The 117,228-nt window shown below is 63.0% G+C and overlaps 2 protein-coding genes across 3 annotated transcripts; both read right to left on the bottom strand.

The window, feature by feature from the left end:
- Positions 1 to 1,399: 1,399 nt before the first annotated feature.
- Positions 1,400 to 15,513, bottom strand: LOC112546096 (uncharacterized). 2 transcript variants are annotated; one of them, XM_075901459.2, is made up of 18 exons: positions 15,435 to 15,513; positions 14,016 to 14,074; positions 13,729 to 13,821; positions 13,477 to 13,604; positions 13,155 to 13,298; positions 12,994 to 13,068; positions 12,501 to 12,671; positions 12,140 to 12,236; positions 10,795 to 11,018; positions 10,174 to 10,327; positions 7,043 to 7,251; positions 6,707 to 6,824; positions 4,544 to 4,746; positions 3,189 to 3,306; positions 2,643 to 2,812; positions 2,118 to 2,215; positions 1,915 to 2,021; positions 1,400 to 1,535 (listed from the first exon to the last, which is right to left on the bottom strand). In XM_075901459.2, the coding sequence occupies exons 1-17, from the start codon at positions 15,446 to 15,448 to the stop codon at positions 1,916 to 1,918; spliced, it is 2,181 nt and encodes a 726-aa protein (XP_075757574.2). In that variant the 5' UTR covers positions 15,449 to 15,513; the 3' UTR covers positions 1,400 to 1,535; position 1,915. The 2 variants fall into 2 exon arrangements, with proteins under 2 accessions (XP_075757574.2, XP_075757572.2); XM_075901457.2 differs by lacking the exon at positions 15,435 to 15,513 and having other exon boundaries at positions 14,016 to 14,467.
- Positions 15,514 to 16,249: 736 nt separating this feature from the next.
- LOC102458767 (fer-1-like protein 4) lies at positions 16,250 to 110,499 on the bottom strand. Its single transcript, XM_075901460.2, has 45 exons — positions 110,365 to 110,499; positions 107,392 to 107,447; positions 105,558 to 105,646; positions 103,105 to 103,204; positions 95,340 to 95,431; positions 93,238 to 93,279; positions 92,990 to 93,148; positions 92,553 to 92,613; positions 90,962 to 91,093; positions 90,372 to 90,434; positions 87,339 to 87,423; positions 86,695 to 86,854; positions 86,332 to 86,515; positions 82,048 to 82,234; positions 78,678 to 79,054; positions 77,339 to 77,447; positions 76,535 to 76,733; positions 75,370 to 75,490; positions 75,136 to 75,236; positions 74,745 to 74,832; positions 73,272 to 73,388; positions 70,374 to 70,526; positions 69,680 to 69,863; positions 66,588 to 66,712; positions 65,896 to 66,030; positions 55,889 to 56,062; positions 53,078 to 53,194; positions 51,603 to 51,764; positions 50,794 to 50,959; positions 44,151 to 44,254; positions 43,512 to 43,643; positions 42,779 to 42,827; positions 42,159 to 42,265; positions 41,768 to 41,899; positions 36,208 to 36,318; positions 34,710 to 34,837; positions 33,877 to 34,047; positions 33,221 to 33,375; positions 31,431 to 31,609; positions 27,546 to 27,631; positions 26,632 to 26,730; positions 25,969 to 26,210; positions 23,296 to 23,579; positions 20,993 to 21,093; positions 16,250 to 17,191 (listed from the first exon to the last, which is right to left on the bottom strand). Exons 1-45 carry the CDS (start codon positions 110,441 to 110,443, stop codon positions 17,011 to 17,013), a joined length of 6,078 nt encoding a protein of 2,025 aa, XP_075757575.2. The 5' UTR covers positions 110,444 to 110,499; the 3' UTR covers positions 16,250 to 17,010.
- Positions 110,500 to 117,228: the final 6,729 nt, after the last annotated feature.

The following is a 117,228-nucleotide window of genomic DNA, read 5'->3' as shown; positions in this document are numbered from 1 at the left end:
AGGAGACTGAGGGGGGATATGATAGAGGTCTATAAAATCATGAGTGGTGTGGAGAGGGTGAATAAAGAAAAGTTATTTACTAATTCCCATAATAGAAGAACTAGAGGACACCAAATGAAGTTAGTGGGTAGGAGCTTTAAAACTAATAAAAGAAAGTTCTTCACACAGTGCGTAGTCAACCTGTGGAACTCCTTGCCAGAGGAGGCTGTGAAGGCTAGGACTATAACAGAGTTTAAAGAGAAGCTAGATAATTTCATGGAGGCTAGGTCCATTAAAGGCTATTAGCCAGGGGATAGAAATGGTGTCCCTGGCCTCTGTTTGTCAGAGGCTGGAGAAGGATGGCACGAGACAAATCGCTTGATCATTGTCTTCGGTCCACCCTCTCTGGGGCACCTGGTGCTGGCCACTGTCGGTAGACAGGATACTGGGCTAGATGGACCTTTGGTCTGACCCAGTACAGCTGTTCTTATGACAGCCTGTTCTTATTAGCCCAGGGATATTGGGTGGGCTCAGAGCTGGTTTGGCTTGGAGTTGTTAGCCCCTTACACACTGGGGATTTGTCTACACTACACATTTTTGTGGCAGAAAATATGCTAATGAGGGACTCATCATAAGTTGCAACATCATTAGCATATTTTCTGCCATTTCTTTTTGCGCAGAAACCCCATTTTGCGCAAGATCCTTATGCCTGTCCCGGGGGCTGCGCAAAATGGAAGTGGCTGCTCTGCTGCTTTTTGTGCCAAAACCCCTTGTGCAAAAAGAAACGGCAGAAAATCTGCTAATGATGTTGCAAGTTATGCTAATGAGTCCCTCATTAGCATATTTTTCTACCACACAAACGTGTCATGTAGACAGAGCCAGGGACTGGTCCAAGCCAGGTGGTGCCCTGGGCCAAGGGGAGATCTGGTGCTGGAGGAAGCCTGTGGCTCCCTGCCCCCAGCAGCAGGCTTTCAGCGCTCTGTCTAGGAGGCCCAGGTCTACCACTCCTGGTGGCCCTTGCCACCTCCTCACCTCCAGTTAAAAAAGACGCCAGAGCCCAGGAGTGAGGGCCAAGGACGTTTATTCTGGTCACGGCTCGGGGCCGGCCTGCATCCTGCCAGTCCCACATGCCTGTGAGGAAAGACACAGTCGAAAGTGGCGCCAGCCCTGCAGCTGCAGGGCCTGATGGGAGGAAGCAGCCAGTGATGCTGCCAGGTGGGCGGGGCCGCAGGGCCAACCTCAGGCTCCACCATCTGCTCCTTGCAGAGGGACCCTAGTGCCTGCTGGCCCCACCAGTGGGCCCAGAGAGCATTCACGCCCCCTCCGGGCAGAACTGTGCTCCGGTGGGTGCTGGGCGCCCAGGCAGTCCATGGTGTCACCCAGCCTCCTGCAGGCAGGGAGCGGGTAGGTGTGGCTCCCAGAAAGGGCAGCACGTGTGAAGACTTCCAGAGCAGCCAGAAGGAAGCTGCCCGCTCAGGGAGGGGTGGGAGACGGGTCAGACTCCTGCCCCTGGCTGGCGGCCCCAGGCCTGCGCTTCAGTTGCTTTCTCCTGAGGCCTGCAAGACAAAGCCCAGACCACGGTCAGGGTGTGGCCTGGCTCTGCAGGCCAGACGCAGCCGGAGTGACGCCGGTGCCTGAGCAGCTGGTGGTAGGCTCACTCCTGCGCTGGTGCTAATGGAGCCGTGTGGTGCTGCCACTCGGGCCAGAGCTCCGCACTCATGGGCAATGGCCTGGCCACCAGGGCCACGCAGGATCCTGTGGCACCATAGAGACAAACATCTGTTTGGGCATCGGCTTTAGCAGGCTGGAGCCGCCTGGGCAAACGCAGGAAAATGGCCCCCCAGCGATGTCGCTGCTGGCTCGCTCCCGGCTCAGTGCACCATACCAAGGGGTCTGCGCCTGCCAGCAAGTGCCTGGGCACAGAGGGTCACGTACCTCAGCCCACAGACTGGCGGGGCCCTGATGCCACGTCCTCCTGCAGCTGGTGTCGGGCCCAAATCCAGAGCGTCTCTGCCAAGGGGTAGCGGCAGCGCAGAGTCAGCCTGGTGAGGGTGACATTGGCTTAGCCCGGGGAGGGGGGAACCTTGGACCTCTCACACTGCAGGGACATCCCTCCTGGCCCCAGAGCTGCCCCTCACCTGTACCACGAGTCCCGGCTGATGATGGGGAAGATGGCGGGGACCCCCTCAGGCACGAAGGTCACCTCATTCTCATACACCAGGGAGTCTCCTTCAAACTGCAGGGGAGACAGGGACAGACTGGGATTCCTTGGGCTCCCCTGACCCCAGGAGCTCAGCCCCATCCGGCCTCATGGAGTCACAGCTTCTGGGTCACTCCCAGGTCAACCTGTCCCCAACATCTCGCTGGGCGAGGGAGCTTGGCCCAGCTAGAACACAGACTGAGGCCAGTGAATCCAGCTAGCTGGGCTGGCCTCTAGCTGTGGTGGGGCTGGAGGGTTCCCTGCACCCACATGGCTTGCTTCCCAAACAGCCGGCCTGCACCACTGCCCCATGGCAAAGCACTGCTAGCCCTGCCACCATCCCCTCGGGCCCAGCATAAGGCCTGGACTAAGCGAGAGCCTGCATCAGACCCACTCTCCGATCCCCAGCTGCCTCTCCCCAGTCCCAGGCGCCCACTGCCTGCCCCATGCTGTGGGGGCTCACCTGCCGTGTGGTCCCACAGGAGGCCAGAGAGAAGGAGAAGAGAGCCTGCGAGGAATCAGAGGCCACAGGCCCACAGCTTGGGTCCCTCAGGTGGGTCCGGCGGGGGTCAAGAGCAGGCCGGGTGTCCAGGCTCCGCACGGTGGCCACCATGGTGCCATTGGGCAGGCACACTGTGCTCGGCAGCGGGGAAGACAGCCTTGATCAGGCCCAGAGTCCCGCTATTACTCCTCATTTTCCCAGCAGCAGCTGCTGGGCAGCACTGTGCTCCCCCCAAATCCCATGCATGGTGTGGGCAGCTCCGGAGGGCTCTGTGCGCTCTCACCAGCGTGGAACTGGGCGCCGGGTGGGGGCCCTTCCCCCCACTGCGGAGGACAAGGCTGGCCTCCAGGTTGGTGGCCAGTGGCTGTGGAGGGGTAAGGACTCAGCCCCGACTCCTGAATGAGCCAGATCTAGAGGAGATGGGACACCTGTTCAACCAATCCCTTCACACGGGCCCAGACCCTCCCCCGGGACATCCGGTGCTGGGGTCTCCATCCAGGCACTCACCCAGAAGCTGCCCCGTGGGGAAGGTACAGACAATGGAGAAGGACGCCAGGACCGCGAGAGTCTTGTTGTCGCGCAAGGAGAACTCCAGCCGTGCTGCCAGCTGGTGCAGAGAGATGCTCTGGAGAGGCAATGGCAGGGGGTGATCTGCGGGCCCAGGCAGGACCCCACCCCAGCAGGCTCAGCACAACCCAGGGACTGGGAGAGGCCAGGCCAGTGCGAGGGCTGGCTACTGCCCCCTTTCGTCCTGAGGGCAGCAGTTACCTACCAGCCCCTGCTGGGGAAGGCATGAGGTAGGCTGGGACCAAGGGGCTAGATCAGTGGGTTAACCCAGCCCCTGCCCATCCCATGGGGCACTAGACCCTTCCCCCCATTCTCTGAGGAGCCAGGCAGTGCGCCGAGACTCTGCTGCATGGTGGGAGGTGGAGTCGCTCCCCACTCAGATGCAGCAAGCCTGCGTGTTGGATTCTCCTCGCCCCCCCAGGGCACAATGGGACAGGCGGCACCTTGCTGCAGAGAAAGGCTTCAAAGGCTGGTGCTAAGTGACCAAGAAGAGCTGGGAAAGGGCTTGCAGAGGGAGGAAGAACACAACTGCTGCAGCGTGGACAGGTCACACACCGCCAGTGCCAGCACTGCGCCTGGTCCTCCACGGGTACCTGAGTCCAGCGGGAGACCCCAGCCACAGGCGGGGACTTAGAGACTGTGGCCTGCATCTCCCTGTCACAGAGAGCCAGCCCGCGGGACAGGTGCCTGCTAGTAGAATCTCCCCAGAACCCAGAGGGAGAGTGACAGGAGGAGGGGGCAGGGCTGAGGACAAGGAATTCATTGAAAATGCATGTGGAGACCTCCCAGGCTGGGGCCAATCAGCCGGAGAGACCTGCCCTCGCGCAAGGAGAGACCTGCCCTCGCGCAAGGAGAGACCTGCCCTCGCACAAGGAGAGACCTGCCCTCGCACAAGGAGAGACCTGCCCTCCCACAAGGAGAGACCTGCCCTCGCGCAAGGAGAGACCTGCCCTCGCACAACAAGGAAACAAACAGCTCCTGCCCAGGGCAGTCGGCTGAAACTTTTTGGAACTTTCATGTTGCGAGACATTTTGCGAGCCAGAAAGAAAGTGTCGTTTTGAATTGGAGGGGGGGCCGCGGTGCCATTCCCAGCACCAAGTGACCAGCTTCCCCTCTTCCCAGCCATATGGACGCTGCCTGCGGAATGGCAGACACTCCCCCACGGCGTGAGCAGCGCCTGTGCCCAGTTAAGGGTAGGTGGCCAGCTGCCCTTCTCGCTGCCTCCCCCGAGAACTGCAATCCCCACCAGAAAATGTGTCCTGCCTCCTCCCCAGGCCCCGAGCTCCCCCACCCACCTCATAGGCCAGGCCAGGAGCCAGAAGGGAGACAGCCAGGCGGAAATGGTGACCATCATCTGACACTTGGTAGCTGTGGGGAGCTGCCTGCTGGCTCAGGGGCTGCTCCCCAATGTAGGGAACCCAGAACCGGTCCAGGCTCCCCCGAGTCATCACCAGCACGAGTGCCCCTGGCTCACAGGAGCCCTGGAAGGTGGGTGGCACTGCCAGGAGGAAAAGGAAGTAAATCAAGGCCCATGAGCAACTCGGAGCCAACAGCTCAGCAAGGCCCTGTGCTGGAGGGATACGGGGATGGGCAGCGGGGAGCTGCTAGGAGGGGTGGGACATGGAGCCACTGACACCCATAGACTCCTGACCACGCTCACTCATGCCATCCCAACCCTTGTGCCAACCTCTGCATCTCCCCACATTAGCACCAACCCCAGGTCCAGCTGAAACCCGCCTCCCTTCCCACCCTGGAACTGGCCCTCACAGCCTCCCACCGCCTCCCTTCCCACCCTGGAACCCGGCCCTCACAGCCTCCCACCGCCCCCCGTCCCACCCTGGAACCGGCCCTCACAGCCTCCCACCACCCCCCTTCCCACCCTGGAACCGGCCCTCACAGCCTCCCACCACCCCCCTTCCCACCCTGGAACCGGCCCTCACAGCCTCCCACCGCCCCCCTTCCCACCCTGGAACCGGCCCTCACAGCCTCCCACCGCCCCCCGTCCCACCCTGGAACCGGCCCTCACAGCCTCCCACCACCCCCCTTCCCACCCTGGAACCGGCCCTCACAGCCTCCCACCGCCCCCCGTCCCACCCTGGAACCGGCCCCCACAGCCTCCCACCACCCCCCTTCCCACCCTGGAACCGGCCCTCACAGCCTCCCACCACCCCCCTTCCCACCCTGGAACCGGCCCTCACAGCCTCCCACCGCCCCCCGTCCCACCCTGGAACCGGCCCTCACAGCCTCCCACCACCCCCCTTCCCACCCTGGAACCGGCCCTCACAGCCTCCCACCACCCCCCTTCCCACCCTGGAACCCGGCCCTCACAGCCTCCTGCCGCCCCCCTTCCCACCCTGGAACCCGGCCCTCACAGCCTCCCACCGCCACCCGTCCCACCCTGGAACCGGCCCTCACAGCCTCCCGCCGCCCCCCTTCCCACCCTGGAACCCGGCCCTCACAGCCTCCCACCGCCCCCCTTCCCACCCTGGAACCCGGCCCTCACAGCCTCCCACCACCCCCCTTCCCACCCTGGAACCGGCCCTCACAGCCTCCCGCCGCCCCCCGTCCCACCCTGGAACCGGCCCTCACAGCCTCCCGCCGCCCCCCTTCCCACCCTGGAACCGGCCCTCACAGCCTCCCGCCGCCCCCCGTCCCACCCTGGAACCGGCCCTTACAGCCTCCCGCCGCCCCCAGTCCCACCCTAGAACCCGGCCCTCACAGCCTCCCGCTGTCCCCCGTCCCACCCTGGAACCCGCCCCCCATCCCACCCTGGAACCGGCCCTTACAGCCTCCCGCCGCCCCCAGTCCCACCCTAGAACCCGGCCCTCACAGCCTCCCGCCGCCCCCCGTCCCACCCTGGAACCCAGCCCTCACAGCCTCCCACCGCCCCCCGTACCACCCTGAAACCGGCCCTCACAGCCTCCCGCCGCCCCCCGTCCCACCCTGGAACCGGCCCTCACAGCCTCCCGCTGCCCCCTCTTCCACTCTGGAACCGGCCCTCAAGGCCTCCCACTCCCCTCCTTCCCAGCCTGGAGCCGGCCCTCACAGCCTCCTGCCGCCCCCCGTCCCACCCTGGAACCCGGCCCTCACAGCCTCCCACTCCCCCCCGTCCCACCCTGGAACCGGCCCTCACAGCCTCCCGCCACCCCCCGTCCCACCCTGGAACCCGGCCCTCACAGCCTCCCACTCCCCCCCATCCCACCCTGGAACCCGGCCCTCACAGCCTCCCGCTCCCCCCCGTCCCACCCTGGAACCCGGCCCTCACAGCCTACCGCCGCCCCCCGTCCCACCCTGGAACCCGGCCCTCACAGCCTCCCACCGCCCCCCGTCCCACCCTGGAACCCGGCCCTCACAGCCTCCCACCACCCCCCTTCCCACCCTGGAACCGGCCCTCACAGCCTCCCGCTGACCCACATCCCACCATGGCCACAGTCCTACTATGCCCTGCCCCAGCTCACCCACATCTGGGACGTCGCAGGTGACGAGCCCTGGCTGGGCAAAGGTCTGGCCCGTGGGCACCAGCCGCAGGGTGTAGTTGAGGTGCAGGGTGTAGCGCCTGAGGGGGCCATGCAGGTACTGCCAGAAGGACAGAATGGGTCAGAGTCAGACCCCCCAGCCAGGGGCACAGAGCAAAGTGGCTGTCCTAGGGCGTGCCATGTGAGGCACCCTGACAGTCCCACCTCTGCTGGCCCCTCATGCCAGCCTGCAGCGCGGGCCAGGCCTCCCAGAGCACCTGGGGCTCTGACAGCCGCTCAGCCCCCATGCCCTCTGCCGTCCACCCCGGCCCCCCTTACCTGCTGCTGCACCAGGGGGTCAGCAAAGGGCACCCTCAGCGCAAAGGCCTTGGTGCCGTTGGGGTTGGGCTCCTCGTGGGGGTCAAAGCCGCAGTCCTGGGCCTGGTGGTGGCTCAGGGGCCGTCCGCCCACCGAGACCGACACCAGCTCCACGTCAGGCAGGAAGTGCCCCAGGCGCACCGTGAAGTAGCCCTCTGCCGCGACAGAGTCTGGGGGGAGAGGTGCTGCAGGGCGGGCGCTTCGCTGCCGCGTCCACCGGCCAGGGACCAGGGTGCTGATCTCAGCGTCCCCAGACTGCCAGCGAACCGGGGGTGGCGTCTAACCTGCGCTGCCCGCAGTGCCCCTCCAGTCTGCCCTGCACGGGGCCCCAGCCGAACATGGAAAGGGGCGAGGGACGCAGCAGGGACTGGCAGCCGGCGCTGGCCGAGGCCTGGGGGGCAGCAGCACTTTGCTTTCCCAGCCTGCACCACAGCCCCTCGCGCTGCACCAAGGCCCAAGAGCTGCCGGCTGCTTGGAAAAGGCCGTGGCACCTGCCCGCTGCGTAAGCGTTGGCTGCAGGCTGTCTGGAGGTGGGGGCTCGCTAAGCCTGGGCCTGTCGTTCCTCCAAGAGCCCGGGAAAAGCCTGGGGCAATGGACACTGGAGCACCCCACGCACATGACGTCCCATGGGGCAGCTGTCAGCCCTTATCTGCCAAAGCAACGAGAGGCCTTTCCGAAAACACCCACTGGCCACCACGACACAGAACCGCTCCGCACCGACATTCCACACAAGGTGGCCGAGGAGCTGCCAGGAGCCATATCCCCAGCGATGCCACAGCCCAGCAGCGGCCGAGCTCTGGGACTCTGTTCTCACCCATAACCATTCCCAGTCTGGGGACAATTTACACCTTCAAGTCAGCCATGGGCACCAGCATGGCCCCCCAGTTCGCTAACATTTTTATGGCTGACCTCGGACATTTCCCGCCTCTCCTTCAGCGACACCGTCGACATCTTCATCATACGGGAAGGAGATCCCTCAAGAATTCAACCGGGATTTCAACAACTTCCACCCACCATCAACCTCAGCCTGCATCAGCCCACACAAGACATCCACTTCCTGGAACCACAGGGCAAGTAAGTGATGGTCCCATGAACACCCCTCTACACCAGAATCCTACTGACCAATATTCTGACCTACATGCCTCTAGCTCAGTCCAGGACACATCACACAAGCCATTGTTTACAACCAGGCCCTCAAAGGCAACCAGATTTGCTCCAATCCCACAGACAAACACCAACTGGATCTGTCTCAGGCATTCTTAGCACTGAAATAGCCACCTGGGGAAGTGAGGAAACGGATTGGCAGAGCCAGACAAGTACCCAGGAGTCACCTGCTACAAGACAGAAGCAACCAGGCAAACCCCAGCACATCATCAGTGATCCACCACCTCTCCTGGAAAACGGTCCCTCCCTGTCACAGGCCTTGGGAGACAGGCCACAGACAGCCCCCCAAGCAAACCCTCACCAGGGCCCTTCCCCTGCACCAAACGCCGTTGCCAACGGTGCACACGTCCACACAAACGAGGGCTGTTAAAACCATGGCAGGGCCGTGGGGTCCAACCAGTTCGGAAGCAGTAGCCACTCTAGGGGCTGCTGCCATCGCGACCCAGCCCCACGCAACTGTCCAAATAGCCACGTGTGGCGAATGGCCGGCGAGTTGGACGCCACAGTCGTAGGACAACCGAGGAACCGCTGAACATCTCAGCAGCGACTCGGTTCCCAGCGCACGGGCCCTGCAGGGTACGCTGAGCTGTGAACGGCAGAGCCCGCAGCGAAGTCTCCCGGGGCGAGCCTGCCCCACGCCTGCCCAGCTCCTGGGGAGATGGCTTTGCTGAGTGTAACCGACAATTATTGGCTGAATGGTTAGTCGTTTCCACTCAAACATCCCCACCACAAGCAACACCATCACAGGACCTGGCCACACCCCCAGGAGCTCAGCCACCTGCCCATGCACCGATGCGATCTGCTATCAGTGCCGGCAACGTCCCTCTGCCATGGACACTGGCCAAACCGGACAGGCTCTGCGCCAAAGGGACACAAAGCAGACATCAGGGATGGTATCACACCCGTGAACCCGCAGGGGCCATTCAACCTCCCTGGACACTCCGTAAGAGACTGACAAGCGGCCGTCCCGCAACACAAACGCTTCCAAACCAGACGTCCAGGAGAGCCTGAGCGCCAAGTCATCTGCAAAGCTGACACTTCTCCTGGGTTGGAGCAGGAGCAGGGAATGGCGGGCTCCCTCCGTCTTCACATCTCCCCATCCCCTGACTGAATCAGCCTCATTACCATCGGTCCTACCTGTGCGCGGGTGCATGCTGGTGGGCGCGGGTGCATGCTGGTGGGCGCGGGTGCATGCTGGTGCGCGCGGGTGCATGCTGGTGGGCGCGGGTGCATGCTGGTGGGCGCGGGTGCATGCTGGTGGGCGCGGGTGCATGCTGGTGGGCGCGGGTGCATGCTGGTGCGCGCGGGTGCATGCTGGTGCGCGCGGGTGCATGCTGGTGCGCGCGGGTGCATGCTGGTGCGCGCGGGTGCATGCTGGTGCGCGCGGGTGCATGCTGGTGGGCGCGGGTGCCTGCTGGTGCGCGCGGGTGCATGCTGGTGCGCGCGGGTGCATCGCTACCTCTGATATCCACTCCATGCATCTGATGAAGTGGTTTTTCCCCATAGAAGCTTGCGCCCAAATCGATCTGTTAGACCTTAGAGAGCCCCGGGACTCCTTGTCTGTGCAAAAGGGGGGCTTTCCCCTCACGCGGAGCCCCTGTGGCAGGGTCTGGTGCAGCGCTGCTGGGGGGGCACCACGATGAGGCTGAGCCTGGAGTCTGTCTGGACAGAGATCCATGTGCTCCTGCCCCCCAGAGCTCGTTCTGTGCTTACCAGCATCGTCCCCCACCCCACAACCCGCCCTTTCCACCCGGGCCCTGCAGAAACTGTCAGAGGGGCAGCTCCTGTTGAGGCTCCTGCCGCTGGGGGCCCATGCCAGGACCTCTGAGGGGGCCGTCAGAAAGGCAGGGCTCCCATGGGATCCCCATTCCAGGGCCAAGCGGCCCCGGCCTAGTGCCAGAGCCAGGGGCCGCAGGGGCTGTGCCTACCGTCGATGATGCGGGGTGGCCGGGGTGAGAAGGGGGTGTGGATGGGCCGGTAGCTGCGGTGATGCGTCCGATCACTTGCATCGCCTTGCCAGTGCCGGTCCAACAGCAGGTGGATGCTGTACCTGGTGCCATAGCGCTTACCCTCCAGGGCGCTCTGTGGGGGGGGGGGGAGCTGTGACCCCACAGAGGAGACGCTCCACCCCCTGGAGCGGTGAGCTCAGTCATGGGACAGCCAGGACCAGCTCTTCCCCTGGGCAGCCCCACTCTGACCCGCGCCCCGCGAGGTGGAGGGGTTGGACCAGGAGGGACCTTGCACCTCCGCGGGGAGCCGGCTGAGAGCTGCTGCAGGGAGCTGGAGGCTGCAAGAGCCTGGGCACAGAGCAGGTGGTGACAGGAGTTCATGGCCTTGTCGCAGGCTGGAGAGCCAGGTTCTGTCCCGGTGCAGGGCAGGGCGCAGGGTCCCAAGGCTCAGAGCAGGGCAGGCCGGAGCCAGGACGCCGCATCCCTGCCACGTGACTGAGGGCCTCCCGCTCGTCCAGCCAGAGGGCGAGCCCGTTACCCCAGGGCCTGGTGCAGCCCCCACCCGCAGAGCGGCCCCTGCTGCCCGGCCGGCCCCCTGACCTGCATCAGCCCCCCAGGGGCACCGATGGGCACCACAACGCGCACGAGCCTAGCGTCCGTCAGCAAGGCATAGCCATTGCGGGTGATTGTGGCTGCATCAATCAGGCGGCCGTCCAGGCCCATCTGGACCCTCTCGTCTCGGTACCGCTCCGGCCAAAGCACCAGGGAGGGCAGGATCCGTGGGGTCTCCCAGCTCAGGGTGGTGGCACTGACTACGGGGGAGCCTGTGGACAGGGGGCCGTGAGCTCCACCACCTGGTCCCCTGGGCTCTGCTCCCCCAGCCCTGCCGGTGCCCCCAACTCCCCCACCCGCAGCCCTGCTGGTGCCCCCCACCCGCAGCCCCCGCCCGCCCAGCCCTGCCGGTGCCCCCCACTCCCCACCCGCAGCCCCCGCCCGCCCAGCCCTGCCGGTGCCCCCCACCCCCCACCCGCAGTCCCCACCCGCCCAGCCCTGCCGGTGCCCCCCACCCCCCACCCGCAGTCCCCGCCCGCCCAGCCCTGCTGGTGCCCCCCACTCCCCACCCGCAGCCCTGCCGGTGCCCCCCACCCACAGCCCCCACCCGCCCAGCCCTGCCGGTGCCCCCCACTCCCCAACCGCAGCCCTGCCGGTGCCCCCCACCCGCAGCCCCCGCCCGCCCAGCCCTGCCGGTGCCCCCCACCCCCCACCCGCAGTCCCCGCCCGCCCAGCCCTGCCGGTGCCCCCCACCCGCAGCCCCCGCCCGCCCAGCCCTGCCGGTGCCCCCCACCCCCCACCCGCAGTCCCCGCCCGCCCAGCCCTGCCGGTGCCCCCCACCCCCCACCCGCAGTCCCCGCCCGCCCAGCCCTGCTGGTGCCCCCCACTCCCCACCCGCAGCCCTGCCGGTGCCCCCCACCCACAGCCCCCACCCGCCCAGCCCTGCCGGTGCCCCCCACTCCCCAACCGCAGCCCTGCCGGTGCCCCCCACCCGCAGCCCCCGCCTGCCCAGCCCTGCCGGTGCCCCCCACCCGCAGCCCCCGCCCGCCCAGCCCTGCCGGTGCCCCCCACTCCCCAACCGCAGCCCTGCCGGTGCCCCCCACCCGCAGCCCCCGCCCGCCCAGCCCTGCCGGTGCCCCCCACTCCCCAACCACAGCCCTGCCGGTGCCCCCCACCCGCAGCCCCCGCCCGCCCAGCCCTGCCGGTGCCCCCCACTCCCCAACCGCAGCCCTGCCGGTGCCCCCCACCCGCAGCCCCCGCCCGCCCAGCCCTGCCGGTGCCCCCCACTCCCCCACCCACAGCCCCCACCCGCCCAGCCCTGGGCTCCCCACGCCGCTCTGCGGTGCCCCTTACTCCCCAACTGCAGCCGACACAGGTTCCCTCCCAGACTCACTGACGGGGCAGGCAACGGCTGTGTCCACCATGAGCATCATCCAGGCCTGTTTGTAGAACACGGTCGCCCTGGCCATTTCCACATCCAGCCCCTCCACCTGGAGAGAGGGTCAGTGCAGGGGCACAGGGGGGTCCTTGCCACTCCCTCCGGGCCCCCACGCGCCGTCAGCCCAGGGCAGGGAATCTGACCCCAGCATAATGGGGTGTGACTGGCACGGACCGTAGCTCAGTCAGCCCCTTCTCCCCCACCAGGGCTGGGCGCGAGCCCCCTTTGTCCCCAGTTCCCGCCTCCCACTGGGCACACAGTGCCCCCGCCCCCTGTCCCTAGCCCCCAAGCCCCACTGGGCCCCCCAGCGCCTCACTGTGGCTCTCTCGCTCTGGGTGGTGCCGTAGGGAGCCCGGAAGAGGACGCGGGTGGCCGTGGTGTTCACTCCGTAGCCCAGGCTGTGGGCCATTGTGGCGGGCATGCTGAGCAGGGAGCCGTTCCGGAAATGGAAGACAACCTGCCACACCTGCTTCAGGGCCCCCTGGGCCTGCAGGGGAGAGACACAGGGCTGAGTCTCCCCATCCGCTGGGCGGAGCTGGCACCGCTCAGCCCCCCTTGCAGACACCTTGGGGCAGAGACATCGGCCCTGCAGAGGGCTCAGGGCTCCAGCGCTGGCACAGCCCAGCTCAGTGGCCCCGTGGCAACGTGGCCAGCCCCCCATGGCGCCAGCTCACCTCCACGTCCTGCCGGGGAGCAGAAAGGCCATGGGGCTGGGGGCAGCAGGCAGCCAAGTGCCCTGGCTGCTCCGAGGGCAGGGCTTGCCAGGCGCCAGGCACTGCTCCCGGGCCCCCCTGCCCCAGGCCACTCACCACTGGCCAGGCCGCGATCCAGTCCTCGTTCAGGGCCTCACTGGCGATGCCGGGCACAGCCCGCCGGACCGACACCTGCGGCAACACCGGCGCCTCAGGCTGGGGACAGCTGTCAGGACACAAGCCCTGCCCCGCCCCATCCCCCATGCCGCCTCCCTCACCTCCATGTAGTTCTCCTCGCAGACGATCTCCCGGGGGCTCCAGGGGGCTCCCAAGGGGCAGCTGATGGCCACATCATAGGGGGTGCCGGGTCCCGTAGGGCCTGTCACCTCCACCCACAGCTGCAGGCCGAATTCCTGGTCAAACTGGGGTCCCAGCGAAAGAGTCCGGGTCAGCCCTGCCCGTGGCTGGGCCCTGCCCCACACAGGCGATGGGGCAGGACACCAAGCCGCGGGGCTGCAGTTCTGGCAGAGTAGTGGGGTGCAGTGGTTATAGGGCTGGGGGCGGAGCAGGGGGACAGACCCCCCCGGCTGGGGCACTCACTGTGTTGTGGACAGAACACGCCAGGAAGGAGACACGGATCTGGGGATTGCCCCGGAGGTCACTGCCGGCTGTGAAGCCACACTGCGAAGCCAGCTGTGGGGTTGCCTCAATGCTCTGCCCCGAGTCAGCTGGGGGGAGAGACCAGCTGGAACCCCCATTACTCCTCGCTCTGCCCCGCCCCGGCCAGCCCCTCCCTACCTCCCTGGGCCTCTCCCCAACGAGCCACCACGAGGCACCCATGGCCCCACTCACTGTAGACCCCATAGCGCCAGCCGCTCCGCCCCACGAAGGCCCGGTCCAGCCAGATCCAGAAGAAACGGCCCCGGCACTCAGTGCGAGCGGCTCCTGGGGGGTGCACAGTGTTACAGGGGCACCGGGCCGGCCAGGAGAGCGCCTGCTCCAGCCACTCAGCGCCCCGCTCAGGGCCATGGTGCCCATCCCAGCTACCCACCCCCAGGGGCCCTGCCACAGTGCAGCCCAGCCCCCACCCGGGCGTGGCCAGTCCAGGACCCCCAGCAGAGCAGGCCTGGCAGACTCACCGTGGGGGAAGGGCAGGGAGGCCACGGACCAGGGCAGCCCCACGCAGAGCAGGCCCAGGCTGCAAAGAGGAAGGGGGCAGGTCACACACGGCAGGGAGCCCGAGAGGCTGGGCACAGCCGGGCTCTGGGCCAGGGCAGCAGCTGCCTGCGCTGAGCATGTGGCTGGGAACCGGACTGAGGTGCAGCCAGGGCCCCAGACGGAGCAGCGACCTTGCACCGCGGGCTGCGGGATGCACTGATACCTGCACCCATGTGCTGGGCTACAGGCACCCCCAGCCATGCACTGCTGCCCCGCCCACAGGCCCCGCCCACTCCCAGCCATGCACTGCTGCCCCGCCCACAGGCCCCACCCACTCCCAGCCATGCACTGCTGCCCCGCCCACTCCCAGCCATGCACTGCTGCCCCGCCCACAGGCCCCACCCACTCCCAGCCATGCACTGCTGCCCCGCCCACTCCCAGCCATGCACTGCTGCTCCGCCCACAGGCCCCGCCCACTCCCAGCCATGCACTGCTGCCCCGCCCACAGGCCCCGCCCACTCCCAGCCATGCACTGCTGCCCCACCCACAGGCCCTGCCCGCTCCCAGCCTTGCCCCCCCGCAGCTCTAGGTGCTGCACAGTTCCTGCCACAGAAGTTAAGTTCCCCAAACCTCCTGTCCTGAGTGGGAGGAGCAATGTGGGGGCTATGGCACAGTGATGAGCCAGAAATTCCTCCCCCCTCCTCCTGGGCTGCTGCCCAGAGATAGAAGCTGCCTTGACAGCAGCGTTGTCCCCACATGGCCTTCAGCTGAGACACCCCCGAGAACCAAACCCAAACACGAGCCAGCTGCCCTTGGCGTGACAGGGACTGGACACATGCCAGCCTGCTCCAGATACCCACCTGCCATGCCCCCCACAGCCCAGAGAGGGGGCAGCCCCCCCACAGCCACTGCCCCCCCACAGCCCAGAGAGGGGCAGCCCCCCCACAGCCACTGCCCCCCCACAGCCCAGAGAGGGGGCAGCCCCCCCACAGCCACTGCCCCCCCACAACCCAGAGAGGGGGCAGCCCCCCCACAGCCACTGCCCCCCCACAACACAGAGAGGGGCAGCCCCCCACAGCCACTGCCCCCCCACAGCCCAGAGAGGGGGCAGCCCCCCCACAGCCCCTGACCCCCCCAACCCAGAGAGGGGGCAGCCCCCCCCACAACCCAGACATGGGGGCAGGTCCCCTCACTGCCATTGCTCCCCTCCCCCCCCCAACTCAGAGATGGGGGCAATCTCCTCACACCCACTGCTCCCCCCCAACCCAGAGAGCAGGCAGCCCCCTCACAGCCACGACTCCCCCCCAACCCAGAGAGGGGGCAGGATGCTTTCAGACCCCCCACCCCTTTATCTCCAGCCCCCCTCCCCCCAGCTTCACGCCACCCTGCCCCCCACTCACTGCAGCAGGAGCATTTTGGCCTGGCCAGCTGAGCCCGGGGAGCCGGGGACACCGCTAGCCGGTCCTGCCCACGCCTGGCAGCTGCTTTGCTGAGCTGGGTGGGGCTTGGCTGGGACCAGTCCAGGGCCTTGGAGATGAGATAAGGCCCCGGCTGAGCGGCCCTGGAGGAGTCGGGATGCCAGGACTGAGTGTGATCTAGTGCCACCCACGCCCCTGCCCGGTTGGCATGCCGGGAGACTGAGCTCCTTCCCCCACAAATGGCTGCACCTTTGGGTGCATCGTCCGCATTGGCCTGCCAAGCCCAGGGTTGTGAGTTCAGTCCTTGTGGAGGCCGTTTAGGGATTTGGGGCAAAAATGTGTCAGGGACGGTACTTGGCCCTGCTGTGAGGGCAGGGGACTGGACTCGATGACTCTCGAGGTCCCTTCCAGCCCTAGGAGATAGGCAATCTCCATTATTAAAAATTAAGCCTCCCACCCTGGGGTCTTCCTGTGGGCACAGGGCCCAGGCAGGGGCTGTGGGGACTGATGGCTCACGCAGTCGGGGAGGTTCAGAGACCTCTGAGCCGTCGCTGGCTTCAGTTTCAGCTGTGTGTGTCCTGGGGCCGGGGCCGGGGCCCTGGCTTCACCCCTCCTGGGGTGCAAGGTCCTGGCTTCACCCCCTGCCATGGGGCACAGGCCTCGGGGTGCCCCCCAGCACACTCTGGTTCGTACACTTTTCTCGTGAATACGCCATGAATTTTGCTCAGTCTCCGGGCTGGCTTGCACGAGTAACACTGACAGCAGGAGGACAAAGACTGCAGCACAGTGCAAACTGCTCCGAGGCGACGTCTGGATCTTTAATTCCCCGCAGCCCCCTGCACCGTTCGTGCAAACAGCCCCTCCCGTTACAGCGCGGGTGCAAAGCTGGGCAGTGGCGGCTCCCCAGAATTCAGCTGCTTAGCTCAGCTGGCCTGGGGATGGGACAGAGCCAGACAAGCAGCAGCCCTCACACCCTCTGGGTGCATCTACACGAGAGATGCGCCCGCGTGCGGCTGCCCAATTGGCCCTGCAGGGTGGGCAGGTGGGTTCTGCCAGGCAGCCCCCTGCCGCCAGGCCATCCCAGTTCAGCGGGCAAATTCCTGCCTCCACCTGGGGGAGGGAAGCCAGACAGCGGGGGTGGGGGGGCTTTTCCCAGCCCTGAGCCAGGCGGAGCTAAGCATGGAACGGACCAGCCCGGGAGAGCCAGCCGGGAGCCCTGGCAAACGCTCCAAGGACCAGGGCAGATGCTGGGGGTTCACTGTTGCAGAGGGGGCACCGCACTGACGGGGGCTGCAAGTGTCCCACAGCCAGCCCCAGCGGAAACAGATTCCTTCAGCTGGGGGACAAGCGACTGGCCCAACCACTTATCCCTGGGCTCCTCAGCACCCCCCCGCAGCCCAAGGTCCAAGCAGGAGCCAGGCTACCCAAGCAGGGCAGATTCCTGCTACCCCTCCTCCCTGGCCAGCGTTTACAGAGCCCCACCGCCGGCAAACTGTCCAGAGTCTTTGGCACAAAGTGTCCATTTCCGCAGCACGGGAGGGCCCGTCTCTGGCCCCGCTTAGCCATTGATGATCTTCTGGCTGATGTAGCCCGGCATGGTGTAGAGCAGGAGGACCAGGAAGATGGTGATGACAGCAAGAATCAGCAGCGCAATGATGTACTTCTTGTACCGCTTCCAGATAAAGAAGATGAAGGTTTTCATGGGGTTCACAAACCAGTTGAAGGAGGTTTTTGGCCGGCTAGAACAGAGCAAGGAGAAGGCTGCTGAGCACAGACACAGCAACGCAAAGCTGCAGGCGCCCTGGGAATCTAGAGCTCACAGTGAACTGCTGCCAAGCAGTGCAGAGGCCAGGAGCCCCCAGACTCAAGCTGACAAGGGCGCCAGCTTCTTCTGGGCCCCAGGGCTGCTTATCCCGCTGCCCCGGGACACATGGCAGAAAAGGTGAATGAAGCCTCCGGCTGGATAAATGGCCCAGCCATTGTGTATTGACATGCACCTGGCCAGTTCCTGGCCGTGCCGTTCCGCCCTCTCTGTGAAGCACCCAGCCGATCTGCAGAGTGTGGCAGGTGTCCTGTGTTCATCCGGGTGACTAATTCCCGGGGGGACATTTAGGAAACAGCCTGTTTCAAACTCTCCATGATCGCCTAAGGACTCCGACCTGCCAAGAGAGGCCTGGAACTGGACCTGTCCAGGTCGCCTGTTTAGCTCAGCTCTGCTTAGGCTTCATCCAGGGACGTTTGGGTTGCAGAGCTGAGCTCTCCAGGCCCTCCTGGGTTCTCCTGAGTATGGACATTGGGCTAGAACCTATGGACTGAATCCGAAAGAACCGCTTGTAACTCCAGAGCTCCCCACCGTCTGCACGCCACTGCTCCTGTGAGCAATGCGCTCTCGTCCCTTGTCTCGGCTCCCACTCGGCGGCGACAGCCTGGGCCCAGGGTCCCTTGAGCTCCAGTCTTGGCTGCATAAAGCCCAGAAGCTCCCCTGTCCCTCAGCGCCTGGGCGCAGGAAGCGCCATTCTGAGAGCAGGCTGGTAAACCCCAGCCTGGCATTCCAGTCGCTGCACACGGCCCAGACCAGCAGGGCCTGCTGAGACGCCGCCAGGCCACGGGCGAGCTGAGCAAGGAGCTGTCTGAGCCAGTCGCTGGGGCAAGCCCCAGGAGACGGGAGAGATTCCAGAGCACGGGGAGAGGGCAAATCTAGAGCACAGCCTCACAAAGGGGAGTTACGGACCAGTCAGCTGAGCTTCTGTGCCCAGGAAAAGGGTGCAGCCAATAACCACCCTGGGGTAAGAGCGAGCCGGCGTGGATCTGTTCAGCGCCCAGCGCGGGGCTTTCTTTGACAGGGCAACAGGCGGGAGATGTGCTGTGTTCAGATCTGGTATCGCTGCCTGCACCCACGGATCCTGCGCACGGCTGGCCTGGAGGCTCAAGAGCTGTCTGCAAGGGGGCTCTGGCCCACACCGTGCCCTCATCCATGGGGGGATGCTCCTGCTGGCTATCCTGAGGAAACCTGGCTTTGCATGCGTCCCTGTTCACCACCCTCAGCTGGAGTCTCCCCCCATAGGCCTTCCTCCCCAGAGGGGTTCCTGTGGCGGGGGGGGGGGGGCAGAACCCATCTGACCGTGGCGTCCTTTTCCAAAAGGGACCCCGCAGGCAGCAGAGAGGACAGGGATTCACAGCCTGGAGTGGGCACGACGTATCGCTCTGTGTAGAGGCAGGAGCCTCCCAAACGGCCGTGGCAGGGCCAGAGTCACAGAACGCCGGGAACCCATCGAAAGGCACTCGGTGGTCGGCCCAGTGCTGAGCTGTCGGCTCTCCCAGGCTCCTGGCTTCGGTGCCGTGGTGACAGGAAGGGAGAGAGGCTGGCCCAAGTCCCACCCGACCCCCATCCTCTCACTGTTGAGAGAGTCTTCTCCCCGCAGCCCCAAGGGGTTGGGGCGCTCCGCACTGGGGGCAGGCTCAGCCCCAAGGCACAGCTCAGGGCCGCTGGGTAAACAGGACTTCGAGCCCAACTTGTGGGGTGGAAATTCCCAGCTCCCGTTCCTATGACCCACAACCAAGCACCTGAGATCCCTTCTGCGAGGGTCACTCATAGTCCCAGGCTTGCAGAGAGGACATGGCCACGGGAACGCCCCACAGCTGGAGAGGACATTAGCACGGGAATGCCTCAGGAATGCCCCACAGCTGGAGAGGACATTGGCACGGGAACACCCCACGGCCAGAGAGGACGTGGCCACGGGAACGCTCCATGGTTGGAGAGGATATGGCCATGGGAACGCCCCATGGCCAGAGAGGACATGGCCACGGGAACGCCCCACGGCCAGAGAGGACATGGCCACAGGAACGCCCCACGGCCGGAGAGGACATGGCCATGGGAACACCCCACGGCCGGAGAGGACATGGCCACGGGAACGCCCCACGGCCAGAGAGGACATGGCCACGGGAACACTCCATGGCTGGAGAAGACATGGCCACGGGAACGCCCCACAGCCAGAGAGGACATGGCCACGGGAACGCCCCACGGCCGGAGAGGACATGGCCACGGGAATGCCCCACGGCCAGAGAGGACATGGCCACAGGAACACTCCATGGCTGGAGAAGACATGGCCACGGGAACGCCCCACGGCCAGAGAGGACATGGCCACGGGAACACTCCATGGCTGGAGAAGACATGGCCACGGGAACGCCCCACGGCCGGAGAGGACATGGCCACGGGAACACCCCACGGCCGGAGAGGACATGGCCACGGGAACACCCCACGGCTGGAGAGGACATTGGCACGGGAACACTCCATGGCTGGAGAGGAGCCCTGTCCTATTAACCACTCACATGACTGAAATGACAGACCTGATGGCAATCTAACTATTTCCAAAAGTGGAAACCATGAAACCCTGTTGCTCAAGACAAAGCGGGGACGTTCCAAGAGCTGCATGGGGGGCAAGAAGGAACTGAGGAACCTGGCTTGGCTATGAGCCCGGGGCACCAGGGGAACCGGTGCCAAGCCAATGGATACCCCTGGGGTAAAATCTCCAGCACCTGGGCTGGGGGCTTGCGCACCCACATGGGAATGGACTTGCCCAAGCCCCGAAGAACATGGGCTGTGAGGGATGTGGGCCGTGAGCGGCGTGGGCCGTGAGGGGCGTGGGCCGTGAGCGGCGTGGGCCGTGAGCGGCATGGGCCGTGAGGGACGTGGGCCGTGAGGGACGTGGGCCGTGAGGGACGTGGGCCGTGAGCGGCATGGGCCGTGAGGGCCGTGGGCCATGAGGGCCGTGGGCCGTGAGCGGCATGGGCCGTGAGGGACGTGGGCCGTGAGGGGCATGGGCCGTGAGGGGCGTGGGCCGTGAGGGGCGTGGGCCGTGAGGGGCGTGGGCCGTGAGGGGCGTGGGCCGTGAGGGACGACGGAAAATACTGGGTTTGTTTAGTCTGCAGAAGAGAAAACAGGACATGAGAGCAGATTTCAAGTGCCTAACGGTGTTCCAAGGGGCAGGGGAAAAGTGTCTTCTCCTTAACCTCTGACAGGACAAGAAGCAAGGGGCTCAAACTGCAGCAAGGGGGGTTCAGGTTGGACATTAGGAAAAACTTCCTGCCTGGCCGGGTGGCGAAACGCTGGGATAACTTGCCCAGGGAGGTTGTGGAGTTTCCATCCCTGGAGATATTTAAGAGCAGGTTGGACACACACCTGTCAGGGATGCTTTAGATCAGCGGGAGGGACCCGCTGGCTCCCCGCTTCCCCATGCACTGGGGCATGGGAGCCCACTTCCTAGGCCTCCGCCTCCCTCCCAGCGCTTTCGAAGGAGCCATGGACTGGCTGATTTGAGCTCCCTCCCGGAGCGGGAATGCCGTGAATCAGCATTTGCAGAGAGGCGGGAGGGGGACAGGCGATTGGCGTCTCCTCCGGAATGCAGGGAGGGGAGGGAGGAGCAGGTGAGGGGGGCAGGGTGCCCGGTGCCAAGAGGGGCCCGTGGTTGCCCAGCCTTGGTCTAGGTGGGGCTTGGTCCTGCCGGGAGGGATGTGACCAGGGTTCTGTGACCGATACTCACTTGGGCTTCTCCAAGGGTTCAGGCTCTTTTCGGCCCAGGCCAACGGGGCTCTTCTCAGCCTCCTCCACAGTCAGGAGCTGGAATTCAGCTTCCACTTTGCCCTGCAGAGACACGCGAGACTCTCCAGTGCGCCCGGCCGAGACTGGCTGGGCCCCTGGGCTCCAGAGGCAGGGCTGGGCTTTCCAAGGTCGCTCAGAGGTGTCAGGCACGAAGCCTTGAAATCCACCAGAAGCCTCTCTGCACCGATAGGCCCCTCCATCCCTCTGGAAGTCTGCCCCTCGGGCCGTCCGCCCCCGTGTGCCTCGCCCCGCCAGAGCGCCCCACGGAGCCGCTGGACACCTGACACGCCAGCTCCGCAGCGCCCCCACGCCAGCCTAGCCACCCCTCGGGCCGTCTGCCCCCGTGTGCCTCGCCCCGCCAGAGCGCCCCACGGAGCCGCTGGACACCTGACACGCCAGCTCCGCAGCGCCCCCACGCCAGCCTAGCCACCCCTCAGGCCGTCTGCCCCCGTGTGCCCCGCCCCGCCAGAGCGCCCCACGGAGCCGCTGGACACCTGACACGCCAGCTCCGCAGCGCCCCCACGCCAGCCTAGCCACCTCTCGGGCCGTCTGCCCCCGTGTGCCTCGCCCCACCAGAGCGCCCCACGGAGCCGCTGGACACCTGACACGCCAGCTCTGCAGCGCCCCCACGCCAGCCTAGCCACCCCTCGGGCCGTCTGCCCCCGTGTGCCTCGCCCCGCCAGAGCGCCCCACGGAGCCGCTGGACACCTGACACGCCAGCTCCGCAGCGCCCCCACGCCAGCCTAGCCACCCCTCGGGCCGTCTGCCCCCGTGTGCCTCGCCCCGCCAGAGCACCCCACGGAGCCGTGTGCCGCGCCCCGCCAGAGCGCCCCACGGAGCCGCTGGACACCTGACACGCCAGCTCTGCAGCGCCCCCACGCCAGCCTAGCCACCCCTCGGGCCGTCTGCCCCCGTGTGCCTCGCCCCGCCAGAGCACCCCACGGAGCCGTGTGCCTCGCCCCGCCAGAGCGCCCCACGGAGCCGCTGGACACCTGACACGTCTCCCAGAGCAGGCCTCGCACTGTGCCCGGCATGGGGGGGCCGTGTGCCGGCCCTGCAGCTTCACAGAGCACAGACCTTGCAGGGCCTGGAGAAGGAGGTTTCCACTAATGTTTTCTATCCAGGTGCAGAATGAATTTTGTTTTGTACATTGAGGCATGTGCAGAAGTGCACCACCAACAGGAACAGGCTCTGGCTGTTGCTAGCTGCGGGCGCTCTGCTAATCTGCAGGAGCACATTGGCCCCTCTCCTGGGCGACTGCCCAAGCGCTCAGCTTCCAGGGAGCTCTGCTGGGAATAGCCACTCGAGACGGCTCCCACCGTTCCAGCGTTCCCAGTGAGGGACCAGCACGGCCGGGGCCACAGGAGCCCAGCCTGCCTCCTAGAGCAGGCCTTGCCCACGGGCTGCTGCTGCCCGGAGCTGTGAGCGTGGGCGATTGCCGGCTTCCCCAGCACCTGGCACGTGCGTGCAGCGCGGGAGGGGGGCTGGGGCAGGCCAGGCTGAAGTCCCCTCCCCTCCCTCTGAGCTCGTCTGAACCTCTCCTGCACCTGCTGCGTCTCACAACCCCGCCCTGGCCATGGCGACAGAGACCTGAGGCCAGTCCCAGCTGGCTGCGAGCACAGGGCGGCGGCTGCTCCGAGTCCCTCCCTTCTCCCTCCACCGGCCTGGGCGGCTCTGCTGTCCCTGGTGTCTGTGGCTCTTCCCCTGCGGCTCTCAGGGCAGGGACCATCTGACAGGGCCCCCCGGGCCAGAGCTGACTAGACACTGGGACCTCCCACCCGTCATTGCCAGCTCCCAGCCTAGCTGCTCGGCTTCACCGTGGCAGGAGGAGGGGCGCGCCCGACCCTGCATCGTGCCGGGGAGTCAAATGGAGCAGGCCCGGGCCGGGCCGGGCAGCTGAGCAACCCAACTGGGAGATGCAGCAGAGCAGGCTGCTGGATCTCTCTGCTTCCCACAGCTCCTGCCAGAAGGCCCAAGCCCTGCTGCCGCCCTGGCCCCTGGGAGCTTCCCAGGCCATATCTTGAGGGAGGGGCCTATGGCGAAGGGGCGGAGCCGAGGTGGGAAGAGACAGGGCCAGTGGAAGGGGATTGCCCCAGGCCCCACGCCCCCTCGGGACAGCCCTGACCTACCCCCTGGTCCTGGGCCAGGCAGCCCCGCGCCCACTGCCAAGCATCTGCAGTTAGCTGCAGCCTGGACAGCTCCCGGCCGAGCCCTGCCTGGCTCACCCTCCGCCCTGGGCCTCACCATCAGGATGAACTTGTTCCCGCTGGGGTCTGTAAACTCGACGTCTTCCGGCTTCACCGACCTCCTCTTCTTCTTCTTCTTCTTCTTCTTCTCCTTGGCCTCCCGCTCCTCCCGCTCCTCGTCCTCCTGGTCCTTGAGTTTGACGAAGGGCCACCAGCCCTTCATCCGCTTGTTCCGGAAGATGGAGAAGCGGGGGGTGGCCTTCTCCTTGGCCATCTTGATGGTGCACTGCTCCGAGCTCTTGGCTGCCCGCACCATGTCGTTCAGCTTCAGTTCAATGGAGCCTGTGAACACGGGCAGAGGTGAGACCCGCAAGGGCCAATCGGCTCGTTCCGGGGTGGAAGGGAAGCAGATTTGAAACGGGACGTTTCCTGGGAACTGGAAATTCTGCCTCTGGGCCAACTGGAGGGGAGAGCTCCGTGTAGTCCTCAGCCCGCCACCAGCCCCTCCACAGGCTGCGTGGGCGTGGGCAGGGCATAGTGCAGGCCGGCGTGGCAAAGCCGTCCACAGGTGGCAAGGGAATGAGACCCCGTTCCTGCGGGGTTCTGAGCCAGGGCTGCTCACCTGTGGGACAGACACACAGGGAGGGAGCTGGCGATGGTACTGACACCGGGCTGCAGGACTCAGCATTGACCGGGAGGTACCTTCTGATGCGGGGGGGGGGGGGGGGATATCCTATTGGCCCAGCTCCCGCCTGTGACATGACCAGCTTGTCTCCTCCAGCCGACACTGCCCCAAGACGGTCAGTGTCACCCAGCACCACTGGGGCCAAGTAGCCCAGGGCTCTGCTCTGGAGGAGCGTTCTCACCCACCCCGGCGCCCTGCCTTGGAACCAAGCACTGTCCTGAGCTCCCGTGGCGGGGGTGTGGGCCCTGGAGCCTCAGACTGGAAGACGGGGCTCTCCCGAGCAGGGGCAGCCCATCTGGTGGGGCTGCCTCAGGGCTGTGCCCCTGGGGGCTGAGCGAAGTGGCAGGTTTCCCAGAGAACACCTGAAAACTGGCTGAATCCGATTGGCTGCCATCAAACACTCCAGGTTCAATGAACTGGCATTTTCCAACCGAATGGTTTCAGCAGCAAATTTCCACCCGCGAGCCAGTGTGCTGTCAATGCAGCCCATTCCTCGGTGGCCCGGGGTCCGGCCGCACGGCTCAGCGCTCAGGGGACGTAGCAAGGGGGCCTTTCTGCGCAGTCTGAGAATGAAGGGTCCCAGGAAAGGGGGAAGCTGGTCGGCAGTCTGGCGTCTATGGACCAACAGCATCACCAGCTGCCCCTCAGCCGGAGGCGCGGCCAGGCTGCCTCTGCCAGTGTCCCTGTAAGCTGGGGGGAGCAATCCTTTCTGATGGGGGACACGCCAAGCTTTCGGTAAGTGGCCCAGGGCAGCAGAGGGTGCAGGGCCTGGAGGCAGAAGGGACGGAGGACTGGGGTGCAGGGAGGGGTCTGGCCTGGGGCGGGGTGTGTGCACAGGGTTTGGGTGCTGCTCTGGGGCAGGGTATCAGAGTGCAGTGGGGGGGCAGGTTCGGGAGGGAGTTGTGACCTGGGGGGAGGGGAATGCAGAGGGTTTGGGGGAGACGTGCAGCAGGGAGCTGGAGTGTGGGAGGGGCTGGGCTGCCAGGTGCAGGCTCTGACTGGGAGGCGCTTACAGAGGTGACTCCTGGCCAGCAGCCCAGTAAGACCTGAGGCAGCCTCCCTGCCTGCCTCCGCCCCAGGCCGTTCAGAACAGCTGGCTGCTCTCCATGCCTCTTGGTGCTGGGGGCGTCACGTGCCGTCCCTGTCACAGCTCCCAGTGGCTGGATTGGGCGGGGGGGCAGCATGCAAGAGGCAGGTGGTGTCTAGAGGTGCGTGGGCCCAGCAGCTGGCTGCTTTGAGGCGCCTGAGGCTGTGGCAGGCAGGGAGCTGGTCTGAGGGTCCCAGCATGGCAGGCCAGGCACCATGTCCAAAGGCTTGGTGGCCTTGGACCTTGCCTGCCCCTGCTGTGGGCTGTGCGGCCGCGCAGGAGAGATTCAAATGCCGCCCTGATGATTAGCAGCTGGGATTGGCTTCCTGAGGTGCACGTTCGCACAGGCGCCGGTGCACACACAAAACATTATTCCACACGTGGCTGGAAAAGGGTCATTGCCTGCGACGCACCAGCATCTCGGAAGCCGCAGGAGAGCTCCATGGCACTGGGTAGAGGAGCCCAGAGGCCGGGGGGGGGGGGGGGGAAGAGGGAAGAGCCCAGAGGCTGGGGGAGGAGGGGGAGCCCAGAGGCTGGAGGGGGGAGAAGAGGGGAGAGCCCAGAGGCTGGGGGGGGGGGGAGAAGAGGGGAGAGCCCAGAGGCCGGGGGGGGGGGGAAGAGGGGGGGGGGGGGAGAGCCCAGAGGCCGGGGGGGGGGGGGAAGAGGGGAGAGCCCAGAGGCCGGGGGGGGGCCAGACCAGAGGCCGGGGGGGGAAGAGAGGAGCCGGCTCCAGGCTTAGCACAGTGCGGAGCTGGGTTGGAGGAGGAACCACTGGTCTACGAGAGCTGAATCCCAAGGCCAGGAGGCCCCTGGGCCTGGCAGGACCGGCGCTGTGGCAGCAGCTCTACCAGCGCGGCCGGAGGACCTGCCAGCCACACGGGGCCGCGGGACTGGGAGCTGCCTTCTGTGTGCTCCTGGTGGGCAGCCTGGGCTCCCCCTCTCCGCAGCGCTGGCCGTACCTAGGAAGTCATTGGCGGAAATCCGGTCGTAGTCCCAGACCTGGAGGACCAGGACAGCTGGCTCCCTGAACTCGGACTCCTCCAGGGAGAAGATGGAGTCCTTCCTCTTGTAGGAGACCTCCTTCTCGGTCGGCAGGTAGTCGAAGCGGAACACGAAGCGCCAGTTGAAGTTGCCCTCTCCCGTCAGGGAGTTGAAGTGGACGTCGGTCTCCTGTTTGTCGTGGTCCAGACCTTTGATCCAGCTGTGGAGGAAGCTCAATTAACACCAGTCGTCATGGTAACGCAGCCGGGAGAGTCAGCATCATGGAGCGGGGTGGGGGGCCAGGCTGAGGGCAGGGCAGTTGCGGCTCCACAGCGCCTCAGCCACGAGCTCTCCAGGGCCAGCGTGGCCTGAGGCAACGGGCAGCGGCAGCTAGGCCCTGGGGGCCACGGTCCAGGCCCGAGCCCAGGCAGGATTCGCCACTGGGTTGGGGTGGAGAGGCCCCGCGGGGGCGTCCGGAGCTGGGTCTGGCCGAGGCCCCAGGGGATCAGTGGGCAGGGAGCGAGGTCCCCCGGCTGGTGAGACCAGGGCGGTTGGGGCGGGGGACTCGGCGTCAGACGACAGGGCAACTCGCCCGTCTCTGGCCCCGTCTCCGCGCAGTCGGCTCCCAGCCGCTCGGGCACCTTTTCACGTAGATGTCGCTGGAGGGCTCGCCCGTGATTGGGTTCACGTCATCCAGCACCACGTCGTCCGTGTTCCAGATGATGATGCGCAGCTCGTAACTGCCAGCAGGGAAAGTCAAGGCGGCTCCTGTCAGCATCTGTCGGGCCCCTGCCCCAGCCCGGCACAGTGCCTGTGCTGTGCACCAGCCGAGCCCCATCTCCAGCCCGGCACGGTGCCTGTGCTCTGCACCAGCTCTGCACCCAGCCAAGCCCCATCTCCAGCCCGGCACGGTGCCTGTGCTCTGCACCAGCCGAGCCCCATCTCCAGCCCGGCACGGTGCCTGTGCTCTGCACCAGCCGAGCCCCATCTCCAGCCCGGCACGGTGCCTGTGCTCTGCACCAGCCAAGCCCCATCTCCAGCCCGGCACGGTGCCTGTGCTCTGCACCAGCTCTACACCCAGCCAAGCCCCATCTCCAGCCCGGCACGGTGCCTGTGCTCTGCACCAGCTCTACACCCAGCCAAGCCCCATCTCCAGCCCGGCACGGTGCCTGTGCTTTGCACCAGCTCTGCACCCAGCCGAGCCCCATCTCCAGCCCGGCACGGTGCCTGTGCTTTGCACCAGCTCTGCACCCAGCCAAGCCCCATCTCCAGCCCGGCACAAGCAGCACGAAGGCCAATGGCCCAGCCCTGGCGGCGCAGAGCTGGGCAAGGCGGTGGGGCTGCCGCACGAGCGCTGCTGCCCAGGGCGTTGGTCTTCCGGGACAGCGCTGTGGCTGAGGGCAGAGGCAGCCTTCCCTCCCGTGAGGCAGGGAGTCACTGGGAGAGCAGCTTGCAGCCCCCTGGAGCGGCCCAGAGCAGGCGTCCCAGCACGTGCACTTGGCGCAGGAGCCCAGCTCCGCACAGACCCCTCTGGCCCCGTGGCCCAGACCCGTACCTGATTGGCAGCCGTGGCTTGATATTGACAGGGGGAGGTGCTGGGACGTCATTTGGAAACATGTCGATCCACATGTGGAGGGAGCCCTGCGGCAGAGGAGCGGAGCTGCTTCAACGCCCTCTCCATGGCTGAACTGACCCTCCACTGCCCGGCCCTCCCGGGAACGCGCCTCCCACAGCCTCCCTCCCTGCACACATCGCCTTCCCATGGGGCACCGAGCGAGCGTCGGGGGGCCACAGCGCACGGCACCTCCACCCGGGTGCACACAAGAAGCCTGAATCCATTCGGGGAGACCCTGGGCCTGGGGCAATGGCCCCCTCCCAGCAAGTTCACTGGGATCCGGCAAGCCCCTGCCCACGGCGCACGCGCTGCTGGGATCTGAAATGGGGCTGGCGAGGGGATTTTAAGAAACAACATTGCTCAGGACGCTGGGCCCAGGATAGTCACCGGCCCCCGGCCCCGGGGATACAGGTTATTGCTTACGCAAAACGGAACTAGAACAAGAGCAACCCGGCGCTGGGGGGTGTCAACTCGTCAGTGGCAACTTTACTTGTTCTCTGCCAGAACATCTCCCTGTGACTCGGCTTCCCTGCGCTGGACTCGGGTGCCATGCCGGACGCGCGCGCGCGCGCACACACACACACACACACACACGGCTTGGATGCCATGCCAGACACACTCACACACCCCCATCACTCCCAGGCTTGGATGCCATGCCAGACACACACACACACACACCCATCACCCCCAGGCTTGGATGCCATGCCAGACACACACACACACACACACACACACCCATCACTCCCAGGCTTGGATGCCATGCCAGACACACACACACACACACACACACCCATCACTCCCAGGCTTGGATGCCATGCCAGACACACTCACACACCCCCATCACTCCCAGGCTTGGATGCCATGCCAGACACACACACACACACACCCATCACCCCCAGGCTTGGATGCCATGCCAGACACACACACACACCCATCACTCCCAGGCTTGGATGCCATGCCAGACACACACACACACACACACACACCCATCACCCACAGGCTTGGATGCCATGCCATGCCAGACACACACACACACACACACACACACACACACACCCGCATCACCCCCAGGCTTGGATGCCATGCCATGCCAGACACACACTCACACACCCCCATCACCCCCAGGCTTGGATGCCATGCCAGACAAACACACACACACACACCCATCACCTCCAGGCTTGGATGCCATGCCAGACACACACACACACACACACACACCCATCACCCCCAGGCTTGGATGCCATGCCAGACACACACACACACCCATCACTCCCAGGCTTGGATGCCATGCCAAACACACACACACACACACACACACACACACACACATCACTCCCAGGCTTGGATGCCATGCCAGACACACACACCCATCACCCCCAGGCTTGGATGCCATGCCAGACACACACACACACACACCCATCACCCCCAGGCTTGGATGCCATGCCAGACACACACACACACAAACCCGCATCACCCCCAGGATTGGATGCCATGCCAGACACACACACACACCCGCATCACCCCCAGGCTTGGATGCCATGCCAGACACACACACACACACACAAACCCGCATCACCCCCAGGATTGGATGCCATGCCAGACACACACACACACCCGCATCACCCCCAGGCTTGGATGCCATGCCAGACACACACACACACACACACACACAAACCCACATCACCCCCAGGATTGGATGCCATGCCAGACACACACACACACACACACACACACACACACACACACACACACACCCATCACCCCCAGGATTGGATGCCATGCCAGACACACACACACACACACACCCGCATCACCCCCAGGCTTGGATGCCATGCCAGACACACACACACACACACACACACGCATCACCCCCAGGCTTGGATGCCATGCCAGACACACACACACCCGCATCACCCCCAGGCTTGGATGCCATGCCACCAGCTTAGCTTCTCCACACTGGGGAAATTCAGTTTTTTCTTGCCAAAATGAAGCAAATGACCGTGGGAATCTAGCGAAGTGCCTGAAGGCCGTTTGGAAATGACATGGTGTCCTTGTTGCCAGGCCAGCCCATGGGTTGCTCACAGCCAGCCAGGAGCTTAGGGTGGCGATGGAGTTCCTAGTGGCAAACAGTTTGTTGGGGTCTTTTTAAATGGGATTCTCCAAAGTACCTTGACCCCGGCCAAGCCCAATTCAATAGCTCGTCAGTTACTCCGGGGAGCGAGGACTCTCACCCACACCGCCTGAAGAGGCCAGATCCTGGTGGGGCAGTAACGGGGATGAGGGCAGGGGGCGAGGCGGCAGCGCGGGGGCGCTTGGTAAACAGGCCTCAACCAACCAACCAGCATTTTAACCGAAGTTCGTTTGCCTGGGACCCAAGAAGCCACCTGGCTCACAAGGGGAAGAGGGGCCCAGCCAGGCTGACTTGGCCCTTCCAGAACCAGTGGCCAGGAGCCTGCTGCTCCAGCCAGGCATGCTGGGTGGGGCGCTGCCGCCTACGACCTCTGCAGCAACGTGGCGTGCGGAGCAGGGGGCTAGCAGCTCCCAGGCACTGAGCTGAGCAAGGCGCTTGGCCAAAGGCGCTGCGCAGCAGGAGGGGAGGGGCTGCTGGGGGGGGCTCCCTAGCCAACCCCAGGGCCAGTGGGATGACAGCAGGGCGGGGAATTAACCCTGCCCCCCTCCCGGGCGGGTCAGGTTCTAAGAGGGGGCAGCTCTCTCCAGACGGCTGCTCTCGCTCCATCACCGGCTCCTGGGCTGGCCACAGGGAGTAGGCAGCAAGAGGCAAGGGGCAGCAGCCTGGAGGTCAGACTGAGCCCCATGGTTCCTTCTGGTCCCCCCTGCATCCCGCTCGGCGCTGTGCGCCACGGCCAGGCTCTGCCCCAGAGGTAGCTGAACTTTCGCATTGAGGTTCTCACTGACCCAAAAGAGGTTCCCTGCCCCTGGCCTAGAGGCTGCAACCCAAGCTCCCGTCCCACTGTGCCTGGACATCCCTTCCCTAAAGAGCTTGCAATCGACAGACACAGGACGGGCAAAGAATCAGACGACTGGCAGGGCCCTCGAGAGGCAGCGAGTCCAGGCCCCGGCCCTCACGGCGGGACCCAGCACCGTCTAGAACATCCCTGGCAGTGTCTGTCCGCCCTGCTCTTCAGTATCTCCAGGGACGGGCATTCCACCCCCAGGCAACTTATCCCAGGGTTTGACCACCCTGGCAGGCAGGACGCTTTTCCTAACGTCCAATCTAAACCCCCCTTGCTGCAGTTTGAGCCCCTTGCTTCTTATCCAAGCCTCAGGCTGGGAGGGGAAGTGACTTGCCCAAGGCCACACAGAAGTGAGTGGCAGAGGCAGCAGGCCAGTACGTACACCCTTCTGACTCCCAGGCGGGTGGGAAGCACTGGGCCGGGTTCCCTAGAGAAGTGGTGGGGGGCTTTAGGGATGGCCTAGACGGTGCTTGGTCCTGCCGTGAGGGCAGGAGGGTGGACTCGATTCCAGTCCTAGCACTAAGTCTCGGCTGGGCTGGGCTGATTGAGTCGGGGTTGGTCCTGCTTTGGGCAGGGGGTTGGACTCGATGCCTCCTGAGGGCTCGGCCCGCCCTGGTCCATCCCAGCCCACGGTGCCGCACGGCGTCTCCAGACAAACCCAGACAACCTTTGCTGCTGCTCCTGACCAGCTGCTGGGCAGAGGGGACAGTGTCCGCCGGCCGGGACAGAGCCCATGGAGCAGACAGCGGGAGCAGTCGCGTTCTGGCCTAGGGAGTGACCAGCCGGCCCCCAGAGCTTGGCAGGGCGAGCGCCCAGGGGCCTCTGGGGCGAATGAACAGGGTGGCCTCACCTGCACCAGCCCCGGGTTGTCCGGGTTGTAAAGGGACCGAATCTCCACGTGCTCCGGGACCAGCTTGTAGCCGAACTCTGGCATCTCCTCCCAGTGCTGCAGGACATACAGCGCCTTGTGCTCGTCGTACGTGGCCCACGCCTCGTCCTCCGCCTCGCGCTTGTCCTTCACAAAGGCCTCTGGGACACAGGCGGCCAGCAGCTGAGCAAGGGGCCCCAGAGCCGCCTCCCCCGGGCTGTGGGTCCCTGTCGCCCGCCCCGCAGCCGTGAGTGGGCCCCGGCGGCTGAGCATGGGGGTGGGGTGTCAGCCTGGCGGGGGGAGGGGCCGCATGCAGGGCTGGCTGCTCCCCGGCTGGTCAGCCCCCGAAGGGCCAGCGTGGAGCTGGCTCCTGGCTGGTGAGTGTGGCCAGGCACCAGGAGGCATCACACGGTGCCCTGCACGGGTCCTCCCCACTGTCCTGCCCCGCTGTGCCCTTTGCCCCACAGGAGCAGCGGGGCGTGTCCCAGGGCTGCCGGCTCACCGCTCCCAGCGCCGGTCGGAGCACTCGGCTTGCCCACCGCCTGGCTGGCAGGCTCCTCCCTCCCTTCCCCCAGAGCCCTGGACGCCCAAGAGCCTCCGGCCTGGGCACTGGACAGGAGCCGAGCCTGCATGTGCCAACGCCCAGCCCAGTGCGGGCTTGGGGAAGCCAGGAGCAGGGGAGGGAGAAGCAGTTTCCGGCCCGCGTAGCCTTGAACCGGCAGGCTCCACAGCCCTCATGGCAGGGGCTTAGCCCCTCGTCACCCTGCCGTGCCTGGCTCTGTCCAGGGACCACGGGCCGGTCCGTCCTCCAGCACCGCCCTGCTGAGCCCTCTCTGGCTCCCTTTGCGGGCTGCAGGAGTTCCCTGGGGCACCAGGCATCCTGGGGGCTCGACCCTTCCCTGCCCACACTAGCCGGGGCGGCTGGGTTCCCTCAGTGCCTTTCGACTGCCAGCAGGACAGGACAAGCCGCTTCCTGCCCCAGAGAGTGGTGGAGTGAGGAGAGGGGCTCTGCAGAGACGGGCAGGTCACCCCTTGCCCCACACGCCCCTCCCCTGGGGCTGGAAGAGCTCCCACCCCTTCCCTGCCCAGAGGCTGCTGCTGGCCACACTGCGATGGGAGCCCTGGCAGAGCCCTGCGTTGAAGCGTGAGCCTGCCCCATGTTGCTGTGGGGCGGGGCAGCGCCGGGGTGAGGAGAGGTGGGTCTGTCCCGGGGCCTGGCAAGGCACGGAGGGCAGAGAGCACTGACAGGGAGAGCTGGTTGGCTGGTTGTATTCCTGTGTGAGAGGTGTATGGGGGGGAAGTGCGTGTGGGCACGTGTGAGCGCGCATGTGTGTCCTGTGTGGGGCCGGAGGGGGGTGTCATCCCATCCCATGTGACCTGGCCGGGGGTCCTCCCATCCCATGTGACCTGGCTGGGGGTCCTCCCATCCCACGTGACCCCTAAAGCCTTAAATAAAAGGCGCCCAACTCCACGCTGTGCCGTTCCAGCAGGGCGCAGGCCGCTCAGCGCACTCTGAAGACCTGCACGGTGGTGGCCGGAGAACATGCGTAGAGCCGAGTACTGTCGTTTCACCAGGGCTCCTGTACCCAGCACAGGGAGATACGGTCGCCAGGCCCTGGCGTATTCAATGGACAAGCGCACCAGAGCGATTGCTCACCCGAGCCAGGCAGGGGGTTCAGGGACCACACTGTCTTGTGTGGCCTGTGCAGCTGAGCGCTGGGTGTGGTCAGGGAGGAGAGGGGGCCTGAGCCACACCAAATAACACACGGTACCTGCCGGGAAAGCTTCAGGCGGCACCTTGAAGATCTTGCTGTTGACTTTGACCTCCTCCCGCCTGTACTCTGCGGAGGGGAGCGAGCTCTTCTTGCACAAACTCTCCAAGATCTGGGTGGGCTTGAACGCGTCTCGCCACACGTTGTAGCCGTCGCTGTGGGGAGGGGGGAGTGTCAGACAGCCCGTTCTCCCTGGTGGAGCCGCGCAGGGAATACGTCCCCTGGGGTCCCAGCGCTGCCGCGCAGGCGCTCCCGCAGGACGGGCTGCCAGAGCACGGAGACGCCCTCCCTGCAGGCGCCCAGGGACGGTTATGAAGCAAGCTGCTGGCCAATCACGAGACTATGAATCCCTTCCCCTCCTGGGCCCAAGGCAGTCGCAGGCGACTCTCCCGGCCCGGGGCGCCGGGGGCCAATGAAGCAGCGGAAGGAAGGCCAGCAGGCGTCGCCCTGGGGAATCTGGCTGTCGAGTGGCCGGACGTGGCCATACACACGTGGCTCTACGCCAGGTGGCAGAGTCCCGACCCCTTGGAGGTGGCCAGCGTGCTCCTGCGTGGCTCTGTGGACCAGTGGCTCCACAACCCGCCCCCGTGCAGCAGAGTGGCCGGGGGCCTGGCGTCACCACGGCAGCCCGCGTAGAAGGGAGAGGCTGGACGTACGTGTCGTACTGGGAGGCCACCCCACAGTTCGCCCGGTGCTTGCTGTAGAACCGGTTCTCCAGGTCGATCTTCGTCTCCCCAATCAGGTCGTCCGAGCCAACCAAGTCGTGGTCGAATATGGAAACGGTGAGCTCCGACTCCATGGGGAAGGAGATGCTCAGCTCCAGGACCCTGCATGCACGAGCCCAGTGAGCAGGGCTCCCTGCCGGCCCCGGCTCGGTCTGTGGGACGGGCTGACGCAGTTCCCTCTGCCTGCCACGCTCAGCTCCCCAAACCCCAGGCGGAAATACCCAGCAGGGGCAGCACCGCCCTGCGCCAGGCCCCCGCCCGCAGCTCTGCACCCCCGGCAGTGCCTCAGGGACAACAGGCTGCCGGGCTACAGTGGCCTCCTGTGCCCGCCCCCCTCCCCAGGCCAGGTCCAGTTCAGGGAGCTGCCAGCATCCCGCCCCCGCCTGCGTGTCCAGTGGGGCATGATCCGGGCACAGCGGAGTGCGTGGAGCTCTGCCCCACGGCCCCTTGGACAGCGTCGCCCCGCTCCGAACCCAGGGCCCTGGGCAGGGCAGCGCCACGAGCGTCTGCACCCGCCCTGCAGGCACCTTCTCCCCCGCTCTGTTCCCTCCTGGGGCAGGCTCCTGTGAGCAGCGCCCCAGACGTGCGGGGGCCAGGCAGACACACCGAGAGCCTGGGGCAGAGCAGCCCCATGCGGGACTGAGGGGCACCGATGCAATGGGGCAGAGGAAGGAGCACTGCAGGGGGTGGCTCGGTGCCACACTCAACCCAGGCATCTCCCTTTCCAGTGTGCCCCAAGGAAGAGGCTGTTGCCTGCCCCTTACTCTCCAAACACGGGGTTGAGCTGCTTCGGGATGTAACGGTCCTTCGTGTCCCTCTGCTCCTTGCCAAGCGTTACCACCACGTAGGGATCCGCCTTGCCGTTCGCATCTGCCGGAGCCAGGTTCATTGCCTAAAAGCCAACAGCAGGCGATTCTGGGGCTGCCATTCTCAGACGCGTCCCGCGATCGGCCGGGCCCCGCGACGGGACGCGTCCTGGGATCGGCCGGGCCCCGCGACGGGACGTGTTTCTGGGATCGACCAGGCCCCACGATGGGACGCGTCCTGGGATCGGCCGGGCCCCGCGACGGGACGCGTCCTGGGATCGGCTGGGCCCCACGATGGGACGCGTCCTGCGATCGGCCGGGACCCGAAATGGGACGCGTCCTGCGATCAGCCGGGCCCCGTGATGGGACGCGTCCTGCGATCGGCCGAGCCCTGAAATGGGACGCATCCCGCAATCGGCTGGGCCCCGAAATGGGACGCGTCCTGCGATCGGCCGGGCCCCGCGACGGGACGTGTTTCTGCGATCGGCCAGGCCCCACAATGGGACGCGTCCTGCGATCGGCCAGGCCCCGCGACGGGACGTGTTTCTGCGATCGGCCAGGCCCCACAATGGGACGCGTCCTGCGATTGGCCAGGCCCCGCGACGGGACGTGTTTCTGCGATCGGCCAGGCCCCACAATGGGACACGTCCTGCGATCAGCCAGGCCCCGCGATGGGACGCATCCCGCGATCGGCCGGGCCCCGAAATGGGACGCGTCCTGGGATCGGCCAGGCCCCACGATGGGACGCGTCCTGCGATCAGCCGGGCCCCGCGATGGGACGCGTCCTGCAATCGGCCGGGCCCCGCGATGGGACGCGTCCTGCGATCGGCCGGGCCAAGGGAAAGCGAGCACAGGGCCTTGCAGCAGAGGAGTTTTTGAGGCAGGGCATTGAGAGCTGCCACCGTGTCCATCACAGGCCGCAGACGGCTCTGGAGCAACCCAGCACCTGAGACACTGGGCGCTAGACCAAACCCGGGTCTAGAAAATACCCCAGGGGACCTGGCTGCAGGGGACATGAAAGAGGCACCGGCTGGGAGGGAGAACACCCCATCCCCATGTGACCTGCCAGTGACTTGTTCCCATCCCCATCCTTGGGCCCTCCATCCTCTCCCTGTCCCCTCCCCCGGTCCATTGCCAGGTGGGGCAGGGGGCGCTTGGTTTGAACCCTGGCAGCCTCTAGCCATGCTGTCTGCCTGGCACACTGGGTGAGTGAGCAGCCCCTGCCCTGCACCAAGCAGCAGCCCTGGCAGGCAGTGTGGTCGGACCAGAAGGACTCTGGCCCCAGCTCTGCTGCTGGCCCCTGGTGACTCCGGATCCCTTGCCGTGGGTCGCCCAGCTGGCTGGACATGGAGTGACTGGCTGAGACCCAAGAGCCCGGCCTTGGCCAGGTCTCCAGGCCCCAGGGATTCTCTAGCTCTGGTGAGCTGACCAGGTCTCCACGTCCCGCTCCACTTACCTTAACAATGTAAACTCGGACAAGCACCTTGATGGGTCTGTTCCTGGGGACCCCCTGCGAGATCTTGTGCTCCGGACCTGCCTCCTCCGCGGGATAAACCAGGAACGAACCCTACAGGGAACAGCGCCAGCGCGGGGCTCAGTGCCCTGCTGCCGAAAATATTCCCAGCCACCTGCAGTGCCCAGGGCTTGGTCTCTGGCACGGCCTCCCTGTGCTCTGCGCCCGGCCACACAGCGTGCGGTGTTCCCAAAGACCAGCCATGCACTCAGCACAGCAGACTGAGCAGGGGGCAGAGCAGAGCTGTGTAGTGCTCCCTCCCCCACACTACCTCCCATGGGGCTAGGGCTGATCTCACCGCAGCACCCCCTACATGTCCCTCCATGCCCCCTCCAGGTGGACCACTGCCCTAGGAATGACATGAAACTTCTTGTGGCAGCTTGAGATGCAGAAGTTCATGCGGGACTCTATGGGTGTGTCTAGACTGCAGGGCTCCGGTGACGGTGCCATGGAAACTGGTTTACCCGGCATAGGCAAAGAAGCGGGGATTTAAATAATCCCGCTTCATTAAAATAAACATGGCCGCCGCACCGTGCCGACGATCAGCTGATCCGGTCGGGGGCTCAGGCTGGGGAAGCCTTTGCCGACCGATCCTGTAAACCTCGTTTCACAAGGCATACGGGATCAGTTGGCAAAGGGTTCCCCAGCCTGAGCCCCCGACCGGATCAGCTGATCGTCGGCACGGCGCGGCGGCCATGTTTATTTTAATGAAGCGGGATTATTTAAATCCCTGCCTATGCCGGGTAAACCAGTTTCCATGGCGCCGGAGCCCTGCAATCTAGACACACCCCAAGTGCTACAAGGTGTTTCTCCTGCCTTCATGCTGCACTGGAGGGATTTACACACTGACGCTGCAGGGTAAAAGGATAAAAATGTTCCAAAATCTTCTTATTCCTTCTTATTCCTCTTGTAATGAGGTTTACCAGCTAATTCAAATTAGGGGCTTTAAATTGGACTCCCGTTTCACTGCCATGTGTAGATGCGGGCATTTACTCCAGGCTAGTAAATTTCTAAAATTGCGACCGGCCGGGAACATGCAAATCAAGCGTGGGATATTTAAATCCTGGGCTTGATTTGCAACTTCGGTATGCTTCATTTGCCTCCCTACTTCGAAGTAGGGGGCAAGTGTAGACACACCCTATCTGTTTTTTAATGACTCCTAACATTCTGTTTGCTTTTTTGACTGCCGCTGCACATTGAGCGGATGTTTGTGGAGAACTATCCACAGTGACTCCAAGATCTCTCTCTTGAATGGTAACAGCTAATTTAGTCTCTATCATTTTAGATCTATAGTTGGGATTATTTTTTCCAATGTTTTTTATTTTGCATTTTTATCAACATTAAAATTCATCTGACATTTTGTTGTCCAGTCACTTAGCTTGGTGAGATCCTTTTGAAGCTCTTCACAGTCTGCTTTGGTCTGAACTCTCTGGAGTGAGCAGTTCGGTCTCATCTGCAAACTGTGCCCCTCACTGTTTGCCCCTTTCTCTAGTTCCCTCTCTCCATTTGGAGAACTGACTCTCGCTACCCTTTGTTTCCTGCCTTAACCCGTCATCAATCCATGTTGAAGTTTTTCAGTTCATGAGAGTGTAACACTGACGTTTTTCAGTTCATCTAGTGACACTGGGACTGCTTACAGAGGAAATAACGAGTCTGCTCTACAGCTTTAGCTACCAGCCAGTGGCTCTTAGCCCATGCACTAGAGCCATGGTCACCAACCAGTCAGTCGCAATCAACTGGTCGATCCTGAGGCGTTCTGGGCCCCCTATTTTCCCCCATCCCCAAGAAGCCCCACTACCTACCTCAGAAGAGCATAAGAACGGCCATACTGGGTCAGACCAAAGGTCCATCTAGCCCAGTATCCTGTCTGCCGACAGTGGCCAGCGCCAGGTGCCCCAGAGAGGGTGGACCAAAGACAATGATCAAGCGATTTGTCTCGTGCCATCCCTCTCCAGCCTCTGACAAACAGAGGCCAGGGACACCATTTCTATCCCCTGGCTAATAGCCTTTAATGGACCTAACCTCCATGAAATTATCTAGCTTCTCTTTAAACTCTGTTATAGTCCTAGCCTTCACCGCCTCCTCTGGCAAGGAGTTCCACAGGTTGACTACACGCTGTGTGAAGAAGAACTTTCTTTTATTAGTTTTAAACCTGCTCCCCATTAATGCTACCCCGAGCAACAATGGAGGTAGTGGCAGCTTCCCGCGGGGTGGATGGAAGTCCTACAGCTGCGTGTCACTACCGGGGGTTCCGGAAATGCACTGGCTGCTTCCTTGCCCCAGCTCCCTGGCATTCCAGGAGCTTACCGGGTAAGTCCCCAGAGGTGCGCTGGGACTTCCCTTCTCTGCGGGAGGCGGGAGTCAGGCCCAGAGAGGGTGCGCGACGGAGGCTTCCCTGATCTGCAAGGGGGTGGGGGTGGTCAGGCCCAGTGGAGGCGCGCGACGGGGCTTCCTTCCTCCGTGGGGGGGAGGTTCGGCCCCAGAGAGAGCGCGCAACAAAGGCTTCCCTCCGAGGCTGGTGTAGGGGACTTCCTGCCCCCCTGTTCCCTCTCCCCTGCCCCCAGCCGCAGACCCCTGCCCCCCCAGCACCCTGTTCGCTGCCCCAGCACCCACTAGCTCCCTTCCCCAGTTCCACGTCGGGGGCAGGCTGCCAGGAGGGCAGGGAGTCCCCTACACCAGTGTCACATTACTGGATTTTGAGGGGAGCAGCCAGATCACTGATGCACCCATAGGTGGGGGCGTTGGCCCCAGAAATGGTATAAAAGGGGGCCATGTGAGGTGCTGACTAGAAGCTTACTGTCTGATAGTCCTATATACGCTGTTCATGTGTTTGCAGAATGTCTGTGTGTGCAATTATTAGCATGTACTTGTATGGATACTGAAGATTTCCCTGCATGTGGTTGAGCATTGGGCAGGGCCGGGCCTGTGGACATGCTAATTAGTGAGGCCCTGTGGGACAATAGCTCTCAATGGGCCAAGGACACACCTAAAGAATGGGGGCTGTCACCTGAGAGCTGCCAGCAGGGAGCACAGAGATTGGCCTCTGACCAGGTGACCTACTGTAGCCAAGAAGAGACCAGGAAAGAGGGATAAATAGGCCATGTGGTGGTCTCCATCTTGGTTCTCAGCTCAGCACTTCATCCCAGAGGCAGCAGTGCAGGGATCGAAGAGCCCGGAAGACCTGTGAACCCATCCTGATGCTAGGATGTGCAACAAGGACTTTTAAACCAGCAGCTGTAACATCTCTGCTAGAGCCTGCATCGAGGACTGGGAGAGTCGGTGCATGTAACGTACTATCCTTTAACAACCTCACTCTCAGGCTTTTCTTTCTTGTGATAATAAACCTTTAGATATAGATTCTAAAGGATTGGCCCGGCATGATTTGTGGGTAAGATCCAGAGGGTAAATTGACCAGGGATCTGTGGCTGGTTTCTTGGAACCAGACAGAACTTGTTTGGGGTAGGTGGGATTGGGTGCTAGGACCCCCCATCTGTGTATACACCCGAGGCCATCTGGGGCACGGATATTGCTGGGATGTCGGAGGGGTTTTGCTCATGAGGCTTCAGGCAGGCTGCTGAAGCGCTCTGGGACTGGTTTGTGGCCTGTTTGGAGAGGTCACCAGTCTGGGGGCTGTAAGGAGCCCCGGATTTGAGCAATTCGCCCTGAGCGGACGCCCTCAGCTGTGCCCAGACACGGCCCGGTCCGTCACAGCTTCCTTCCTCCGTGGGGGGGAGGTTCGGCCCCAGAGAGAGCGCACAACAAAGGCTTCCCTCCGAGGCTGGTGTAGGGGACTCCCTGGCTCCCCTGCCCCCTGCTGCAGAAACCTGCCCCCCTGGCACCCTGTTCCCTCTCCCCTGCCCCCAGCCGCAGACCCCTGCTCCCCCGGCACCCTGTTCGCTGCCCCAGCACCCACTAGCTCCCTTCCCCAGTTCCACATTGGGGGCAGGGTGCCAGGGGGGCAGGGAGTCCCCTACACCAGCCTCGGAGGGAAGCCTCCGTTGCGCGCTCCCTCTGGGGCCGAACCCCCCCGCCCCTGCGGAGGAAGGAAGCCCCATCGCGCGCCCCCTCCAGGCCTGACTCCCCCCTCCCGCAGAGAAGGGAAGTCCCAGCGCGCCTCTGGGGACTTACCCGGTAAGCTCCCGGATCTCCAGGGAGCTGGGGCCAGGAAGCAGCCAGCGCATTTCCGGAACCCCCGGTAGCGACGTGCAGCTCAGGACTTCCGTCCACCCCGCGGGAAGCCGCCACTACCTCCACTGTTGCTCAAGGTAGGTAGTGGGGCTCCTTGGGGGTGGGGGAAATGGGGGGCCCCGAACGCCTCGCGATCGACTGGTTGGTGACCACGGCGGTAGACTTACCTACAGAGCCCTTTGTGAAATCTGACATCACGCTAGCTCCCTTCCAGTCACTGGGTACGGAAGCCGATTTAAAGGCTCGGTTACAAACCACAGTGAATAGTTCCGCAGTTTCCCATTTGAGTCCTTTCAGAACTCTTGGGGGATGCCGTCTGGTCCAGTGACCTGTGACTATTAACTGTGTCAATGTGCTCCAAACCTCCTCTAATGCCACCTCAGTCTGGGACAGTTCCTCAGCTTTGCCACATAAAAAGAACGGCTCAGGTCTGGGGATCTCCCCAGCAGCTTCAGCCGTGAAGACTGATGTAAATAATCCGTTTAGTTTCTCCCAAGGACCTTCTCGTCCCTAAGTGCTCCTTTCGCATTTCGATCGTCCCGTGGCCCCACCGGTGTAGCCAGCTTCCTGCTTCTGATGTACTTTAAAAAATTCCTATTCCCTTTTGAGTTTTGGCCTGCTGGTCTTCAAGTCCTTTCCTTAGCATCCTTTTACCCTACATTTGCCCAAGTTTATGCTCCTTCCTCTTTTCCTCACTAGGATTTAACTTCCATTTTTTAAACAACGCCTTTTCTCTCTCTCTGCTTCTGTTACTTGGCTCTTAAGCCACGGTGGCTCTGCTTTGGTTCTCTTACGGAGTTATTTAACTTGGGGTAAACATTTCAGTTGAGCCTCCTTTGTGGTATATTAAAAGTTTCCATGCAGCTTGCGGGGATTTTACTTTTGGCACTTTTACTTTTTAATTTCGGTTTAATTAGCCTCCTCGTTTTTGGGTACTTTCTCTTTCTGAAATGCAATGTCACCGTGTTTCCCACCACAGGGGTGTTAAATTGAATTATATTGTGGTCATTCTTTCCAAGCGGTCCAGCTGTATTTACCTCTTGGACCAGATCCTGCGCTCCACTTAGGACTAAACCAAGAATAGCCTCTCCCCTTGCAAGCTCCAGAACCAGCTGCTCCAAGAAGCCGTCATTTGAGGTGTCAAGCAGCTATATCCCTGCATCCTGTCTGGAGGTGACGTGTACCCAGTCAATATGGGGATAGCTGGAGTCCCCATTATCATCATCTCTTTATGCTGTGAGCTGCTAGTCCCTTTCATGCATTGCTGTTATTTCTCATTTCCCACCCAAGGCACAGCATCCACACGACACAGCACCTTGTACTTTCCCACAAAGTTCTCCTCCTCGTTTCCCTCCTCGTCCTCGCTCGCCTTGCCCCGATGGAGCGGGAAGATGTACAGCCAGTCTTCAAAATTGTCAAACTCATTCTCCAGCTCCCAGTTGTAGATCTGAAACAAACTGCAAGTTATTCAGGCTCCTTCCGTCCCGCTCAGACTGCCTCAAGGAAGAGGGTGAATGCAACCAACGGACCGGCTGGGCCATTCCGCCTATGGCGTTTCTCACTGAGCCAGAGGAGACGAGGGCGCTCAGCACCGAGCTGGATCAGGCCAAGGTAAAGGGAGCTGGGTCTGTGGCCACAGGCAGGGCCTGGCCCAGCCAGGAGGAGCAGGAGGGAATAAGCTGAGCCAGGCCCACAGGGCGTGGTACCTGCAGTGTGGCTATGTGTCTCCTTTTGGGTCGCGTGGGCTCAGCCTCAGCTCTCGGTCCGGCTTCCGCTTCCGCATCAATGGAGTCCACCTGTAAGTTCCCTCCATCTGCAAACGGCACGAACAAGACAGAGAAGTGTCCTGGCTTCTGCACGCCGGGGAGTTTCCTCTCCGTGCTGCAGCACCAGTCAGGCCGGGGAAGCCATCGTGCAAGACGCAGCTCATGGCCTGTCGAACCTGGCCTGGCAAGGCACCTTCCCAGAGCAGCGCAGGGCGTCTGCAGGGCTCAGAGGCCCGCAGAGAAGGGGACGTGCTCAGGGAGGCCTCGGGACAGAGAGCAGTGACAGGCGATCTGCCCGTGTCTGGCACAGGCAGGGTGGGGCGGGGCCGCGCAGGCCTGGGAGTATCAACCGGCAACAAGCGACTGGGAAGCAGCTGAGGCCTGTTGATGCAAAGTGCAGTTTTATCAGCCTGAGGGACAGGATCTGGGGGAGCCGGGGATGCTGCCGGGCGGCACCCGCTCTACCCCCGCTCTTAGCTTGGCTCCGGGCGCTGCTTCCTGCGGGGCCACCGGGCAATCCCAACCCGCCCTGTGCTTGCCTGGCTAGCCCGAGAACTCACCTGCCTCATTTGGGTCCTCGTTATCTCCGTCCTCCTCATCACTAGTGCCCTGAAACACACACAGGTTACCACCCTGCTCAGCCGGCTGTGTGCCCAGCTCACTTCTCGCCAGCCTAGCCCCGCCCCTCGAGCTAGCCCGGTATGCCTAGCCCCGCCCCTCGAGCTAGCCCGGTATGCCTAGCCCCGCCCCTCGAGCTAGCCCGGTATGCCTAGCCCTGCCCCTCAAGCTAGCCCGGTACATCCAGCCCCGCCCCTCGAGCTAGCCCGGTATGCCTAGCCCCGCCCCTCGAGCAAACCCAGTACATCCAGCCCTGCCCCTCAAGCTAGCCTGCTATGCCTGGCCCCGCCCTGCGAGCAAGCCCCGTAGGACCAGCTCGACTGGCCCTGTTGTGAGGGCACAGCTGGGACCAGGACTACACAGCAGGGTGGCGACATGCTGCCGGGGTCAGCTCATCAGCCAGAGCCGCCCCACAAAGGAGACAGGCTGCTGTGAGCCCCAATCCCAGCTTTGGAAGTGACCAAGGCACTTCGGGCCACGTCCACAAAGTACCAAGATGCAGCTTTGCTCTGCACCGCACTGCCAAGCCCTGGGCCCCGCTGCCTGTGCACCAGCATGGAGTGGTGAGACCGAGACAGGGCCCGGGCCACACAGGCGCAGTGGCAGCGAATTCCCACCGAACTGGCAGCTGTCGTGCCAGGAGGGGAGACGAGACCGGCCGTGCCAGAGCAGTACCTGGTTGCTCATTTCCTTCAAGGATTCGTAGTACTTGGACCACCAGTCCAGTTCTTCCAACTCCGGCTTCTCCTCCTCAAGCTCGGCCTCTCTCCTTAGGAGCTTGTTGATAGGGAGTTTCTTCAGCGGTGCCTAAGAACACGCGGCCACGGCTGAGCACCAGGAAAGGGCCCTGCCTGGGGCATGGGAGGTGCAGGGAGTGGGCTGCACTGGCGCCCGATCAAGAGAATTTGTCCTGCACCAGCCCTGGGATCAGCTTTCACGAAGACCCAACAGCCACAGGCTCAGGTTTGGCTTCCCTCCCGCCGGGCCCGTCTGCAGCAGCCCCTCGGCGCAGCTCGCAGGCTGAGCGCCGAGGAGATGGCCCCGCAGACTTTACACACACTGCAGGGGGTTTTCACCCCATTGACCCGACTGTCTAGCGCCCGGACGCGTGCCACGCCCGGACACGCGCCACGCCCGGACACGCGCAGGAGGGGCCTGAGGGCGGACAAGCAAAGGCGGCTTCTGCGGGGAGTGACTGATGCTGGGGCTGGCGGCGACACTTCTGGGGCTGTCCTGGGCCAGGGCAGGCATTTCGGGCAAGCGGCATCAGCATGCAGCGAGCCGGGGGTTGTTACTGTGCGCGTGTCCCCTCACCTTCACCAGGTCCAGCGGGTTGGCTTTGCTGCCCATCTCGCTGGCTGCCAGGCCGATGGCGACCACCGTCTGGGAGAGGTTGGGCTGGGCAGAGGCTTTCCGAGCTGCGCAAAAGGAGAGCGCGTCACTCACCCCCGTCTCGTTCCCGCCTGGCGACACCCCGTACCCCTACCCCCGCCTCTAGAGCTGGGCGGCCTCCCCCAGCCTCGCGGCCACTCGGCCAAGGGCACCGGCCACCCGACACCTCGCACCCCTCCCCCCCGCCGCTAGCACCCTGCCGGCCTCCCCCCGCCTCACAGCCACTTGGCCAAGGGGGCTGGCCGCCCTGACACCATGCACCCCCGAGGGAGCAGCGGGAACCCTCCGCAGGGTGGATAGGATTTGCCCCACACGGTGCCCACAGGGGCTTGTGGAACGAGGGCTGGTCCAGAGCCTGCCAGCTAAGCTGTGCTGGGCCCTGCGCCCCCACAGCCCCCACCCTCAGGGGAGCAAATGGAAAGAGCCCTGGCTACGCACCCGCCCCCACAGCCAAGCATTACCCCCCCACCGAGTCGTCCAGCACCCCCCCCCCACGGCCAATATTCCCCCCCACTGTGTCGCCCGGCACAACCCCCCCATGGCCAAGTATTACCCCCTGTCACGTTGCTGAATTGGAGGGAAGCAGCCAGATCGCTGCTGCACCCCTAGGTGGGGGTGTTGGCCCCAGAAATTGGTATGGGGGGAGCCATGTGGGGTATTGAATGGGAGATTATTGTTTGTTAATCTTATATACGCTATTTATGTGAGTGTATAATGTCTATGTGTGTGGGTAGGAATCTGTAATCTGTGTGGAAGCTGAATATTTCTGTGAATGTGGTTAAGCATGGCTATGGACAGGCTGAGTAGCAAATCCCTGTGGAACAATGACTCTCAATAGGCTATGGACACACCCAAAGAATGGGATTTGTCACCTGAGGGCAGCCAGCAGGAAATATAGAGATTGGCCTCTGACCAGGTGACTTGCTGCAGACTAGAAGAGAGGCCAGGAAGGAGTATAAAGAAGCCATGTGGTCGATGCCATTTTGTTCTCAGCTCAGCACTTCATCCCAGAGGCAGCACTGCAGGGATTGAAGAGCCCGGAAGACCTGTGAACCCATCCTGATCGTAGGATGTGCAATAAGGACTTGTAACCAGCAGCTGCAACATCTCTGCTAGAGCCTGCATCGAGAACTGGGAGATTCGGTGCATGTAACGTACTGTACTTTAATAACCTTACTCTCAGGCTTTTCTTTCTTGTGATAATAAACCTTTAGATATAGATTCTAAAGGATTGGCCCAGCGTGATTTGTGGGTAAGGTCCAGAGGGTAAATTGACCAGGGATCTGTGGCTGGTTTCTTGGAACCGGACAGAACTTGTTCGGGGTAGGTGGGATTGGGTGCTAGGACCCCCCACCTGTGTATAGGCCCGGGGCCATCTGGGGCACGGTTATTGCTGGGATGTCGGAGGGGTTTTGCTCATGAGGCTTCAGGCAGGTTGCTGAAGTGCTCTGTGGGACTGGTTTGTGGCCTGTTTGGAGAGGTCGCCAGTCGGGGGCTGTAAGTAGCCCCGGATTTGAGCAATTCGCCCTGAGCGGACGCCCTTAGCTGTGCCCAGACACGGCCCGGACCGTCACAGTGGCATAGTCGGCAGGATCCACAGATCTTGGTCAATTGAGCTTTGGGATCAGGACCCCACGCTGTCTAAATTTGATTTTTGGTGTTGAGAGTTTGGTTGATTAAAGAGCCGCTGCGATGATCCCGGAATTACATGAGAGTCTGAGCAAAAGTGCTCTGAAGGATTTGTGCTTGGGGAGAGGCATTTCCTTTAGGAAAAGGGCCTCTAAACTAGATCTGGTAGTGTTGTTACTAACCAGAGATGTGAATAAAAGGGATCAGAAGCGAGCCAGGGAAGCTGCTGAAAGAAGGCAGAAGGCAGATGAAGAAATTGCTAAGAGACAGAAGGAGATGGATCGGGAACTTGAGATGAGAAAAGCAGAACATGCAGAGAGAATGGCAGAGTATGCAGAGAGAAGGGCAGAAAGGGCCAGACGTCAGCTTAAGGAAATGGCAGAGCATGCAAAGAAGATGGCCCTAGCCAAGGAGGAAAATGCTAGACTTGACCTCCAGCTTAAGAGACTAAAAGAACAAGAGAGACTGTATTCTCCTGAAGGTTCAATGTATAACTCTGTGGGTATGCGGTGTGCTTATGATATGGCAGACGTATTTTACCCAGCTGATGTGAGAACCCAACCCCAAAGCATGTGTGAATGCAAACCTTTTGTGTTACCTGTAGCTAACAGGGAGGTTTGGGAAGGGGGTGCATGTGGGTATGGAAAGTTTCCTGGAGCTGGTCAGTCTCCCTGTAACCAAGGGGAAAGTGTCTCTACATGTGTGCCTGTGGCAGATGGCTGTGTGTCTGTGCAGGGGGGCAGTGAGTCTGTGGGTGAGGGCCCGTCTGATGCCTCAGAGGTGAGGCTGGAATCAGAACCAGGGCAGGAAGAACCCAGAAGTCAGGGAAATGTTTCTCTGGGGCAGCCTGGAGTGGCTGGCCAGAGTGAAGTTTTAGTTGAGGAGTTGGTGGCTGGTGAGGTCTGTGGAATTGAACCTGCACAAGCTGAAATTGAGTCGTGTGAAGCACAGTGTGTGCAAGCTGGCAATTTGGCTGGTGGAAGTAGCAGTGGGGCAGTAAAGGAAGCTGTCCCAGTGGCTAGCTGTATGCCTGAAATTAGCCAGGAGTGTGGGGACAAGGGAGAAGCTGTCTCTGGTTGTCTGGCTGTGTGTGGGGAAGAGTTTCTTCCTTTGTCTGAGGAAGGTGCCCCACAGCCTGTGAAGGCTGAGAGCAGTGTTGTTGTCCCAGAGTTGGGTCTGGATATGGCTAAGGCCCAGGAAGGGGGTGGCCCAAGGTTTGTGTCTGCTGGGGAGAGGGATGAGGTGACTCAGGTAGAGTCAGTCAGTGTTTTACCAGAACCCCAGAGACCAGACAGTGGTGACCCTGATATTGTGCCTGATGCTGCTGTGTTGCTGGCAGAGGGGGGAGCTACTCTGTGGGAGCAGGGAGACCCCTTAGCCCAGGCACAAGGAGAGAATGAGGGTGTGTTAACTCTGGTGCCTAATGATGGTACGGACATTTACAGCCATCTAGAGAGCTGCACAGGGAGTGAAGATGCCTCTGACCCTGTCTCTTGTGGGTCTGTCTGTGTGCCTGAGAGGGGATTATCTATGAATCCACCTGAGGGGCCAGAGATAACTCAGGGAGTAAGGGAAGTGCAGGAGGAATTGGTTGGGGCTCAGCAGGGCAATGCTACTGCAGAGTCAGGGAAGGGTGAACTGCTGCTTAAGGAAGCTCATAGGGAGGAGAGTCCTGGCAGTGCTTGTAGCAAGCAGTTTGCAGTAACTGAGAGAGGTGACGATGCCTGGCTTGGAGAAGGCATTCAGGAGAAAGCTCTGCCTGTAAAAGGCAGCAGCTTCTTGTGTGAGGCACTTGTTGCAGTGCCTGACAGACAGAATTTGTCTGTTGGCAGTGACTCCACTGACTTGGGTTTAGGGAAACCCAGTGTGGATGGTGTTGGAGAGGTCTCAGAGGGACTGAGGGTTGTTCCAGATGAGGCAGGAACATCCAGAGAACTGGAGCAGGCTGCTAACCCAGTGACTGTGGGTGACCAGCTTGCTGGGAAGTCAGTGTGTGTGGGACAGGATTGTTCCCAGGTGAAGGAGGAGAGTGGGAACTTAGTGTCACAGATTCAGGAGGAGGAGTGTGTAGCCAAGTATGCAGAGCAGAACAGCTGTGTGGTCACTCTCCCTAGGATGCAGGAGATGGCAGTTATGCTCCCATCTCTGGACACTGTGGACACTCATAATCAACCAGGGAGTTTGATATCTGGTTCCATGTGGAAACAGAGGTTGGAGGTGGACAGAGGAGAGACTTGGGAGTCTACAGCTTACTGCTGTTACCCCACTGAGTGGGGGAAGGGGGAGAATTCCAGGGCCATTGTGAGCCAGGGAGTCACGCCCAGCCAGCCCATTGTCTTGGTCAGGCCAGAGGTTTCAGGCCTGGAGCCCAGAGGACAAGGGGGAGGGGCAGGACTTGCTTTGGCCAAGAAGATTTGCAGTTTAAACCTGAGGGGCCAAAACTGCAATGGTGTGGGGCCAGAGAAGGGGCCTGATGGATAATTTCAGTATACACCTGATATAGGATTGTTCTTGTTACTGATGTTAATTCTTGTAACCAATGTATTATTGTTGCAGAGAATTGTAACGGTATACAGGGTGCATGAGCTTATGAAAATACCATGTAATCTGTCTGGAGATGTACCAAACGACAGACGGTATGTAAGGGGACAGTGTGATGTTGCTATTTCGTGGTTAACACTTGTAACTGGTCTTGGAACTTCTTACAGGACAAAAAGGGTTCCAGCCAGAAGGTCCTGTGTAAGAAGGGAAACTGAGGCACACCACCATTTTGTTGGGGGAGGCCTGTGATGCCCTCAGTGATGTTACTGGCATCACTTCCTGCATCAATTTTGCGTTGGGGGTGTCACGTTGCTGAATTGGAGGGAAGCAGCCAGATCGCTGCTGCACCCCTAGGTGGGGGTGTTGGCCCCAGAAATTGGTATGCGGGGAGCCATGTGGGGTATTGAATGGGAGATTATTGTTTGTTAATCTTATATACGCTATTTATGTGAGTGTATAATGTCTATGTGTGTGGGTAGGAATCTGTAATCTGTGTGGAAGCTGAATATTTCTGTGAATGTGGTTAAGCATGGCTATGGACAGGCTGATTAGCAAAGCCCTGTGGAACAATGACTCTCAATAGGCTATGGACACACCCAAAGAATGGGATTTGTCACCTGAGGGCAGCCAGCAGGAAACATAGAGATTGGCCTCTGACCAGGTGACTTGCTGCAGACTAGAAGAGAGGCCAGGAAAGAGTATAAAGAAGCCATGTGGTCGATGCCATTTTGTTCTCAGCTCAGCACTTCATCCCAGAGGCAGCACTGCAGGGATTGAAGAGCCCGGAAGACCTGTGAACCCATCCTGATCGTAGGATGTGCAATAAGGACTTGTAACCAGCAGCTGCTACATCTCTGCTAGAGCCTGCATCGAGAACTGGGAGATTCGGTGCATGTAACGTACTGTACTTTAATAACCTTACTCTCAGGCTTTTCTTTCTTGTAATAATAAACCTTTAGATATAGATTCTAAAGGATTGGCCCAGCATGATTTGTGGGTAAGGTCCGGAGGGTAAATTGACCAGGGATCTGTGGCTGGTTTCCTGGAACCGGACAGAACTTGTTCGGGGTAGGTGGGATTGGGTGCTAGGACCCCCCACCTGTGTATGAGGCCCGGGGCCATCTGGGGCACGGATATTGCTGGAGTGTCGGAGGGGTTTTGCTCGGGAGGCTTCAGGCAGGTTGCTGAAGTGCTCGGTGGGACTGGTTTGTGGCCTGTTTGGAGAGGTCGCCAGTCGGGGGCTGTAAGTAGCCCCGGATTTGAGCAATTCGCCCTGAGCGGACGCCCTTAGCTGTGCCCAGACACGGCCCGGACCGTCACACCCCCCCCCCACTGTGTCGCCCGGCACAACCCCCCCCCACGGCCAAGCATTACCCCCCCACCGCATCGTCCAGCACCCCCCCCACGGCCAATATTCCCCCCCCACTGTGTCGCCCGGCACAACCCCCCCATGGCCAAGCATTACCCCCCCCCACTGCATCGCCCGGCATGACCCCCCCATGGCCAAGTATTACCCCCACTGTGTCGCCCAGCACAACCCCCCCACGGCCAAGTATTACCCCCCCACTGTGTCGCCCGGCACAACCCCCCCCCACGGCCAAGTATTACCCCCCCACTGTGTCGCCCGGCACAACCCCCCCACGGCCAAGTATTACCCCCCCACTGTCGCCCGGCACAACCCCCCCACGGCCCGGCATTACTCCCCCACCGCGTCACCTTGCACAACCCCCACTGCCAAGTATTACCCCCCCAGGGCCAAGTATTACCTCCCCCAACGCCCCAGCATTACCCCCCCACCGCGTCACCTGGCACAACCCACCCCCACGGCCCAGCATTACCCCCCCCACCATGTCACCTTGCACAACCCTCCCCCCGGCCAAGTATTACTCCCCCCACCGCATCACCCGGCACAACCCCGCCCCCACCATGTTACCCTGCACAACCCCACCCCAACGGCCCAGCATTACCCCCGCCCCACATCGTGTCACCTTGCACAACCTGGCTCCCACGGCCCGACATTACCCCCCCTCATGGTGTCACCCTATACAACCCTGCCCGGCATTATCCCCCCCGTCACCCCGCACAACCCTGCCCCCATGGCCCGGCTCCGTCCCCGTGCCTGGGACTGGTTTTTCCTCAGTCCCTCTGGTTCCCAAGGCTCCCTGTTGTGCAAGTCCCGGGAGCCTGGCAGGAGGAAGGCTCCTCTGCGGGCCCCGGAGCCCAGCACCGTCCCCCTGCAAGAGTTCGGGCTGCAGCCCCTTCCCTGCAGCAGCGCAGCAGGACAAGTGATGGGCCCAAGTCCTGCGTGGGCACCAGTCCTCCGCCTGCACTGCCTGGCCGAGAGCGCTGCAGGACGGGACAGCCCCGCCCCGCCCCTCCAACGCTGCTCGCTCACCTCTGGGCGGGTTCTCCGGCTCCTCCGGCTCCTCCAGCTCTTTGGGAGAGAATTTCATGATGTGGGAAACCACGTGGGTCCCCACCAGCACGGTGCGCCCGAAAGCTCGCTGCTCCACCACGAAGATGCTGAGGGGCGGGTGCAGGTACACCTGCTCCGGGAGCTCCTGCAACAGAGCCTCTCGCTCAGCCTGGAGGCAGCCCCGCGCCTGGCGGACACCTCAGCCTGTGCCCAAGGGGCAGAGTAGCCAGCTGCACCCTGGGGAGCCCTGGCACAGCCGCCCTGGGCCCCATGCGGACATGCTGGCGCCGCACGGAGCCCGGCCCGGCAGGCACCCACCGACACTGGCGGAACCCACCCCCGCCATGGAGAACCCTTTCCCAGGGCCCAGCTCCCTGGGGGCACCCAGCAGGGCAGGACCCAGCCTGCAGGTGGTGCCCAGTCTCCACTAGGATGGGCCATGGGAACCGCCCCCCGGCCGTGCCCCGCAGCTAGCAGGGTGGGGGGACGCGCTACGCCAGGTGGGGGGGGGGGGGCGCAGCTAGCAGGGCGGGGGGGCACTGTGCCGGGCAGGGGGGCGCTGCAGCCCAGGCGGGGCGCAGATAGCAGGGTGGGGGGGCGCTGCACCGGGCAGGGGGGCGCAGCTAGCAGGGTGGGGGGGGGCGCTGCACCGGGCAGGGGGGCGCAGCTAGCAGGGCGGGGGGGCGCTGCACCGGGTGGGGGGGGCGCAGCGAGCAGGGCGGGGGGGGCGCTGCGCCGGGTGGGGGGGGCGCAGCTAGCAGGGCGGGGGGGCGCTGCGCCGGGCTCACCACGTTGATGTATTTGACCAGCTCGTTGAAGTTGGGGCTCTCTCTGTAGGAGCTGATCACTTCCGACTCCACCTTCTTCCCCGCACACTCGATGATCACCTGGGGCTGCTCCACCTCGAACAGGTTCACCCGCCGCAGGTCTCGCAGGCCCCAGAACAGGATCTGGGGAGCGGGAGCCGAGCGCGTCAGCTGCCACCTGGCCCCGAGCCCCCTCCTAGCCCCCAGCACCACCTAGTCCCCGACCCCCTCCTAGCCCCCAGTGCCCACACCTCACAGCCATTCCAGGCACTTGGGTCTCCACACCCCTTCCCACCTCTGCCCCATTGACTCTAGCCGATAGGCTACACTGCCCTGAGGGAAGGGCCAACATTATTGACTTTTGCCACTAAGCTAAACTAGCCGAGTCACGGGTTGTTGTTTACAGACTAGAAGAGCCCGACGCTGGCCCGGTGGTGTCTGCACACCTGAGGACCCTTGGCCCCGCCCCAGAGCCTGCGTGCCCCCCTGCACCCCGAACCCCCACCCTCGGCCCCACCCCAGAGCCCGTGTACCCTACTGCACCCCGAACCCTTCACCCTCAGCCCCACCCCAGAGCCCGTGTACCCTACTGCACCCCGAACCCTTCACCCTCAGCCCCACCCCAGAGCCTGCGCACCCCCCCTGCACCCCTCACCCTCGGCCCCGCCCCAGAGCCCACATGCCCCCCTGCACCCCGAACTCCTCACCCTCGGCCCCGCCCCAGAGCCCGTGTACCCTCCTGCACCCTGATCCCCAGCCCCGTACCCCGTGTACCCTCCTGCACCCCGAACCCCGAACCCTCGGCCCCGCCCCAGAGCCCGTGTACCCTCCTGCACCCTGATCCCCAGCCCAGTACCCCGTGTACCCTCCTGCACCCCGAACCCCGAACCCTCGGCCCCGCCCCAGAGCCCGTGTACCTTCCTGCACCCCGAACCCCGAACCCTCGGCCCCGCCCCAGAGCCCGTGTACCCTCCTGCACCCTGATCCCCAGCCCAGTACCCCGTGTACCCTCCTGCACCCTGATCCCCAGCCCAGTACCCCGTGTACCCTCCTGCACCCCGAACCCCGAACCCTCGGCCCCGCCCCAGAGCCCGTGTACCCTCCTGCACCCTGATCCCCAGCCCCGTACCCCGTGTACCCTCCTGCACCCCGAACCCCGAACCCTCGGCCCCGCCCCAGAGCCCGTGTACCCTCCTGCACCCCGATCCCCAGCCCAGTACCCCGTGTACCCTCCTTAACACCAACCTCTAGGCCTGAGCCCCACTTGCATTCCAAACTCCTCCCTCAAGCTGCAGACCCTGCTGTAGCCCAGCCCCATCATCCCCAGCCCTCCCCCCCACCCAGACCCCCCGCACCACACACTGTCCACATGTGGAAGGGCCCCCCAGGCGAGTGCACCGAGGCAAAGCCGTTCCGCACGGGGACACTGGGAGGGCAAAGGGCTCAGGCCACGGCACCTCAATGCGGAATTCTTTGAGGATGGGCCGGATTCCCTCCGGGATAATGAAGCGTCCAGCACGGGGGTCCTCCAGGAAGTCTGGCTCCTGGGGCTCCACATCGTTGGGCACTGAGGGCTGGGCAGACAGAAATGAAGGAGCTTGACTCTTGTGCCCCTGACGCTCCTTCACCCCCTCACCCCCCATCTCTCCATCTCCACCGTGTCCTCCCCGCCACCCCCACGGGCGCGCTCCTCTGCCTGGGCCCCCCCCCCACGGGCGCGCTCCTCTGCCTGTCCCCCCCCCCCCCACGGGCGCGCTCCTCTGCCTGTCCCCCCCCCCCCACGGGCGCGCTCCTCTGCCTGGGGCTCCCCCCCCCATGGGCGCGCTCCTCAGCCTGGGGCTCCCCCCCACGGGAGCGCTCCTCTGCCTGGGCCCCCTCCCCCACGAGCGCGCTCCTCTGCCTGGGGCCTCCCCCCCCCAACGGGCACGCTCCTCTGCCTGGGGCCTCCCCCCCCACGGGAGCGCTCCTCAGCCTGGGCCCCCCCCCCATGGGCGCGCTCCTCTGCCTGGGGCCTCCCCCCCCAACGGGCGCGCTCCTCTGCCTGGGCCCCCCCCCCCCCCACGGGAGCGCTCCTCTGCCTGGGGCCTCCCCCCCCAACGGGCGCGCTCCTCTGCCTGGGGCCTCCCCCCCCAACGGGCGCGCTCCTCTGCCTGTCCCCCCCCCCCCACGGGCGCGCTCCTCTGCCTGTCCCCCCCCCCCCCACGGGCGCGCTCCTCTGCCTGTCCCCCCCCCCCCCACGGGCGCGCTCCTCTGCCTGTCCCCCCCCCCCCCCCCCCCCACGGGCGCGCTCCTCTGCCTGGGCCCCCCCCCCACGGGCGCGCTCCTCTGCCTGGGGCCCCCCCGACCCCAACGGGAGCGCTCCTCTGCCTGGGCCCCCCCCCCACGGGCGCGCTCCTCTGCCTGGGCCCCCCCCCCACGGGCGCGCTCCTCTGCCTGCCCCCCCCCCCCCACGGGCGCGCTCCTCTGCCTGTCCCCCCCCCCCACGGGCGCGCTCCTCTGCCTGTCCCCCCCCCCCCCCCCCCACGGGCGCGCTCCTCTGCCTGGGGCCTCCCCCCCCAACGAGCGCGCTCCTCTGCCTGGGGCCTCCCCCCCCACGGGCGCGCTCCTCTGCCTGGGCCCCCCCCCCCCACGGGCGCGCTCCTCTGCCTGGGGCCTCCCCCCCCACGGGCGCGCTCCTCTGCCTGTCCCCCCCCCCCCACGGGCGCGCTCCTCTGCCTGGGGCTCCCCCCCCCCACGGGCGCGCTCCTCTGCCTGGGGCCCCCCCCCACAGGCACGCTCCTCTGCCTGGGCCCCCCCCCCAATGGGCGCGCTCCTCTGCCTGGGCCCCCCCCCCCCCCCAACGGGCGCGCTCCTCTGCCTGGGGCCCCCCCGACCCCAACGGGCGCGCTCCTCTGCCTGGGGCCCCCCCGACCCCAACGGGCGCGCTCCTCTGCCTGGGGCCTCCCCCACCCCAACGGGCGCGCTCCTCTGCCTGGGGCCTCCCCCCCCAACGGGCGCGCTCCTCTGCCTGGGGCCTCCCCCCCCAACGGGCGCGCTCCTCTGCCTGGGGCCCCCCCCACCCCAACGGGCGCGCTCCTCTGCCTGGGGCCCCCCCGACCCCAACGGGCGCGCTCCTCTGCCTGGGGCCTCCCCCACCCCAACGGGCGCGCTCCTCTGCCTGGGGCCCCCCCACCCCAACGGGAGCGCTCCTCTGCCTGGGGCCCCCCCCACCCCAACGGGCGCGCTCCTCTGCCTGGGGCCCCCCCCCCACCCCAACGGGAGCGCTCCTCTGCCTGGGGCCCCCCCGACCCCAACGGGCGCGCTCCTCTGCCTGGGGCCCCCCCCCCACCCCAACGGGCGCGCTCCTCTGCCTGGGCCCCCCCCCCCACCCCAACGGGAGCGCTCCTCTGCCTGGGGCCCCCCCCCCACCCCAACGGGAGCGCTCCTCTGCCTGGGGCCCCCCCCCCCCCAACGGGCGCGCTCCTCTGCCTGGGGCCCCCCCCACCCCAACGGGCGCGCTCCTCTGCCTGGGGCCCCCCCGACCCCAACGGGCGCGCTCCTCTGCCTGGGGCCCCCCCCCCACCCCAACGGGCGCGCTCCTCTGCCTGGGGCCTCCCCCCCCAACGGGCGCGCTCCTCTGCCTGGGGCCCCCCCGACCCCAACGGGCGCGCTCCTCTGCCTGGGGCCCCCCCCACCCCAACGGGAGCGCTCCTCTGCCTGGGGCCCCCCCCACCCCAACGGGCGCGCTCCTCTGCCTGGGGCCCCCCCGACCCCAACGGGCGCGCTCCTCTGCCTGGGGCCCCCCCGACCCCAACGGGCGCGCTCCTCTGCCTGGGGCCCCCCCCACCCCAACGGGAGCGCTCCTCTGCCTGGGGCCCCCCCCACCCCAACGGGAGCGCTCCTCTGCCTGGGGCCTCCCCCCCCACGGGCGCGCTCCTCTGCCTGGGGCCTCCCCCCCCAACGGGAGCGCTCCTCTGCCTGGGGCCTCCCCCCCCAACGGGAGCGCTCCTCTGCCTGGGCCCCCCCGACCCCAACGGGCGCGCTCCTCTGCCTGGGGCCCCCCCGACCCCAACGGGCGCGCTCCTCTGCCTGGGGCCCCCCCCACCCCAACGGGCGCGCTCCTCTGCCTGGGGCCCCCCCCACCCCAACGGGCGCGCTCCTCTGCCTGGGGCCTCCCCCCCCAACGGGAGCGCTCCTCTGCCTGGGAATGTGGCTAGAGCATCATGCCCCGAGCAGGGAGCAGCTGGTCCGAGCCGCCACGCCCCCTGCCACCCCAAGAAGCCAGTCACCTCCAAGTAGCCACTGTAATCCAGCTCGATCAGCTCAAAGGTGGCAATTAATTCCCCTGCTGCTCTGGGTCCTTTGTAAATGTCAAAAAACTGCAGGGCTGGTTTGCGGTATGGTTCATCCACCAGCTTCACCTGCGGCACGGCGAAGGCCCGGCCAAGGAACTCTGGGGAGCCCTACAGACGAGAAGGAGCAGCCGTGGGTCGCTGCCTCAGCGTCCTCCTGGCATATCAGGTGGTCCCAGCGAACCTGCCAGAGGGTGGAAGCCCTGCCAGGGCCAGGTTCTGCAAAGCTGCGTGGTAGACTGCGTGCCACTCCCTCCCCTGCCGCACGCTGCTCAGAGAGCCCGAGGCAGGGCTCAGGCCTCGCCTCCCTGCAGGGACTTCTCACGGGCACTGGGCACTCAGCCCACCAGCCCAGTCTCCCACTCCTCACACCTCTGGGTGAGGGTCTCAGGCCAGCACAGCGCCTGCCTCTGCTGCAATGTTAATGACTCAGTGGAACTGTGGGAAAATGACCCAGAAACGGGCCCCACCGCAACGGCTGCAGTATGGAGCCAGACACGGATGACACCGGCTTGCCTTCCCACAGCCCAGCACTCTGCATGCTGTGATGAACGGGAGGACATCCCAGCCATCCAGTTAATTAAACTGCCTGAAAGGGTTAATCCCAGAGACTTCAAGTCCTTAAGAGTCTCGGGAAGTGTTGGCAGGGAGCCAAGAGAGCCAATGAAATTAGAGTGGGGGGGTTTTTATTGGAAAAAAAAAGAACCCTTCTCCTTCAGTCTTCTGTGTGGTCAGAGCAAGAGCTTGGCGAGGGAGTTAAGCCAGGACCAAGGCATGACATTTCCAGTGATAACCGTGCCTAGGGAAAGACTCCAGTCTGGTAAGTAGAACAGGGAATGTTTAGTTAGACATGCAGTACGCTGAGGGTCAGTAACATGGAGTCAGCAGGCCTGAAGAGAGGCCTGTAACATGCAAACAGCAACAGGCCTGCAATCTAGTGAGTAAGACGTTGGTTCAGTAACACAGGAGCCAAGAAAGAGGCCCTATTGATAACTGTGGGATTTTGTGAGTTAGGTGGAGCATGGAGGGACACAGGGAGGCGCTGGGTCCAGACTGTGAGCCAAAGGGGAGTAGCGGAACATCTTAATAAGAAATGTCTTGGTACAAAGACTCCCCAAAAACGAATGCACAGACCGACCTAGGTTCAGGACTGGGCCGAAACAGACAGCATGAAGGATAGTGAGTAATCCCCCCTTCCGTAAGGTGAGGGGTGGTAACTAAGCAACAGAGGGTGGCATCTGCTACGTAAAGAAATGATGTCAGCTGTTTGTACATGTCTATAAAAGGGGCACCACAAACGACCGACCTTGGGGGGTGCACGAGGCACCTGAACCGGCAGGTGTCATTGCGGACACTTACAGAATGCATAGTAGCTTACTAACCACTGCTAGTATCTGTTAGTTGGCAATAGGCCTGCTATGTGTTGGGACATTGTCAATGCGGGCCAAATGCACAGTGGTTGGGCACTGAAAATTTCTGCTAACAACTGTTAGTGCATCACATTTGACAATAAACCTGCTCGATGATGTTACCCTGGCCTGCATCTGTCATTTCCAGGGGCTCTCAGAGATCTCCTGTATTGACCCAAGTGCACGGGGGCTAACACTTTAGATGAAGGGAGCACTGACGTTGACACACAGCCGAAAGTTTATCACCAACTGAGTACAGCTCCTGTCAGGCACATACCGGGACAACCCCGAGAATCCTGACTGACAACACTGAGACACTAAATTACGATGCCGAGATGTTAGTAGACATACGCCAATATTTAAAAAGGGCTCTAGTGGCGATCCTGACAATTACAGACCGGTAAGTCTAACATCAGTACCGGGCAAACTGGTCGAAACAATAGTGAAGAATAAAATTGTCAGACACATGCATGAACAGGATTTGTTGAGGAAATCCCTGTAAAAGGAAATCATGCCTTACTAGTCCACTAGAGTTCTTTGAGGGGGTCAACAAACATGTGGACAAAGGGGATCCAGTGGATACAGTGCACTCAGATTTCCAGAACACCTTTGAGACAAGGTCCCTCTCCAAAGGTTCTGAAGTAAAGTAAGTTGTTATGAGCTGAGAGGGAAGGTCCTTTTGTGGACTGAGATCTGGTTAAAACACAGGAAACAAAGAGTAGGAATAAAGAGTCAGTTTTCAGAGTGGAGAGAGGTAGCTAGTGGGGTCCCCCAAGGGTCTGTCCTGGGACGCATCCCATTCAATATATTTATAAATTAACTAGAAAAAGGGGTACATAGTGAGGTGGAAAAATTTGCAGATGATCCCAAACTGCTCAAGAGAGTTCAGACCAAAGCAGACTGGGAAGAGCTTCAAAAAGATCTCACCAAACTAAGTGACTGGGCAACAAACAGGCAAATGAAATTTAATGGTGATAAATCATAGACTCCTAGAGCTGGAAGAGACCTCAGGAGTCATCAAGTCCAGTCCCCTGCCTAAGGCAGGACCAATCCCAACTAAATCAACCCAGCCAGGGCTTTGTCAAACCGAGACTTAAACACCTCTAGGGATGGAGACTCCACTATTTCCCTAGGTAACCCATTCCAGTGCTTCACCACCATCCTAGTGAAATAGTTTTTCCTAATATCCAACCTGGACCTCTCCCTCCACAACTTGAGCCCATTGCTCCTTGTTCTGCCATCTGTCACCACTGAGAACAGCCTCTCTCCATCCTCTCTGGAACCTCCCTTCAGGAAGTTGAAGGCTGCTATCAAATCCCCCCTCACTCTTCGCTTCTGCAGACTAAACAGACCCAACTCTCTCAGCCTCTCCTCACAGGTCATGCGCTCCAGACCCCCAATTATTTTGGTTGCCCTCCGCTGGACCCTCTCCAATGCATCCACATCCTTTCTATAGTGGGGAGCCCAGAACTGGACACAATACTGCAGTTGTGGTTTCACCAGAGCTGAATAAAGGGGAATAATGTCATCTCTGGATCTGCTGGCAATGCTCCTCTTAATGCAACCTAATATGCCATTAGCCTTCTTGGCTACAAGGGTACACTGTTGACTCATATCCAGCTTCTCATCCACTGTAACCCCCAGGTCCTTTCTGCAGAACTACTACTTAGCCATTTGGTCCCCAGCCTGTACCAATGCTTGGGATTCTTCCCTCCCAAGAGCAGGACTCTGCACTTGTCCTTGTTGAACCTCATCAGATTTCTTTTGGCCCAATCCTCTAATCTGTCCAGGTCACTCTGGACCCTATCCCTGCCCTCCAGCGTATCTACCTCTCCCCCTAGTTTAGTGTCATCTGCAAACGTGCTGCGGATGCAATCCATCCGCTAGAAACCGACCGCCAACCTGACATTGTCATTGATCACTACCCATTGGGCCTGACAGTCTAGCCAGCTTTCTATCCATCTTACAGCCCATTTATCCAACCCATATTCCCTTAACCTGCTAGCAAGAATATTGTGGGAGACCGTATCAAAAGCTTTGCTAAAGTTAAGGTCTATCACATCCACTGACTTTCCCACGTCCACAGAGCCAGTTACCTCATCATAGAAGCTAATCAGATTGGTCAGGCAGGACTTGCCCTTCATGAATCCATGTTGACTATTCCTGATCACTGTCCCCTCTTCTAGGTGCTTCAAAATGGATTCCTTGAGGATCCCCTCCATGATTTTTCCAGGGACTGAGGTAAGGCTGACTGGTCTGTAGTTCCCAGGATTGTCCTTCTTCCCTTTTTTAAAGATGGGCACTACATTTGCCTTTTTGCAATCATCTGGGATCTCTCCAGTTCTCCATTGAAGGAGCCCCCCAGCATCCCTGCATTCTGGGCCCCCCCAAATCTTTCTTATGTCCCCAGGGTGCCAGGTGCATCCATCACCAAAATGGTGGTGGCAGCTGTCCCCTGGCGGGGGGGTGGGGGGGGTGGCTCGAACCCTCGACCTCTGGCAATGACATTTGCCAACTCCCTCAGTACCCTCGGATGCATTGAATCCGGGCCCATGGATTTGAGTATGTTTAGCTTTTCTAAATAGTTCCTAACTTGTTCTTTCCCTACCAAGGGCTGTCTACCTCCTTCCCATACTGCGTTGCCTGGTGCATTAGTCTGGGAGCTGACCTTATCCATGAAGACAGAGGCAAAGAAAGCATTGAGTACGTCAGCTTTCCCCACATCATCTGTCACTAGGTTACCTCCCTCATCCAGTAAGGGCCCCACACCCTCTCTGATCACCCTCTTATTGCTAACATGCCTATGGAAACCTTTCTTGTTACCTTTCACATCCCTTGCCAGCTGCAATTCCAGTTGCATTTTTGCCTTCCTGATAACTCCCCTGCATTCTCGAGCAATTTATTTATACTCCACCCTAGTCATCTGTCCAAGTTTCCACTTCTTTTAAGCCTCCTTTTTGTATTTAAGCTCACCAAGGATTTCCCCGGTAAGCCAATCTGGTCACCTACCATATTTGCTTTTCTTACTGCGCATCAGGATGGTTTCTTCCTGTGCCTTTAATAAGGCTTCTTTAAAATACTGCCAGCTCTCCTGGACTCCTGTCCCCTTCATGTTAGCATCCCAGGGAATCCTGCCCATCAATTCTCTGAGGGAGTCAAAGTCTGCTTTTCTGAAGTCCAGGGTGTGTATTTTGCTACTCTCCTTTCTTCCTTTGGTCAGGATCCTGAAATCTACCATCTCATGATCACTGCTTCCCAGGCTGTCACCCACCTCTACTTCCCCTACTAGTTCCTCCCTGTTTGTGAGCAGCAGGTCAAGCTGCACATGGCCCCTGGTCGGTTCCTTCAGCACTTGTGCCAAGAAGTTATCCCCAACATTCTGCAAAAACGTCCTAGATTGTCTGTGTGCTGCCGTATTGGTCTCCCAACAGATGTCAGGGTGATTAAAGTCCCCCACGAGAACCAGGGCCTGCGATCTGGAAGCTTCTCTCAGTTGTCTGAAGAAAGTCTCATCTACCTCATCCACCTGATGCGGTGGTCTATAGCAGACACCAACCACAGCATCACCCCTGTTGCTTCCACCTCTAAATTTAACCCATAGACTCTCAACAGTCTTTTCTCCCTCTAAATACTGGAGCTTCGAGCAATCATACTGCTCTCTGACACACAGTGCAACTCCTCCTCCTTTTCTCCCCCGCCTGTCCTTCCTGAACAGTTTATACCCTTCCGTGACAGTGCTCCAGTCATCCCACCAAGTATCCGTTATTCCAATCAAATCATAGTTCTTCGACTGGGCCAGGGCTTCTAATTCTTCCTGTTTGTTTCCCAGGCTTCTCGCATTGGTGTACAAACACCTTAATAACCAGTTGATCGCCCTGCCTTCTCCATCCAAATCAGGGGTCCTCCGTTGTTGCTCGTTCCTCCTTGTGATTCTTCCCGGTGTCCGACTTCCTCACTTACCTCAGGGCTTTGGTCACTGTCCCCCAATGAACCTAGTTTAAAGCCCTCCTCACTAGGTATGCAAGCCTGTCTGCGAAGATGCTCTTTCCTCTCTTCGTTAGGTGGATCCCATCTCTTCCTAACAATCCTTGTGCCCAGAAGAGAGTCCCATGGTTGAAGAAACCAAAGCCCTCTCTCCGACACCACCTGCACAGCCACACATTTACATCCTCAATTCGATGATGCCTACCCGGACCTTTTCCTTCAACCGGAAGGATGGACGAGAACACCACTTGCGCTTCAGGTTCCTTGATCCTTCTTCCCAGCGCTACATCATCTGCTGTGACCTGCTCAAGGTCATTCTTGGCCGTATCGCTAGTTCCTACATGGAGAAGCAGGAAGGGCTTGCGATCCAAATGTTTAATCACTTTCAGAAGACTCTCAGTCACATCCTGAATGCGAGCTCCCAGTAAGCAGCACACTTCTCGAGATTGCAGGTCTGGACGGCAGATGGATGGCTCAGTCCCTCTCAGGAGGGAGTCCTTGACCACCACCCGTTGTCTTCTTTTGGGGGGGTGGTCGTGGAACCCCCATCCCTAGGACTGCGCATCCCATGCCTGCTGGTAAATGGTGTTCCCTTCTGATTTTTTCCCTGAGAGATTCCTGCCAAAGCATTTTCCACCGCAGTGCCTGTGGAGAGAGCCTGAAAGCGGTTCCTTATCTCTACAGGTATGGGGGACACTTGAGTTGGCCGCCTTCTCCTTCTAGAGGTTACATGCTGCCAGTTTTCTTCCTTGTCCTGTACTGCCCTGACTGGCTCTTCAGCCTGGCGTGCCTGCAGGATCAAACGCTGCCTTCTATCGAGGAAGTCTTCATCCTCTCTGACAGAACGTAGGGTCGATACTTGGGCCTCCAGTCCTCTCATTTTTTCTTTCAAAATGGCAACCAGCTTGCACTTAGTGCAGATGAAATCTCTTCTTTCTTCCGGGAGGAAGACAAACATGGCACATGTTGTGCAGGTAACAACAGCAGAGCTATCACCATCCATACCTGCCTTCCTTCTGAGAGATTCCTCAGATGTTATTAAATGCCTCCTTGAAGGGCAGGAGTGTAGTGAAAAGATGTTAAAGAATGGTGAATGTAGCTCGACCCCTTCCCAACTCCCTCTCCAAACTCCCTATTAGCAGCTCCTGGTTGCAAGCTCCCTGATCGCTGACTCACTCCTTTATAAAGCCCTGGACTGCTCAACCAATGAGCAGAGGCTTCTAGATTGCAAACCCTGATTAGAAGCTCACAGCTTCCACCTGCCAGCCACAACACTCACTCCGTGGGGCGGGGGGGAGGAGGGGGAGAAGGGGAAAAGAAAGAAACAAAAAAACCAGCCAAACGCAAGCTCAGCACACAGCAAGAAAACCCCAAACACAAACACACACTACACAGACAGCCACTTCCCTCAAGGATCCTGTATTAGCTTCCTCCTTTATCTGGAGAACTCCCTCTCCAATGTAAATGTACAGTAATGCACATTGGAAAACATAATCCCAACTGTACATACAATATGATGGGGACTACTTTGGCTCCAGCTACTCACAAGAGAGATCTTGGAGTCATTGTGGATAGTTCTCTGAAAACATCCACTCAGTGTACGGCAGTAGTCAAAAAAGCTAATAGAATGTTAGGAATCATTAAAAAATGGACAGAGAATAAGACAAAGAATATCTTATTGCCTCTATATAAAACCATGGTACGCCCACATCTCGAATACTGCGTACAGATGTGGCATTGGAAAAGATTCAGAAAAGGGCAACAAAATGATTAGGCATTTGGATCAGGGCTATATAAAGAGAAATTAAAAAACTGGGACTTTTCAGCTTAGAAAAGAGGAGACTAAGGGGGGATATGATAGAGGTCTATAAAATCATGACTGGTGTGGAAAAAGTGAATAAGGAAGAGTGATTTACTTGTTCCCATAATATAAGAACTAAGGGTCACCAAATGAAATGAATAGGTAGTAGGTTTAAAACAAACAGAAGGAAGTTTTTCGTCACGCAGTGCACAGTCAATCTGTGGAACTCCTTGCCAGAGGATGTTGTGAAGACCAGGACTTTAAAAGGGTTCAAAAAAGAACTAGATAAATTCGTGGAGGTCAGACCCCTCCATGTCTATTAGCTAGGATGGGGAATGGTGTCCCTGGTCTCTGTTTGTCAGAGGCTGTAAATGGATGACAGGGGAGGGATCATGTGATGATTGCCTGTTCTGTTCATTCCCCCTGGGACACCTGGTATTGGCCACTGTGGGCAGACAGGACACGGGGCTAGAGGGACCTTTGGTCCGACCCCGTCTGGCCCTTCTGATGTTCTATCGGAGGCGCTGAGCACCAATGAGTTCAGCTGCAGCTAGGAATGTGCAGCTTCTGCGCATCAGGCCTCTAGTGTCCCAGGCTGGACCCTGCAAAAGGAGGCGCACACAGGCAGTGCCTACCTGCTAAATCGCTGAGCCGTGACATTCCCAACATCACCCAGAGAGTGGAGAAGACAGGGAGGGAATCCAGTTCCCCATTCTACAGCCTTTCTTCCCACCATCCACTGCTCATCCCTAGCGCCCTCCAGCTCCTCGTCTGGATGAGGGGGGCCTAGAGACAACGGCTCCTTTTCGGCTCGCCCCGCGCACTGCCCGACGCGGGCCCTGGGGAGAGGCAGTCGGTGGCCACGCAGCCTCTTCTGGCATTTCCTGGCTCCCAGGAGCTGGGCTGGGAGAGCCTAACCCCACCTGAGCAGTGTGGGGTCTGCAGCCCGGGACTGGATCTGCTGGTGGTTAAGCACAAGGCCGCTGGCGCTGCGCTGCCACTCTCAGCAGGGACGCCCCGGACTGCTCGGCATCGCGCTCGCCAGGCAGTTTTAGCAGGGGGCGGGGGAGGCAGCTGGGCTTTGGCCGCTCGCTGGGGTAGTTCTGGGGGGCAGGTGGCTCCCTCGGCACTCGCTGCCTTATGAACAGACTGAAAGCGCCGCGCGGGTCTGCCCGGCCCCTCGGCTGCCCCAAGCCAGACCCAGGGCAGGGACTCCTCAGGTTAGCGCAGGCTCAGAGCTTGTGACAGGAGGGGGCTGGGACCCACCCACCCACCCACCCACCCACCCACGTCCAGCGACCGCCACGCGGGGTCCCCCAGGCGGGTTCGACAGCGTGACACACCTGACACCAGCGCACTGAGCTGGGACAGGGGCTGAGGGCGGGTGAGGGGCTGAGGGCGGGTGAGGAGCTGAGGGCGGGACAGGAGGGCTGAGGGCAGCAGAGGGGCTGAGGGCAGCAGAGGGGCTGAGGGCGGGACGGGTTGAGGGCACCAGAGGGGCTGAGGGCGGGACGGGTTGAGGGCAGCAGAGGGGCTGAGGGCGGGACAGGTTGAGGGCAGCAGAGGGGCTGAGGGCAGCAGAGGGGCTGAGGGCGGGACGGGTTGAGGGCAGCAGAGGGGCTGAGGGCGGGACGGGTTGAGGGCAGCAGAGGGGCTGAGGGCGGGACGGGCTGAGGGCAGCAGAGGGGCTGAGGGAGGGACGGGCTGAGGGCAGCAGAGGGGCTGAGGGCGGGACAGGGGCTGAGGGCAGCAGAGGGGCTGAGGGCGGGACGGGCTGAGGGCAGCAGAGGGGCTGAGGGCGGGACGGGCTGAGGGCAGCAGAGGGGCTGAGGCCGGGACGGGCTGAGGGCAGCAGAGGGGCTGAGGGCGGGACAGGGGCTGAGGGCAGCAGAGGGGCTGAGGGCGGGACAGGGGTTGAGGGCAGCAGAGGGGCTGAGGGCGGGACGGGTTGAGGGCAGCAGAGGGGCTGAGGGCGGGACAGGGGCTGAGGGCAGCAGAGGGGCTGAGGGCGGGACAGGGGCTGAGGGCGGGACGGGTTGAGGGCAGCAGAGGGGCTGAGGGCGGGACGGGTTGAGGGCAGCAGAGGGGCTGAGGGCAGGACGGGCTGAGGGCAGCAGAGGGGCTGAGGGCGGGACGGGCTGAGGGCAGCAGAGGGGCTGAGGGCGGGACAGGGGCTGAGGGCAGCAGAGGGGCTGAGGGCGGGACGGGCTGAGGGCAGCAGAGGGGCTGAGGGCGGGACAGGGGCTGAGGGCAGCAGAGGGGCTGAGGGCAGGACGGGTTGAGGGCAGCAGAGGGGCTGAGGGCGGGACGGGTTGAGGGCAGCAGAGGGGCTGAGGGCGGGACGGGCTGAGGGCAGCAGAGGGGCTGAGGGCGGGACGGGCTGAGGGCAGCAGAGGGGCTGAGGGCGGGACAGGGGCTGAGGGCAGCAGAGGGGCTGAGGGCGGGACAGGTTGAGGGCAGCAGAGGGGCTGAGGGCGGGACAGGTTGAGGGCAGCAGAGGGGCTGAGGGCGGGACGGGCTGAGGGCAGCAGAGGGGCTGAGGGCGGGACGGGCTGAGGGCAGCAGAGGGGCTGAGGGCAGCAGAGGGGCTGAGGGCGGGACAGGTTGAGGGCAGCAGAGGGGCTGAGGGCGGGACAGGTTGAGGGCAGCAGAGGGGCTGAGGGCGGGACGGGCTGAGGGCAGCAGAGGGGCTGAGGGCGGGACAGGCTGAGGGTTGGCAGCAGCAGTATAAACCCCCGATTTATACTTACGAATTTATTGTGGTCAAAGATGTTGATGACGACGACCGGGGTCTCTGTCTTCAGCTCCTCTCGCTTCCCATCAATCACCAGCTGGTCGTACACAAGCAGCTCGTTCCACAAGGGGCTCAGCGTTTCCTCCAGGGTCTGCGCGGAGAGCGGCCGGGTGAATGCAGCTCCTGGTCTCCTGCAGCTCGGCCCAACGGCCGGGACGGAACCAGCGCGAGGGCGAGCGGGACTACGGTGCACCCCTCCCCCAGTGCCGCCTGGGCATCGCCGGGACCTTTGGGCGATGGCCACGAGGGCTCCCTGGGCAGCAGCCAGCTCCTGAGACCACGGCTGGGCTCAGCTAAGCAGAGGGCCTGGCAGGCACAGGGGACAGGACCGGGACCAGCAGAGCATGGGCGAAGCCCACGTTCCCGGAGGCGTGGAACTAGCAGGCTGCGGGAAGACGGGGGACGCTAGGCTCCACTCTGGTCACTTGGCAGCTTGCAGCCAGGTCAATAGCCCCATTGGGTGGCCAAGCCAAGGCGTCTGAGCCACGAGCCCCGCGCCCAAGAGAGCCCCTCCGGGACAGGACTGTGAGGGGATCTGAGGCCATGGGGCTGCCTCCACCGCCCGAGTCAGACAGCTGGAGCGCCTCCCCTGCCCAGAGTGAGCGACCTGGCCAGGACAGTGGGGCAGAGGGACCAGGGAGCCCTTACCCGGGTGGTCTGGCACTGAGTCGAAAACACCACCCTGGCAAAGGGGTCGGAAAGCCCATTGTCGTCAGCTGGCAGGATCCCCCGCGCCTGGTACAGGTGAGCGCGCAGCTGGAAGTAGCTGAAGTCTGAGGAGGGAAAGAGCAACTCACTGGCTGCTCGGAGCTCGGCGCTGGTTTGCCAGTAGCCCGCCCGGGAGAGCGGCTCGGCAGGCCCCGAGCGGGGAGGCGGCCCCGGGAGGGAGAGCTGCCCGGCGGGCCCCGAGGGGGGGAGGCGGCCCCGGGAGGGAGAGCTGCCCGGCAGGCCCCGAGGGGGGGAGGCGGCCCCGGGAGGGAGAGCTGCCCGGCAGGCCCCGAGGGGGGAGGCGGCCCCGGGAGGGAGAGCTGCCCGGCAGGCCCTGAGGAGGGAGAGCTGCCCGGCAGGCCCCGAGGGGGGGGAGGCGGCCCCGGGAGGGAGAGCTGCCCGGCAGGCCCCGAGGGGGGAGGCGGCCCCGGGAGGGAGAGCTGCCCGGCAGGCCCCGAGGGGGGAGGCGGCCCCGGGAGGGAGAGCTGCCCGGCAGGCCCCGAGGGGGGAGGCGGCCCCGGGAGGGAGAGCTGCCCGGCAGGCCCCGAGGGGGGAGGCGGCCCCGGGAGGGAGAGCTGCCCGGCAGGCCCCGAGGGGGGGGGGGCCCCGGGAGGGAGAGCTGCCCGGCAGGCCCCAGGGGGGGAGGCGGCCCCGGGAGGGAGAGCTGCCCGGCAGGCCCCGAGGGGGGGGGCGGCCCCGGGAGGGAGAGCTGCCCGGCAGGCCCCGAGGGGGGGAGGCGGCCCCGGGAGGGAGAGCGGCCCGGCGGGCCCCGAGGGGGGGGAGGCGGCCCCGGGAGGGAGAGCGGCCCGGCGGGCCCCGAGGGGGGGGAGGCGGCCCCGGGAGGGAGAGCTGCCCGGCGGGCCCCGAGGGGGGGGAGGCGGCCCCGGGAGGGAGAGCTGCCCGGCAGGCCCCGAGGGGGGGGGCGGCCCCGGGAGGGAGAGCGGCCCGGCGGCCCCGAGGGGGGGAGGCGGCCCCGGGAGGGAGAGCTGCCCGGCAGGCCCCGAGGGGGGGAGGCGGCCCCGGGAGGGAGAGCTGCTCGGCAGGCCCCGAGGGGGGGAGGCGGCCCCGGGAGGGAGAGCTGCTCGGCAGGCCCCGAGGGGGGGAGGCGGCCCCGGGAGGGAGAGCTGCCCGGCAGGCCCCGAGGGGGGGAGGCGGCCCCGGGAGGGAGGGCTGCCCGGCAGGCCCCGAGGGGGGGGAGGCGGCCCCGGGAGGGGAGAGCGGCCCGGCGGGCCCCGAGGGGGGGAGGCGGCCCCGGGAGGGGAGAGCGGCCCGGCGGGCCCCGAGGGGGGAGGCGGCCCTGGGAGGGAGAGCTGCCCGGCAGGCCCCGAGGGGGGGAGGCGGCCCCGGGAGGGAGAGCTGCCCGGCAGGCCCCGAGGGGGGGAGGCGGCCCCGGGAGGGAGAGCTGCTCGGCAGGCCCCGAGGGGGGAGGCAGCCCTGGGAGGGCAGGGGCAGTGCGTGTACAGGTGTCTGCTGAAGCACTTTGGGTCAGCATGGCTCAGAGGTGGGCTCTGGGGTGAGGACTCGTGCGCCAGGGCCTTTGGGGAGTGATCTGCATGAACAGCACCAGGGCTCAGCAGACAGGGAATTCCTGGGCAGGGCTTGGACAGGTCAGACCCCGGGGCCCCGCCAGTGAGGTCACAGGGCCCCCTTCTCCCGGGGGGGGGGGATTCCCCTGACATTCTGCTAGAACTTTAAAGCCCAGAGACACACTCTGCTCTGCCCCCCCCCCCCGTCACGTTATTGGATTGTGAGGGGAGCAGCCGGGTCACGGCTGCACCCGGAGGGGCGTTCGCCCCAAGAGTGGTACACAGGGGCCATGCGCGGGGTCAGACAAGACCCTACTTTCTTCTGATTGTGGATCTGCTCTGCGTACGTCTGTGTAATGTCGGGGGTGGAGTAGGGGGATGGAGACTGGGCGTCTCTCTGAACATGCTTGAGTAACGGGCCAGGAATGTTTGCCCATGGACATGCTAATGAGCGAAGCTCTGGGGAACAGTGGGCCTCTGAAGGCCACAGACACACCTGGCCACCGGCCATGTGACTCCCTCCAGGGTTAGGGTTAGGAGGGGGAGGATGCGGGTGGCAGGGCCGTGCCCTGAGGAGGGGGAGGGGGAAGGGGAGGATGTGGGCGGCAGGGCCGTGCCCGGGGGAGGGGGAGGATGCGGGTGGCAGGGCCGTGCCCGGGGGGGGGAGGGGGAGGATGTGGGCGGCAGGGCCGTGCCCGGGGGAGGGGGGGGGAGGATGCGGGCGGCAGGGCCGTGCCCGGGGGAGGGGGAGGATGCGGGTGGCAGGGCCGTGCCCGGGGGGGGGAGGGGGAGGATGCGGGTGGCAGGGCCGTGCCCGGGGGAGGGGGAGGGGAGGATGCGGGTGGCAGGGCCGTGCCCGGGGGAGGGGGAGGGGGAGGATGCGGGTGGCAGGGCCGTGCCCGGGGAGGGGGAGGGGGAGGATGCGGGTGGCAGGGCCGTGCCCTGGGGGGGGGAGGGGGAGGATGCGGGTGGCAGGGCCGTGCCCGGGGGAGGGGGAGGATGCAGGCGGCAGGGCCGTGCCCTGGGGAGGGGAAGGGGGAGGATGCGGGTGGCAGGGCCGTGCCCGGGGGAGGGGGGGGGAGGATGTGGGCGGCAGGGCCGTGCCCGGGGGAGGGGGAGGGGGAGGATGCGGGTGGCAGGGCCGTGCCCGGGGAGGGGGAGGGGGAGGATGCGGGTGGCAGGGCCGTGCCCGGGGGAGGGGCAGGATGTGGGCGGCAGGGCCGTGCCCGGGGGAGGGGGAGGATGCGGGTGGCAGGGCCGTGCCCGGGGGAGGGGGAGAATGTGGGTGGCAGGGCCGTGCCCGGGGGAGGGTGCGGGTGGCAGGGCTGTGCCCGGGGGAGGGGGAGGATGCGGGTGGCAGGGCCGTGCCCGGGGGAGGGGGAGGGGCAGGATGTGGGCGGCAGGGCCGTGCGCAGGCAGGACTCATTCAGCTCGCTGCCCCGGCTCTCACTTTAGCCACCCATGGGCGGTCGAGTGGCGGGTGCAATGAGGGTGGCCTGTGCTCACCGTCCCTGCTGAGCCGGCTGGGCGGCAGATGTGCTGGGAGCCGGGCCGTCGCCTGGCCCCGCTCATAGACGGGCTTGAACTCCTCGGGCAGCTCCGCCGTGCTGTTCTTCACGTACTTGGTCACCCCCAGCCACAGGTAGATCTCCAGTTTTGCAAAGATCTCTCCAGGGCGCGAGCCTGGGACCTTGGGGAGCAGAATGTTGGTGTCACTGCACAGCCAGGCCCCGCGGAGATCCAGCACCGCGCCTGGCACCGCACTCCGGGCAGGACAGGCAGTGGGCGCCGCGGCACCAATGCACCAGCCAGATGGGCCGTTTCTTGGGAAACTCCACAAATGCTACGTCCCAGAGCAGAACGGCCCAGGAAACAAAACTGAAAATATTTTATTTCCATAAAAGGCAAAATCAGAAGAAAATGTTTCGATTTTTTCATCATATTAACAAAGTAGGCTTTTCAAAACAATCAAACCATTTGGTTCTGCAAATGCCCAGATGCTCCCCAGGCTTTGTGCTGGTTTCTCTAAGCAAAACAACCGCCCTGGGGGAGGAGAGGCTTTTCCCCAGAGCAGGGCGCACTAGTCTGGCCTAGTCTGGGCTCCTACTCTTGCCAAGTCTCTCCGACCCCGAGCCACCCCCGGGAGCTGGGGAAGGGCGAGCGCAGAGGAACGGGGGGGGGGTTTTCACACACGCGCTACCTTCAGAAAGACAGTCTGGATCTTCGCGCAGTCCTTGCCTTTCTCCTCCTCCACCACCGAGTAGAGGACGTGCTGGGCAGGGATCCGCGTGTACGCCACTCGCTTGTTGTTACTGAACATCCAGAGCAGGACGTCGGGGAGCGTGCACTGGGGCTGCGTGAGATGGACAAGGCGGCGTCTCAGAGCCCAGCGCAGGGAGGGAAGAGACACGATCCAACCCTGCTTCCACCAGAGTTCATGGCAAAGCTCCCCTGCTGAGTGCCTGGCCCGTCCGGCGCCCCATCGCCCGCTGGGTGCTTCGCAGGGGCTTTTGGGCCTCGCTGTAGGGACCTTTGGGAACTCTGGGGTCCACGCGAGCTGGCTCGGGCAGCGCGGCGGCACAGCTACTGCCTGGAGCGCGACACTGAACGCAGCTGTACTGGGCTCTCGGCACGGCACGGCCTGGCAGGCTGGAAAGTTCCCTGGCCTGCTGCTTGTTTGTCAGTCGGCATCTCTGGACTCTCCAGCCCCTGTTCTCACCGACGGACTCTCAGGAGACTAAGCAGTGGGGCGAGGACCCTCGAGTCCCTGGGCGACTGGGGCATGGAGCCTGCGGCGCATGAGCCGGGGGCCGGGACAGCACTCTCCTGCCACCCAGTGCGGAAGGGGGGCAGACCAGCTTGCACACATCCCCTCTGCCTACCTGCTCAGCGGCCGGAGCTGCTTTGCCCGTGCCGGGGTTGGCAGGTCTGGGACCCAGTGCTGGGGCATCGCAGAGCGAAGGCAGGCGAACGGGACTTAGCCCCGCTCGACTAAGGGGCACTGTAAGTGACGCTGCCCGGCTAGCAGCAGGAGCGGTGCCAGCTGGGGATGTTAAGGACCAGTCGACTAGCCGATAAGCGTTTGCTTGCCAGACAGTCTGTCGACTGGTCGATTCCCCCCCACCCCAGCTGCCCCTATGAGACAGAGGCAGCGAAGGGGGGAGGGTACTTCAAAGGGGCGGCGCCGCACAGTTGAGTCGGGGATAAGTTGCTCAGTGGCTGCCTCTGAAACGCCGCCACCGCGCGGGGTCAGCTGAGGACTCCCCAGTTGACCCTGGGCTCTGAGCGGCATTTTCCCAGAACCTGGGGTCAGCTGGGGAGTCCCCCGACCTGGGCTCCGTGGCTCTGAAATGCACAAGAGCTCCCACTGGGACTCGTGTACATTTCAAAGCAGGTGCCCGCGTGCGGCTGGAGTCAGCAGGATCCCGCTGGCCCCGCGGGGGCTGTACGCGGAGGTCCGCATCCTCCTCGGAGCCCTGTGGACGTGCCTGTCGACTAGCTGACGCAGTGGGGTACAGTCCATGCGCAGGGCACTGTGCTTGGGCTGGGGCGACCCCACTGGCTCTGTCTGTGAGCATGGCCCAGCGGGGTCGCCCCGAGGCCCCCGGGTCACACACCAGGGCCCAAGCGGCTCTCACCAGAGAGGGAAAGGGCTGAGCAAAGGGGTGGTTGGGGAAGTCAGTCTTGGCTGGGAAAGCAGGGAGAGAAGAGACTGAGCTGCGTATTGGGCGTTGGGGGCCTGTGGACCCCCCCAAGGGTCTGAGGCTGCCTGACCCTTCGCTTCGATGCCCACATGGAACCCGGGCCGGCTGCACCTCGCAGGAGCAGTACACGCCCCCATTCGACTGGCTGGCGGACGGGTGCAGGGCCGGGGTACCGACGCGCCGCCACACCCTGGATGGAAGCACTGGTGCTAGCGGGACTTTCCCAGCGCGTGGTGGGAACCGGGGCCAGGGACGCTGCTGGGCCCAGGTCAGGCTCCCAGCTACGAAGGAGCATCCAGGCTGGGTTCTCCCCGGCCTCAGGAATTACGTCTGCAAAGTGAGTCAAACTGCGCCAGGGGGAAGCTGTGACTGCAAGGCCCAGCCGCCTGCTCACTGTGAATTGACAGCTCAGGACTCCCAGAAGGTGCCCAGCACAGACCAGGCCTGGAGGGGGGTCCCCGAGCAGGCCCTGCGGCCAAAGGGCAGGGGGCCGTGTCCGACAGCAGCATTACAGGTCGGCTGGGGAGCACTAGGCTCTGCTCACAAATCACAGCAGATCCACTATTTCCCCACCACTTAGAGCAGGCATGTCCAAAGTCCGGCCCGCGGGCCAATTGCGGCCCGTGTTCCGATTTAATACGGCCCCCGCTTCCTCCCCCTCTCCTGGCTCCCCGGCGCTCTTTTGAACTGGCGTGCCCAGCGCGCCGCTTCCGGCTGTGCCGCCGCTGCCCATGGCCTCCGCGGTCCTAGAGCCTACTCTTTAGGGCACGTCCGCAGCCCTGCTCCCCCGCTCGGCTGCGGGTTCGCCCTGCTCCCGGGCCGCCATGAGGCCGGCGTGCCCTGCGCTCTCCGCCCGCCTCCGACCCTGCGGGCCCTCCGCCTTGGGGCTGAGAGTGCGGGGACGGCCCTCACACATGTTCACTTCTTCAAATCTGGCCCTCTTTGAAAAAAGTTTGGACACCCCTGACTTAGAGCCATCTGTTCTACCATCCTCTCACGCACCCCGCACCGTGCGGCTGGCAGGGCTGCCGGCGATCAGGGTCTTCTGCCAGGCGTGGACGGGCCACGTGGCTGCCTGCCCAGGGCGCGCCAGGGCTGTTCGCTAGTGCTCGCAGGCAAGCCAATGCAGGGGGCCGCCTGGGGAGAGCCGTGTGAAGGGATCCAGCACGCTCTGCCCCTCCCCAGCAGGCTGGGGGGCAGCTACTCAGGGGGCAGGCATGAGCCACCTCCAGCAGCCTGGGGTGTCGGGCACTGACCCCACGCTCACAGCGGGGGCTTGCATCAGACAAAGGATTCAGAGGCCACCTGCGGAGAGAGCCCAGCCCCCCACGAGGAGCCCAGCCCTGCATGACTGCGCAGACGCGGGGGTCGCCCGCCGCCGGGCAGCACGGTACCTCTTTAGCCAGGGCGCGCAGCTTGGCCAGGATCCGCTTGGCCTCAGCCACCTTCTCCTTCACGCTGGCGCGAGTCAGCCGCCTCCTCACGCGCAAGCCCTGCCTGGCGCACAGGAGCTGCACAGAGAGCGCCCGTCACACGCCAGTCACACGCCAGCCACCCGCCCGCGCCTCCGGCCTCTCCGCCCTCCCGCCCCCGGCCTCTCCGCCCTCCCGCGCCTCCGGCCTCTCCACCCTCCCGCGCCCCCCGGCCTCTCCACCCTCCCGCGCCCCCCGGCCTCTCCGCCCTCCCGCCCCCGGCCTCTCCGCCCTCCCGCCCCCCCCGGCCTCTCCACCCTCCCGCGCCCCCCGGCTGCCCCGTCCTCCCGCGCCCCCCGGCCTCTCCGCCCTCCCGCCCCCGGCTGCCCCGCCCTCCCGCGCCCCCCGGCTGTCCCGCCCTCCCGCGCCCCCCAGCCTGCCCCGCCCTCCCCGCGCCCCCCGGCCTCTCCGCCCTCCCGCCCCCGGCCTCTCCGCCCTCATGCCCCCCAGCCTGCCCCGCCCTCCCGCGCCCCCTGGCCTCTCCGCCCTCCCGCCCCCCAGCCTGCCCCGCCCTCCCGCGCCCCCCGGCCTCTCTGCCCTCCCGCCCCCCGGCCTGCCCCGCCCTCCCACCCCCCGGCCTCTCTGCCCTCGTGCCCCCCGGCCTGCCCCCCGGCCTGCCCCGCCCTCCTGCACCCCCTGGCCTCTCCACCCTCCCGCTCCCCAGCCTGCCCCGCCCTCCCGCACCCCCAGCGTCTCCGCCCTCCTGCAGCCCCCGGCCTGCCCCGCCCTCCCGACTCCAGCACAGGATGCACAGGCCCCGCAACACCCCACTTTGAGCCCGGCTCCACACGGCCCCGCCATACCCCGCCCTGAGCCTGACCCCGTCACACCCCACCTGAGCCCCGCCCCACACGGCCCCGTCACGCCCCACCCTGAGCCCCGCCCCACACGGCTCCGCCATACCCCGCCCTGAGCCTGACCCCGTCACACCCCACCTGAGCCCCGCCCCACACGGCCCCGTCACACCCCGCCCTGAGCCCCGCCCCACATGGCCCCGTCACACCCCACCCTGAGCCCCGCCCCACATGGCCCCGTCACACCCCACCCTGAGCCCCGCCCCACATGGCCCCGTCACACCCCACCCTGAGCCCCGCCCCACACGGCTCCGCCATACCCCGCCCTGAGCCTGACCCCGTCACACCCCACCTGAGCCCCGCCCCACACGGCCCCATCACACCCCACCCGGAGCCCAGCCCCGCATGCCCCTGGCTGACGGGCAGCACAGTGAAAAGCAGCGCGGGTTCGGGGGCTGCGTTTCCAGGGCGGCTCGGGGGTGCCGAGGCAGCACATTGGTGCGAGGCTCCAGCCAGGGCTCCGTGCTGCGCCCCAAGCTGCTCTCCGGGGCAGCGCCCACCCAGTCCCCCCTCTCAGCCCGACAGGCCCCACCCCACTTACAATGTTGTGGGCCAGTGATTTCTGCCGGCATCTGTCCAGGGTGTTGGGACGGGGCATGGCTTTCTTCTCCGCGTTCAGCGAATACTGCCTGGGCGGAGAGAGCCAGGGTCACGTCCCCGTCGGGCGGGGGGAGGGTTGAAGAGGAGTCCCCCCCGCAGGAGGGGCTCCAATCGCAGGTCGGCCGCCCAGCTCAGCCCCGAGCGCCTTCCCGCGATGGGCAGGTGGGTTCTGCGCGTCGCCCTGCAGCCTGTGCGGGGACCAGGCCACGCCGCAGCCCTCAGACGCCCACGGGACTAGTGATGGGCCTTCCCCTTCCCCGGGGAGGGCGGGGGCTGTGGCAACACTGAGCCAAACCCATTTCAGAAGGGCCCAAGAGCAGGGACTCACTGACCGGCAGCCAGCGACAAGCTCCTCCAGCACCTGCTTGAGTCTGTCTTCTGCTTTGGACTTGGGCCTCCTCAGGAGCATCTCCACGTCGTCCAGCCCGCGGTCCTGGGAGACACGTGTGGGGTCAGCCCGTCCCTGGGACAGGCGCCTGCGTCCCACCCCCCAGAATCCCCGAGGAGGAGCCTGTGGCCAAGACACCCGAGCCCCGGGGGAGCCCCCCCGCCCCACGCTACGTTACCAGGCGTTCCGCCAGCTTGACAATCCAGTTGGAATTGTAGAGCCGCCAAGTGTGATCTTCCCAGGAGCTCCAGACGTACACGCAGGGCTTCTCGTGCAGCAGGGGCAGGCAGCTGTAAGAACTGCGGGCAGCGGGTGGGGCAGCTCACGGGATGGAAGCCTCAGAGCCACCCCAGCGCGCCAGTCGCCTCGGGACCCGCCCCGCTGCTGCCTCAGGGCGCTTCTCGGGGAAGCAAGCGGGCAGGACACCCGGCCAGGGCGCAGGGGCGCCAGCCGGGGGGTAGAGCCGCGCACAGACAGTGGGAGACCCACGCTGAATCCCCCCCAGCGGGCGCAGGGGCCGATGCGGGCGCTCTCCGGCTCTCCCGGGACGCGGTTCCACGCAGGGCAGGTGGTGTCACTGGCCCAAACACGAGAGACGAGTGGCCAGGCACTCCCGAGAGGCGGGAGACCCACGCGCCGCCCCCCCCCCCCGGGATGCCAACGCACGGTGGAGGAAGGGAGCCTCCGTGGCACGAACCCAGCCCCTTCCCAGAGGGCGGGACCATGCTCAGAGCCCTCCTGCGCTTCCGCAGACGGCCCAGGGGTGCTCCACCTCCTGGGATGGCGTTCGGAGGCAGGCTCCTCCGGTGCAGCAGGAGGCTGCGAAGTAGCCCCCCTCAGAGTCCCTGGGGAAAAGGGGAGCTCGGACTCCTGCCTGGCTCTGGACTTCAGTAAGAGACGGGTGTCCGGACGCCCAAAGGGAGGCAGCGGCTGCGTGCCGGAAACACAGGCCCAGGGACCTGCTCCCCGGCAGACGGGCACTGGGGGCAGCATGACTGAGTTCCTCCTGCTGTCTCTGACCCCCACCATCCCGCCCGGCGATTCCCGATCCCGAGATGCCCCACGGGCTGGTCCCCCCATCCCACCCCTTGGACTCTCCCACCCAGCACGAGATCCCAACTCCTCAGTGTACCCAGCCCAGCACTTCTGCGGCCCTAGGCAGAACCACTTCCCCCCGGGGGCCTGTGGCCAGCGCCCCGGGGCCTAGGTCCCTGGCAGGGAGGGGCCCACTCCCTCCTGAGCCCCCAGGCCCTGGGAAGGGTGCACACCAGCGGGGCAAGCCGAGCCCTGGGAACGCCTGGCGGGAGAGGAAGAGGCAAAGGGGGCTCGTGTGACGGACTCGCCTGTCGTATTCGGTGGGCTCTGGCCGTTGGCTTTCCGTCACAGATCTGTTCTGCGCCGTGGGGCCGGGGGCCGCCACCTCAGAGTCCCGCTCGTCGTCCGAGCTGGGGTCCAGCAAAGGCCGTTTGTCGTCGGGCCCGTCTCCTCTCTCCCCTTTCTTGGGCATCTTGGTCGCAACCTCTTCCGCTTTCCCACAGTTCCCTTGCAAAGACATTGATGGTTCTTGCTCTCGCTGAGCCTGCCCTGGCCCCGAGCTGACAGACCCCCCTGTCCTGCCGCCCGCCCGTCAGCAAAGGGACGAGCACTGTCCCATGGTGCGTGCCAGCTGGACAGGCTGACGGCCAGACACTGCCCCAAGTCCTACCGGCTCACGCTGGCTACAGGGAGCCGTTCAGCCCCGCTAGACTCAGAAGGACCCGGCCAGGCTCAGCAGCTTCCCTTGCTTAGCCCTCCCAACCCTCTCCACGTGGGCAGGCGCCTTGGCAGCTTCCTGGCACCAGCATCCACCTCCCACTCCCACTCGGGGCTTTCCAGAACAAGCCTTTTCCGGGGGTTCCTTCCCTGGAGCCCACAGCTGCCTGGCCTCATCCCCGAGCACTGAGCCCCTTGGCCTCCTCTTCTGCCCCCATCTCGCTCTCCCCACTCCCAGGGATCTGCAGTCGCGAGTCCCTCCTGAAGAGGCCTGAGGCAGCCGGACGACCGCGAGGGCCCTGCACGGCCAGGCCAGGGCGCGAGTGTGGCTGGCGAGAAGCGGGCGGAGCTGAGGAACGCGCACACGTTGTGACGTGTAACTGGAGAGCACTCACCGATGGAGATCTCAAAATGGACGGGCTTGGAGCCTACGGAGGGGTCCATCATGGTCACCTCAAAGAAGGCAGCGAAGAGGAGGAATTCTTCCTTCCCTCCCAGGGCGTTCTAGACGGGGAGACAGGCCCATGCGCCAGGCTCCCGTCAGAACTACCCCCAGCAGAACAGCAGGGCTCTGGCCTAGGCTGACTCTCCGGGCCAGCACTCGGGACCTGCCCCTGGGACTCCGGGGCGGGAGCAGCCCACAGCTGAGGTCTCAGGTCCCCGGGCAGCAGGGGGCAGGAGGGGACCCGAAAGCGGGACCTCCATTTCCCCTGGGCTACGCTCACAGCCTGTGGCCTCCCCCAGGGCTGCACCACGCAAGGGGCCACAGGGGCTGAGCGCCAGGCCTTGGCGAAGGGGGCACTTAGCCCGGGGCTGCATGCTGGGCCCCGCGCGCTGCCATTTCCCCGGGCCCCTCCTGCAGGCTCCGCCCCTGCGGGTCCCATTGGCCGGGAATCGCAGCCAATGGGAGCGGTGCCTAGAACAGCCAGGCCACATGGAGCCACCAGTTTCTCCCCTTGAGAGCTGTGCCAGGTAAGTGCCCCAAGCCCCTGGCCCTTCCCCCTCCCTCCCACCCAGACCCCCAACCTACTCCTGCCCCGTCCCTCTCACCCAGACCCCACGCCCCAACCTGCTCCTGCCCCTCCCTTCCTCCCGCCCTGACCCTGCACCCCCAGCCTGCTCCTGCCCCTCCCTTCCTCCTGCCCTGACCCTGCACCCCCAGCCCCCTCCTACACCATCCCTCCCTCCCGGGCCCTGTACTCCCAGCCTCTTCCTGCCCCCTCTCTCCCTCCTGCCAAGACCCCGTGTCCCCAGCCTGCTCTCTGGAAGCCCCTCCTGCACACTCAGGGACTGGCCTATGCCAGAGACATAGGGGCCACTGCATGGGTACTCAGCACCCACCAACCACAGCTGTTCCCTGCCCCCGCTCCACAGCTGATGGGGACGATGCTCTGGGAGGGACTAGAGGAGGGTGGGCAGGAACTTGGGGCGGGATGGGGTGGGGCCTTGAAGGGGCGGGACGGGGTGGAGCCTTGAAGGCGGGGGGGGGGTGATTTGGGACACAAAGAGGCAGAGCAAAGGAGGGGACCTTGATGAAGCGGGGGGAGGGGTTCGAGCCCTAGCAAGGGCTGTGCACACCGGGAAAGGGCAAAGCCAGCACCAGTTGCAGGCCGGGCTGCCACGCAGGCCTGGCGCTCTTCCAGCGCATCCCGTCACTTCTCATGGGGCCTCCTAACCCATGTGGCCCAGCGCCACCCGCTTCCCCCAGCCCCCACTCGGCCCTGCAGGGCCCACCTCTGGCAGCGGATGCAGCTCCTCCACTTCTACCGTCACCTCGCTGGGCTGCTCGGCCTCCTCGGAGCCGCCGGCCTCGTCCGCCCCTTGCCGCTGGCTCTGCTCCTTGGGCCGCGCCTTGGACTTCTCCTTGGACTTCTTACTCTTCTTCTTGAGAGTCAGCCTGCTCAGGGCGCCCCTCAGCACCTCCCTGCGCCTGCTGTCCACGGCGCCGGGGCTGCTGAACAGCTCCACCGCGATGGCCAGGAGGATGCGGCCGCGGTAGAAGATGCCCTCGCCCAGGCCCTGGTTCAGATCCTTGTGCACGTCACGCAGAGCCGAGTTCTGGGGCGAGCCGTACAGGTGCACCCAGGTCGGCCCGAAGGTGGGGTTAAAGCCTGCGGGGACCGAAACGCTGCCGTCACATGCCGCCAGGTTTGCCTTCGCTGGCAGGTCAGCGTCCAGAGAGATACCTGCCCCGAACCAGGGCAGACAGACACCCATCCACAGACCCACACGGCCAGCCCCACCAGCCCCACACGGTGCGCTATCCACAGACCCACATGGCGTACCCCCACCGGTACCCACCGGTACCCCACCCACAGACCCACATGGCTAACCCCACCGGTACCCCACCCACAGACCCACATGGCTAACCCCACCAGCACCCCACCCACAGACCCACATGGCTAACCCCACCTGTCCCCCACCACTACTCTACCCACAGACCCACATGGCTAACCCCACCGGTACCCCACGCACAGACCCACATGGCTAACCCCACCGGCACCCCACTGGTACCCCACCCATAGACCCACATGGCTAACCCCACCGGCACCCCACTGATACCCCACCCACAGACCCACATGGCCTAGCCCCACCGGTCTGCCACCACTACTCGATCCAGACCCACACAGCCAGCCCCACCAGCCCCACACCGGTACGCAATCCACAGACCCACATATCCAACCCCCACCAGCCCCACACCAGTACCCCACCCACACATGGCCTAAACCCAACAGTACTCCACCGGCAAGCTAGCCACAGACCCACATGGCCTAGCCCCACCGGTACCGGCAGTGATCATGAGATGGTAGATTTCAGGATCCTGACCAAAGGGAGTAGTAAAATACACATCCTGGACTTCAGAAAAGCAGATTTTGACTCCCTCCAAGGTCTGATGGGCAGAATCCCCTGGGATGTTAACATGAAGGGGAAAGGAGTCCAGGACAGCTGGCAGTATTTTAAAGAAGCCTTATTGAAGGGACAGAAAGAAACCATCCTGACGCGTCGCAAGAGAGGCAAACATGGTAGGAGACCAGATTGGCTTACAGGGGAAATCCTTGGTGAACTTAAGCACAAAAAGGAAGCTTACAGAAAGTGGAAACTTGGACAAATGACCAGGGAGGGGTTTAAATGTAGAGCTTGAGAATGCCGGGGGGTTATCAGGAAGGCGAAAGCGCAAATGGAATTGCGACTGGCTAAGGATGTGAAGGATAACAAGAAAGGTTTCTACAGGCATGTTAATGAGAAGAAGGTGATCAGAGAGGGTGAGCGGCCCCTACTGGATGAAGGAGGTAACCTAGTGACAGATGATGTGGGGAAAGCTGAAGTACTCAACGCTTCTTTGCCTCTGTATTCACGGACAAGGTCGGCTCCTGGACTTCTGCGCTAAGTGACGCAAGATGGGATGAAGATGGACAGCCCTTGGTGGGTAAAGAACAGGTTAGGAACTATTTAGAAAAGCTAAACGTACACAAATCCATGGGTCCAGACTTAATGCATCCGAGGGTGCTGAAGGAGTTGGCAAATGTCATTGTGGAGCCTTTGTCCATTATCTTTGAAAAGTCATGGAGATTGGGAGAAACCCCAGATGACTGGAAAAAGGCAAATGTAGTGCCCATCTTCAAAAAAGGGAAGAAGGACGATCCAGGGAACTATAGGCTGGTCAGTCTTACCTCGGTTCCTGGAAAAATCATGGAAGGGATCCTTAAGGAATCCATATTGAGGCACTTGGAAGAGAGGAAAGTGATTAGGAATAGTCAGCATGGATTCACAAAGGGAAAGTCGTGCCTGACCAATCTGATTAGCTTCTATGATGAGGTAACTGGCTCGGTGGACATGGGGAAGTTAGTGGATGTGATATACCTTGACTTTAGCAAGGCTTTTGATACCGTCTCCCACAATATTCTTGCCTCTTCTAGCGGAGTGCCCCAAGGTTCGGTTCTAGGACCGGTTTTATTCAATATCTTTATTAATGACCTGGATGACAGGATGGATTGCACCCTCAGCAAGTTTGCGGATGACACTAAGCTGGGGGGAGAGGTAGATACGCTTAAGGGCAGAGATAGGGTACAGAATGACTTAGACAAATTGGAGGATTGGGCCACAAGAAATCTGATGAGGTTCAACAAGGACAAGTGTAGAGTCCTGCACTTGGGACGGAAGAATCCCAAGTATTGTTACAGGCTGGGGACCAACCGGTTAAGTAGTAGTTCTGCAGAAAAGGACCTGGGGGTTACAGTGGATGAGAAGCTGGATATGAGTCAACAGTGTACCCTTGTAGCCAAGAAGGCTAATGGCATATTAGGTTGCATTAAGAGGAGCATTGCCAGCAGATCCAGAGATGTCATCATTCCCCTTTATTCGGCTCTGGTGAGGCTGCATCTGGAGTATTGTGTCCAGTTCTGGGCCCCCCACTATAGAAAGGATGTGGACGCATTGGAGAGGGTCCAGCGGAGGGCAACCAAAATGATTAGGGGGCTGGAGCATATGACTTATGAGGAGAGGCTGAGGGACTTGGGTCTGTTTAGTCTGCAGAAGCGAAGAGTGAGGGGGGATTTGATAGCAGCCTTCAACTTCCTGAAGGGGGTTCCAAAGAGGATGGAGAGAGGCTGTTCTCAGTAGTGGCAGAACAAGAAGCAATGGTCTCAAGTTGCGGTGGGAGAGGTCCAGGTTGGATATTAGGAAAAACGATTTCACTAGGAGGGTGGTGAAGCACTGGAATGGGTTACCTAGGGAAGTAGTGGAGTCTCCATCCCTAGAGGTGTTTAAGTCTCGGCTTGACAAAGCCCTGGCCGGGTTGATTTAGTTGGAATTGGTCCTGCCTAGAGCAGGGGGCTGGACTTGATGACCTTCTGAGGTCTCTTCCAGTTTTATGATTCTATGATTCTATGATACCCCAGCAGCCCCCACTGGTACTCTATCCACAGACCCTTGTGGGCAGTTCCCCACAGGCAGTCGGGGCCTCCCGCTCTGGCAGGGGCACACACAGCCGTGGCAGACGCACGCGGGGAGTGGGGGTGGGGAGTAGAATGGCTTTGACCCGGGAGATGCTGCGGGGACTCCCCGTGGCTGGGACAGGCCCAAACGAGGGGTGCACAGCACTCACCATTCCTCCCAGGGTCAGAGATCTGCTGCAGGTCAATGAAGTGCGTCGCAAGCGCCACATCCCCGATGTTGGCATCGTCCAACACCTGCACTTTGATTTTTCTGGCGAGAGGGGGGAACATCTCGATGAAGCTAATTTGCTCGTTCCATTCTGGCTCCACCGTGTTGTTTTCCACCGAGGTCTCCCCCTGGGCACAGAGAGATGTGAGGCCTGCCCGGGGCCCAGCTCCAGAACGCCAGGGACACCCAAGCAGGCCACGGGTACCAGAAAAATCACAGCGGCACTGTGGGAAAACCTGTGCAGAACCCCAACCGCTGAAAGGATTCCCTGAGCATGTGGCTATGGGCCCTGGGGCGCTGGGGACAGGTGGCAGCGTCCAGTGTGGGCACATAGCAAAGCCACGTGGGGCCAGCTGCAGGAGCTGAGCGACAGAGCAGGGTGGAGCAGCCGGGAGCTGAGCGACTGAGCAGGGGCGGGGCAGGGCGGGCGGGAGCTGAGCGACTGAGCACGGGCGGGACGGGATGGGCGGAAGCTGAGCGACCGAGCACGGGTGGGGCGGGATGGGCGGAAGCTGAGCGACTGAGCACGGGCGGGGCGGGGCGGGCGGAAGCTGAGCGACTGAGCACGGGCGGGGCGGGGCGGGCGGGAGCTGAGCAACCGAGCTGGGGCGGGGCGGGGCGGGCGGAAGCTGAGCGACTGAGCACGGGCGGGACGGGATGGGCGGAAGCTGAGCGACTGAGCACGGGCGGGGCGGGGCGGGCGGGAGCTGAGCAACCGAGCAGGGGCGGGGCGGGGCGGGCGGAAGCTGAGCGACTGAGCACGGGCGGGACGGGACGGGTAGAAGCTGAGCGACCGAGCACAGGCGGGACGGGGTGGGCGGGAGCTGAGCGACCGAGCACGGGCGGGGCGGGGCGGGCGGGAGCTGAGCGACTGAGCAGGGGCGGGTGGGAGCTGAGCGACTGAGCACGGGCGGGGCAGGGCGGGGCGGGAGCTGAGCGACTGAGCACGGGCGGGGTGGGCGGGAGCTGAGTGACTGAGCACGGGCGGGGCGGGTGGGAGCTGAGCGACTGAGCACGGGCGGGGCAGCGCGGGATCTGAGCGACTGAGCACAGGTGGGGCGGGGCGGGCGGGAGCTGAGCAACTGAGCACAGGCGGGGCAGGGCAGGCGGGAGCTGAGCGACTGAGCACAGGCGGGGCAGGGCAGGCGGGAGCTGAGCGACTGAGCACGGGCGGGGCGGGTGGGAGCTGAGTGACTGTGCACGGGCGGGGCAGGACGGGATCTGAGCGACTGAGCACGGGCGGAGCAGGCAGAAGCTGAGCGACTGAGCAGGGGTGGGGCGGGCGGGAGCTGAGCGACTGAGCATGGGCGGGGCAGGGCGGGATTTGATCGACTGAGCACGGGCAAGGCGGGGCGGGGCGGGAGCTGAGCGACTGAGCAGGGGTGGGGAGGGCTTTTCTTTCTTGTCATAATAAACCTTTAGATATAGATTCTAAAGGATTGGCCCAGCGTGATTTGTGGGTAAGGTCCAGAGGGTAAATTGACCAGGGATCTGTGGCTGGTTTCTTGGAACCGGACAGAACTTGTTCGGGGTAGGTGGGATTGGGTGCTAGGACCCCCCACCTGTGTATGAGGCCCGGGGCCATCTGGGGCACGGATATTGCTGGGGTCTCCAAGGGGTTTTGCTCGTGAGGCTTCTGGCAGGCTGCTGAAGCGCTCTGTGGGACTGGTTTGTGGCCGGTTTGGAGAAGTCACCAGTCTGGGGGCTGTAAGGAGCCCCGGATTTGAGCAATTCGCCCTGAGCGGACGCCCTCAGTTGTGCCCAGACACGGCCCAGTCCGTCACACACGGGCGGGGCAGGGCGGGATCTGAGCGACTGAGCACGGGTGGGGCGGGGCGGGCGGGAGCTGAGCGACTGAGCAGAGGTGGGGCGGGCAGGAGCTGAGCGACTGAGCATGGGCGGGGCAGGGCGGGATCTGAGCGACTGAGCACGGGCGGGGCGGGCGGGAGCTGAGCGACTGAGCATGGGCGGGGCAGGGCGGGATCTGAGCGACTGAGCACGGGTGGGGCGGGCAGGAGCTGAGCGACTGAGCACGGGCGGGGCAGGGCGGGATCTGAGCGACTGAGCATGGGAGGGGCGGGCGGGAGCTGAACGACTGAGCATGGGCGGGGCAGGGCGGGATCTGAGCGACTGAGCACGGGCGGGGCGGGCGGGATCTGAGCGACTGAGCACGGGCGGGGCGGGCGGGAGCTGAGCGACTGAGCATGGGTGGGGCAGGGCGGGATCTGAGCGACTGAGCACGGGCGGGGCGGGCGGGAGCTGAGCGACTGAGCAGGGGTGGGGCGGGCGGGAGCTGAGCGACTGAGCACGGGCGGGGCGGGCGGGAGCTGAGCGACTGAGCAGGGGTGGGGCGGGCGGGAGCTGAGCGACTGAGCACGGGCGGGGCGGGTGGGAGCTGAGCGACTGAGCACGGGCGGGGCAGGGCTGGAGCTGAGCGACTGAGCAGGGGCGGGGCGGGCGGGAGCTGAGCGACTGAGCAGGGGTGGGGAGGGCGGGAGCTGAGCGACTGAGCAGGGGTGGGGAGGACGGGAGCTGAGCGACTGAGCACGGGAGGGGCAGGGTGGGAGCTGAGCGACTGAGCAGGGGTGGGGCGGGCGGGAGCTGAGCGACTGAGCAGGGGTGGGGCGGGCGGGAGCTGAGCGACTGAGCACGGGCGGGGCGGGTGGGAGCTGAGCGACTGAGCACGGGCGGGGCAGGGCTGGAGCTGAGCGACTGAGCAGGGGCGGGGCGGGCGGGAGCTGAGCGACTGAGCAGGGGTGGGGAGGGCGGGAGCTGAGCGACTGAGCAGGGGTGGGGAGGACGGGAGCTGAGCGACTGAGCACGGGAGGGGCAGGGTGGGAGCTGAGCGACTGAGCAGGGGTGGGGCGGGCGGGAGCTGAGCGACTGAGCACGGGCGGGGCGGGCGGGAGCTGAGCGACTAAGCACGGGCGGGGCGGGCGGGAGCTGAGCGACTGAGCACGGGCGGGGCGGGCGGGAGCTGAGCAACTGAGCATGGGTGGGGCAGGGCGGGATCTGAGCGACTGAGCACGGTCGGGGCGGGCGGGAGCTGAGCGACTGAGCATGGGTGGGGCAGGGCGGGATCTGAGCGACTGAGCACGGGCGGGGCGGGCGGGAGCTGAGCGACTGAGCATGGGTGGGGCAGGGCGGGATCTGAGCGACTGAGCACGGGTGGGGCGGGTGGGATCTGAGCGACTGAGCACGGGCGGGGCCGGGCGGGAGCTGAGCGACTGAGCAGGGGCGGGGCGGGCGGGAGCTGAGCGACTGAGCAGGGGCGGGGCGGGTGGGAGCTGAGCGACTGAGCACGGGCGGGGCGGGCGGGAGCTGAGCGACTAAGCACGGGCGGGGCGGGCGGGAGCTGAGCGACTGAGCACGGGCGGGGCGGGCGGGAGCTGAGCAACTGAGCATGGGTGGGGCAGGGCGGGATCTGAGCGACTGAGCACGGGCGGGGCGGGCGGGAGCTGAGCGACTGAGCATGGGTGGGGCAGGGCGGGATCTGAGCGACTGAGCACGGGCGGGGCGGGCGGGAGCTGAGCGACTGAGCATGGGTGGGGCAGGGCGGGATCTGAGCGACTGAGCACGGGTGGGGCGGGTGGGATCTGAGCGACTGAGCACGGGCGGGGCCGGGCGGGAGCTGAGCGACTGAGCAGGGGCGGGGCGGGCGGGAGCTGAGCGACTGAGCAGGGGCGGGGCGGGTGGGAGCTGAGCGACTGAGCACGGGCGGGGCGGGCGGGAGCTGAGCGACTGAGCACGGGCGGGGCGGGCGGGAGCTGAGCGACTGAGCAGGGGTGGGGAGGGCGGGAGCTGAGCGACTGAGCACGGGCGGGGCGGGCGGGAGCTGAGCGACTGAGCACGGGCGGGGCGGGCGGGAGCTGAGCGACTGAGCACGGGCGGGGCGGGCGGGAGCTGAGCGACTGAGCAGGGGTGGGGAGGGCGGGAGCTGAGCGACTGAGCACGGGCGGGGCGGGCGGGAGCTGAGCGACTGAGCACGGGCGGGGCGGGCGGGAGCTGAGCGACTGAGCACGGGCGGGGCGGGCGGGAGCTGAGCGACTGAGCAGGGGTGGGGAGGGCGGGAGCTGAGCGACTGAGCACGGGCGGGGCAGGCTCTCTGTGCTGGGCTGAGCAATGGCCCCCTGTGCACTCAGCCGCGGGGCGGGCCTTGGCGTGCCGGGAATGGGTCTGCCAGGCCCCGCGGAGACAAGGACCCAGCGCCCAAGCAGAGACCTACCTGTTGCCCGGCAAACGAGACCTGCACGTACGGATCAATGAAAACTTTCTTCTCGCCCACAATCTTTGAGAAGCCCCCCATGATGCCGGCGCTCATGCTGGGCAGGCCCTCGGCTCGGTAGACCTTGATGCAGATTTTGGCCCATGGTCTCTCGGCTGGGACTCTTTTCGGCAGCAGCAAGTTCCTAGAAGAAATCCCCCTTGTTGTACTGGCCAGAGTGAATGCCGAAGCCCGAGAGCAGGATGCAGAGCTGCTAGGCCACAGGCCCATGGCGTCTGCTCTCCCGTCTCAGATGATGGGGGCCTCAGAGCGTGCAAGAGACTCTGTGAGCCGTGGGCCAGCGGCCGCCGCAGGGACACTCACTTTTCAATGTCCTCGTTCTGGCTGCTGGGGGCCACGGGGAGGGAGCCCACTGGATCGCCTCGGGCAAAGACCGAAATGCTGCACTTCACAAACCCTTTCACGCCTGCCCTGGTGTCCTTTGGGTCGCTGATAACAGCCCACTTCTGGAAGAACCGGTGATCTGAAGGGAGAGGAGCCGTCAGTCCCCTCCCCTCTGCCATCCCCAGGCACACGCCATGGCGCAGCCGAGCCATGCTGCACCGAGGCAGGGCCCGGGGACTGGCTGGGGGGAGCTGATCAGCGGCTCGTGAACCCCTGGAGAGCCTGTGTGAGACCTGCTGCTCTGTGCCAAGCTTGGCAAAGGGCCAAGAAGCGAGAGACTGGGACCTGGCCCGTCCCACACGTGTCTCAGCTGCTGCACTCGTGAGGCAGTGACCGAGCCACCGTGGACCTCGCGCTTGTAACCCTGCCCCGGGGGTGCCTGGGGTCTAGCTGCGCGAGTCTGGTGGCCATTTCACTTTCTTCCTTTCTATAGGAGTGAGAGCCAGGGCTCCAATCGGGTTTTCAGGTGCCGAGTAGCCGCTGGAATTGGGGTTCAAGCTGCTCCCAATGTCACAGGGAGCCCCCGAGAGTGCGGCGGGCAGCAGCCCCAGTGCGCGCGGTACCTGGCTGGCTGTACACAGTCTCCGCGTCCATTTTGAACGTTCCTATGCGTGTTCCCAGGAACGGGATCTTCTTTGAGTGAAAAACCTGCACACAACAACCAAGTGCCCTGACTGGCCTAGCTCTGCCCGCTGCCCAGGGCCCGGGGCTAGGGACAGGGTGACCGGCGGCTCTGCCCCAAAGAGGTGGGGCCTCCCTAGCCACCAGGCCACTCCCAACCCCCACAGCCGCTGCCTCAGCGTGCCAAAGTGACTCTCCTGTGCCCAGGACCACACCAGGCCACCCACCCCTGGAGCCCAGCCGGAGGCCTGCCCCTGCCAGCCCCTCCCTCGTGGGCAGGCCCAGGCCAGGCCAGGCGAGTCCCGGGAGGCGGCTGGGTTCCCACGGGCCTGCCCTGGCCCCCGCACCCCTGGGGCGTGAGGAGAGCAGGAGCCTGACCAGCCGCGAGCCGTGAGGCTCAGACGTGGGGCCCCGGCACCACTCGCCGCCCTCGCTCACAGCGGCCACGGCGGGCGCTCGCCAGCCAGGAAAGCAGGCCCTGCCCCTCGGCGGAAAAGCGAACGGCGTCCCGGAGCCCATGCCCCCCCCACCCAGAAACAAGGGCGAATCCGAGTCCCGGAGCCATGACTCCGCCACCCACAGGCTGCAGGGCCCATCCCCGCCTCCGGCGCCGAGTCCTCCCCCAGGAAACGGGCACGAGGCTGGGACCCCAGGGCAGCAGCACAAAGGCGCCACGGGGAAGGTGCGTCCATAAGCACCTGTGCACAGCAACACGCACACACAGCGACCCGCACACACACACACACAGCGACACGCGCACACACACACACACACACACACACACAGCGACACGCACACACAGCAACCCGCACACACACACACACACACACACAGCGACATGCACGCACACAGTGACACGCACACACAGTGACACGCACGCACATGCACACAGCAACACGCGCGCACACAGTGACACGCACACACACACACAGCGACATGCACGCACACAGTGACACGCACACAGTGACGCGCACACACACAGTGACACGCACGCACATGCACACAGCAATACGTGCACACACAGTGACACGCACACACACACACACACAGCGACACGCACGCACACAGTGACGCGCACACACACAGTGACACGCACGCACATGCACACAACAACACGCGCACACACAGTGACACGCACACACACACACACAGCGACACGCACGCACACAGTGACGCGCACACACACAGTGACACGCACGCACATGCACACAACACGCGCACACACAGTGACACACGCACACACACATACACACAGTGACCTGCACACAGTGACACACTCACACACACACAGTGACACGCATGCACACACACACAGCGACCCGCACACACACAAGCACAGAGCGACCTGCACACACACAGCGACATGCACACAGTGACACACACACACACACAGCAACACGCACAGTGACCCACGCGCACACACATAGACACACACACACACACAGCGACCCGCACACGTACACAGTGACACACACACAGTGACCTAAACACACACAACAATGCGCGCGCACAGTGACCCGCACACACACAACACGCACATGCGTGCGCACACACAGCGACCTGCACACAGCGACACACACACGCGCGCACACATATACACACAGAGCGACCCGCACACACACACAGTGACCCACACACGCACGCTCGCACAGTGACCCACACACACACACACACAGCGACACACACAGCGACACGCACACAGCGAACCTCCACACGCACAGCAAAATGCACACGCGCACACCCACCCACACACAGTGAAATATACACACACAGAGCGACACGCATACAGCGACACACACACACACACACACACACAACACGCGTGCACACACAGTGAGCTGCACACAGAGACACATACACACACAGCAACACACGCGCACACACAGTGACACACACACACAGTGACCCAACTACAGCAACACGCGCACAAACACAACAACCCCCACACACACAGCAGTGACATACACACAGCGACCCGCACGCGCACACACACACAGCGACCCACACACACACACAGCAACATGTGCACAGTGACACACACACAGCCACACACACAGTGACACATGCACAGCAACATGCACACGCACACAGCAATACACGTGCACGCACAGCAACACACACACAGTGACACACAGAGCGACACACACATACACACAGCAATACACACACACAGCGCGACCCGTACAGGCACACAGTGACCCGCAAACACACACATAGCAACCCACATGCGCACACAGCGACACACACGCATAGAGCGACCCGCATACAGTGACACACACACACATGCACAGCAACACGCGCATGCACACAGAGCCCTGCACATACAGAGCAACATGCACACAGTGACACACACGCAGCGACATGCACACAGCAACATGTGCACACACAGAGCGATACGAGCGCACACACAGCAACATACACACAGTGACACACACACAGACACAGAGAAACACACACACAGCGTGACCTGCACAGGTGCACAGCGACCCGCATGTGCACACAGCGACCCGCACACAGGGAGACACACGCGTGTGCGCGCATGCACAGCGACACGCACATGCACACAGCGACCCGCGCACACACACAGCAACATGCGCACAGTGACACGCACACAGCAACATGTGCACACACACACAGCAACATGCGCACAGCGACACACACACAGCGCGACCTGCACTGGTGAACAGCGACCCACACACACACAGCGACCTGCACGTGTACGCACACAGAGCAACCGGCACACAGCGACACGCACACAGTGACCCCCCCCCACGCACAGCGACACACACACACCCACACAGCGACACGCACAGCGACACACACACACACACACACACACACGCACAGCGTCACACACACACACACAGCGCAACCCGTCCAGGCGCACAGTGGCGCACATAGCAACCCGCACACACCCCACAGGGCACATGCCAGCTCTTGGCATCCCACAGCTCCCTGCCCGAGGGCCGACTTACCGAGATCTCGATGAGTCTGTGGAATAAAACCTCCCTGGGCTCATGGAATTCAAACACAAAATACTGCAAGAGAAGAGGCCCCCTGAGCAAAGCGCTTGCAGCAAGGGCACCGCGAGAGAGGCCCAGAGCCTCTGGGCGGGGTTGGGCATGGGGTGGAGCAGGGAGGGCTAGGTGCAGCACTGCCGGGGGGGGACAGAGTGAGTGGGGCAGGGTGCAACGTGGGCTGGGGGGGCGGGCGTGGCTGGACACAGAGCTGCCTGGGAGCAGGCAGGGCTCAGGGGAGCGGGCGGGGCTTAGGGGAGTGGGCGGGGCTGGAGGGAGCAGGCGGGGCTTAGGGGAGTGGGCGGGGCTGGAGGGAGCAGGCGGGGCTTGGAGGGAGCGGGCGGGGCTTAGGGGAGTGGGCGGGGCTGGAGGGAGCAGGCGGGGCTTAGGAGAGTGGGCGGGGCTGGAGGGAGCAGGCGGGGCTGGACACAGAGCTGCCTGGGGGGCACAGTCCCATAGCAGCAGCAAGAACTGCCCTCAGCCACCCGGCAGTGGCTCTGCTGCTGCCCTGCAGGGCCCCTGCCAGGGGGGCCCCCCCGCCCACCTACCTCGTTGTAGAAGGGGCAGTTGGTTGACTTTTGCGTTGCCGTTTGCCTCTTCTCCTCCCCCACCTTCACCACCACGAAGGGGTCAATGTTCACCCCCACCAGCTTCTGGGCTTCAGTGACATTGATCCCGATCTGGGGACACAGGCAAGGGGCTGCACTGACGGGCCCTGCAGAGCGCCTGGGAGCGCCCCCGGGAGAGGAGGCCTCCTCTGTCCTACTTGCAGCCAGATCCTCCTGGGACTCAGCCTCCCGCCTCGTTGGCAGCTGGGACGCGGCTGGGGGCAGGACACGGACACGGACACGAGGGTCCCCGTCGGGCACGGGACGGCGAGCTCTGCTGGGCCCGGCCGGGGGTGGGACACGGACACGGACACGAGGGTCCCTGTCGGGCACGGGACGGCGAGCTCTGCTGGGCCCGGCTGGGGGCGGGACACGGACACGGACACGAGGGTCCCTGTCGGGCACGGGACGGCGAGCTCTGCTGGGCCCGGCTGGGGGCGGGACACGGACACGAGGGTCCCCATCGGGCATGGGACGGCGAGCTCCGCTGGGCCCGGCCGGGGGCGGGACACGGACACGAGGGTCCCTGTCGGGCACGGGACGGTGAGTTCGGCTGGGCCCGGCTGGGGGCGGGACACGGACACGGACACGAGGGTCCCCATCGGGCATGGGACGGCGAGCTCCGCTGGGCCCGGCCGGGGGCGGGACACGGACACGAGGGTCCCTGCCGGGCACGGGACGGTGAGTTCGGCTGGGCCCGGCCGGGGGCGGGACACGGACACGAGGGTCCCCATCGGGCACGGGACGGCGAGCTCTGCTGGGCCCGGCCGGGGGTGGGACACGGACACGAGGGTCCCCATCGGGCACGGGACGGTGATCTCCGCTGGGCCCGGCCGGGGAAGGGACACGGACAAGGACACGAGGGTCCCCATCGGGCACGGGACGGTGAGCTCCGCTGGGCCCGGCCGGGGGCGGGACACGGACACGGACATGAGGGTTCCCGTCGAGCACGGGACGGCGAGCTCTGCTGGGCCCGGCCGGGGGCGGGACACGGACACGAGGGTTCCCGTCGAGCACGGGACGGCGAGCTCTGCTGGGCCCGGCCGGGGGCGGGACACGGACACGGACACGAGGGTTCCCGTCAGGCACGGGACGGCGAGCTCTGCTGGGCCCGGCCGGGGGCGGGACACGGACACAAGGGTCCCCGTCAGGCACGGGACGGCGAGCTCTGCTGGGCCCGGCCAGGGGTGGGACACGGACACGAGGGTCCCCGTCGGGCACGGGACGGTGAGCTCCGCTGGGCCCGGCTGGGGCGGGACACGGACAAGGACACGAGGGTCCCCGTCGGGCACGGGACGGCGAGCTCTGCTGGGCCCGGCCGGGGGCGGGACACGGAACAAGCCGAGCCGGTGACCCGCAGGGAGCAGGGAGGTGCCACTGACAGAAGGCTCTCTGGAGGGGGAGGCCCGGAGTCCAGGGGGCCGGCCTGACTGTCAGGCACCGCGGGGACGCTGGCTCGCTGGGGAGCGGCTCTGCAGGGGCTGCCCGCCGGGGCCTGCTGGGGCCTGGGTCCCAGGCGGGTGCTCAGTACCTGGAAGCTCTGGGGCCGAGGCGTGGCAAACAGGTCCCACTTGCAGAGGCGTCTGGACCGGCTGGGAGGGAAGAGCGCAGCTGAGTCTCCTCCTGGCAAACCCTCCCGTGCCCCCCCACGAGGCTGCACCCCGCAGCGTGAGCCTCCCCGGTGCCGATCACACACCCAGAGCCCAGGGCCTGGGGAGAGGAAGCTCCCACCCTGCTCCCAGACAGCCCGGCCAGGCCACACTGGGGTGGGTTCCGCGAGGCGCCGAGAAGCGGCTGCCTTGCCCAGAGCCCCTCGGAGCCGCCAGCGCAGGGAGGGTGCACGCAGGCTGCAGGAAGGGAAAAGAGGCTGGGCTGACGACCCCCCCCCGCCTGGGCTGGCCCCTCCCAGTGTCCCGGGGGGGAAGATGTGGAGCAAAGCGCCAGGGGCAGCGGAGACACGCCCGGTACCTCCTGACAGGGCTGAAGACGATGCCCAGGATCTCCATGTCGGCCTCATCGTCGTAATCCTCCTCCTCCTCCTCGTCAGTCTCCAGGCCCTTCACCAGCCTCCTGCCCAGGGCTGCGGCCTTCTTCTCCAGCTCCCGGGCTCGCTTCACCTCCGCCGGCCTGGAAACAGGCCCATGGGTCACCCTCCGGCCGGGCCGCTCTCCCCTCCCGCCCCGGCTGCACTAGGGCCCTGGCCCCAGGCTACTTACTGCAGCTCCTCGAAGCCGGGGTTGCGGATAATCAGCTCGGTGCTGCAAGACACAAACGCACGTCAGAGCAGCGAGCCCGGCCCTGCTCCCACCCAACAGGCCTGGGGCGGGGCCCTTGCTCTCCCTCGGGGCCCCGCCGCCCCGGCCACTCCCCCATTACCTACCAGCCCTGTGCTCTTGGGGAGCCAGGGAGTGACATTCGTGGAACCCCCCCCCAGGCCTCTGCTGGAATCAGACAAAGCAAGGAGAAGGCCGGGGAGACACTCCGCTAATGAAGGACACACCCCAGCCTCATGTGCATTGAAGACAGAACAGAGGGACAGCTCATTAGCACACAGAGGGTCTGTCTACACTACCCCGCTAGTTCGAACTAGCAGGGTAATGTAGGCATACCGCACTTGCAAATGAAGCCCGGGATTTGAATTTCCTGGGCTTCATTTGCATAAGCGGGGAGCCGCCATTTTTAAATCCCGGCTAGTTCGAACCCCGTGCAGCGCGGCTACACGCGGCACGGAGGAGCTAGTTCGGATTAGGCTTCTAATCCGAACTAGCTGTGCTCCTCGTGGAATGAGGAACCACCAAGGCAGGAACCGCGCTGAACTATGGGACACCGAAAGCAGAGCAGCACGGCCTGATGGGAAATCTCTGCTCCAGACGCTAATGAACCCAGGCCGGCTCCCCCCCGAATGAGTCATTGTCAGACCAGTTCTAGTAACAACCCTATTGACATCCACATACTGACACTGCCCAGTTGCACTGTGAGCTCGTTCAGGGAACATCCCCCATCGCCAGGGGTGATCAGCCTGTCGTCTCTCTTCCAACTATTGTCCTGTCCCTACAGAAACTCCCCCCCTTGCCCCAAGAAAAACTGCTCTGATACCTGGATTTAAACGGCATCAGTTCCACTGAGACTTCTTCACCTCCTGTCTGATCGTGCGGGGGGCTCTGCTCTACTCGTCTCCTGCCCCTGGGCCCCCGGCTCCCAGCACCACCTGGGAACCCCGCTCAGTGCAAGCTCCATGGCGTGGTGAGGTCTCTCTCTCTCCCACCAACTACCTCTCTAAGCCTAGCCTCCTGACTGCCCTATGGAAACTGTTCTATGGGTAGCTACCCTGCCATTTGTAATCGGTTCCAATGTAGAGTTAATGTTGTAACTGTTTTGTGTGTTTGGCTCCCTATATACACAAGAAATCACGTCCATTGTTACACTGGCTGCTTCTCTCTCTTTCCTTCTCTTTCGCTCACTCTTCCTCAAGGGGGGTTGCTTTGGCTTCCCCCTTCGCTCTGCAACTACGCTTCTTGTCCCCCAGCTAAAGATCCCTGGAGTGCCCAGAATCCTGTGGGGTTTGCTCATCATGTGGTTACCAGTGAATGATTGTGAGGTGAAAGTGGGGATAGGGGGTGCTGAACCTGGGGGCGTATGAGGATGGCAGCTTCAAGTGCTGTTTAATCCAGCCCACGGAGTCCAAAGGCTCATGAGGTTGCAGTGGGGCATTGCTGTTAACCCAGCCTGCTGAGTCCAGGGACACGGGAGGGGTTAGCGTGTGAGTGCTGAGTACCCTCCTCTCCGGCGTGCTCTGTTAGTGGGGGTGTGTCTGGGTGTGTTGCTAACGTGGGAAGCACTTGGGATCCCCTGGGGACAGACCCCGACTCTCGCCCTGTTCCCACGGATACGTGCCCTGCGCCAGCCGAGCTCTCAGGACCCCCTGGAGACAGACCCCGACTCTCGCCCTGTTCCCGTGGACACGTGTCCTGCACCAGCCGAGCACTCGGGACCCGCCCAGTGACAGGCCTCGACTCGTGCCCTGTTCCCGCGGACACGTGTCCCGCACCAGCCGAGCACTTGGGACCCCCCCGGGGACAGACCCCGACTGGCGCCCTGTTCCCGCGGACACGTGCCCTGCACCAGCCGAGCACTCGGGATCCCCCCAGCGACAGGCCCCAACTCGCGCCCTGTTCCCGCGGACTCGGGAACACCTGGCCAGGCCTCGGTCCCCAGCTCTGCCCTGATGCTGGAAAGGCTGCTGTGGACAGGCCCTGCACGAGCCAGGATGGGGGGTGCAGAAGCAGCCCGAGGTTCCCTCTTTCGTTATTTTCAGTACCTGTCTTTCATCTGGTAGACAAAGTCCTCCTCCATCCACGTGCCCGCTGAGCCGTCGGGAGGCTGGTAGCGCAGGTCCAGCTCGACATAGATCTAGGGGGAAAGGCAGCCTGCACAAGGGCCCCGACAGCCAGAACTGCCCACTGGGAGGAGAAAGGGCAGGACAGACTAGAGAGGAAAGGAGAGGGAAGCTCACAGGGCTCCCCGTCCTGGCCGGCCAGCGGACGGGCAGCCTCCCTGCTCACAATCCAGCTGGCTGTGCAAGAGAGGAGATTGCATTTGCCCAGTTCTCCTCCCAGCCACCGCTACCAGCTGCTTCCCAGACCCGCGGCCAAACGATGCTCAACTAAGCCAAGCTCAGGTTTCCAAGTGTAAAATGCAGCACTAGCAGCTTTGCCCCAGGGGCCTGGCGCACCCCGGGAAGGAGAGGGCCCTGGGCATGGCCAGGGCCAGCTAACGTGGCTTTAGCCATTGCTGTCCTGACCTTCGCTCCGGGCAGAAGATGCTAATAAACCACGTTCACTAACTGGCCCTAACCCGCCAGCGGGGAGGCGGATTTCCCCAGCCAGGCTGTTCCGGGACTTGCCCCGGAAGGGTGGGGAGAGGGGTGGGTTGCAGTGACAGCAGAGAGCGAAAACAACCCTCCAGCGCTCCCTTTGGAGAGGTCGGCCAGCCGGCTCTCTCCGGGGAGAAGGGACGCAGGCTCAGGTGGGAGAGGCTAGTGGCCTGCTTGGGACTTGGTTTTAATCCTGCTTCCATCTTCCCCCCAGGCAGGGCTAGCTGGGCAGCAGCCAACCTATGGGAGGTGCCTGATGACAGCTGTAAGGGGCGCGCAGCACTCCTTATATCTGCCATCAGGCGCCGCGCGCCCGGCTCCCGGATCGCAGGCTGCAGCAGCTCCTAGCGGCCACCCTGCAGTGGCCACCCGGGGTGGGGGCTGCGTTAACCCCCGCAGCGCCGGCCAGCAGCACCCTTCCCCCCGCGGCCACGGGGCTCTGCACGGCCAGGCTTGGCCCGCCCCGGGCTGCCGGCCAGTGGCAGTAGCTGGGCCGGGCCAGGCACGTGCGTCCTCCCCCATGCACCAGGAGGGAGCAGGGCCGCGCGTGCGCTCTCCCCTGCCGCGCATGCGCCCTCTGTGACGGCGCGTTGGGGGTTCCCCGTCTCCTGCACCCCGAAATGGCACAAACAGACTGCACCAGCCAGTGGAATTGAGGGTGGTTTATTGCTCCTCCAGCACAGCGCAGCACAGATGTAATCTGGTTACAGGAACTGGGCTAGGATGCCTCAGGCCCCCTTGAGATGGGGGAGACTGGGCCCCTAAACTCCAGCCCCTTCCCCTAGGCTCTCCTCCATCCCTCAGACAGCCAGCAACCAACCCACTAACTTCCAGCCCTGCCCCCCAGCCAGGGCAGCATTCCACCTTCCTTTGTTCCTCTCCATGGGGGGTGTCTGGCCACTGGTTCAACAAGTTTGGCATTACCTCTGCCTAGTGAGGTTTTTCCTGCTGGGTCTTGCTCCAGACAGCAGGGGTCACCACAGCCCAGCAAGTACCCCCACTACGTCACACCCTCCCCCAACTCGGGGCGTAATTAACCTGTCTGCCCGGGGCGCCGGAATGGCTCAGTCCCACGCTGCCCCCAGTACCCATTCCCAACCCCCCCTCATTGTGTCTTGTGTTTTCATGACACTGCCAACTGCAAAACCTTAGTTCCCTCAAATCCTGCAAGAGAGACGGACTTCCCTAAGCCACTGAAAACATTAACCAACACGGTCAACTCATACAAAGAGAATTTAAATACCATTTTAACTGCTAACAAATCCTCCACACTTTGCTTAAACCATGTAAAAATACTCCTGTTATAATCCAGTGTTTCTCAACTAGTCATACAAGTACCCTTAGGAGTACTAGAGAGCATTCTGGGGGTTACGTCAACACAACTGACATGTGGAGAAAACTGAATTTTTCTTTGAAGTGTTACAGCGCTTTATTATTTTTGTACTTTTACACCCAAAAATTTCACCAACCGCCCGGCTACAATTAAGTTGTTTAAACGAATGTGTTGCAATGGCAGAAAAAAATTGTGTGTCTGAAAACTGTAGGTACTGGGGGTACTTTTTTTTTTTTAAAGGGGCTACTTATAACTTTTTTTGAAAAAGCGTACTTTGTAACGAACGGTCGAGAGAGTGATAAAAGGCATCCAATCTCTTTCCAGCCATCGCTTACATTTAAGTACGAAAACCTTTATTTAAAAAAAAAAAAGAAAAACTTGCTTTACAGAGTGAAATTTGGGTTATGACAAACGGACAAGAGATTTAGTGTTTTCCTGCAAATTACTGCAGCCAGTCCCGCCAGCAGCAAAGTCCATTTTACCTGCTCCCAAAGGTCCATCCAGCCCAGTGTCCTGTCCTCTGACAGTGGCCAGCGCCAGGTGCCCCGGAGGGAAAGAAAAGAATCGTCGATCATCTCATGCCGTGTTGTCCACTCCCAGCTTCTCACAGAGTAGGAACTCCCAGAGCATGGGGTTACATCCCAGACCATCTTGACTAGTAGCCAGTGATGGACCTCCAGGAATGTATCAAGTTATTTTTAAAACCCTGTTATAGATTTGGTCGTCACAACATCCCCTGGCAAGGAGTTCCACAGGTTGACTGTGTTGTGTAAAGAAATACTTCCTTTTGTTCATTTTAAACTTGCTGACTATTAATGTAATTGGGTGTCTGAGTCTTGTATTATGAGAAGTAGCAACGGACACTTCCTCGGTCACACCAATCAGGATGGTACAGATCTCTATCATACCCCCTTCAACGTCTTTTTTCCAAGCTTAAAAGTCTAAGTCTTTTTACTCTCTCCTCATACAGAAGCTGTTCCGTACCCCTCATTATTTTTGTTCCCCCTCACTGTTTGGTTTCTTTCCATCCTGTAATATTTCTTTCTGAGATGGGACAGTCACTTCTGCACACAGTTTTGCAGACATGGGTGTAACAAGGATTTGTAGAGAGGCAAGAAGGTATTTTCTGTCTTATTCTCTGTCCCTTTACTAATAATTCCCACTATTCAGTTTGCCTTTCCACAGCTGCTGCACATTGAGAGGCTGCGTTCAGAGAACTCTCCACGCCGACTCTAAGCTCTCGAGCGGTAACAGCGAGGCCCCAGCATTCTGCATGCGGCGCTGGGATTGTGTTTCCAGTGTACGTCACTGTGTATTTATCAGCACTGCAGTGGATCTGCCTTTTGCCCCGTCCCCCAGGTTTGTGAGACCCCGTCACAGTCTGCTTTGGGCTTGCGATTCTTGAGTCACCTGCACTCGTGGCAAACAGCGTGTACCCCTTTTCCAGATGATCCCTGTGGCCGCTGAATAGCTGATCCAGCACAGACCCCTGGGGCGCGACTATTTACTTTTCTCCAGTCTGAAAACAGACCATTGATTCCTGCTTTTACCCGGTTGTCAGTCCGGGCGGGGACCTTCCCTCGTCCCCTGACCGCTCCCGTGGCTTACGAGCCGTTGGTGCGGGGCCTAGGCAGAGGCGTTCTGAAAGCTGCAGTGCGCCGGGCCTCGTGCGCGGGATTCCTGGCCCCTCGGTTCCCCGCGGCAGAGCTGTGCTGACTGCCCTGCGGATGGCGTTTATCTGCCTGTGCTGCCGCCCTGGGCCTGGGACTGGTGAGGCTCCGTGGCCAGTGAGATTTAACCCCCCGATCGCCAGGGTCACCTCTGCAGCCAGGGACAGAGGCTGGTACAGCCAGTGCCCCTTCTCAGCTTCACAGGGGACTCAGCAGCCCCACCCCGGCAGAGGCTCAGGCTCTGGGCACGGCGCTGACTGACCAGGCGGGGCTGGTGAATCACCTGAAGGGAGGGGACCCAGGTTCCACCCCACAGGGAGTCATTCTGCCACTCCCCACGTCCTCCTGAACAACTGGGCCCACAGCTCCTAGCAGAGCCAGCGCTCCCCACATGCCCAGCCCAGACGCTGGGGCAGGAGCCGACCAGGTGTTCACAGTCTCCCTGACCAATTGTGCTGCTCTTCTCCGCAAGCCCCTGGCAGGGACCAGCACAGTCGAGGGACTGGTTGCATGCTCCGTGATTTGCTCCAGCAACAGCGCGAGTTACGACAGACGCCGCGCGTCCCACCTCTCCAAGGCGTGGGGACCGAGTCCAGCCTGCTACCCAAAGGCTCTTCTGCGTTACCCCAGGAGCGGCAGGCATTCCTACCGACTGGACGGACACACGTCTGCACAGTCCAACCACAAGCTCAACAGCCCCTACAAGCAGCACTCGGCCAAGGCCCTGGAGCGTCTTCCCCCAGAGATGGAAAGTCAGGTTGCTCTAGAGCAAGGGGCAAGGTGAGACTTCCCCCCTTTCTGCAAACAACAATTACTTCCCATAGAATCATAGAACGCTAGGACTGGAAGGGACCTCGAGAGGCATCGAGTCCAGTCCCCTGCCCTCATGGCAGGACCAAGCACAACCGAGACCGTCCCTGGCAGGCGTCTGTCCAACCTGCTCTTCAATATCTCCAGGGATGGAGATTCCACAACCTCCCTGGGCAACTTATTCCAGTGTTTGACCACCCTGCTAGTTAGGAAGTTTTTCCTGATGTCCAACCTAAACCTCCCTTGCTGCAGGAAGCCCATTGCGTCTTGTCCTGTCCTCAGAGGCCAAGGGGAACCATTTTTCTCCCTCCTCCTTGTAACTCCCTTTTAGATACCTGAAAACTGCTCTCATGTCCCCTCTCAATCTTCTCTTTTCCAAACTAAACAAGCCCAATTCCTTCAGCCTCCCTCCTAGCTCATGTTCTCTCGACCTTTCATCATTCTCGTTGATCTTCTCTGGACCTTCTCCAATTTCTCCCCATCTTTTTTGGAATGCGGTGCCCAGAACAGGACACAAGACTCCAAGTGAAGCCTTCTGCACAGAGTAGAGCGGGAGAATGACTTCCTGTGTCTTGCTCACAACACTCCGGTTAATGCTTCCTAGACTCACGTTTGCTTTTTTTTTTTTTGCAACAGCATCACACTGTTGACTCCTATTTAGCTTGTGGTCCACTATGACCTCAGATCCCTTTCTGCAGTACTCCTTCCTAGACAGTCGCTTCCCATTCTGTATGTGTGAAACTGATTGTTCCTTCCTAAGTGGAGCACTTTGCATTTGTCTTTATTAAACTTCATCCTGTTTACCTCAGACCGTTTCTCCAGTTGGTTCAGATCATTTTGAATTATGACCCTATCCTCCAGAGCAGTCGCAACCCCTCCCAGCTTGGTATCATCTGCAAACTTAATAAGTGTACTTTCTATGCCAGTATCTAAATCGTTGATGAAGATATTGAACAGAACCAGTCCCAAAACAGACCCCTGCAGAACCCCACTTGTTATGCCCTTCCAGAAGGATTGTGAACCATTAATAATTACTGTCTGTGTATGGTTATCCAGCCAGTTATGCACCCACCATATAGTAGCCCCATCTAAGTTGCATGTACCATGATAAGATGATCACGTGAGACCGTATCAAGTGCCTTACTGAAGTCTAGGTATACCACCTCCACTGCTTCTCCCTTATCCACAAGACTTGTTTTCCTATCAAAGAAAGCTATCAGAATGGTTTGACATGATTTGTTCTTTACAGATCCATGCTGGCTATTCCCTATCACCTTATTACCTATCACCTTCCAGGTGTTTGCAGATTCATTCCTTAATTAATTGCTCCATTATCTTTCCTGGCCCATAAGTTAAACTGACTGGTCTGTAGTTTCCTGGGTTGTTCTTATTTCCCTTTTTATAGACAGGCACTATATTTTCCCTTTTCCAGTCTTCTGAAATCTCCTGTCTTCCATGATTTTCCAAAGATGATAGCTAAAGGCTCAGATACCTCCTGTATCACTCCTTGAGTATTCTAGGATGCATTCCATCAGGCCCTGGTGACTTGCAGACATCTCACTTTTCTAAGGGTATGTCTACACTAGCCCCCTAGATCGATCTAGGGAGGCTAATGAGGGCGACCGAAATTGCAAACGAAGCGCGGGATTTAAATATTTAAATACCCGCGCTTCATTTGCAATTTCAGTCGCCCTCATTAGCCTCCATAGATCGATCTAGGGGGCTAGTGTAGACGTACCCAAAGTGATTTTTAACTTGTTCTTTTTTTATTTTATTTTCTAAACCTACCCCCTTCCCTCTAGCATTCACTGTTAGGCATTCCTTCATCATCAACCTTCTCGGTGAAGACCGAAACAAAGAAGTCATTAAACATCTCTGCCATTTCCACATTTCAGGCTACTCTTTCTCCCTCCTCACTGAGCAGTGGTCCTACCCTGTCCTTGTGTGACGTAGTGGGGGTACCTGGCTGGTTTCTATGCTGCTGGCTCTGGGGTAACCCCCACTGGCTGCCGTGGGTACCACGACCCAGCAAAACAGGATGAGTCACTATGCAAACCAGTGGCCAGACACCCCCCATGGAGAGGAACAAAGGAAGGTGGAATGCTGCCTTGGCTGGGGGGCAGGGCTGGAAGTGAGGGAGTTGGTTGCTGGCTGTCGGAGGGCATGGAGGAGAGCCTAGGAGAAGGGGCTGGAGTTTAGGGGCCCAGTCTCCCCCATCTCAAGGGGGCCTGAGGCATCCTAGCCCAGTTCCTGTGACCAGATTACATCTGTGCTGCGCTGTGCTGGAGGAGCAATAAACCACCCTCAATTCCACTGGCTGGTGCAGTCTGTGCCATTTCGGGGTGCAGGAGACGGGGAACCCCCAACGTGCCGTCACACCTTGGTCTTCCTCTTGCTTCTAATGTATTTATAGAAAGTCTTCTTGTCTCCCTTTATGTCTGTAGCTAGTCTGAGTTCGTTTAGTGCCTTTCGAATCTTGCCTCTGCATACCTTTGTTGTTTGCTTACATTCATCCTTTGTAAGTTGTCCTAGTTTCCATTTTTTATATGACTCCTTTTTTATTTTGAGATCATGTGAGATCTCCCGGTTAAAGCCAAGGCAGCCTTTTGCCAGACTTTCCCCCTTTCCTACACAGCGGAATAGTTTGCTTTTGGGCTCTTAATAATGTCCCTTTGAAAAACTGCCAACTCTCCTCAGTTGTTTCTCCCCTTAGTCCTGCTTCCCATGATCCTACCGTGACCAGGCTGCTGGAGAGGAAATGCAGACGTGCATTCCGCTTAGGGGTGTGCACACCCTGCGCACCAGAGCTGGAGCCATGTACCCGTAGAGAGGGGCATTTACGCCTGGGGCCATAGCCCCTCCCCTGGCTACATGAGAGGGCACCACCCTACCCTCCCTCGGCTCCCTCTCACCACCCATGCATGGGCAGTGGGTGAAGCTGCTGCTTGGGAGGCAGCTCCCCACCTGTGGCCCCGCCCATACTCCACCCTGGTACAGCCCCCGCTCTGCCAAGGCCTTGCCCCCTCCCCACTGTCTCCCTCTTCTGCCCCTCCCCTCCCCGCTCTCCCTCCCCCCAAGTGTAGCAAACGCCATTGGGGAAAGACTCTTGGGAAGGGGTGGAGCCCGCTTGCCACGGCCGGCCACGCCCAGGGACCTCACTTGGGAACAAAACAGGGTCAGTCCCGAGGGCTTTGATGTTCCCTGGCGCCTGTCAGATTCATCAGCACGTCGGCTGGCCGGGACCGTCACTGCCGACGGGTGGGCGGGTGCCTCGCCCTGGGGAGGGCTGGGAGGGGATGCTCAGCCCCGGGGCCGAGGCCGCCAGCGTCTGGGAGGCAGCAAGAACTTCACCTGGACCCCTCTGTGGAGCCAAAGCCCCAGGCGCCAGAGGACTCACCCCAGTGATGCTGTGGTTCTTGTCCACGAGGGCCTCTCGGAGGGTCAGGCGGCCAGACGTCACCAGGTGCTGAAGGCTGATGACCAAGGTGCCGAGCAGCCTGCACCAAAAGAGCAGAGAGGGAAGGGGCCGTTGTGGTGTCAGTCACTGTGGAGGGAGCTCGTGCCCAGTCTCCACTAGGACAACTCACATTGCGCTTGTCTGTGATATTGCAAAGTGCTTCCCACTAGGCCTGCTGGCCTCAGACCAAACTCTGGGTTTGACTTTTGATGCTCTCGTGTCCCCTCCACTGGGTGTGAGCAGAGACAGCGGGTGCTACGGCTGCCCCCCAGCAGGTGGGGGCAAAGAGGCAAGAGATGGTAGCAAAGTGTAGCTGGGCATGACGGGGGGTGTAATCGATGAGCACACACTGGAAGGCTGCTCATGCCGCCGTCAGGCAGCCAGTCGGGAGGGGAAAGCACGAGAAATGATAAATCCAAATACAGGCCTGGCCTTGGCCAGTGCACAACCCACCCAGAACCTGGGCACAAGCTGCAGGGGGTGGGTGGGACATGCTCCTCCGGGGGGGGGGACACCCTCCACTGGGGGGGATGGGACACGCTCTGGGGTGGGGGACACGCTCCATGGAGGGGACACGCTCTGCCGGGGCGGGGATGGGACACGCTCCACTAGGGGGGGATGGGACACGCTCCGTGGGGAGGGGAGGGGATGAGACACGCTCCACTGGGGGAGGATGGGACACGCTCCCCGGGGGGGACACGCTCCCCGGGGGGGACACGCTCCACTGGGGGAGGATGGGACACGCTCCCCGGGGGGGACACGCTCCACTGGGGGAGGATGGGACACGCTCCCCGGGGGGGGACACGCTCCCCGGGGGGGACACGCTCCGCCGGGGCTTTGGGCTGCTAAGGGGGAGCAGGTGGCAGCAGGGCCACGGGGGAGCAGGCACGGCGGAGGTGCCTGCCGGCACTAGCCCCAGCGGATGGGGCTGCACCAGGGACCAGTCGAGCCCGTCACTGGGCTTAGGGGCCCAACACAGCGCGTGGCTCCCAGGTGCCCCTCCCCCCATGGCCTTTTGCTGCTGCTGGGAAAGGCCTGGCTCTCCCGGCCCCAGGAGGCTGGTTTGGTGCTTCCCTGCCTACAAGCCCCTCAGCCACGGGGCTCCAGCTGCCATGTGGACACCGCGGTGGGCCAAGGGGCCGGTCTCTGCATGGGCGGCCCTGCCTCTGGGAGCGCTCCCGTCGCTCTGGCTGCTGCCAGGTAAGAGCCGTGGCGCGGCAGCCTGCAGTAACGCAGGGCACAGACCCGGCAGGGACACTGATCTCTCGCAACCCAACGGGAAACCAGGAACGGCTCCAGCCGGGCGGGACCAGCAGGGCCCCGGCACAGCTCAGGCCAGGGGACTTCCCCAGAGGTTCTTGCGGCAGCCCCGGGCCTGGCGGTTGCACAAGCGCAGACGTGAATAGTCCCAGCGACAGAGAACCCACCACGGACCTGGGCACCAGCTGCCTTGTTTCCAGCTGGAATTCACCAGCTTCCAGCCCCGGGATCTTCTTGGGCCCTTTTCTTCTCGAGCTTAAATCTTCTCTCTGCAGGTGCTTAGTGACCACGATCACACCCGCTCCCACGATCACACCCGCTCCCACGATCACACCCGCTCCCACGATCACACCCGCTCCTACGATCACACCCGCTCCCAACCCGCCCTAAATAGCTGAGGGACCCAAGTCTCGGGGTCAGGCAGATTTTCCAGGCCAGGGCCTGTTCTTGTAGCCACCAGGGCTGTGTGCAGAATTCAGCAACGGCCACGGCCACCTTCCTAACCCTACCCAATAGTCCCTGTCACATGGGCCTGGGACTTTCAGGTCCCAGCATCTCCCCGGGAGCTCACACTCTGCTAATGATCCCCCAAGTCTGCATCCCGCAAGCGCGACTCATTCTTAGCGCATGACCTTACATTCGGCTGTAATAGAAAGTGCAGGTTGTTTGAATGAGCCCAGGTGGCCAAGCAACCCGGATGGGTCCATATAACTGACCCGCCCTCTTCGTTCCATACCACCCTGATGGGATTTGCATCATCCACAAACTACGAGCAATGATTTCCTGTTTTCATTATACAATAGCACTGGGCCAAGCAGATCCCTCTAGAAACCCTCTGTTAGAGACGCCCCTATTTACAATTCACTTTTCAGCTCTATCAATTAGCCAATTATTAACCAGTTCCGTGTGTGGTGGATTTTGTGCCATGGTTTGTTTTTAATCAGAACATGGTGCAGTACTGAGTCAAGCGCTGGACAGAAATCCAGGCGTGTTCCTCTCACCAAGCCTGCACTCTCCTTTAAAATCATCAAGTTTGCTTGACGTGCTCTATGTTCCCTTGCACTCTCGCTGGCTTTCCACTGACAGCTCAGCCCCCTGCCATCCACCAGACTCGTCCGCCTGCAAGAACCTACCTGTTACTGAAAACTTTACTGCAGTTGTAAACTTTAACAACCAGCATCTCCTCCATAATGAGCTTCCCATAATGCGGCCAGCGAAAGAGCTAAAACAAAACACAAACACACAGTGACCTGCCAGAGCTTCTGCAGCACCTCTCGGGGACTCAGCCTGTCCCCCTTCCCGAGGGCATGCTCCTAATGCTCCCCTCGCCGAGGAGTGTGGGTGGGTGGGTGAGACCAGGCACCCCCGGCTGCTGCTGCGGGATCTTGGGGCAGAGCCTTTTAGCAGCAGGCACTGGAGATGCACCAGTGTTTCGAGCAGTTTGCCTGCTCCAGCCGCACTCCAAGAGGGAGCTGAGATGCGCCAGGGCTGGGGGCAGCGGTGGGCGAGGCCCGGGCGAGGCCAGCCAGGCAGGGGTGGCTACAAAGTCAAAGTAACAACACTGGTAAAATCCACATTGCGACGTCCATCCCGCAGCCAAAGCACGAGCGCCTGCTGCATCCTGCCTCCCCGGGGAACCGGCTTTTAAGTAGCCACGTCAGGACTCAACCAGTGACTTACATCCCTGCGCCCCGCAGTGCAGGGGAGGCATCTCAGGCAGCTGGCGGGGGGCAAATCACTGTTGGGAGAGGGAGGCTGGGAATCCCTACGCCCATGACTCCTACCCAGCCCTGGCTGAGTTGGGGAGGGCGGGACTTCCTCTTCCCCAGCAAAGAGCGGCTGGGCTTGGCACAGACCTACGCCCAGAAACGTCCCACGGCTGCACTTCCGCCCCCATCACTCCTCAGCCATAGGGAGGGGGCAATGATATGGGCACCTGCTCAGACCCCTCTGCCAAGCCTCAACCCCCTCACTGAGAACCTCCCCCCAAACCCTCGCCTCCTGCAACCAGACCAGCCTGCCAATCTCCATGCCCCCCACACCCAGACCCCTGAATCCGGACCTCCACCACCGCTCATACCTCCACCTCACCACCCCAACGAGCCACCTGCACCCAGACCCCATCCCATGGAGCCTCAACTCAGCCGTAGCTCAACCTCCGCCCCACTCAGACCTCAGCCATCCCCCGCTGCCCCACCCCGAACCACTCGCTGAGCTCCTGTGCAGCCAGCCCCCCCGCTCCACAGCGCCCTACAGAGAACCCCTCCCCCACACCTGGCCCCCGCCAGGCACAGCCTGCTTGCCCCAAACTGGATGCCTCCAGCCTGGAGGGGCAGGCTTGGCCCTTGTGCCATGTCAGGGTTGGGTGCAGCCTGAACACTGAGTGTGGGGGGGGCACCGGACTCTCTCACCTCCGTGCAGCCAGCGTCCCCCCACCCCCACGTCGCAGCATTTTAAATTGTGCAAAGTTCTGTCGGTTTTTAGCAGAGTTTTCGGCCCAGGATTCCCTGGCGTGAAATCACTGCCTGGCCAGGCTCTGGGTGGAGCTGCCCGGCTCCTGCCACCAGCCACAGGGCTCCGCCCCAGACATGGGAGCCGAACGGGTTTCTACATAGAGCCGGTCAGCCTCTTGGGAGCCTCTGCTCCAGAACCGCAGCTGGGCTGCTGTGGAACCACTGCTCCTCCCTGCCCGGCCCAGGACATCGTGGGGCTGCTCGGTTTCTTTTGCAAAAATCCAGTTCACGTTGAAGGATCCTGCCATCCCCTCCCCTGCCCAGGGCTCCCCAGGCCTGAGACTGCAGTGAGGGGCTGCCGGAGGGGGAATCCTTCTAGCCATTTCGGAACCCAGCTCCCCTGGTCGCCCCAGAGCAGCTCTCGGGGCGAGGCTGGCCAGGGCCAGGGCCAGGGCACGGCTGTGAAGAGATGGCCCCGCCCCGCCCCACACACGTGCCGTCCCGCATGCCTCACCTCTCCAAAGACGGCTTCCTGGCCACAGCGAATCTTCTTCGTCTTCTGCGTGAACCCTGGGCCACCACAGGCGGAGTCAGAGTGGGCGGAGGCAGGATTCCCAGCCCGGGAATGCAGGATCTGTCATGGGGAGCCCGCCCTGCCCCGCCCATGCCAAAGCCAGGCCTAGTTCACTAGAGGCCAGCGGGGTGGGGTGGGGGTGGGGGTGGGGGTGGGGGGCTCAGCAATCTCCAGGCTGGCTCACACACTTGGTTCGGCTCCGAGGCTGCAGCCCAGGGACTCTGCTGGGACAGGCTGCTCCCAGGGCCACCCCTGCCCTCTTCCCTCCAGCACCAGAGGTTCCTGGTCCCTCCTGCCTGCCCCGCTGCCTATCTACAGGGAGCTCCCCAAAGAGAGGCAGGCTCCATGGCCTTCCCGGGCAATGGCCTGCTGCAAAGGGCTCCAGGTGGCCGGGCAGGGCACAGGGCAGGAGCTGCAGGCCGGAAGCCCCTCGGCCCAGGCCCCCAACCAGAGGCCGGAAGCCCCATGGCCCAACTCCTCTCCCGCCCTCCCAAGAGGCCGGAAGCCCCAGTCCCCAGGGCCCCCCAGAAATATTCCATTAGGAGCCAAGGCAAGTTCCATGGGGTGCAGCCCCTGCCGTAGGCACAGCGCTAGCTCCCGCGCGCCCCCCATGCCACCTGTCCCGCCCTCCAGGAGCCTCCCCCCAGCAGTGGGGCCTGGGGCTCGCATCTGGCCTCTGCCACCAGCTGCCAGGCTCACGCTGCCCCGCCCACCCTTGTGCTGCCAGCCCAGGCTAGGAGCCCAGGGCTCAGCTCCACAGCCGCAGGGGGCAGGCCTGCTGGGGCTGTAAGGGGCTGGCGGGGACTCGCTCTGCCTGGACATGGCTATGGCTAGTACTGGGGGGCTGGCTCCTCTGTCAGGGGTTGGCAAAGCCATCGCGAGGGGGGCAGCCCCATGTGCCCAGCTGGAAGCCGCTGCCGCGGCTCAGCCTGAAGCAGACTCGCTATTGCGTCCCGGGGCCGGCAGATGGCCCGCCCTGTGCAGTGGGGAGAGGTCAGAGAGATCCCTGCCCAGGGCCCCCTCCGCTTCTCTGGCCCTCGCGGAGCCCTGGGCCCTGGTGCTCCGGGACAGGGAAACCCTTGGTGAGATTAAACACAAGAAGGAAGTTCACAAGAAGTGAAACTTGCCAGGTGCCTAGGGCGGGGTGTCGATACTGCTCGAGAACGCAGGGGGGGAGAGGAAGGCGAAAGTGCCACTGGAATCGCAGCCAGCAAGGGGCGTGAAGGGGAACACGAAAGGTTTCTCCAGGCATGTTAGCAAGAAGAGGGTGCGGGGCCCTGACTGGCTGAGGGCGGTAACCTAGTGACAGATGATGTGGGGAAAGCTGACGTACTCAAGGCTTCCTTTGCCTCGGTCTTCACAAAGTCAGCTTTGGCAACGCAGTATGGGAAGGAGGTGGGCAGCCCTTGGTGGAGGAAGAACAGGTTGGGAACCATTTACAAAAGCTGGACATAGAGGGGATCCTCAAGGAATCCTTCTGAAGCACTTGGAAGAGGGGACAGTGATCAGGAATAGTCAGCATGGATTCACCAAGGGCAAGTCCTGCCTGACCAATCTGATTAGCTTCTATGATGCTAACCCTAACCCTTGGCTCAGTGGACATGGGAAGTCAGTGGATGTGATAGACCTTGACGTTAGCAAAGCTTTTGATACGGTCTCCCATGGTGTTCTTCCCAGCAAGCTAAGGGAATATAGATCGGATAAATGGACGGTGAGGTGGATAGAAAGCTGGCTAGAAGACTGGGCTCAATGGGTAGTGAGCAACGGCTCGATGGCAGCTTGGCAGTTAGTTTCTAGCGGAGTGCCCCAAGGTTCGGTTCTAGGACCGGTTTTGTTCAACATCTTTATTAATGACCTGGAGGAGGGGATGGATTGAACCCTCAGCAAGTGTGCGGATGACACTAAGCTGGGGGGAGAGGTAGATACACTGGAGGGCAGGGATAGGGTCCAGAGTGACTTAGATTGGAGGATTGGGCCACAAGAAATCTGATGAGGTTCAACAAGGACAAGTGTAGAGTCCTGCACTTGGGAGGGAAGAATCCCAAGCATTGTTACAGGCTGGGGACTGACGGGCTAAGCAGCAGTTCTGCAGAAAAGGACCTGGGGGTTACAGTGGATGAGAAGCTGGATATGAGTCAACAGTGTACCCTTGTAGCCAAGAAGGCTAATGGCATATTAGGTTGCATTAAGAGGAGCATTGCCAGCAGATCCAGAGATGTCATTATTCCCCTTTATTCAGCTCTGGTGAAACCACAACTGCAGTATTGTCTCCAGTTCTCGGCCCCCCACTACAAAAAGGATGTGGACGCATTGGAGAGGGTCCAGCGGAGGGCGACAAAAATGATTAGGGGGCTGGAGCACTTGACCTATGAGGAGAGGCTGAGGGAGTCGGGTCTGTTCAGTCTGCAGAAGCGAAGGGGAGAGGGGGTTTGAGAGCAGCCTGCAACTCCCTGAAAGGCGGGTTCCAAAGAGCCTGGAGAGGCTGTTCTCAGTGGGGGCAGAACAGGGAGCAAAGGGCTCAAGTTGCAGGGGGAGGTCTGGGTTGGATATTAGGAAAAACTTTCCCTAGGCGGGTGGGAAGCGCTGGGCTGGGTTGGGGGGGCGGAGTCTCCGTCCCCAGGGGTGTTTAAGTCCCGGTTTGACCAAGCCCTGGCTGGGCTGATTGTCGGGTTGGTCCGGCCCTGGGCAGGGGGCTGGACTCGATGACTCCTGAGGCTCTGCCGGCCCGGGGGTTTCTCTGACAGGCGGGGCGAGCCTGGCAGCGGGGGAGGGCAACGGGCCGTTCCCATCATAGACCCCTGCGGATCAGCTACAAACCCCCCAGCCCCGCCCCTGCCCCACTCGCCCCCTAACAGCCCTGGGCGCTGGCACCACCCGCCCCCGCTAACCCCTCCACGCACCCCCGCGCCGCACCTCGGAAGCCGAGCTGCACCTGCCGCTCCCCGGTCCCCGGCAGGTGGGTGACGCGCTTCACGGTGACACTCAGCGCCATCCTGCCCGGCCGCTCCTGCGCTGCGCGCTGCCCCGGCCCGGCTCCTCCTGCGCTGCGCGCTGCCCCGGCCCGGCTCCTCCTGCGCTGCCCCGGCCCGGCTCCTCCTGCGCTGCGCGCTGCCCCGGCCCGGCTCCTCCTGCGCTGCGCGCTGCCCCCGGCCCGGCTCCTCCTGCGCTGCCCCCGGCCCGGCTCCTCCTGCGCTGCGCGCTGCCCCCGGCCCGGCTCCTCCTGCGCTGCCCCGGCTCCTCCTGCGCTGCGCGCTGCCCCGGCCCGGCTCCTCCTGCGCTGCGCGCTGCCCCCGGCCCGGCTCCTCCTGCGCTGCGCGCTGCCCCGACTCCTCCTGCGCTGCCCCCGGCCCGGCTCCTCCTGCGCTGCCCCGGCCCGGCTCCTCCTGCGCTGCGCGCTGCCCCGGCCCGGCTCCTCCTGCGCTGCGCGCTGCCCCGGCCCGGCTCCTCCTGCGCTGCCCCCGGCCCGGCTCCTCCTGCGCTGCGCGCTGCCCCCGGCCAGGTCCCTCTCGCTGACTCACCGCAGGGACGCGCCCAGCAGGTTGGGCCGGCGGCTCCGCACCCGGAAAGTACACACGGCCCGGCCCTGCCGGCCTCTCCCGCCCCTTCTTGCTCGCCCCAGCCGGCGCTGCCTCCAGCCGCTCACCCCGGCACCCCGCTCCCCAGCACAGCTCCTGCCCCTCAACCCCTGCCCCCAGCCCTGTACCCCCAATGCCAGCTCAGCACACTCCTGCACCCCTCACCCCCGGCTTTCACTCCAAGCCCTCTACCCCCCACACCCGGCACCCCAACATTCAACCCATAGGCCCCTGCAGCCCAACATCCACCCCCACATCTCCCCAATACTCTGCATCCCAGTGCACCCCCCAACACTCAACCCATATGCCCCCACTTGCATTGGAGAGGGTCCAGCAGAGGCCAATGAAATGATTCGGGGGCTGGAGCATGTGACCTATGAGGAGAGGCCGAGGGACTTGGGTCTGTTTAGTCTGCAGAAGCGAAGAGTGAGGGGGGATTTGAGAGCAGCCTTCAACTTCCTGAAGGGAGGTTCCAAAGAGGATGGAGAGAGGCTGTTCTCAGCAGTGACAGATGGCAGAACAAGGAGCAATGGGCTCAAGTTACAGTGGGGGAGGTCTGGGTTGGATATTAGGACAAATGATTTCCCTAGGAGGGTGGGGAAGCACTGGAATAGGTTACCTGGCGGAGTCTCCATCCCTAGAGGTGTTTAAGTCTCCGCTTGACAAAGCCCTGGCCGGGTTGATTTAGTTGGGATTGGTCCTGCCTAGAGCAGGGGGCTGGACTTGATGACCTTTTGAGGTCCCTTCCAGCTCCATGATTCTATGACTCTCCCCCCACCCCAACACTCAACCCATACGCCCCAACTCTCCCCACACACCCCTAGAGCCCAACATCCACCCCCACATGTCCCCAATACTCTGCACCCCCCAACACTCACCCCAATCCCACATCTCCCACAAAGAGCCCTGAGCACCGACCACCTTCTGCACCCACCCAGCGAACACCCCCAGTGCCCTGGCAGCCCAGCAGCCTTTCATTCCAGATCTCCCCGTACCCCCCGCCCTCCGTCCACCCACCCCACAGACACACCAAAGACCCCCTAGGCCAATGCTGCCCTCCAAGCACCCTACCAGACCCAGCATCCCTCAGGAGCCACTGGGCCCCTAGGGCCAGCTTTGGGCTTGTCCCACCCGCTCCCCTGCTGCACCCCCTGGAGTGAAGATGCCACCTACCAGGGAGGCAAATGCTGGTGTAAAAAGTGAACCGTGGAGAGCTGGGATCCCAGGCAGGGCCTCTCCTGGCCACCCTGCTGCAGGCAGATGGCTCCCCAGCCTCGCCCTCCAGCCTGGGCTGCTGGTTCATCAGTCCCTGGGTGAGCGTGCTGGGAAGGTTAACGCTCACCAGACCACCTCCCTGCTGCCTATGCCAGCGGGGGAGTGTTTCCCATGACCCCGGTTCTCCACGCTGCGAGGCAGCAGGTGGGTGGCCAAGATGCCCTGCTGCGAACACAGGGCTGGGCGGGCCAGAGGGGGCAGGTAGAGCCACGTCTCTCGGGTGGAAAAATGTGGTTACACTTGTGTAGAACCACAGACTCCCAGGCTGGGCAGAGACCTCAGGGGTCATGGAGTCCAGCCTCCTGCCCAAAGCAGGACCAACCCAACTGCATCAGCCCAGCCAGGGCTGGTCAAGCCGGGGAAAGAGGTGGAGTGGGGGTGGGAAATCAGACTTACAAAATCAAGATGAATGGTCCTCCGAGCGCCTCAGCCAGCCCCTGGACACACTGTCTGGGCCTGCTGATTGAAACCATCCAACCTCAGTAACGTCCATTCGACCCCTCCTGAGACACTAGTGGAATGAAACCCGGCGTGTCGTTCCCATGCCTGCTCTTCCCCAGCTATGGACACAAATAGGGATTTTCGATTTCTGCTGTGCCCCTGGTAACTCGCCCTTTCCACCGAGCACGCAGCTGACACCATCATCCAGATGATTTTTGTTTCAACTGCTCCTTATTGGCCATTGGCTTCTCTGAGTGTCCTTTCCCTCCTTCTCCCATTCTTAATGGCTCAGTGATCGTCATTACAGCCAACTTCCCCTTCCTCCCCTTTGTGGGAAATCAGTTTTCTAGCTGTCGTCATTCTGCCTCTTCTCCAGCTTGTTTTTTAACCAGTGCAGCCTTCTTGCTTGATTAGGATTGTGACTCCCCTGCAAGCTGAGGCAGAACCGGACTCCCGAGTGCCCCCTAGGGGGAAGCTATTTATCGTCACAGGGTTTTTATTCTGAGCTAAGGAAACCAAACCCGAATCCCACAGCCTGCTCCCTCCGATCTGTCCTACCCTCGCTCGCCCACGGCCGGGCAGCCACTCGGCACTGGCCTCTTCCGCGGGGAGGGCTGGCCTGTCACATCCTCACGTCGGCCAAGCCTGCCACGGCCCCGTCAGGCCGTTTGACCTGCAGGGTGAGTCTCTGTCTTGTGATCACAGATGACCGACTTGCTCCTGGATCTGGGGGGGAGGGGGGATGTTTTGAGTGTCTGATCCAATATCAACCTGTATTTTCTCCGGCTATGTCTACACTGGCGGGTTCTTGCACAGGAACTGCCGTTCTTCCGCAGAGCGTCCACACCGCCCGCCCGCTCTTGCGCACAAAGATTTACAGGACGGTGTGGGAAGAGAGTGCTTCTTGCGCAAGAGCTATGCTCCTTTCTAACTAGTGTAAGCCCTTTGTGCAAGAGAGCGTCCACACGGCCACGGATGCTCTTGTGCACAAGCACATGGCAGGGTGGATGTGTTCTTGCACAAGAACTCACCAGTGTAGACATAGCCTCCATGTCCTGCTGAGCCAGTCTCAGTGGAGTTGTATGGAACCAACCTTCACAGCCGAGCCTTGGTCTGGCATTCATAGGTGCAGTTTTAGTGACATGTATGCTCCTCTGCTAGGTCACGTGAACCAGGCACACGGCCTGTTTGCAAGCCCTGCTGGTCTTGCAGGGTCTCCGGTTGTCCTTCTGGGAAGGGGTTAGCAGCACTGTGATGCTCAGAAAGCCGGCCGTGGGTGTGTTCCTCCCTTCAGGGATTGCTTGCTACGTATTTGCTTTACTTGTTGCAGATCTTGAATAGAGTTTTAGTGATTTTCCCTGCCACTTTGTCAGCTGGTGGTTCTGGTGATGGGGCGTGTGGCCAGATCCTTCGTACAAACCCCTCCTAGCAAGTGGAATAGAACCGCTCACCCTGGGATCCCAGCTCTGCTAAGATGCTTCCTTTGCTAGTGCAGGAGGTCCCCAGAGTCAGGCCAGCGCAGTAGTGAGGTGGCTTCTGTGGTTTGGGGCGGAGGGTCCGTTCCTCCTTTGCTCTACGGGCTCAGGGAAGACGTGTTTTCACTGCCTGGCTTTCGCTCCCTCCCTGCCATGGCTCTCTGCAGCTCCTGGAAGCAGCTGCCAGGTCCCTGTGGCCCTTCGGTGCAGGGAGACTCTGCGCCCTGCCCTGCCTGAGCACCAGCAGCACCATAGGGACCTAGTGGGCCGGTAAGCATGGCAGGTATCCAGCACTGACTCCCGCCCCCTCCTGCACCCAAACTCCCTCCCAGATCCCACCCCCCAGTACCCCAAGTCCCTCCTCCACAGCCCCACTCCAGAGCCTGCACTAACCCAGCCAGAACCTTCTCTGCACTCTGACCCCATCATCCCTGATCCCTCTCCAGAGCCCTCGCACCCCCCCGCCCGAGCCCCAGCCGGGGACAGTGAGCGAGGGCCTGGAGAGGGGTGCCCAGCCCTACACCTCTGTCAGCAGGGTCTGATGGACTGTGTCCCTTACAGGGAGCTGGAATGGGGGGGACCCTGGGTTGGTCTATGCAAGTAGTTGGCTCCGGCTTTGCTTTGCCAGCTGTTCAGCCCAAGGAGCCGAGCGCTGCTCAATGTGAGCCACCCCCGGAAAGGCAGGAATAGCCCAACGTGGGAGCCCCGGGGCGTGGCTGTGGGAACGCAGGGAAGCAGGGCTGCGCTGCATTGGACGCCGGCCCGGCCCCGGCCCCTGCCCCTGCCCCACACTCCGCCTCTGGGTTCACGCCTGGGCCCTGTGACTCCAGCTCCCCTGCAGACTGCGCCAGGCCCTGGGTGGCGACAGGGGGTTTGCTGAGTGGATGTGCTGCCTTGTCGTGGCACCGCCCCAGAGCGCCCGCTTGGCTCCCTTCCCGCCGCTGCTCCTTGTGCCCGGTGGCCCTGCCCCCAGTCCATCTGGCCCCAGCTCTCAGAGCCCCCTGGCTGGCGCGGAGGGTCTGTGTGCTCCAGCAGGCCGGCCCACGTTAGCTGCCTGGCGCCGGAGGCTCGGCTGGGCATTTGCTGCGTGAGCTCGTCACAGCAGCCAACAGGAAATGGCACAGACAGTCCTGGGGCTTTCCGCAGGGAGGGACACATTCCTGGGCACTCAGGCACCGCCCAGCAGGGTCCAGGGGCGACCGAGTCTGCACTGGCAGTGCGGGCCCTGTCCCGGCGGGGCAGGGGGAGTGACAGCACGAGGAGCCGTGTAGAGCAGGTGGCTTTGCCCTCAGCAGGAGCATTCACGTGCCCCCCACGGCCACAGCTTTGCAGGGGCTCTAGGCAAAGGGAGCTGACAGCAGGTGCTTGCTGAGACAGCTGCTCAGCTCAGTGGCCCTGCGGGCTAGAAACATGCAGTGCGGCTGCATTCCAGCCACTCCCAGGCCAGCTGCAAGGCCCAGCCTCTCCTTGAACAAGAGCTCCCCGCACAACCGCTGCAGTGTAGCTACTTCCTGAGTCGGCGAAGGTCAGGCCGGCATGCAGGGCAGGGGTAGACCCTTAAACGAGGGGAGGAGAACATGCTGTGCGAGGCCCCGCCCGCAAGATCAGACAAACAAACCTACCTGGAAACCCTCGGTCTTGGCTCACATGCGCACGGTCTTGTCCTTCGCTGCCCAGGGCCTGGATGGGGATCCAGGCACCTTTCCCTTCGCCCACCTGTGCGCAGCTCTCACTGCTCATGCCCCGCTGGGCAAGCAGAGATTCTCCTCTGGGGTCCCTTCCACAGTGCCTGCCGCAGCTGGGCCAGTCTCCTTTTCAGAGCAGGAAACCCATCCCAGCAGAGTGACAGGACTCCTGAGCCATCCGCCAGGCAGCACACCCATTGGTCTAAATGCAGTGCAAGGGAGTGCGAGCGCGTGTGTTGCACTGCCAGGCAAGAGATCCTTCCGTGTAAACTGACCATTCACACGCCAACTTGGAACTCTGACAGTTTGCAGCCTGGGGACCTTGGAAACCCAGAGAACCCCTCCACATTGTACAGGCCCTTGGGAACTTAGCTACGGTCCACGGCCATAGAGCAGTGCAATGTTGTAGCCCTTCCTTTGGTACCACGTCAGGAGCAAGCACTAGAATTGACCATCCCTCGCTTAGCGTCCCGTTCAGGCACTCGGCACGCTTCAAACAGTCACTGTTTGGAGTGAAACTTTCTGCCCCAAGATTAATGGTTTTGGGGCAGGCTCCAGGGGAAAGCTGGGATCCATCTGCCCTCCGGAGCTCTGGGAGAGGGGCCGCATTCATCCAACTGTAAAAACAAACAGTCTCATTTAAAAGTGGCTGAACTTTTTCTGGCACTGAGCCAGCCCTCAGTGGGGCATGTGCACTTTCCTAAGCTTGAATAACTTCCCTTTTATTCAGCCTTTGATAGCATTTCAAAGCAGCCTGCCGAGATTTGGTAACTTGCTCTGCACAGGTGTGTTCTGAGAAGCCAAGGTCTGAGTCCTGCTGTCTCAAGAGCCTCTTTCCCTTCACTAGAAAGAAAAGTACCAGGATGAAGGTTTTACACGAAGCTGAAACATTTGCATGTTCCGACTTTTTGCTGTATCCCTGCGGCCTCGCGTGTTGCACACACAGCGCTGGGGAGTTAATTCAGTCCTTTCTCTGGCATCAAATATGCTCCTCACTGGCCAGAAGTGTTCAGCTCAAGCAAACAATATGTTGAGTCTTGGCACTGATCTGCGAGGGGCTGTCTAGGCATCCTACCTTGGGGCACCCCTCCCTCCCTCGGGAAGTGTTAGCTCATCGCACTTGCTCTTTACACGACAGGCAGGGGCACGAGCTCAAGTTTGGCATCAATTCCCCACAACGGTGTGTTCCAACCACTGCTTTTACCAGCCCTTTTGTTTGCAGTGGGTGAGGCGTGCAGACGTTTTCTGGCTTAGTCAATAAACAGCAGCATTTGTGGATAGGGCTCCCAGATGGTTGAAACAAAAATACCGAATATTCCTCCCCCC

The sequence above is a fragment of the Pelodiscus sinensis genome, chromosome 17, assembly GCF_052426305.1.
Source record: "Pelodiscus sinensis isolate ZL-2025 chromosome 17, ASM5242630v1, whole genome shotgun sequence".
NCBI classification, from domain to species: Eukaryota; Metazoa; Chordata; order Testudines; family Trionychidae; genus Pelodiscus; species Pelodiscus sinensis.
Note: the sequence above shows the minus strand (reverse complement) of the source record. Positions and strands in the feature narration are given on the sequence as shown.

Bases quoted from the DNA above. Each gene is read 5' to 3' on its own strand.
- LOC102458767 (XM_075901460.2), bottom strand. From the start codon at position 110,443: ATGGCGCTGAGTGTCACCGTGAAGCGCGTCACCCACCTGCCGGGGACC. The intron at 70,527-73,271 runs GTACCGTGCTGC...CATCTCACGCAG, and splicing joins TGCGCGCCCTGGCTAAAGAG to CCCCAGTGCACGCTCCCCGA. The intron at 23,580-25,968 runs GTACGGCCAGCG...CCGTGTTCACAG, and splicing joins TTCCGCCAATGACTTCCTAG to GCTCCATTGAACTGAAGCTG.
- LOC112546096 (XM_075901457.2), bottom strand. From the start codon at position 14,379: ATGGCTGGGAGTGGGTGGGGCCTGTGGGCGGGGCAGCAGTGCATGGCT. The intron at 10,328-10,794 runs GTCAGGGGGCCG...CCCCCCCCACAG, and splicing joins CCCCTGGGGGGCTGATGCAG to AGCGCCCTGGAGGGTAAGCG. The intron at 4,747-6,706 runs GTGAGCTGGGGC...TCCTCCTGGCAG, and splicing joins CTGCGACGTCCCAGATGTGG to TGCCACCCACCTTCCAGGGC.